This window comes from Halichoeres trimaculatus, unplaced genomic scaffold (assembly GCF_033239565.1).
Source record: "Halichoeres trimaculatus isolate MK-OKI-2021-1 unplaced genomic scaffold, fHalTri1.1 fHalTri1_scaffold_18, whole genome shotgun sequence".
Classification (NCBI taxonomy): Eukaryota; Metazoa; Chordata; class Actinopteri; order Labriformes; family Labridae; genus Halichoeres; species Halichoeres trimaculatus.
The window spans coordinates 12,079,871-12,224,049 of NW_027437196.1; the positions used below are offsets into that span (position 1 = coordinate 12,079,871).

The window sequence follows — 144,179 nt, forward strand, 5'->3', positions numbered from 1 at the left end:
GCTTCGCTCTGCTTTTTCTTAAAGGCACGATTGTCGTGCAACAGTAAAGTGACTTTGACTCGGTGGTGTTTTAACACAACTGACACTTTGCTGTATCTATCAAGGGTTGGTGAGGCTGTCATGCTAGAAATGCTCACACAGGCTAAAATCAGCACCACGTGCTCCTTTATCAGTTCAACCCTTGATATTTATTAATAGCCGCTGATCTGCGAGGACTTCTCTAGACTGATGACTCTCACTTTCTCCTCCTCGCTGTGATGATTTTAAGAACTCCAGCTTCTCTTAAAAACAATAATTCTACCCTTGGGTCAAGTTCAGAAGAGTTCAGCTCCCTAATGCATTCTATTGATCACTCCGGCAGGCTGATTTGCATGTAAAGAGCTGGTGTATTGAGATGTGCAAAGCTGTGCACAGATAAAGAATGACACTCAACAAAAGATCGGCTGCATTGATCTTTTGTCGCCATTTCACCCACCCTCGATCTTCAGCGACGACCTCAGGGCTGGTTTTTTGACGAATGCGACACGAGAGGTTGAGCTAACACACAACAACAACAGATTAGCCTCTTCCTGTCTTTTGATTTTTTTAACAGTAAAATAATTCAAAGTCATGCTGACCTTTTACAAGCAGCATCTGTGGGGGGAGAGAATTTATGTTCAGTGGACCAGGCTTTATGCCAACACACTGGCTGCTGTTTTTCTACCATTAAACAAGAGTTATGTCACACTTCCCATTTAATCACAGACTTTTTTCCCCTCTTTTTTCAGTGGGAATCAGAGAGCCTAGCCAATGACTCACTGTGAGGGGGCCATTTGACAGATTACACCTGCAGTCACACTTAAAGGTAATGTTAGCAGAGGAGGAGGAGAGCCTAACAATTCCATTAACTGTTTTCAATTGACCTTCACGGCAAATGAACAGGTGGGTTCAACGTAGCCAACATGGTGCTTAATGCTCTCAGGAGCCGCGGCATTCAATATCCCCGTTCCTCAGCTATTAATCATTATTTCCATCAACGTAACATTCCTAATCATTGTATTAAACCTACCTCTGCCCTCAATGGAGTCAGATTTTATGTTCTGAAATTACTTAGTCCAGAGTGTTTTTCTCAAGGGTACTCCTGCGGCTCTGAGGGGCCAACTTGGCAGTTTCATGGTCCAGCGGTCTGCTCTAAGCCCCGTGCGGCTGCCGAGCAGAAGCCTCCGAATCATCTCATCGACGTCAGAGTGACAAAGTGTGGAGCAGAAACCTGTTTAACACTTCATCATCGCTGTCAGAGACATCCAGAAAGAGCATGGCGATTCACCACATACAGGGAGAAAGAAAAGACCCCCCGGCAAGGTTGATCACATCTGTGAAATTAGAAATACTTTCGGCCTAAATGGCCACCGAGTGTGTTTGCTTTTGTAATTATCTGCAGCCAGCTCGTTCCAAGTCTCGCCCCCTATTTTTTACGGGATAATGCCACCCGCTGCATACACACGGCTTGAATTTGTCAAAGACGAATGGAATTTGGGGGCAAATCTCACAGCGATGAAAAGACCAACACACTCTATTTCATGCGCTGTTAGATTTAAAGAGTATTATAAGCCATCCAGGAAGATATATCTTTAGGCGCGTTAGGTTTGGATGTGTTACACAAAACATACTGCAGAGTGGTGTAATAGTGGTTAACTGGCTGAATCAGTCCATGATAACACAGCATCACTGCAGTGGGCCTGTTGAATAAGATAAAAAAAGTAACAGGGTGAACTTTGACAGAGACTCTGAACAAAAGGATTCTGTTTTAAACTTTCATACAAGTGTCGGTACCACTCTGACCTTGGTAGTGTAATTTTCTGAGCCCTGGAATTTAGATTACTTCTTAAAGCAAGGCAAGTTCACGCCTCTATTTTGGATAATAAAAGCATTATGTGCACATGCTGGTTTTTTGCAGTTGAGGTTATGACCCATCTTAAAAACTGAAAAGCTACATTTTGTAGTAGTAGGAATTGAAAAACTTTCTGCCTGTCTTTTGTGTGTGTGTGTGTGTGTGTGTGTGTGTGTGTGTGTGTGTGTGTGTGTGTGTGTGTGTGTGTGTACGTACAGTTAACATGCCTAACAACATCATTTTTACCTCCGTGTTCTATTCTGACCAACACAACTTACAAGATGTGTTTATTATCCGCTTGCCTCACAGTAAGTTGAATTCAGTTTGGAGACATATTTCTTTTTTGGATCTGATTAGAGGTGCAATGACTTGTCGATATCGTCGACAAAAAAAAGAAAACGATAATGAAATTTGTTGCCGACAAATTCATTTGCTAATAATAGTTGGTGACGTCATTGGTCATTGGTCGTGTTTGTCCTACAAGAAATAAACATGTAAGCGTCAGCTTGACCAATTTACTGGCAAGAAACATAAAGAGAAAATGGCTGGTGCACAGCCAGCGAAAAAATTGAAAGTATGGGGATATTTTACCCTAAACATATCAAAGACATAGATAACATGCTTGATTTGCATAGCAGACCTTGCTTTTCATGGCAGTACGTGATTTGGGAGCATTTCAAGTTAAGGCATCTGGAGGACACAGCATCCAACTCTCCTCAGTAAGAAACTTAGCTTGTTTCTTAGCTAGCGAACAACGGAGAGACCGAGTTGTGTGCACGGTCTCTACTTTACATTCTTGCAACATCCACCCCAGCAGAGTGAATCTTATCTGAAGCAGCGAATATCTGCAACAGTTTCTTGACTACATGTCAAGCACAGCATGTTCCTCCCTTTTTTTCATTAAGAAAAAAAAGTTTGTTTATGACTATCACTTGGCATGTCCTTTATTTACATAAAAGGGATACTTGCTTTTATATCAGCACCTTGCCACTTATTCGATTCAGTAGAGATAACCTCTGCACCATACACAAAATGCACTTTTTTTGAGGAAACGAGAAAGCTTTGGTGTTTTGCTGTTTGATTGTATTGCTGCTTTTTTGACTGTCCAATATTTTAAATTAAAAAAGTGAAGCTTTATTCTTATTGCACTTTGCCTGGCCTTGCTTTTAAATGGACAAATGTTTAAGAGCATTATATTTATTTTTGTAGCAGCCTAATGAGCAGCACAGTTCATAAATGAATATTTCTGAACAAAGTAACTTTATCGTCTTGATTGTTGGCACATCCCTTAAAGTATCTTTAGCTGAATTTAAAAGCTGATGACTAAATAAGAGTCACTGAGACAGTGGTTTCATCATGCAATTAGTTGGCTAATTGCTAAGATAGCCTACTATCAAAATAATTGTTAGTTGGAGCCTTAATGACTGAAATACACCAGATGCGTCTCTAGTTCGTCTGTGTGCCGTCAGATCAGAAACTTTTCCATTCAAGTCAATTGGTCAACATACACTGGATCTGCTCTGTTGCAGTCTGGCTCAGCTGCTGGTCCAGCAGAACACAGTAATATGCAGCCATCCTATTTTTGCTGGACGGGGAGGTGTGACGCATAAATTGACTTTAAAGATAAGACAGACCGTGTCAAAACCAGATTGTATTTAGCTTGGCTTTGGCGACGAACGGACATAATGAGCGGATCCGGACCAGGAGTCCACAGGTTTGAGGTTTTACAGCACAACACGAATGAAGAGAGACTTATCAGTGGAGTGGGAAGCATGGGAACTCCTCGGTCTTGCAACTTCAGCTGTTTGTCAGGCATGCGGCTTGCTGAACACAGCACGCAGCAGGTGTGAGTTGACAAACACAGTCAACATGGAACAGAGCCGGACTGCAGACGTATCTGGTGTATTTGAGGCGTAATTCAGATATCTTTGTTGTCAACCTCAGTAGAGATACACTGAGTTAAGAGCCGCTTCAAAGAGGATGCATAGCCATGTGCCAGGTAGTGGTTTGGGTTTGCTTGTCGCTGCCAGCCCAGGTCTGACAGCACTCTGACTACACAGTACCAATGAATGAGCCCTTAATTTGTATCAACATGGAAAACTCAGGAGAAATTGTAAATCGGAAGTACAGCGGGAGAACAAGTTTAAAAGCAAGAGACTCACAAATTGAGAGTGTGTCAGGTTTGAGCCAAAGTGAGCCAGGTGTGTAACGGGGATAAGAGTTACAGGGTTGAAAAAGTAAGAGGCTGAATAATGTGGGTATTGACCCACATCCCCCCCATGTGCGGGAGTACGGAGGGGGTCAGCACAGATACTGCTTCAGTTAAGGCCACATGGGGTGAGAGATGAAGTCCAGCTCTGTGGATGTTGAACAAAATCTAGTCAGAAAAGCTTCTACCCTGGAAAGAATAATTTAAAGGCTTTTGCTAAAAAAATCAGGCTAAACTTATTCTTTGAACTCTCTCAGAACTATCTGTATTAACACTCCAATCTCGCTTTCTCTCTTTAAGCTTTTCATCATTTTTGGCTTATTTTTTAAGACAGAAAAGGCTTTGGTTGAACCAGAATTGGGAATATTTAATAGTGAACGCACAATGAAACTTTTACCACCAATTCAGGTATTAAAATTTGAAGTTTCGTTGAAAAGTTGGGAAAATTTCTCATTAGGTAGACCCGATTTACCTCACAGCGTCTGAATATTTCAGATGTTCAGGTCTTTCAAGCTGTTGTGTGGGTCTGTATGGGTGTGAGTGTGTGACCAGAACATAAAACAGAGGCAGAGCTGCCCGACATTATTGAACATTTTCCAATTAGGATTCTCGAAGAAGCACGGCACAGGCTTCACTGTGCGTTAGCAGAGAGCTGCTCAATACAGGAAACGGAAATGAATTGCCTTTGTGAGCTTTCATAGTGTTTTAATGCACATGGCAGCTTTTGCTTAGTGATTAGGGATCTTGAAAATATTTAGGGAAAGGCCCTGGCTAAATATACAGCCAAGGAGACGTTCTCATACCTTACTTAACCAAGTGTGAAATAGCTTTGGCTAAGTAAGGGGACAACCATTAATACTGATAAAAATGGGACTAGGTGCTCTCAAGGTGGAATGTGAGTTCTCACTGAGAAAGTGATTTATGTCACCTTCAAGTGAGGTTAAAAAAAAAGCTGCCTCCCTGAATGAAAATTTATCCCACACACATTTGTGTGCACATACACACACACTTCCCAGACCTACTAGGTTGTCAAACAGTGAAAGTTAAAGTTGTGATACTGCAACTTTTATAATGCTTTGTTATAAAACTTTACCACCACTTATACATTTATATATATATATATACCACTTATCCAGTCTTATTGACATTATAAGGTCATATCACAGTGTGATATGATAAAAATATGTGATGTGAGCCTCCTCACTAACAACTACAAGGTGCAAGACCTGTCAGTCACATTGGCTGCGCCTGTGATTGGAAAAAGTCAGGATATGGATATCTTCTAATCTGCTGAAATAGAAAAAAACTTCATCCCTTGTACAGTGTGTTCTGCTAGTGGAATTAAGGATTCAGACCCAAGCCGTTTTTTGAACCAGGCTGTAAATATGTTTCCTAAATCTTTAAAAGTCTGGTTTTTGGCTTCATGTGTATGTGGTTTCTAGTCTTTCTGCAGCCAGCCTCAAGCTGAGCATCAGTGATCTGCAACTTTTAGCACTTCCACATAGTCTTCACTTTGTGAACAGGATGATGCTGTGGTGATTATGTGTGTTAAACTGAACCAAAAAGCAAGCAGAGGCAGAAGAAGCCATTGAAGTGATTTATTTAACAAGAGTGAGTTGAAGGAAATGAAATCAAGAGTCTGTTGTGTAGGGGATCCGGAAGGTGTGAGACATGGAGGCAGGTGAGAGGTATTTTATGGCGTTTCCACTGACTAATCCTGTGTTGCTATGGCGTCACGCTATTATGTTAGTGATGCAGCTGTTGGCATCCAGCTTATACGCCGCCTACCACGAGGGGGCACAGTTGGCTGTGGAAACCACAGGATCACCAAGGCAACGCACACCAAACCATATTGACACCCGACTACTTGGTGGTAACGGGGCTAAGAATCACCATAGTTGCCCTTTTGTTTCCAATGAGGCTCAAAAGATTTCCAGCAAACAGCTGCAGTAGTTTAGCATCATTTGGCCCCATCATGTTAAACCTTTGCCTTAATCAGGGAAGTAAAATGTAAACATGCTAGATGACAAAACAGTGCTTGTTTGCATTACGTAACTTGCTTTTGGTGAATGTGTCAAACTATGATGTATTTATTGCTAGGGATGTGCCGATCCAACTTTGTGAGGCCCAATCCATAACCTTACTGTCTTCCAAAGGAATGAGTGTTACAAAAAAAAAGTGCCCTGGTAAAGTTTACATAACTACAGAAATGTATTTTTCAGGCTTTAAGCTTTTTTGACAATTTTTTAAAATTATTATTATATTATACATTTTTCATTTTCATTTACATACATTTTTTTTTATTTTTAACCAGGATGACTTATGACAATGTCTACTCAAAGAGCAGCATTTTAACATGGGCTTAAAGGGTACTTCCTGGATATTTAGAGCAATACCCTGGAGGACACTCATGGAAATGCAGTTTAAAGCACTTTGAGACTGGTTTCACTTCCAACAACAGAGGGCATCGTTTGATGCTCACATGTAATCAAATAGGGAATCTTTGCTTTTGCAGGCAGACTCATGAAGAAATGCAGCTAGGGTGGTTAGGTTCAGGCATTGGCTACAATTTTAAATATGAACCAGGTTTTATAATTGCAAAATGAAGCATCACTTCCCTGAAATCCCATACATTACACCAGCTTATATACATTACAATCCCCTTATGGCGTTAAAACCACTTCTCAATTATGTTTTCATCTTGCCTGTGTGAAATCATCAGACCTGTTTCAACCAAAAGAAAAAAAACACTCATAAAGATGAACTTCTCACCTTTCTAAGTTAGAAAAAGTTTGAAAGTTAAGCGTCTTCTGATTGAAGGAGTTGAAGTGGCTGATGTCTGAATGTAGCGTCTACACAGTCAAGACTTTTTGTTTCAGTGCACTACAGGGCAGAAGAGGTTTTAGTAAATCAGACATTGTGGAACTGATTGATAGTTTTTTTCTGTTTTGGTTAAAAAGGATGACTCAGATGGTTAAGTTCAATGTCGTCTGGTTTTTATTAAGCACTTGGTTACATTAGGAAGGTTTATGCAAAGCAAAACCTTCAGTAAGAGAGTCACAGGAGATATTGTCAATTAACCTTTCTGTGAAAAGTCAGGAAGGAGAAAGCTGTTGCTAAAGACCCGTCCAAATTCGACAGTTTTTCAACAGGTGGTTCGTGCATTTAATATATTTCTTATCGTATCATTATGTAACCTTTGCTATGCATCAGTGACCTCAGAAGATGTGTGAGACAAGTGTCAGAACCCGCTTCTGTCTGTCTACCTGCCCAAGCCACAGAATGTAAACTGCTTCCTCTCATCCCTTTTTAAAGCCCAGTTTCAAAATTCCTCCCCTGCGTCATTATCCTAACATGAGATTCTGAGTGTCTGCATAGAGAATACGTCCAGGGTTTGTCACCTTCCTAATTGGCCAAATCAACGCTCAGAACATGCCTGTGGATATGCTTTATTAGCCTAATCAGGCCTCAAGAGGCAAGACCCCCAGCATAAGACCCTCTCAAGTTAATAAGGTTCTAGCTCGAGATCAGGATGTAGCGCCATAGCATGCCAACAATATAACAGTGGGGGGAGACGGCTGCTGAACACTGTATGTCTTTCAGGGAGGATTAGGGATTTGTGTGTGAATGCTAAGTAAGTAATATATGCAAGTGCATTCAGACTGCTGAAGTGTTTCTGTACAGAAGCCTTTGCTGAGCTCAGATGTAGCTTGAAAAAGACCAATACATTAGAAATGCACACTCAAGGCTGCAGGAAAGGCCCTGGACAATAGCTGTGCAGAAATGCTCTTCATCTATCTTCAACAAGAGCCTGTACACTGAGTCACTATGTTCTGGTTCAGTCCCAAGCCAGTAAAATTGTCCTTTCAGTCGCACTCTGAATTAACAGATGTCTACATAAATGTCTTTCCTTTCAGTTTCTCTGCAGCACAAGATGATGAAGAAGGGCATCGCAGCAGCACCCATCTTTATTACTTTGTATAAAAAAGCTGGTCCCTAATTCTGACTGGTATCCCATCTCTACACCTCTTGAATAAATCTAATGGATGCTCTTACTCAGCTTAAAAATCTCTAAATTGCTTACTTTCTTGACTCTGGGCCCTCTCTCAAGCAAAACGGGAATGCATCACACTAAATTGCAAAGCTCACTAGATAATACTAAGAGCATGTCAGTATTGCAAAAAGCTTTCAATGATGTTGTCACCAATGGCTGTCAAGTGTGTCTACACAGGGACGACAGGATTCAGCACCATGGACAGTGATTTATGCCGCATCCGGGCAAAAAAGGCCATGGACAAATCAAGAGCATCCCCGCAGGAGGGAACACTTAAGTACCCCTGTTTTTTTCCCCCCTCTGCCCTTCCTGGCCTTCACTATCTGAAGAATACCAATCTCTTACTCACAAGACAGCATTGTTTTAGCCGTAGTCGCAAAGGCTTGGAAAATGAAAATAGTGTTTTCCAGGACAAAATTGAATCCCCTGGTTACATTTTTTATGAAGTAGATTCATAACACTAAGTCCTCCAGTTCCACTTCATTTGTTATGCTCACTACAGTTGAAGCCAAGAGCAGATGAAAATAAGAGTCATATTCTTAGATCTGAAGGTTACTATTACTGTACACGATTACTTTCACCCTACAACTGTTTTTATGTCCTGTGCTCTATATTTATGATATTATTTTGAATAGTAGTGGTTAGTTATGTTACCGATAGAAATGTGTCTCTTGTGGTACTTGTGTTAAAAAAAAAAAATGGTTGAGTTGACAATTCTAATCTTGCACATCATGAAGTCAAGGGGAGGCAAAAGAATTCGCTAAAAGAAATTGAAAAAAACGAGACATCCATCATGTGTAGCAGAACTTTAAAATCTTTGGAAACCAGAGGAAATGGTTAGTTGGAAGATCATCAATGTTAATTTTTAACAACTTTACCTAAACAGAGGCACCACTTATCTCCCACATATCAAGCAGCTTTGAATTCACTAACCAAACAAGTGAAGCCTTGTTCACACTTCTGTGTTGACCCTTTGCTGTAGTGGCTGACAGTTCTTAGCACTACATACTTCTGCGTTGATGTGATCACAACTGTGTCAAACATCACTTCACTACTTCACAAGAGTAGTCCTGCTATTTTTCAGGCAGATCAATCTCAGGGACTGGGTGATGTCTTTACTTTGTTTTGAATATACACTCATTGGCCACGTTATTAGACTCACCTGTCCGGCTGCTTGTCAACACAAATTTCTATTTAGCCAATCACATGGCAGCAACTCAATGCATTTAGGCATGTAGACATGGTGAAGACTATCTGCTGCAGTTAAAACCGAGCATCAGAATGGGGAAGAAAGGTGATTTAAGTGACTTTGAGGCATGACGTGGCATGGTTGTTGGTGCCAGACGAGCTGGCCTAAGTATTTCAGAAACTGCTGATCTACTGGGATTTTAACCCACAACCATCTCTAGGGTTTACAGAGAATGGTCCCAAAAAGAGAAAATATCCAGTGAGCGGCAGTTCTGTGGGTGACAATGCCTTGTTGATGCCAGACGTCAGAGGAGAATGGACAGACTGGTTGGAGCTGATAGAAAGGCAACAGTAACTCATATAACCACTGGTTACAACCGAGGTCTGCAGAAGAGCATCTCTGAACGCACAACACGTCCAACCTTGAGGCAGATGGGCTACAGCACCAGAAGACCACACCGGGTCCCACTCCTGCAGCTAAGAACAAAAAAACTGAGGCTACAATTCACACAGGCTCACCAAAACTGGACAATGGACGATTGGAAAAATGTTGCCTGGTCTGACCAGATCTCAATCCAATAGAGCACCTTTGGGATGTGGTGGAACGGGAGAGTGGCATCATGAATGTGCAGCTGACAAATCTGCCGCAACTGTGTGATGCTATCATGTCAATATGGACCAAACTCTATGAGGAATGTTTCCAGTACCTTGTTGAATCTATGCCACGAAAGACCAAGGCAGGTCTGAAGGAAAAAGGGGTCCAACCTGGTACTAGCAAGGTGTAACTAATAAAGTGGCCAGTGAGTGTTTCTTAAAATCCCAGTGCTAGTGCTAGCTTAGTGCTCTCCAGGAAATATTAAATGATCTCAAGTTGAAATTACAGTATGATCATTATATGTGTCTTGTGTTGATTTTTCCTAAAAAAAAATGAGAATATTTATCTTTTTTGTCGGGGTTGAGGGTGGAGGCAAGTATCAAAATGTTATATTTTCTTCAGCTTGTTCCTGTTCTGGAAACTGGACTTGGCTCATTTCTGCTAAACTATGACAGCAAAGAAATCCTCTATCTCATATCCCTTCTGATTAATGTTTCTCTACTTTATAATATAAACTAAGGAGTGAATGTAAACACTCAGAAATCAGTGTACCTCTGATGCTAAAAAAAAAAACACTAAAAGCCCCTTACTCATGTATTTCTGGCCTTATAAGTGCATGCACTCTCTCACATCCAGTTTTCTTCACTCTTTCTTCCTCTTCTTCTTCTTTGTGCCCAGTTCTGCAGCAGTGTCGGCTGAGCATGAACTCTGTACCGTGACATGGGCAGCCTCTGGCTCAGAACGGCCCGTGTCACTGCTGCCCTGCCTGTCTGCTGCCCTCCCGCTGGCTTGTTCCTTTCTCTGCCATATGCAGCTGTCTCACACGCCTCCTAGCAACAGCTACTCTCAGGCCCAGCTGCTATATAAAAACCCCAGCAGAGGCAGACAGACACACGTGTGCCGAAACATGGAGGAAATGCTGGTATCCACCTGTTTCTTTAACACCATATTTACACCCAATGAGGCTGTCACACAAATATGCGCATAAGATTTGATGTAATCCATTTTTTTTTGTGCTAATGAAACGGTCTGTATCTAAATGAAAGCATCTGCTCAGGTCTTTGGTGAATGCTTTAATCGTAGCAAAGGATTTGTGGTTATTAGCGCACAGTTTCATTGCAGTGAAAATATCACAGCTCTGGTCTCACACATGCACCAGGTGGATGAGAATGACAGGACCCAGGAAACTTCACACCACCCTGCTGTCATCAGAGGCACCCATGGCGATCCAACTCTACAGACTTAAAGCTTTATTTACTCCAAACCACACATGGTTCGCCAGTCTGCTCATAGGTTTCTGTGCTGTGCTGGGTTGGGATGTGGGCCATGCTATTCCGGGTGTTGGTAATTGACAGATTAGTTTGCTGCAGCAGATATTCTCAGGGTATCGCTTTATATTTCCTGTGCTCAAATGTCTTTTTTTTTTTTTTCATTCCACTGTCATATAATGACAGTTTGCTGTAAATTTGACATACATCGATATGATGAACAGGGAAAATGAGCTGCTGGGAGCTGAGGGGGGCCTAGGTGCTGGTAAAACAGAAACAGCAGGAGCATCTGTGGTAAAAAAAAAATAAAAAATAAAATTAAAAAATAACAATGAACTCTTATGAGTTTCAAAAGATGTCATGTGTTAGTTTACTTTTTTTGAATTATTTATTATTTTACCCAAAAGAAACAAGTTTTCCTGATTTTCCCAGAAGACAGACGATTGGCAAGGTATCCAAATATTTCCTGTAAAATTCTGATGCCAGACGTGCACCAGATCAGTGTAGGTCCACGTCTGCTTCGTTGCTGTTTAGCTCCCTGCTCCCCCATTCATCAACACTCACCTGCTGCGTTTGGCATCAATACGGAGTGTATTATTCTGAAAATGAACCAGATGTTTTACTATTGACATCTGCTAATTGGTGTGCCATGCTTAGGAATCAAGCAATTATGGAGGCCTTGGGTGTTAAAGAGGGTTCTAGAGTAGTGTGGCCGAACAGACTGTTGCCAAAGTTAGTGGCAGGTCAGCTTCCAGTCCTGCCAAACAAGAGAGATGTTGTTTTTTCACTTACTTTCACAGTGAAGAGACCCCCGAATAGCAGGGAGTGAGCAGGGAGCCAGAGGTGGAAGCAAAGCAAGGCAGATCGTGTGTCCAGATTCCAGATTGAGTTCTGAGTCCAGAGGGAGTGTATCCAGAGAAGAGATCCAGAATTACAGGGGTATAACAGAAGCTGGGGTTGTGTTCAGGTGGCTGTAGGCAGAGGATAGGGTGATTAGAAAAATAGTTTTGCAATTATCAAGAGTCATGAGCTAGATCTGACTGTTTATAGCAGAGTCTACAATCTTGCTGCATGGTGGAGGAGAAACCAGTTTCTGAAGCATAGCAGAGTTGAAAGCAATGATGACCAGGTCTCTTTCCTGCAATTGAACTCAGAGTGGGAAGGGGAGAGATCCAGAGACACCCTGCTAAAGAGCAGAGGATAGCATAACAGAGGAGTTTCAAATAGATAATCTGATTTCAAGTGTTATACCTCTCTTATGATGAACAACACACAAAAAAGGAAACTGGTGAGCAGCTTGGAAGCTGCTTAAACATTTGTTAGCTGAAGCTCAGCTAGCAGCCCCCCTCAACGTTGGTGCTTGAAAACAGAAATTTTCAAAGGTTTTTTGAGCAAGTTTATATCTCAACCCCTGATTTTGAAATCATTGTATGTCTTAGTTTAAAACTGTAAGCAAAAAAAAATGGGTAGCTGCTCAGCTCACAGCCCCCCATAAGCTGCTAATGTAAAAGAGGCATTGCTTTTTTACGTGATTTTGCCACTATTTGATATGTTTTTTAACTTTCTTCAAGTGAAGAGCTGCCAGTAGATGGTTCAGTTTCAGGTGTAAACCTCTCTATTGATTAAAATTTTTGAAATATATACATTTATATAAGAACAGTTTTCACACCTTGAACATGCTTAATATTCTATTAGTAGCAGCTCAGCTCTCAGTTCCCTTTTAATGTCACTGTCCTTGAATCACCTTTTTTCATTTTTTTTTCTTTTTTAAAGAAGTGATATCCCAATGCCTGTTTGTCAAATCACCATACATTCTTATTTAAAACTGTGGGTGAGAAAAAGAAAAGTCAATAGCAGCTCAGCTCACAGCCCCTTCAAACTGATGGTGCAAGAGACACATTGTTTTTTTGTTCGATTTCTGCTATTGCTTGAAATGGTTTTAAGTTTCCTCAAAGAGAAAAGCTTACAATAGAAAATTCAATTTCAAGTGTAAACTTCTTTATTGACTATCATTTTAAAAAAGTAATAAATTAGTAACCTTATGGCACCTTAAAACTGCTGAATCTTAAATAAGTAGCAGCCTCTCTTCATGCCATGTGCCTTGAAACACTCTTTTTTTATTAGGTTAAATCTCAACCCTGGTTCATCAAATCATGGGATGATTTGAAAGAAAGCCTTAATTGGTGGCTGCTCAGCTCACAGCCCCCCAAAACCTGCTAAAAATGACTTTTTCTGACTTCTTTTTTTTCTTCCTGGTTTTAAGTTTTAAAAAAGTGAGTAAGTTGCTAGTAGATCCCTTAGTTTTAATTGTTTCATAATTTTAACTTGTTTAAATCGCCTGACCTGTTTGTTTGGAAAAAGGAAAGGTAAGACCTCTGTGGGTATTTTCACTAACTTCTGGATGGAAATTTTCAGTGATTGGCAGATACAATTGGAGTAACCTGCGGGCCAACTCCAATAATTACTTCAATTGTTTGCTTTTAATATGCCTCCCTTGTTGAGTTACAAAGACGCTGTTTGAACTTTGAGTCTGTTTTATATTTTCTAGTACCCTCTTGCAAAACTACCTCATCAATGGCTGGGGAAAGAAAAAAGCTGCTTTATTGGAAGGTAATGTGGCCAGGCTTTTTGCTTCATCACAAATATAACCATTGCTCTCCTGTCACATTAAAAAAATCTATCAGATGAGAAATGTTTGCACAACGAAGCCAAATCATTTTTCTGTAATGACTACCTTAGTAATCTGTCAGCTCTGGCATTTGTCTTTGTCAACAAACAACTTAAAAAAAAAAAAAAAAGTAAAAAGACAGCTGAATTGTTTTTGCTTCATTTACTGAAAACCTTATTTGGCTGTTTACTGATGTAGAATGAGTCAATACTGAAAGCACTCTTGGCTTAATACATGCCATGATGTCACTTAGCAAACCTGGATGTAGGAGTTGCATTCAATAAAACATAGCATTATAGTTTATGTGCTACATGTATGAAAACATTAATTAAGCCTGTTATTAATCTCAGCCAGAATTAAAATAGTCACATCAACATTTTTCAAATGTCATCAGCTTATAATTCAACTAGACTGGATAGCTCGAGTAATTTCATGCATGCAAAAACTGTGTTTAGCATAATAAGTTGACTTGTGTGAAGGCTACATTTGTATCAGAGGAATTTTTAATTAACTGAAAGACCGTATGATAACTTTTATTACCTTGCTTCTCTCTATCAGCCTTTTTTTTTTTTTACCTGACCCCCTTCCATTAAGATCAGCCTTGCCAATAGAAAAGAAAACTGGCGTGAATGAAATTTGAAAAATATCATTAAAAGTGGTTAAATATCTGGAATTTCACTCTGGCCTGTTGAATAATCTGAGGGATGCTTATGAGCTACCGGCAGCTGAATGCAAGAGTCCGGGAAGGTGATAAAGCAGCACTTCTTCAAACAACTTGTACTTCCTATTTTGATTAAAGTTGATGAAGATACAGGTAAGATTCTAAAAAAAAGTTTTCATGAGATAGACATGCCTAATTTTAAAAATGTCTCAAATAGCTCTTATCATGACTTCAGTGTTACAATTTCTCTCACTGTTCCACAAACATGGACATGTTACCTCATCTTTTTCCTCCATCACCCAGAAAGTGACAGCTTTGTTACCTCTGTCTGGACTGTGATGTGGCTTGATGTCGTATCATGATGACCACTGTAGTCAATCCACAGTAGTAATGATTCGTTTGTCGCGCTGTCATCACACAAACACTGGGCCTGAGTGTCCTGCAGCGCGTGATGCTAGTAATCAACCAACCAGTGGGTTAGATAGACACCAATCAGCCATGGACTCTGTCTCACCCAGCATGACTCTCCATATCAGAGATGGCCTGGCACCACCCACTGGGTGCCATCTGCCTCTACATTTCATCTCAGACTGCTTTTACCGTCTATCTGCTCCATCCACCGGTGCACACTTCAGGGACTCTCTGAGGAGTCAAACCTGCAGTCAGAGTTTCAAACTCTGTCTTGATGTGTGTGTGTGTGTGTGTGTGTGTGTGTGTGTGTGTGTGTGTGTGTGTGTGTGTGTGTGTGTGTGTGTGTGTGTGTGTGTGTGTGTAGGAGTGTGTGTGTGTGTGTGTGTTTCGGGGGTGTTTTGGTTTTGATTATGATGAACTAAAGATGTTATAGGCCTGTTTATCCATTCAAAATCAACTTTCATTGATCAAAAGTTTTGCATAATGAGCAAGGAAATATCAAACTACTGCCTTATTAACGGAATGATATCATTAAGAAATGACAAGCAGCCGTCACCAATGAAGAAAATTGTTCCGTAAAATTCCTTTCCATATTGTCTTAATTTCTTCATAAGATAAATTACACTTGAAAAAATTGTCTGCCCTAACTCTAACCCCCAATCCAAAACCTCATCCTACCCTAAATCCCCAAAAGAATCCCTGTCTCAAATTCAACCGCTTGCAACAATCACTAGCCTAAGCCCAACCCTCCACACATATCTTTGTGCCTACCTAAACTCCCAAATGCAAAGCATTGTCCTTATCTAAACCCCCCCAAAATGTCTGACCTAACCATAATTCCCAAAGGAACATCTCAAACAACCCCAAACTCCCATAAAAATAAATGTACTAACCTGAACCCCCAAATCGAACTCACTATTACGTCCAAACAAAATTCTGTATTCTTATCAACCCCCCATACAAATCCACTTTGGAGGCTTTCACCTTGTAATTTGTAAAGTATAGTGAACAGAGCAGGAGACCTGAAGGCAGTGAGGGAACGACCAAGTGGCAACCTTAGGTCTTCAAATATGAGCATGACTCCGGGAGCACTGAAAATCACATCCACACCAATCCAAAAAAAGCTGTTTTACAGCAGAAATAACATTATGAATTTGTTTGCTAACTTATTAGAAGACATAATTATTGCCTGTTCGCCTAATCAGAGGCACAACTTATGTAGCTGTTAGTGTGGAAACTTTAAGCTTATATTACTTCCATTATGGCCCGACAGCCAATCTGCTTCAAAATCTGTTTCATAAACAGGGGGATGACGTCATAGATACTACGTCTGTTCATTATACATTCTATGGGAACAACATTAGTTTGAAAAGTGCTGTTTTGAAAAGTACTGTATAGATAAAGTCTATTATAAGGGGAAAAGGCACTGGGCTGGAAGCAAACCTGATCTGCCCACTAGGGCATGAGACTTAAAGGGGCTTTGAGGACTGTCCAGAAAAGCTAGGCATGTTTTTCCTGGATAAAGACTCCATATCCCATGAGCACCAGCGCCCACTGTCATGAAGATGCAAGCATGTGTCAAGACAGCAAGATCTTGCAAACAAATAGAGAGCAGATCTTGTTTTCAACACTACTTTTCTGTGCTTGAGACAACTCTTTGCCAGATTAAAAGAGGCAAGGTTAAGTCTTTATCTGTAATAACGAATTGCTACTCTTTGAAATGTAATAACAAGCAAACTTTCTAAACTAAGTTTGTAGCATACTTAAGTGCCAGACTATATTTAGCAGTACTCACAGCCCAGGCTTTAAGACATTTCCGGAACCTGTAATGTCAGTGAATCCTGGGTGTGTCCTACCAGTGCTCATCTACTGACTGCAACCTATAACATATATGAAAAAAAAGCTGTATCCAATCGCAACCTTCCAAAAAAATTCCATATCCTAACTCATTCCCAGTACAAATCCCTATTCTAGCCCCACCCCCCAAAACAAAACTTTGGCAATCACCTTGACGTTTACCTTACCTTATAATGTGAAAAATGTTCATATAGTACGGATCATAAATGTGCTTTAAAAGTAATAGACACCGATGAGACAAAAAAATTAACCAGGCTTCAGCAAAACAGACACTACATGTTGGTAGGAGCAGTTCACTGTTCATGACATGAGCTTTGATAGTGAGTTGAGCGAGAGTCTCACTCGTCTTATCACCTGCTATCACCAGCTCTGTGAATCTGCATTTAGACAGCAAAACTAGTCTTCTGTTTGATGAATGAATGTGGAACACTTGCTGTGTTCACATAACTAGTTTTTCTTCAGTTCGATTAAGATCATCCTGATTACATGTATGTACAGAGCATTTGATCAGAATAACCATGTCACTATAACATGCGCAGAGTTTATCTGTTGGTTGCCACTGAAAAAGTGGTGTTGGTTGCAGATCAATTTGGCTTTGCTTCAGTTGTGTTTTGATCTTTTCCAGCAAAAGGGTAGGAACTTGTCATGTCAGGAGGTAAGAGTAGATTTACCCCATGAAGAAATGATGGGTTTAAAGATAAGGTCTGCAGGTTTTTCCTTAAAAATAATGGAATGTCAACTTCTACAGGAATAATCCTGACCTATCATGTCTTATAGGCCTCTATTCACATTTGTCAGTGTCTGTGTCTGCCTCGACCCCTTCCTCAGCCTGTATGTTGATGTTTGGGTTGTATTGAGACATTTCTGGGCAGAGAGTAAGTGTGGTTACCTCAGCCAGTCACAAATCATCCAGCGGGTAATTGACTTTGCGTATTGATAATAGCGAGTGGAAGTAGCTATCCTGAGTGACTATGATAGTGGACGTAGCACGGAGGAAGAAAAACACAACCAGAGTGAAACAAAATGCCAAACAGATGAGGCTTTTTACCAAACAAGGGTGAAGCTTGGCTCGACTTTCACTCGGTTTCAGGCACTTGGAAAGCAGTATGGGATGAAAAGTGATGCAAGTTGGTTTTCTGCTGAGCAGATATGTGTCAAACAACCCAGTAATTAGCTTGTTCTAACACACCAAGTCACATCCATGGCTCTTGAGTCTCTCCTATGTTGAAATATGATGCTACAGATGGTCGCTGGTCTAGTGAGTGTGTTCATGTAGTCATGGTCGGAGGCTGTGGGTGTGTGCTGCCGCTGGCACTGATCCAAGAAGGAGGAGCCAATTTTAAATGTGTTTACTAACAAGTAATGAAAATTCCTGCAGAACCCTACCTTGAAGTGTTTTCATGGTCAACGTTCTAAGTATTTAACAGCTTTTAGCTACCATCCCTTTTATACATGGCCCCTGTGAATTTTTAAAACTGAAGATATATATATATCCATCTGTCTTACTTCAGATAATCAGACATGTTCTTGTGTTTCGTTCATGCTCCATTTCTCCAGGAAGATCTCTGATTTCTTTCTATAACTGCAGCTTCGACACAATATACATAACAGTGACATTCATACTCATCTTTGTCTCTTTCTATGAGGATTATGTTGTGAACGCTAGATCCAATCAGCATTCAGAAACAATAGTAACATTGTGTGCCGCTCTCCAATGTGCTGAATATCATTTCTCTCTCAACTTACAGCAGCTCAGAAATACGTCAGAGTCTACTGTGGCCTTGACACAGGAACTCTCAGATCCATCATGGCATATCTTTGTCTTAAGGTGCTTTGTTACATTTTAGGGGCCTGCTCTGGGGTGAAGATAAATGCTGTAAACACTGCTTTATGAATGAATAAATTCCCCCCGTGCCGACACTGCTCCATGGCCCACCGTTAATAAACTGATTCATGGTGTAATCCACTCTCTCAAGCGTTCACAGGCCCTTTTTATACCCCCTATTTATGTTTGCTGTTATTTCAGAGAGTCAGCTGAAAGGAACCACACGAGGAAGGAGATAAATCACATTTCCCGGGCTTTAATTTATGGAGGTGAGCTGGTGTTATATGAGCAGATTCTATCCACTGGTTGGGAGCAGTGGAGGGAAACCTGGAAAGAGAGAAAGAGTGTGAGGGGGAGTCCGAGTCAGACGCGGCATCTTTCTCAATAAACCTGAAAGCAAGAAAAATGAGTGAGTTCATTACAGGCCTCATCGTCCGTAACCATGACGGAAAAGAAAAGTTAGCCTGCGAATATATTGCACCTCAGCCCCCCTAGAAAGAGCACGTCTTTCATCATTGTTATCCCCGGTCATGAAATATTGAAGGCCTTTTTTTTCGCACAGAAGTGAAATCATTTTGCAGAAATGCTGACAGAAGCGTCTTCATTTCGGGAGCTGGCTCCTGGGGAAATATTTATGGTTTTAACAAATTTGTCAGAACAAATGATCGTTCTGTTAAACCTCATACTTTGGGAGAATAAATTACTGTCTGTCAGTTACAGTTTCCATCCTCTAACTGGATGGAGATGAAAACTCATTGGCAGATTGAAACGTGTTTGACCTGAAGAGGGGAGATTATGTTTGGCACATTTAGCCACAAAAGATGACCAAGGAACAAATAAACTACTCATCAAAAGCTTGTTTTTCCTTCGTCCTGGGAGCTAAAAGACAGAAATTTCACCTAATGCTGTAATAAAAAACTGAATTTGCACGGCACTCTATATGTTTATGAGTGAAACAGGTGAGAGCAAGCTGAGCAACTCCTGCTCAGAGACTGATTTGATATGCAAATACTGTTGACCCATGGTCCAAGTCTTACAGAGTGGCCATCTGTTAGCAGTGGAGACCTCCAACAGAAATCCCCTCTGCTTGTAACCCTCTAAAAATAACTCATCTTCCACTTTTTTTTTATATATATCACAGCACAGATATTCATGCATATTTATTTTGAGGGCTGCATTTTTTTATGTTTTCAGTACCAGGAGACTGTTGGTAATACATACATTAACACATGTCCGGAGGGTAAACTCAATCATTGATTAGGGTGTAGATTTCTCACTATCATGCACATGCACTGCAGTATAAACCCCATTCATCAACCAGATGTTACAGCTGTTAAAAAGTTGCGTATATATGTGTGTGTATGCACACTGTTTATGTTATCACAAGGTTTTGTCACCCCCAAGAAACTGAGAGAAAGACATTCTGATGTATCAGACCCTTGTACACAGCAGTGGAACACAGTATCTGCAGCCAAAATAATTAATAATTCATTATTATTGTCACAGTCACCATCACCTCCAGAGGAAGTCTTGTTAGAAAACTTGAAAAGCAGCAAGTACACTGACAGTGCATGCTGATTTTTTTTTTCCATGAAAACAACAGAAACTGGCCTTGAAGTCCATCCATAATGAACCACTGGGCTTTGGTATCTATATATAAAATGCACTTAGATGTGCTGGAAACACCTGGTATGAGAGCTGGAGGTTTGAAAAGAAGCATTAGCTGAGAAAAGCAAATGAGTAGTTGAAGAGACTTGATATGAGCTTGTGCCTCACATTACACGCCATCAGTGTACGTCAGACAAGAAAGCTTATACATATAAACTCACACATATGACAAAAACATAAAAAGTTGACAATTAACATAAGTCATATTTATCCTGCTTTGAATTGATGATTGGTGATTTTGGGTGTAGTGTGTTTCATGATTCCTGTAGATCTTAATGACACAGTAACAGGTTGCACATGTGGAGTAAGTGACATCAATTTTAGGCAGACGTTAACGCACATCAAAGGTACGAGTAAGTTTGTGTAGAATTTGGCACAAAAAAGATCTGCAGCATGCATTCACTCACTACATCTAGCCTTACTCCTGTAGCAGGGGTGTCAGACAGTAAATTTTACAAAGAAGAATCAATTTTACCAACTTAGCAACTATATTAAGAGAGCATAGAGACACATTTTGGGACTCCTTTTCAACAAATGTAGCGACTTTCTCTGGTGTTATTGAAGACCAACAGAGAGTCTGAGGCAAAGGTGCTTCTCACAAGTGCTGTTGACTGCAGATGAACTGCGCATGGAACGCCAATGCTAACTAATCAAAAAAACTGGCAATGCAGAACTGTTTTTAGTCACTGTTAATATGATAAGCCCACTCAAAATGAACCTTTAATTTGGCTGGCTTTACCTTTTTCATTTTTATCAGTGGAAAGAGAGGCACAATAAACTAGAAATTTATTAAAACTCCTTTAAACATTTTAAGTCAGGACACCTGATGTGTTTCAAAAGTTCTTGTTTCAGAATAAAAAAGGTATTTCTTAAAGCTACCATGGGGCTCATTTTTTGTCTCTCCCATGACATAATTCCTCTCTTTTTTAGCATCAATCCTGCATGCAAATGGCCAGAAGTGCAAATTCGGCGATGACATCATTTAACGACTTTATTAGATGCACCTTATTTGTACTGGGTTGGACCCCCTTTTGCCTTCAGAACTGCCTTAATCCTTCATGGCATAGATTCAACAAGGTACTGGAAACATTCCTCAGAGAGTTTGCTCCATATTGACATGATAGCATCACACAGTTGCTGCAGATTTGTCGGCTGAACATCCATGATGAGAATCTCCCGTTCCACCACATCCCAAAGGTGCTCTATTGGATTGAGATCTGGGGACTGTGGAGGCCATTTGAGTACAGTGAACTCATCGTCATGTTCAAGAAACCAGTCTGAGATGATTCCAGCTTTATGACATGGAGCGTTATCCTGCTGGAAGTATCCATCAGAAGATGGGTACACTGTGCTCATTAAGGGATGGACATGATCAGCAACAATACTCAGGTAGGCTGTGGACTTTAAACAATGCTCAGTTGGTACTAAGGGGCCCAAAGTGAGCCAAGAAAATATCCCCCACACCATTACACCACCACCAGCCTGAACCATTGGTACAAGGCAGGATGGATCCATGCTTTCATGTTGTTGATGCCAAATTCTGACCCTGCCATCCGAATGTCGCAGCAGAAATCCAGACTCATCAGACCAAGCAACGCTTTCCCAATCCTCTATTCTCTAATCTTCTATTGTCCAGTTTTGGTGTTGCCGTGTGAATTGTAGCCTCAGTTTCCTGTTCTTAGCTGACAGGAGGGTCACCCGATGCGGTCCTCTGCTGCTGTAGCCCATCTGCCTCAAGGTTGGACGTGTTGTGCGTTCAGAGATGCTCTTCTGCAGACCTCGGTTGTAACCAGTGGTTATTTGAGTTACTGTTGCCTTTCTATCAGCTCCAACCAGTCTGTCCATTCTCCTCTGATCTCTGGCATCAACAAAGCATTTTGGCCCACAGAACTGCCGCTCACTGAATATTTTCTCTTTTTGGGACTATTCTCTGTAAACCCTAGAGACTGTTGTGGGTTAAAATCCCAGTAGATCAGCAGTTTCTGAAATACTCAGATCAGCTTGTCTGGCACCACGTTTAAAGTTCTCTTCCATCCTGAAGCTCAGTTTCAACTGCAGCAGATCATCTTGACCTTGTCTACATGCCTAACTGCATTGAGCTGCTGCCATGTGATTGGCTGATTAGAAATTTGCATTACAGAGCAGTTGGATAGATGTGCCTGATTAAGTGGCCGGTGAGTGAATATTAACTTCAGTCTTTTTCTGAATTCCCTCACAGGAGCTTCAAACACAGTGAATTCACATACAGTTTGTCCCAGTATTCAGGCATGAGCATGTCATTACTGGGAAAAATAAGGAACAGGGCAGAATGCCAGCAATAATCAATGAGAACATGAAATGTGGTTTTTACTTTTCTTGTCTTATCTTGTTCCATCAACCAAACAATGAAGCATAAACAACAACACCACAAGTAAGAGACAGATAGTGACTTTTCAAAGACAACTGTATATATGAAGACTTTCATACAGCTGTTCTGCAGTCATAAAATGCTGCTACATGAACAACAATAACCAGGCATCAAAGCCCTGTCAGCTGCATGCATATTGATTTCCGACTACAGGCTGCACAGCTGAAAACAATCAGTCTAATTAGCCATTCAATTACAGCAGCTGATTGGTCACGTATCCAGGACTTCAGTAGACTGCCAGGCTGTTTGAAATGAGGATTTAACCGTGTCTGACCATCGACTGGAGTTAACAAAAGATTCAGCTCAGAAGAGAAGATTAAAGTGTCGGAGAAGCTTTGTTCAAGTCAACCCACAGAGCTGTCTAGAAGTTATCGTTGTGACATGTTTACTGTTACATAACCATGTGATAAGTGAATGAATGTCCACATTTATCCCATACATTAGCTTTATGATAGTTTGCTTCACAAATGGTGAAAAAAGTCACAGTTCACCATAGAAAATAATATAGGATTGCTTTATGTTATGGTCTGACTTCATGAGAGTTGCAGTGTTATAGTATTATGTTCACTTTCCCTGATGTGGCTGAAGTGTAGTCACTTAATCCGACTGCTCAGCTCCAAGTTTAAAAAAAAAACTGCTAAAAATTAAATGTTTTTCATCGACTCTGCCACCAAAGAGAACCTTACGCCCCTCATTTCCCACATTGTGAAAGGCAGAAATAATGATTTCCTATTTGGTATGCATTTTTCCGCCTCTCTGGTGAAATGTTGATTCTCTGGGAGAACAGAGGCAGTGTGGTGCCCATGCCTTATTAAAAGTCAGCTCTGTGTTCCCCTATCTTATCAAATGCAGAGACAAAAAATTACAAAAACAAGCCGCTGTGTTGGATTGTGTGTCTGAATGGTAAATATCAGGTGAATAATTAGCTTTCCCTGTCGCCGTTTCCCTCTTTTGTAATGTAAAGTGGTTGAGCACCTCTGAGAAAAGGTTTCCGCATTGCTTCTGTAAACATCATTTCCTCCATTGCTCACGTCCCTGGGACATCCACTATCTCAGCGGCATGAGAAGTAAACTGCATCTTCAATAAACCCAATTATGGTGAGAGTCTGCTCAGCTGATCACGGCCTTGTTGAATAACCTATGTGTCTTGTTCCCGTGGAGGGATGCACTGAAGACTACCACAGTACTTTCAAACACATTCTGTGTTTAGCTGCTTTTATTGTTGTTAAAAAGACTTAGTATTTAAAAAATGCACACTAAAAACCTTTAAAACACAGATTATCAAACTGAAAAATGCAAAAGAAGTGAGAAAAAAAACAAAACATGTAAAACCAAATTGTTACAAGAAGTGATTAAAAATGTGCATTTATCTTTAATTCAAACAGAAACGATTGATTTTTCTTCTGATATATGATTTAAGACGTTAATAAATAAACCTTATACATTAAATTCAATGTTATACAGTAAGTGTTTAAATGTATTATTGAACAATCATAGTAATCTTCATGTGTCTGATTTCTATTAATGATTGTACTTTGAGTATGAAAAAATAACAGTCAATAATTTATAGAAGTTGCTTTAATCATCATAAGCAGAATTTGGCAACAGAATCTGACAAACTGACTCTGGAGGCTGCAACCTTAAAGAACGCCTTTGAACTTTTTGAACCGTACATTATTTACACAGGTTTGAGGTCTTGTTGTGTTGCAGCATGTTGTGTAATTTAAGGCCCAGCTGTTGCTAAGCATCTTCAGCGACTATCCAGCCTTAAAAACACGACCTGTGATAACTGTCTGTCATAACGTTCATTTTCCACTGCTGCTGTCTTTAGAGCTCACGTATGTGTCCTTGCCTTGTACACTTGCTTATACTAACAGTAAATGTACCCGCGCTTTGAAATTGCTCGACAAAATGGCTCTACTGTTCTCCCCTTTTGCAGAGTGACTCACAAAGTGACTGAAAGCACACTTTGAATGAGCTCTCAGTGGCTTTTTCTGAGATGCTCCTCTTCTTCTTTGTACAAAAGTGAATACAAGGAAGTATTCATGCAGTCCCAGTTTGCAATTATGAAAATTTAAACACACATAAATGGGAAGTGATGGCAGAATCTCCCTTGGTGCTCACGTTATTAAACATGCCGAGATCCTGGGATGATGTTATCTTTTGAGAAGCTGAAAAATGAAAGACTGGATTAGTTGTGATTTGTGGGGTTGATATAGTATGTGACGCAAAGGAGCACCATTCTGAAGACCCATTACTTTTTTTCCCCTATATTAAGTTATTAACCTATCACCATAAGAAAATAATTGTGCCATAGTTGACTAATAAAGAATAACTCGAGCTTCAGTGCAAGTTCCTAACTAGCAGTCAAGATTCCAAAGACATAAGACAGGAAGTAAGCAAACAAAGGCCGACAGGATGTCCCCTTGTTGTCTCTAAGGCCAGCAAAAAATCAGATGACTTTAAGATCTTAACTGGTTTTAAAATTATGAGAGACCATACACATAAAGATATCTCAGACTGATTTTTATCTTTTTCAGTACTTACATCTTACATTCAAGACCACACACTTAACGTTTAGCGCAATAATTCCCTCAACATGAGATCTTTCAGAAGCTTGTGTTATAAAAATGTGACTTTGATATGGTATGTGAATGTCAAATACCATATCAAATACTGGCTGCCCTGTCATGTGTTCTCTCAACAATAAAAATAAATAAATAAAAGAGGAAAAAAAGAAGGAAAAGACCATACGTAAAAAAAATGCAGCTGGGTTTCTTTTTCCGTTTTCCACCCAGCTTTGGCTGACATGTTTCTCCTCACCCATGTTAAAAAGTGTTCAGAATTCTTCAAGTTTTGCACATTCAAGTTCAGAACACTTTATTTTAAAAATTCATTTTGAAGTACAGATTTCCAGTCAATCGCAGGGCTGACACATAGAGACAGACAACCATTCACTCACACACTCAAACCTATGGACATTTTAGAATGATCAATTAACCCGGTGAGCATGTTTTTGGACTGTAAGAGGAAGTCGGAATAGCCGGAGAGAACCCACACATGCCCAGGGAGACCATGCAAACTCCACGCAGAAAGACCCACAGGCCAAGGTGGGTATTTGAATCAGTGACCTTCTTGCCGTGAGGCTGCAGCACTAATTGTTGCGCCACCGTGCAGCCCATTTGCTAAAACTACTGTCTTGAAATCTAAAGGAGCAGTTATCTGAAGTTTAGTTACAGAGAATATTATACTGAACATTGATTTGAAAAGGTGCCCATATGCATGAGTGCTTGGGGCATAGAGCCTGGGCGGTGTCTGAATGGTGGACCATGTCTGTCAACATGATGATATGATAACGCTCAAACTAACAACAACCCAGGTTCTAAGTCAACCTATGTATGTTGGGTTGAGGGACTTTAACTCAGCCCTTGAGTTGTACAAAAAAAAACAAATCTAATATAAAGAACCCATGACATGTTTAATATTTCATAACCCTGCAGTTTTTAGAAATGACTTATTTGCAAATTAATCATGATAAAAAATAATTAATCCTTTCACTGGCTTTTTTTGCTTATAGAGAATTATGAGTGGCTGAAATGGCTTTTTGGCTTGTTGTATTGTAGTTCCGCAATCTCAACTGTGTTTCACCTTTTTGATGAAAAGCATAGAATTTATTTTTTCTATGCAAGAAAATGTTGAACACATTACCGCATTTGTCTTGAGGAAATTATTTCACCTTGAACCAACATACACTTTCAGTCTTGCAACCTCTATAATTTAATCAAACGAACTCTTTTCAGATGATAAGTTGCAATTTCTATGTCATGTATAGAGCTGCTTGAATATGGTTGAAGGTTTTTTTTTCCAACAGCACTCATGCTTCTTCCTTTAACTGAATGGTATTGCATATTTCTAAGATTTCACAGTATTAGGAGTGAGTACAAGGATGTAACATTAGTCAAACTAATTGTGAAATCTTTCAAGCATTTCTTTCTGACACTAAAGGAATAATAGCTTCACATTCCTGCCTGCATACACCGTACCGCATAGAAAACCCTCAGTGGATATCAGTACAGTATTTGAACTGACTGTAAAATGTGGTTTATTTTCATGTAAACCTTTCTGTGCAAAGCTTTTAAAACCATGTGCAAGATTTTATGTCTTGAAAATTTACACAAAGCCCCAAAGCAATATTAACTTTTAACTTAAGTCCCTAAAATATGAATTTGAATCATTCTGGGGGATTAAAGCTCTGTAAGAATATGACTCCAGAGTTTCCTTCAGCATAGCATACTGTATACATCTGGACAGCTCTTTATAAATGTTCAATGTAAGTACCTTTCGAATTCTAGGCCTGTTAGTCATCAATGTCACAGTCATCAACGACTGTCTGAGAATTAAATAAAAAACCTACTCACCTCTGGCAGTGCTTTTAAAAGCTGTGTTGCACTTGGGCTTTTCACTCCATATTTGTTTCTTCTTTGAAATGTTAGTGACAGGACTCATGCTATCTGCTGCAGAGTGACTCTGTGTGTCTAATGCTGTGCTTGACTGCTTTGATTCTTGTGTCAGGTGTGTCATCCATCCTTTTTTTAAATGAAGGTTAGCATGAAACTCATAATTTGAATTTGATAGATAATCAGTAATGATGTAAAAAAAAACAATGTGCATATATATATATATATATATATATATATGTATATATATATATATATATATATATATATATATATATATATATATATAATTTCTTGAAGTTACTAACAAATCGAAAACAAAGTAGCAAAACAAAAAATCCTGGTAACACTTCACTTTAGAGGTCTGCAAATTTCATCACACGTAATTAGTAATTAGACAAATTTTTGTCTTATTTCTTTAAAATTAGCTCAATACTATTTTGAAATAATGTCCCAATTTATTGTCCCAAGTCACAATTGGTAGGTTGCTGTTTTTTCCAGTTTCTTTGAAATTTACTACACATCGCAAGGTCAAAAGGTAATGAGTAGCAAATAATTTATTTGAAATTAAATCACAACCCACCACAAGATGTTTTTAGAAGTATCCCAACATTTCTGCTATTTCCAGAGAAGCAAGTGATAAAAAGCTGCTTAGTTCTTGAGAACAGAAGTTAGGTTCATTGTTTCCCCTGATCATTACCTTTGAAGTGTTAAGTGAATAATTCAATTTCCCAATAAGCAGTTAATAGTTAGCTATTTGTTATTTAATTTCACCAAGTTCTTTGGTATCGAGTTTGTTGATATGCATAATTGAGATCACATGCAAAATGATATACCTTTATGATATGGCCTGTAATATTTTACATGACACAACTGAAGGCTTCAGATGTTATATTCACCAAGAGTGGGGCTGTAAGTTGGCCTTACCTGATTGTGATAGACACTGTGAGTACAGGCGCACCGCAAAACAGAATCTGGCCAGAAGTTATGTGCTAATTTTCACCAAATTCTCATGAAATTTTTGGGGTAATTTCAAAGAAATAAGAAAAAAATTGTCTAATTACCTAAGTGCAATGACATTTGCGGACCTCTCAAGTAAAGTGTTACCAAAGTCCTGCATGCTCTCCTACCTTTAAGGTGAGAGAAAAACAAAGAGATTTAAAGTCCAAATTAAGCAGAATTTATTTAAGATCGCAGGTTCATTTATTGCAGGTCATTTAAGTCTGCAGGTAAACAATGTTAACAGGTTTTCAGAATGTGTCTGAGTTTAGCAGAGCTAGCACCCCCAGCCTCGTACTTCCTGACGTCCACGTTAACATCAAACCACACCGCACATTGAGATGCTTTTTTTTTTCATCTACATATTTTACAACCAGAAAGATTGTTGTCAGCATGAACTGGAGATGAGCTTTGGCTTATTGGTGGATGAGGTTTGAGCTTCAGGCATAAAAATGATTAAAATATAATAACATGTTTAACTGCCTGGTTTATTCTATCATTTTCAGTCCTAATACCAACACTGAAACTGCTCTTATCTTGATACCCGAGTCCATATTGTAGAACATGTTGTACCAAGCATATATGTGTTACTATATTAACTATATTAATCTACTTCACAATTTCCTACTCTGGTCAGTACAATAGCATCCCCACTGTGAAGGCTGAACATGGGAACATTCTGTCTCAGAGCTTTTTCTGCAGCTATCCTTACAGAGCTGATGCCATAGAGTTCATTATTTCAAAGTTCATTTACAGGAGTTAAGCATCCATTGAAGATATGCTCTTTCAATGACTCACCAGCGGAGACAGAATTTCTCTTTTAAGACTCTCCTTGGACAGAGAGGCTCACCCGCTCCTCCTGTTTTTTTTGTAATAACACCAACTAATCTTATGAATGTGTCCCATTGTGTGTCTGTGTTCTTAAACTCCACGCTATATAATCTTCATCATCTGAAAACGAATTATAATTGAAAATTTCCATTACAAAAATATCAACCAGGGCCTCACATGAGCAATATGCTCCTCAGATATAATAACAACTTTATCAAGGCGTTTATATTCTTGACAGCAATAGAAACCTGGTAAATTGCACTGCACAGTCTTGTCATCTTGATAGCTTTTGTACTTGTGCATCTCTCTTTTTGCCTCCTCTTGCTGAGATTAATTGCTCCTGCGCCCAGCAGTGACAACAGCATTTATGGAAGGAGGGCTATGGATATAGGATGCCTGTTTTCAGCTCTGCTTTCTGCTTTGTTTTTTCCCTTTTTTCCTTCTCTCTGTCTTTCTTATTTACCACTTTACTGTGATCCACCACAGGAGGAGCTCGGAGGGAGCGTGTAATAGGAATATTGTAGATACGACTCTACAGGCAACTGGCTGCAGGGGAAGAGAAGAGGTGATGGCTCAATTTGTGATCCACCTCCCACATTTTCTGAAATTCATCATCCGGATACCACCTGCTTCCCCTCTGCTACTACAACAGCCATTGTCCCCTACAGAAGTACAGCAGCTGTAATACTCTGGGGTACCAGTTAGTTGTCAGCACTGCAGTCCTTATAAAGAACAGAGAGTATATGTTACAGTAAGGAACAAAAAGTTCGAACAGTCTTGGGAGCCTGAGTGTTTGCACTTCCCAACCTACTAATTTAAGTAGGAGCTAGACAGTCACACAACAGAGTACGTAGATCCTCACATCAGCGACATTGACCCTGTCTTCTTACGCAGTGTGTTGTGGGAAATCGGATTGGCCCTGTATGGGTGCCATGGGCAGACTGTGAATAATTCATTGATCTTTCCCACACGCGGGACTTTATCTGTGACATTGAAGGGTGTCTTTAGACCTGAATGGGTTTTATTCTCAGCTGAATTGGTTCACCTTGTGCATTGTTGAGTTGTGCAGTTTTCAAGAGGCGTTTTGGGGGACGAGCACTCAAAATTGTTGCAAGAATTCAATGTGCTTCAACATTGAGAAACAGGCTAAATGTCTTTGGTTGCTCTTGAAGTGTGTAATACATGATTCCTTAATAGACAAGGCCTTAACTCGACTGACCCTCATAGGCTGTCAGCTAGACACCCATTGACAAACTCAAGGAGTTCCTACAGTTATTCATATAAAGCAGAACATCCTTTCATACGTCTTAATTATTGCTTCAAAATGTAAAATAACGTGGCTAGAACTATTAAACGTGGATGAAATCAGAACTGAACCTCGAGACCTTTCAGCAAACCACAGGAAAGACATATCATAAAACCGCAACAGTCATAGACAGATAGTCAATCCAGTCAAACTTGCTTGAATACAAAAGTATCATTTCAGTTTAAAGTCACACAGTCTTGTCCTCTAGCATTTTGTTAATGGCAAAGGAACTGTGTTTTGTATCAGTTCAAGGCTAGGTTTTTGGTTTCTAAAAGGCTCATCTTTTTTATGAAATATGATTGAATGACTTCTTGAACTTGTTTTCGTATCAGAAGGTCAGTGTCAAATAATAAATGTGGGAGTCTGGCTCCCAGGTTGACATTTGCTGACAGGAAGCCAAGATGTTTTTGTAAAATTTCGATAGAATTTGAAGGACAAAATGAGAGTTTGCAGGCTGCTTTTATTTTTATTTTTTAAACCAACCTTGGAAATATTGTGGATATCCAGCTATTTTTATTTTGTGAAAAAAAAAAAACATAATAACTGATCAAAAACTTCCTATACTAGTTTTTAATGGTACAGAAACATGCTATCTGCATAACAATGGAACAAAATATTGGTTTTATGAATGATATGATCCAGTGCCAACTTGTAAAAATGGAACAAAATAGGAACGAGGTTATGGCCTTGGAGAACACCAAATGTCAGAGAAGATGAAGGAAAGGCATCAAAAACAGCTTTCAAAAAAAGTTCTGTCCAATATAGCTGTATATCTATAAGGGAGACTTTTTCAAGATCACATTTTCGGCGATTCGACCCACTCCGACCGTTGTGGTCCTTAATGGCCCTGTAATCCCTCTTGAGTTTTTTTCAATTTCTCCCAGCACTGTTGAGAAGTCCGGTGGTAGCTATGCTCCTCCATTAGCCTCGAGACTTCCTGGTACACCTTTTCAGTCCTTGTGGCTCAGCTCCCGTTGGATCCTGTCCTCAGCCACCAAACCCAAAAGGTCTGGACCTCGGAATAACTTGTCGGGACACCATTCTCAAAGTTGTTGTTTAAAAATTCGGGGTGGCTCCTGACCCTCTTATGTCCCGTTTTGTTCTGGGCGTCGCGCTCATGACTCTTCAATGACAACATTGTCTGACCAATCAGTAGCAGGCAGTCGGCGACGTCAGAACCAGAGCAGAGTAGGAACTAAAATTGGCTTGTTTTTGGAAATACCAGGCCGGTGGAAACACGCTGCAAACCGAGTAGAGACGAGTATAGTAGGGCCAAGGCGTGCTAGTGGAAATGGCCCATTGGAAACTCCTCACAGTCTCCTTTACAAAATTGTGTTGAAAAAGTGACTCATCATTTCAAGATAATAATTAAAATGCACCTGTAACATGAATGTAGTTAAATGTTGAGCCTCTCCTGACTGCATCTAGATTTTTGCCGCTATGTGGCTCTTCTGCCAAGGCCTCCATTCTACAGCTAAAACACGCATTGTTTGTCTGCATAAAATCTGTTTTGTTTTGTTTTTTATTCATGAAACCCCATACTTTTGTGATTTGTTTTTCGCAAGTGCTTCTATTGTGATTTATGATGCAGCCCCAGTAGAAACAGGTACAAATATGCTTTTTGAATTTAAGTAAGAGGGTTTACGGAACAAATCGGAGGACGGAAAGCTATTCATAATGTAAACAATCCATTAGCTGATTAGTTAGTGGACGAACAAAATAATGAGCGATTATTCATGACAAGCAATACTGAATCGCAGTAAATCCTCACTTTAGTCAGGCCATTGCAAACTCAGCAAAAACACTTTGTCATTTCAGCACTTATAATAATTTCATCATTGTTTCTGCCTCAGATTGTTTCTTTTGTTTGCTTTTGTTTGCCATCCACACTGTCTATGATATGAGTCAGGCCCCCGGATTTGCAAGCTTATTCAATAATGCAAGACCAAAGTGCCTGTGTTGCCGTCATTTATCAGACACAAAGAGCAGGATGAGAGCCAATTCCATTCCTTCGCCACCTGATGTTGTCTCTCAGGACTGCAATTTTGGTAGATAAGTGTCCTTATCCTCGGGTGACATAGGGCCCACCTTGAGGAAGAATCCCTCACATTGTATTATGCCTCGTGCTATCCAGACAACACCCAGACTTGTGTTTCCACAGACATCCATCATATCTCCCTGGACACAAACGCAGAGAAGATAAACCAAGCCTCGTCCATGACCATTCATCTCTTCTTCTGCTTGTGCAGTCTCCTCTGATCCTCTGTAAAGCAGGATGGACTGAATAACAATTCTCTTTGACAACACTCTCTTAACTCTTCTCCCTTGCTCTGCTTCAGAAAATACTGACACCACAGCGCTTGAATCTTCAAGAGGGGGAATTTGTAACAGATTTAAGTTTATGGCAAAAGATATGGGCCGTTCAATTTGTTTGTGAAAAGAGAGCAGGGAATAAAAGAGCATCATTTTTATGTTTGTGTCAAAGACATCAGTGGCTCCAGAATTATCGCTGCGCCTCATAAAAAAACGTTTACTTCTACTTTGCGGATGAAGCTAATTTCGGATCACAAATTCACCAAATGCTCAAAAATCCACCAAACAGCCACATTACGCCTGTGAATGTGCACCGCTACTTACCCCCTCACCCCCCCCCCAATACTCCCCGCCTCTCATCACCGACCTGCTTTCAAGCCCCAGTGGCATTTCTCTATTCAGCTGATGAAAGAGATTGCTTGGGTCTTGCACTAATGAATTGGCATTATTATTAAATGATGTTTGTAAATTATGACCCAGTTTGCTCCCAGTGAATGGCGCAGAAACTCAAAACCCACATCGTCAATTAGAAGCTCAGAGCAAAGTGGGAGCAGTAAGTTATGGAGGTGAATTTGGATTTTGGATGCAGAGTTGGAGTTTGGAAAATTCATTTGCAGCTCACTGGCGCTACCTTGTGGCCTAAAGATGAAAATCCCTGATTTTTGACAGAACGCTGCCTTTGACGCACTACATGAATCTATGCAATATTCTCTTTGCACGAAGAGAAATCATGTTTCTGCAGCTCAGCAATCAATAAAACAAACAGTTTTCTGTAAAAAAAAAAAAAAATTATGTTTACTACATTGGATGAATTACAATGTTCAAGAGACTGATTTGTTGGCCAAAGTGTCTTCAGGCAAGGATTAACACATTAAAAAAATACATGCTTGAAGTCTAATAGTGCCTCCTTAATTAGGACTTATTTTGTGTCCCATTCTCAGCCACAAGGGGGAAGAAGAGTGGAACAGATGCAGGCTTCTCATCTCACTGATCAAATATTTCCTTTTCATTTGAAATTCTGCTTTGTGGCTAATGATGTTGACAACAACTTCAGTCAACTTTTGATAATTCTGATGAATGAGCGTTTGACAAAATGCAAATGAGCAAATGTTAATCAGTCTTTTCATCCCTGTGGTTTTCAGAAGCTATTTTTTTTAAGCTTCCCCTCTGCAACTGTGTTGATAATGTTGTTTTAAGAATGACGCAGGGTGTTACTGGCAGCACAGCAGCTGTGGATCATCCACACGGTGACATTTTGCTGGAGTGGGCTGACATTTAAACTCAAGTACATCCAAACTTTAAACTGCAACAAGATAACATTTCAAACATGTTTTCTATCTTGGGATACAGTCGCTTTTTTTTTTTCATTCCAGATGCTTACGGGAACTCTCCTTCCACCTTCTATGGTAATTATTTCCTTATGCAACATTTAAGATTTAAAGCTCCTGTGAAGAGTTTTTCACTGGTTATGAAACAGACAAAAGTTAACACAAGGGACTCCTAATGATCCAAAAAAGCACTTAAAGTACTTTGTTGAAAGACTGACATTTCTTCATCATATTTTCAGAACATGTTGTCACTGCAAGGCGGGTAGGTGCCAGATGGGGAAACATTGAAGAAAAAACCTTCTTTCACTTCTTAAATAACATATACTGATGAGAGAGGCCAGAATAAGATTTTACTCACATGTGCAGAAGAAATCAGCAAAGATACAAGAGGTGTCAAATTGTCAGCAGGGGGTGCCAAAAATTGCACAAACCAAAAAAAATGTAACAGGAGCTTTGAATTACAACGTATGACTACATATTTTTATCATGTTGAATTTGAGTTGTACTAGATGGATTTTATGTTGTAAATGCTTGTACTGTTGAAGTCCCTTGCCTATCAGAGTTACAGCTGTTTAAAAAGTTTCTCTTGACCCCTTTTAACCTCAAATTGGCCCCTAAACTACAACAATAAACATAAATCCAGGACCAACTCCAGGTGCAACTTTATGGTGTTTTAAGTACACATACCACTGCTTTCACTCCAGCCACTTTCTCTGCTTTAGCTTGGGCAGCTGTGTTTACTGTCCATATTAAAATGACAGTGGGATTTATGTGTGACAGGACCTAGAGCAAACAGAGGACACAGTGGGATCAGGTTATTTGTTTAGAGCTAGTAAAATATGTAAAACACTACAGATATGGCATGGATCAGTGGGTAAGACACTACAAAGTGACTACAGTCTGTGCTTTCTGTTTTATGGTCCAGAACCAACGTGCAAGATATTTAATAGAAAAGATAGACGGTGTGAGCAAACTACTGTATAAGATGCAAAAACTTTTCCACAAGTTTAAAGTCTATCTCAAATGCATTGAGTCACAAGCCAATTAAAAAAAAAATCATTATCTACAAAGACGGATGTCTTATTTCCACATGCAGAACCTGGTACTATTATTTCCAGGAACTGATTAACAATTAACTTTCATCTTGAATGGACCACAAGAGTAAGAGTAGCTTAATGATAATACCAAAACAGCCAACCATGATGTTAAATATTTGAAGGACACAACAAATATGAAAGGACCAGCTTGTAAAGTTCCTGTACCTTGTAAAGTATCACTTATCAAAGAGGATTTTTTTGGGAGAGCAAAATATTTTTTTCCAGTTTGGATTATGGTTCTTGTGAAAAATGCAGCAGAAGAAACAACAATGTATTTCCTGTAGTCTGGAGAGTATCACTCAAGCAGGAACATTTTGGGAAGTAGAATTATAGTTCCTGTTGTGAAATGGAGCTGGGGAAACAACAGAGTACCTATTTTTGTTTGATTTTGTCTTGTTCCCTGTACTCTGGAAAGTTTGACCCAACAGGAACTTTATGTAGAGGAAAAATCATTTTTCCTGGGACTCAATTTGGACCATGGTTCCAGTGTGGGACTGTGCAAGGATCCTTTGACAGTTTGCAGTTCCTGCTTTAAGTTCCTGATTGTGTTTTCTGTTTTCTGGAACCACTCAAGTAGGAACATTTTGGAAAGCATAATTAAAGCTCCTGTTGTGAAAATGTGTCCTTTGTTGTTATTGTTGTTTCAATTTGTTTTGTTCCACGTTCTCTTGAAGTACTACTCAAGCAGGAACTTTATAAAAAGCAAAAGATCCTATGACAGTTTGCAATGCCTGCATTAAGCTGATTGACTTCCTGTTGTTTTTGTGTTTCATCTACTCTGAAAAGTACCACTTAAGCAGGAACTTTATAAAGAGAAAGATTTTTTACCCCAGCACTCAATTTGAATTATTGATTACAGTGAAAGTATCTACTGGTGGAAAAACTTCAAGTTGGGGAAATGGAGCTTGAGAAACAATAATGCACCTTCTTTGTTATGTTTCCTGTTTTCTGGAAAGTACCACTGAAGCAGGAACATTTTGGAAAGTAGAATTATACTTCCTGTTGTGAAAATGTAGCTTAAGGAACAAGGATGCACTTTTTGCACATTAGCTTGCTAATGCTACAAGGAGTTGTACTATATGTCTCAAACATAACAAAAGCATTCTGTGAGGAGACTTTAAAACATAAGCGCTGTTGGGTCATTTTTTAGCTCATGAAGGAATCTCATGAGCTTCCAAAAATGGGATGTTTTTTTTTTTCAAGCAGCCTGAGAGAGGGAAAATAATCCTCCCATTGTTGCTTCTACCTTCCCAAACCTCCTGTTGGTGCAGGTTTCGTGCTCCGGTGCTGCATGACTGGCTACATTCCTCTGCCATACTTCACTGACCAGACGTCTGTCCCACGCAGCAGAAAGGCGATGGAGCGTTTCCAGATGTAGTGTATGACGTCTAACAGATCACCCCCTCACCTAAAACCTTAAATCACCGGTGCGGTCTCCGTCTTCATCAGAACTGAGTCACACAATCAAAGCAGGAGGAGGAACTATCAAGACTCTCATTCTCCCTGGCCTTTCTCAGCCTCTGCATCTCCCCTAGCCCTTCACTTTGCTTTTGATATTTATATTCGGTTGTACATCTGCAACACAGCTCCATTTAAATTCAGCAGTATTTCATCAGATCGCTGTAATAACACCATTCAATTTGGCATTTAGCATTACGTTCCACCCATGCTGGGGACATAATGGAGGATAAACTCACTTAATGCGTATTTTTTTGTGAAGCAACCCTGCAATTTGACGAGGCTGGATTACAGCGCATCCCTGTAAATAGCATCCAGGAAAATATCCATCATTTTAGGGCTCTTATTATTTCCTTTATGCTGCTTGAAGTGCCTCGAGTGAAATTATATTACACATATCGCTTCTTCATGCGTTGTATCTGTACAAGTTTTACTTTCACTAGGGTTTTTGGGGTGTCTGTGAATCGTTATTGTTTCTGCTATAGATGAATTTCCCAGCTTTGTCTCACCCAGACGGCAGCAGTGGGGTTTTTAAAGAGGCGGAGGGGGTCGCATTCCAGACCCACTGAAAGGAAATGATGTCAACCTCACCCAGACTACCATGACTCATTAGTTTCAGGCCGGGCTTTAATGTTGCCCTACATTTGGACCCCTGGCAGCTACGACTGTCTTAGCGGTTGTACGGAAACTGTGAGGAAAAACACCTCAGCCATTACATTTCTGTCTCCACACCCATTTCTTTTCTTTTTTTTTTCTGAGTGAAAAATGTTTTGATCATGCTTGTTCTGACTGCAAAATACACACTAAGTTCCCTTCGCACTGGTCTCTTAGAAAGAATGTTTTAGTACCTTGTTAGCGGGCTGTAAATTTGACCATCCTGCCGAGCATTCCTGTCAGTATTAGTAGAGTGGGGCCTTGATTTAAGGCAGAATACGGTGTTAATGATTTTCAGGCAGTCTTGAAAGCTTTTTTATTCCACCATGGCTCACTTCAGAGCATTTTCAGCATTATCACCAATGTACATAACATTTTCCTGCTCTACTCAGACGCTTCTTGCAGAGAGTGTGCATACCCAAACATATGAATGGACAATTACCCAGGTATGAAAGCCATAACAGTTTGCTAGTGCCAGCTGAGTTCTTATCTGAAAAAGCTTTCTCATTTTAGCCGTACTTATATAAGATCAGATAAAGCAGCAAACTACTTAACCTACACAACATACATGCAGCAATAAGGCAGTTCCTGTGTGGAGGAGTGTGTGATTTCAGCAGCAGAATCAGCACAATGTGGGTGGGACAGAAGGCAATCAACATAACCAGCACTGGGTGGCCATATGTGTACATTTAAGTAGCTTCCTGCGCAAGTGTAAATTATAGAAAATTGTGTGTGTGAGTGTGCACACGTAGGCAAACATACAGTAACTACTGATTGACCCCAGTTATTTCAGCCGGCTGAGTAAATCAAATGAAGGCCTTTAAATAGTCAGTGTGTGTGTGTGTGTGTGTGTGTGTGTGTGTGTGTGTGTGTGTGTGTGTGTGTGTGTGTGTGTGTGTGTGTGTGTGTGTGTGTGTGAGAGAGAGAGATAGAGAAAGAGAGGAGTGTGGGAATCATCATTGAATGTTGTAGCTGGAGAAAAATCACGACACACTGTACCAGCTAAATGCAAGTCCTTGAATAAACTGAAAGAAGGTGCCGTGGTTTTCATGAATCATTCAATAAAAAAATTGGTCCCTGTAAAATAACTTTGTTTGCTGATAATTTAAACCCTTTATAATTAAACATCCCACAAATTTAAACAATAAATCTTGCAACTACTAAAGTTTTTTTTTTTTTGATCTGATTTTTTTTTTAAATGAAATAAGCACTGGGCTCAGTGATCTCAGGGATCAAATTCTCTACCACTGAGCTACCATGAATCCATGGACTGTATAAAAGATGGACGAAGCATCTGGACGTCACCAGTCTGAAACTGTGAAATGAAGCCAATCTATGAATGCAGCCACCTTCGCCATGACGCCGGCAGTGAGTTTTCTTCAAGTGGCTACAGGGCGCCCAGCGGTCACGTGACCTGAGCTGTGCCTCTGATTGGAAAATCAAACAATCCTAATAACTTCTAAACCACAGAGATAGAAAAAAAATTGCTCACCGTACAGTGTGTGCCGATAGTGAAATCAGCGTTCTAGACCCAAGCCGTTTTTTGAGCCAGGCTGTAAGTTGCTTTTAAATGCCGTAAAAGTCTGTTTTTATGGCTGGATGTTAACATGATGTTCAGTCTTTCTGCAGCCAGCCTCAAGCGGATTTTTGATGAACAGCAACTTTTTGCCCTTCTGCATAGGCTTCATTTTTACTAACCAGATGTTGCCCCTTGCATGAGACCTGTAACCCCAGCTACAGCCTGCTCCTCATGGCTGTTCTGGGGAAAATAAATTCACAAAGTTTCTACAAATTGATTTAGTTCTCATTTTAAAATTGCAGGTTTAAAAACAAGGATTCACCTTTGCTTTAGGGCGCAGTCACACTGGCCATCCAAACCATGCCGTGCTTAAGCACGATTGCCCTCCGCAGCGCTGTTCCCCTGCTTGAGAGTACGGCCACGGTCACACTACCCCAATATGAACCAGACTTTAGCGGGTATCACACATGCGCACGGCCCGCCTACGTCATCGTGAAGCATCTGTTTACATGAAGAGCGATCTCATCAGTCAGCACAATGAGACACAGAGAGCACTGCTACAACTTTAGAGACTTTTGGACTTATGATAAGTAGTTTTAGCCCAACACAGCCCCCTAACAACCCTGCTTTGTTTAAAATGATTGTCAAGAGATGCGCTTGCGGTGATCATACATCATGGATCGCATGCGCTGTCCGCGTGCTTGTGCTCATGCCTGAAGTTAACTGTGCCAAAGCCCACCTCTCCGAAGCGTGCAAAGCACGGAAGCGAATCGTGCTTGAGCACGGCATGGTTGCAGTCACACTGGCCATTCCAAACGTGCTTTAGGGCTGAAGCGTGCTTAAGCATGGCACGGTTGGCCAGTGTGACCACGTCCGTAGTGTTTTTTCCGTGCAACTCAAGCAGTAATTTTGGTGAAATGTGCAAGGCTCCATGTTATCAAATATGATTTGTGTAATCAGGTTGTACTTCATGTTGCTTTTTCCTTTTAATCACCACTGTTATGGGGTTTCAACCAATCAGAATCAAGCTCGCAGCCGTGAAAGTTAAAAACAAAACCAAACAAATGACCTTAGAGTGCTTTAATCAGCTGCACAGTGTAAGGTATTCAACAAGGGCCAGCCATCTGTTAATCTTCATAACAACTGCTGATCTAATTTTGAATCATTTCAAAAGCTGAAACAAAGAAAACACACACTCCTCAAATATTTAAAACACCCTCCAGGGTAATTTCTTCCAAACATTTAAATATGATCACGATAGCTTCCAAGGAATTTACAGTGAAGGATTCTGGATCCTTCTTCCAGTTCACATCAGCCAACCTGAAGCGCTGTCAGGAAGTGAAGGTCAACCAGCTGAGATTTGTTCCCACTGTGGGGCATGATGTATAAATCCTGCTTTTTAATGAGCCCTCACAAGCATGCCAGGATAATGAAATGCAGTGAATTATGTAGTTCTTTCCAGATTGCATGATACATCGCAGGTGGAGATTTTCAGCAGATGTTTCAGACTTAAATATTATGCAAGAAATGAGTCAGTTTTGTGTAATTCAAGGCTTTGATTTTACTTATCTTTGCAACAGCTGTTTTTATCTTTGTTTTTTTCAGTCATTTAAACAATTAATCAAACTTCAGACAATTGATTAGACCCTGACTGGATGATAATGCCAAAGAAGAGGAGCCTGATATTTTAAGGCGAAACTTCAAACACTTTAAGATATGAAAAGACATTACCATTAAGAGATGTGTAGGTGAAAAGAAATATTTTGAATTCTGTTCGAGATTTTATGGGAAACCAGTGAAGAGGAGAGAGAAGTTTACACTGGAGAAATGTGCTTTCTCCTCATCCCAGTCAATGCTCAAGCTGCAGCGTTTGAGTCTATATAGACTAATCAGGACAGTCTGATAAAAAATAATACGGAAATCTGACCTAGAGGTAACGATCGCGTAGCTAGTTTTTCAGTACTGCATTGAAACAGGATGTGGGGAATTTGTTGGATGTGGGAGTTAAAGTATAAATCCTGATTAAATAGAACTCCTGGATTCCTAAGAGTGGTGCTGGATTCAGGCTGTCATCTGAGGCAGTTATCACACAGAAAAAAAAAAAAGAAAACATCTGTGAGGTGTTTGAGCCGAAGAACAATAACTTCTTTTTTTAATTTTAGAGTTCTAAATCTGAAAATGTTTGTCATCTAGATTTTTATGACTTTAAGTCATATTCAATTACTAAATCTAAATTTGTGACTGGCTTCACTGACAGAAACAACAGAGTGTCATCTGCGTAAGAGAGAAAGTTAATAGAGTGTTGCCTCATTATGCTACCAAGAGCAGGGGGTCTCAAACTCAGGCCAGTGACCAGATACAGTATAGATAATGGAATGGACCAGTACCTATGAAGCACTTCTAGTCTCACACACACTGCATTCATACACTGAATGAAGCGACTGCTATTGCAGGGAACTGTCAGTTTTAGCTAACACATGCATACTTTTCCACACACCACTGACCAACATTGGGAGCAATCTGGGGTTCAATGCTCAAGGGCACTTGAGCATCGTGACTGCAGGAGCTGGGATCGAAACCCCAACCTTCCAATTGAAAGATGCTGACTCTACCACTGAGCCACAGTCACCTCCAAAGGTCTGCAAAGCCGTTTCATACGGCCCGCCACTTGACATCAATTAACAGTGAAAAGAGTCCCGCCGTGTTCATGGCTCAGGAAGAAATATCTGATTTCCAAGTTGACCCTGAGCACAGCATAATCACTGTATGAACCCAAGCAGAAAGAAACAAAAAAAACTGGCATGCTGCCAATGTCCTCAAACTGAGTTTAATCAAGATGTCTCTTTCAAAGGTCAAAAGAAAGGTTGCAAAAGTGGGAAAAGTGGGAGAAGGATTATTTCTGTCCAGTATAAGGAGAATGACTCATGTGTCACATGAAAAGAAGTAACCTCTTAAAAAATATAACCATTTTTCAACTAAATATGTGGAGCAATTTTTTTTTTTTTGTGTAGAACACCTGAAGTTTCCCCCTTGTGGCAAGATTGGATGTTCTAGAGGAAGCATATATGAGATAAAAAGAAGTGGTCCGACCAGTGAACCTTGTGGAACTCCGTAAAAGAGGATTTATTATTAACATGAACAAACTGCGACTGATCAGATAATTATGATTTAAACTAAGCTAAAGTGACTCCTGTAATACCAATCCATTGCTCTAACCCCTGGAGAAGGATGTAATGATCAATCATATCAAATGCAGCACTTAGATCTAACAGAACAAGCACAGAGAGGAGACCATTGTCTGAAGGCACCAGTGGAGTCTGAAGTAAATTGAGCTCACCAAAGGAAAGACTTCCTTCAGCATCCTGCTTGGGATGGTGTTGAAAAGACAGGTTGAAGGCTTTACAGTAAAGATACATTTTCGCCAACTCAAATGCACATCTACAGATTTGTATTCCATTTTTTCAGCCTGTAAGAGGCTCTCATTCAGAGAGAGTTGATGAATGACTATCTCTGAGCGAGAGCTGCCAGCTCCAGTTTTATCAAGCCTCTGTAACAGAAGAACAGCTTGATGGGAGCTACAGTATGCATCAGTGCAGATTAGGAGCCCTGTAGGTCAGGCTGTACATAAGGAAAGCTTCATGTACCAAAGTGGAAACATATGTATGCTCTCAGCATGCACATTTACTGCAATAAATCATACATATTGTGGAACTTTGCCACATAAATAAGCTCACTGGCTACTCCCAAGCCACACAGCAGAAAATATCAAAAAGATCCTTTCCTGTGACCATCTCAAAGTTTTTTAATCAGCGGTCCCACATGCTTTTTAAGTTTGAGAAGAGAGAGTGGTGGAGGAGGAAGAAAGGTACAGAAAGAGATGTGAGAGAAAGGAGAACTTTTGACCCAGCCAATCAGGCGTTGCATACCGGGGAGGATGTGTTACTGGAAAGAGATGTGTGATTTCCAGCTTTCACAGCTCCCTCCTGTTTTCTAACCTCTGTGTTTCTGTTTGTTGAGGGAAGGAGGGAGGGTGGTGATGGTGGCGGGGGGCTGCCATGTGTCCTCTGCGCTGACCTCCTCTTGGCTTTGGCTTTCCCACTTGTGTCTCAACCAAACCTTGACCTTCAAAGACTACACTTACTGTTTTATTTGAACAGAGATGACCCACTGTTTGGTCTTTTTTACTCTGTAATTGGTTTAAGCCAACCCTGATATTACAGAGGGCAACACCTGATGGATGTCTCTGCAAATGTGTTTCCTTCAGACGAGGAAATAATGTGAACTTTCAGTATCACAGGTCTCGGTTCTTTCTTTTATTCCTTTCTTCCTTGACAAAATGCTTACATAGAATTTTTGATACAGACTTTTGATACAGCGGCGTTCACTGTGATATTATACAGTGGGAAGGGCCCACGTCATTGTGTTTATTATTGACTCATAAAGCTAAGACATAGTTTGAAATAACAACTTCTTTAAAATAACATTACAGCTTTATTCTCCTAACTTAACAATAAGTGTTGAACCTTTGATCTCCTAATATAACAACTTTTTTCCATAACATTATGACAACAATCTCTGAATATAGTATTACACTTTCAGTACAGTAAGATTACCAATTTATTCTGGCAACATCCTGACTTTATTCTTATTGCATTGTGACTTTAATATGGTTTCATTAAAACTTTATTCTCTTAACATCACAACTTTATTTAGATAGCACTATGACTTCATTCTTGAATTTAGCGTCCTTAATCTCAACATAACAGCTTTCTTCAGGGAACATTATGACTTTATTCTGGTAAGATTACAACTTAGTTCTCATACAAAGCAACCTTTATCTTGTAACATAATATCTCTCCTCTCAAAGTATCATGACTTCATTCTTGTAACATGACGACTTTATTCTTGTGTCAAATCAAACTTAATCTTGTAACATTAAGGCTCTCTTCTTGTGGTATAACGACTTTGTTCCAGGAACATTATAGCCTTTCTGTATTAACCTCATGTAACGTGCTGTTAATCTCTCTTCACTGGCTTTCAGTGGCAGCTCGAATCAAATTCAAAGCTCTTCTTCTTGCTTTCAAAACATTGACAAGAACAACTCCTGCCTCCCTGGGGTCCCTCTTCCAGGTCTACACTCCTTCTGGCCCACTATGCTCTGCTTGTGCAGGAGGCCTGGTGCTCCCAGCCCAGCACGGCTCCAAATCTCTAGCCGGACTCTTCTCCTCGGTTTTGCCCTAACTCTATGCAATCTGCAGAGTCCCTTTCTTCTTTAAAAGATGTCTGAATACTCATCTGTTAGGGAACAGTAGAGCACTTAATCTGACCCTTCTCCTCTTTGTCCACAAGGGTAGAATGAATCAGAAGGTCTCAAACCCAGCTCTTAATGAATTTTCAGCACAAATTACTGAATGTTGTTGAAGGTTGAGGTATATTGTTGCAGCAATTGATTGTGGTTAGTTGGCTAGATTATTCTACATTATTTAAAAAAAAAATCACTATGCACTTAATGGCAGCACCTGCAGCCAAATAACTTGTAGCACTTTGTCACACTGACTAGCTTTTTCTTCTGTCTAAATTCTTGCTTGTGTTGTACGTTGCTCTGGACAAAAAGTGTCTTCCAGATGAAACTGTAGAACTGTAGAACCTCATGACTTTATTCCGGTGGAATTATGATTTCATCCCCTTAAGTTGGCCACCTTTATCTTGTAACATTTTGGCTTTCATCTCAAAGTGTTATGACATTTTTTCCAGCATAATTTCAACTTTATTCTCTTAAAATTAAAAACTTTATTCTGGTAGCATTAAGACTTAATCCTGTTGACATATTTACTTTGTTCTGGTAATATTGCGAATCCGTTTATAAAGTATTACAACTGTATTCTTATAACATTACAGATCTATTTCAGTAACATTACAATGTTCTTCTCATAATACTATGATAGAACTCTTGTAACATCATGCTTTTGTTCTCATGGTGTCACTACTTTAATGTCATTGCAGTATGACTTAAGTCTCATACAATCACAACTTTTAAATTATTGTAACTTTATTCACAAAATCTTCCTTTCTTTTTCAATTTGGCCCTGATCCTCTGTCATTTATCTTTGCTTGGGGGGGAACCCTTGCTGTCTCTGTTTCATTGTTGTCATTAGCTTGTTTAGTTTGCAATTATTCAATAAAAAGTCAAAGTAAACATTAGAACTTCAAATTCTCAAATCACTTCTGTGGATTTCAAATCTTCTTTCTTCCCGCAATGTGTCAATCCATTTTAGAGGAAACAAAACAAAAGTGAAAGCACACTGGCAAATTTTTTTTTAGATCAGGTGCCTGGATATCACATGGACTCCCTATAAAGCCCCCTCTTTGTTTGAAAAGGAATTATTTCCGATAAACTCAGTTGGACCAATCTCTTCCATGTGAAGCGTTTTAATTGGCTGATCAGGCTGGTATTCAAATTTTTAGTGTTTCTTGTAAAGATGGTGGTTAAAAGTCTGTTCAGTCTCCAGCCATTACTTCATCACTTTATCAGAAAACTTCAAACCCTTCAGCTTATTTCAACATTCTATGTTTCAGCTCAATCAGCCTGTTTCAGGCCATAAAATATCCATCAAACTCTGAATCATTTATTCCTTGTTTTATATAAAATCCACTCATTTGTTTACATCATGTGTGCCATTGTAGGAGAATCTCCCACATATAATGTGATACTACAGTATTTCCCCGCTAGTTATCCTTACCCATGTCATAAACCATCCGGCTAAGCAAACTTGAGAAAGTTAAAAGAAAAGGGCGGTTATGGCAGGGTGCCTGTATGGAGGCTGAACGCCACAACACTGAGCTACCAACCACAATGGCTGGAGCGGAAGACTTTCTTCATACATTCACAGAGGTATCCAAAGAAAAGAGTCCCTCATTTGTGGTTGGTCTTTTAAGTCAAAGCCAAGGAGCCAATTAAATGGATTAGGGTGGATCACCACTGGTCTTGTCTCGATGTGCTGTGGTCACCAGATTGCCAGTCTGCTGCTGCTGAATCGCTTCAGGCTCCTCAGAGGGCAACAGGTTCACATGGAAGGGATGGCTGGAAAACAAACACGCCCCGACTGTGGGATTCTGCATCTTCAGTGTCTGATAGGACTGCAGCAAGAAGTGCTAACTACAAATCCAACAAGAGCCACACGACTAAAAACATACAATTATATCCTGCCAAAGACACAGACAGGCACTCAGAGAGAGCTCGACATGGCACGAGGTCAAGAGCGAGCAAGACGACGGTAATACTCCCATGACACGAACACTGAGAGATGCTTCTTCTCTTTCTCTTTATAAGGCAATGAGGCACGCACCCAAACACATAAAAATAGTTCAGAGGGGCTGTAAATATAGTCCTCCACACCAGAGAGAATGAATGTGGTTGATCTTTTTCGCGTTCCTGGATGAACCTCGTATGCCTTGTGGCAAATTCAGGTGAGTCACATACTCACAGTCTTTCATCGCAGGCTCAGGGAGATGGTTGCTATGTCATTGTGTTGTAGAAACTCACAGTTTGCCGAGGGCATCTTTGATGTTTTTTGAGGAAGCACTATGAAGAGTTTCCTTGATTTTACCCTCAGGTTCTTCCTCGCTGCTTCAGTCAGTATAACAAAGTTAGGCTGTTCAGAGAGCAAACAGCCTCAGCTAAAAATCTAAATCTGTGTCGACGGGCATAATTTGTCTTTCGCACAGGCTAACCTAATACCCACCATTGTTTTCCCAACATCCAAGGCCTTTTTGTAAGGAGAAACTACCACAGCTATTAAATTATTTTACATCATATTCTGTAATTAATGAATTAATTAAGAAATTTTAAAAAATGCAAAAGTTGCAAAAAATACAACAGCACAAACAAATTGCTAACAACAGAGTATACGACAACAAGAAAAGTAACAGTTAAAGCAAACCCTCTGAAAGTGTGATAAGGATATTTATCAAAAACACAGGTATTTTGAAGATGTGCTCCAGGCCTGAGGGGGGCGCTGAGTGGAGCAAAGTTGAGTTTAGTTTGTTGGGGTATTTTTGGAATACAACAGATTTGTGCTTGTTTACATACTTTATACTACATTTTGCCCAAATCAGTGCTTACAGCTGGAGGAGTAGGCGTTGGGATATACAGCTCTGATCTGTAGGATTTGATAAGCAGTGGGACTCTACGTGGCAGAGCCAGTGTGAGATTAAACATTGACTCGAAATGAAAGCTATCAGATCTGGTGCCATGATTGAGTGAAGAAGTATCTGGGCTTGTATCCAGTCATTACACAAACGGGAACATTAGTTGAAACGTATAGTTATGGAACAGCCCATTTGGCTGTAGTGTTAGCCACAAGCTCAATTACCAAAAATTGCCCAATCAACAATCAATCACAATCAATGACATATGCCCAGGGGAATTTCCTGGAAAACCCTTATCCAACATTTTTGAATCTTCAATGGATTCATTTGATCACTAAAAATCTGTTCTCTTCACATATTTTGTCTTATATGATATTGCATAAGTAAGACGCCTTTAAAACAGCCTAACACAGTGTTTCCCAAACTTTTTTTCAGGTGGCCCATTTTTTTGGTGGAATAAGCCATGGCAACCCAGTCCAAAATATGTCCTATCTGTAAACCAATTGACAGGATAACTGTGCAAAGAAATATAAAAAAAGGTTCTTTAATCATGTTTCTGCATTCTATTCTATTCTATTCTATTCTATTCTATTCTATTCTATTCTATGTGATTGTTAAAGGGATGAGAAACAAAATACAAGACTCAGGACAAGATATTCAGATGCAATGCTCATCCAGAAAGAAGGTAACGGCATCTGTTCATGTCTCTTTTTTTCTTTTCAGCATGAAGTCGCCGCACACCTCTAACAGCTCTGTTTCTGCAGCTGGTGCCTGTTCAAGATCCAGCAGTGACTTTTGACTTTCAAACTCAAAGGGGTTTTGACTCTGACTTTTAATCTCTCTTTTGGAAACTAGCGATCAAAATATCACTGGGTCAGCTCTTTGTGTGATTGTGACAGAGTGACAGCGTTTTCCTCTTAGTGCTATAAAACAGTAGGAAACGTGGTGGCTTGGCTTTGGTTGTTTAAGTAGCCCCAGCTCATGGCATCAGACTTTTGTAAAGCACTTACATGTTTTCATTTTTGGTAAACATTGTGGTGATATACCTTCACAGCGTGAGGAGCCTATCATCAGTAAACAAATTGGTGAGGGGAGACCTCCTCTGGTTAAGGAAAGCATGAATTTCATGTAAACATTCTGAAAACTGATTTGGTGACCCATATAAAATCTCTGGTGACCCACCTGTGGGTTGGGCTTTGGGAATGATTGGCCTAACAGGTGCAATGATATGCTGTTAGTACCTGTAATGGTGGGGTCAACCATCATTTAATTCATTGCTCTGTTGGGGCATGAACCTGGCTTATACATGCTGCTAATTCATATTTTTTAAGTCAAATGATCTATTTTCATTTCTAATTGCTGAACATGCATATGGTACAAACTTGAGACTTTGGGATCATCAAATCTGACACCATGTAACAGACAGAGTTTTAAGTCTGTCCTCGTCTCTGGAAGCAGGATAAACTAACTGTTTGAGAGAGTTTTTTGAATAAAGTTGTGCTTTCTTTGACTGAAAGGAACTTTTTGAGCAGGAGTCGGTAAAGCTTTACCCTCAATTGAGTTGCCCTCTTCTTTCTCTCCCATCCCCTACAAAATGTTATAAACTCTCCTTTGCAGCGCCCCTATAGGCCTGGATGACTTTCTGATATGCAGCATCTTTCTTTTGCTTTGACTGTATTTACACAGTCCTGCTGTAGTTACTCATTCTTTTTGTTAACAGTTTTTCTTTCTCATTGGTACTGGACTTTAAAAGGTTTCATCTCTGAAACAGCATAAACAGCAATCATAATTCTGTTAGTGAATACTTTTTGAGCTGTTACAGATTGGTTTGAAATGTTGGCCACTGTAGGGACTTGACAAGAGAAGTGAGCATTGCAGCTCTTATGACAGGCCTGGAAAATAAAGTTTACTTTAAATCCCTGCTTCAATAACAGAAAGTTATAGTACATCCAGCACACAGCACAATTCACTGTCCCCTAAACTCTATTTGTCATTTTGTTTTTCTTAGGGGATCAGCTCCATGTGGGTGGCCTTCTCCACCACTGTGCCAAAAATCACAAACTAACACAGATGAAAATCGAAAGGAAATAGTTGGTGTGGAAACAAACAGAGACAAAGTCTGTTGACAGATGTCAACAAACATTGCAGGAAGTAGCATCATCTGATGTGTGGGAGATTTCACTGCCTGTCTAAAAGAAACATCGGTGCGAAGAGATTTCATCACTCTCCTCTGCCTGCCGACACAGTTCAGAATTATATTACTCCATTTCATAACTCCCGTTTTATGTTGTTTGAGTGCTTTAATAATCTACTACTACCTGCAAACAGAGTGTGAATTAGACGCTTGTTTATTTTTGCCTTCATGTTTGCGTTGATGCAATCGTACATGAGCTTTGTGCAGTATTTTATTCTTTTTTTGTAGCAATCAGTTAGGTCAGAATTTCATCTTTTCTTGCCCAACATGAGTCTCTACAGGTGTTTTCTTACCTGAGATTGCATCATTTTTTTCCCTTTTGCACTTGGCTCATTAAATATTAAAGGTGAGCACCCAGTTGGTGAAAATGTTGTTCTCCTCAATCCAAAGTTGTTCAAAGCTAACCCCAGAAATGGCACAGACTGTCTGCACCCACACGGGGGCTCCGAGGATCTAAACACAGGCTTCCTGTTGCTCCTCCCTGTATACCCATATTGACCTAAGACATACAGTATATCCTCCATACACACTCGGGCAAACACACACCCTGACACCAAACCCCTCAACGTACACTCCCATTCTTTCATCTCCAGTTGAACTCTTAAAGAAGTGATTGAAAGCAGACTAAACATACTGAATGATCATTCGGTGGAATCTGAAATAGCCCATAAAAGGCACGCTGTGCGACTTTTATTTTCCCTGCTTACTATAAAAGGAGCTTCTGTGGTTTTCGACATCCACACGTCTCTAATTCCGCTTTTGTCTTCCTCATAAATCAATATCTGTCAGGGAGTGTGGGGCTGCTGATTGTTTTTACAGAGCGTTGCTGTGTAATTTGGCTAAATAGTACGTGCAGCCAGTTGACTCTGAGATGGTAAACAGTCTGGCTGGTGAAGAGGGAGTGTGCTGATAGGCTCGAAGCATACAATCACATATAATTGGTATTTTTGGAAGTGGGTCTATGTGATGCCTTACCTGGGAGAGAGTCATGACGGCGAGTGTGCAATAACAACTACTATTTATAGTAAATTATACAATACTGACCATATTTACTACATCCCCCTATACCTGACAAGTCTCATTTCTTCTTTCTCTCACCACTGCAGCAGTTACACTCCTAATACGTGGGAGTTTGAAAACAAAAGTTGGGCTTCACAGACGTGGATTCTCATGGTGTTTTTTAAAGACTCCAATAAAGTTGACCAAAAAAACTTTAACAGTGTGTTAGAGCTGGAGCTGTATCAACAGTCAGCGGTTCAAGTTGTTAAAATTAAAGAATTAAAGGCTCATTTTTCTACAGCTGGTCAAGTACTTACGACTCCATATATACTGAAAAATGTTGAGGTTTCAGTCTAAAAGAAAGAGTGTACAGTATAGAGTCTGTAACTTATATGAAGGCACTCATTTTTGGCTGCCACCAAAACTATTTTGAATTTTTATATTTTTTGCAATATCGTACAAAAAATAGATACCGTAAAATATTTCACAGTATAGTGTGTCTGGGATATTTTATGCTTTTGCAGTGCTGCTACAGTGTTGGAATTCAGCTGAGAATCAGGCCCGCATGTATTTATCTATTTATTTTTAGTATGAATTCACTACAGAATACACTCTGAATTTTCTGAGGGAACCCTCCCAAAGGATTAATAAAGTTCCTATCTAATCTAATCAGATCAGCCCTTCCATCACTGAGCATTCAAAGTGGCCTCATTGTTGACGACTGTCAAACTTCTGAATCACTCCCGCACTCATCAACCATAGACTACATAAGATATGGACATAGTCTCTGCTACATCACCTGTCTATTCCAAAGTTTCGCTTGCGATGAGTACACATCCGACCAATCAAAACACTTGTTGTTGACAAATCACTTATCAAAACATTCAACATTGATTGTGTTCGTGTCCCAGCACCCGGTTCTTTACGACAAAAGACATAAAAACTACAAAGACAATGATTAAAAAGTCATCATTTGGAAGAGAATAGCTGCGGAGATTGAATATGACACCTCCAAATTTTTCACAATTTTGTGCCGTTAATTCACATTGCTGCTCGTGTGCAAATGTCTTGAGATTGGACAAACGTGTGGTACAAATATCTATAATTCACCACTGTACAGTGTGCCAATTGCAAAATGAGCTATTCTGACACACACTGTTTTTTGAGGTTGTAAATTTGTTTTTGAATACTGTAAAAGTCTTTTTTGGCCTTGTATGCACATGGCTTACAATACCTTTCAACACATACAAAAAGTATGGTGCAATTTAACAACACACTTAATGATCACTACCAAGGAAAGTTGACACGTCGCATACGACATTTCTGACCTCCTTACTGTAAACATTTCTAAGAAATGCTCTGAGATTGCTTAAGACACTGAAGGGCAAAAAATGCTGTCAGTAGACACAGGCCCTTATTTAGGAACACAAAATTCTTTACAATCCGCCTGAGAATATTTTAATAGCAGGACTTAATGACACTGTAGCTTCCTTGGTGCTGAAAAAGCAGAAGCCCTTGTCCTTCATGAAACCTATTTTTACAGGAATTTCAAAAATTAGGGCACTCTGCAGAGGTCTCATACTGCCCGGTCAGGAATCACACAGAGGGGAGCCTTTGTTTTTAGCTCTGAAGCATCCAAGCGTGTAATGTGTCTAACTCACACACACCCTTTTGAATACTGTGTTCTCTGAAGCTCCATTCTGACTGAAAATATAAAGTTAAGGAGTGCGTGAAATAGAAAAACTAAAACACACACACACACACACACACACACACACACACACACACACACACACACACACACACACAAACCTACATACTCTGTTGCATGTGTGCATCCGCTGAATTGAACGTTTCCTTGCTGAATTCTCGTTCCATCTCAGTACTTTTCCACTGATGTCTCACTCGCTTTGCACTGTGCTTGAACCCCGGATTCCCCCCTCCTTTCACCCCTCTCCTCCAAACATCTTTTGAGAATTTACAGTAAGTGAACCATGCATAACAATGTATAAATCATACACACTGTTGGCTTTTCTTGCATGCTTTCTATACAGATGGATGGTTTACTCTACAGGGACTACTGTAGATGGAAACCCACTGTTTCTATGTCAGGACCTTATGATTAAAGGCATGAAAATCAAATATTTGAACGTGAAACCCAGCGAAAATGGCAATAAATTCTCCTTCTTAAAACCTTACAAGGTTAATTTCTCTACTCATAGACTTCCTTTGTTTCCAAGTCCATTAAAATCCCATCAATGAGCTGCACTGCTGTGCTGGGAGCCATGTTTCTTTGACACACACAATGCTGTTTATCTTGACTGGATTCCATTTATAGTGCCAAAAAAAAAAAAAAAAAAAAAATCCCACTGCACAAAAAGGTATAAATACGCAACAGAAAGTAGTGCCTTTGGTGAAAATGCAACACTGCAGGAAATTAAAGAGGAAATAAAAACACATCGACTGAAACTATATATTTCTGACCTTATTTTACTGCTTTGTCATTAGTCCACCAAAGCCAGTTCTGACATAAACAGTGCACAGGATATGAGACATGAAAAAAGAATCATTAATGACAGCAAAAGCAAAGAGAATGATAGGAAAGTGTTTATTGCTTTTCCGACCTCCTTGTGGCACATACCAGGTCACCATCCTGCATCCAGATATGCTGGAAACTTCCCTCAACTGCCACATAGCACGACTGTCTCCAAACCGCGGGCACCAGATATGACCACACACTGACTGGCCTCAGGCACTTGCAGCCTCTCATCATTGTAAACACTTAATTTAAATCCTTTGTTTAGTCAGGACCAGCGTGGATGCCGCGGTAATGGCTTAATCACTATCTGTCAGCCAGCACCCTGCAGTTAGTGGCACGCTTGAATTTACTTTGGGACGGGATCACGTTTCCCATTGACCCCACGGAGGAGGTATAAAAGGAGTGTTTCTGACCCGCTTGGTGTGATCGGGTTTGACTTTGAAAACATACACTTGGCAGTTGAGAACTGTTTTAAGTCTGACTTGAAAAAAAAAGTGATGTCTGGTTTTCAAACAGTCTGTTTTATTCTCTGTCTCACTTTTGAAGTGACTTAGAATCACTTCCCTCTTGTTTTTGCCTCTCCTCTGACAAACCTGCCCGTTTCAAAGGTATGCAGGTTTCTTTGCACGCCTGGCTCAGATCAATGTCACCTTTCAGAGGGGCTGAACGCAGGGCAGAGAGCGGGAAACAGCGGCCACAAAGGGGCTCTTTCAGCATGAGAGCCTTTCCCCCCATGCTGACCTAAATCTCCTCCTCTACTCTACTCTTTGCCTGGCAGCAGCTACTCAGACATTCAGCCTTCATGAAGGAAGCAGAAACGTGCCTCTGCAGTCATAGAGGGTAAAATATGAGTCTCATAGGAGGAGGCTTGATTGTCTAGACCAGGGGTCTGCAACCTTTGGCTCTGAAGCCTCAAGCGGCTCTTTGACTCTTTGGCAGTGGCACCCTATAGCATTGAGTACATATGATGAAAAAAAATTCTTGCAAAGAATATTTATGATGCATTGGCACTAACAAAATAAGGGCAATGTAACCCTAACCTTGAACACACCAACCCCAACCCTAACCCTAACCCAAAAACACACACCCTAATCCATCCATCTATCTTATGCCCCTTATCCGGGGTTGGGTCGCGGGGGCAGCAGCCTAGGCAGGGAAGCCCAGACTTCCCTCTCCTTCGTCCAGCTCTTCCCGGGGGATACCAAGACGTTCCTAGGCCGGCCGAGGGACGTAGTCTCCCCAGCTTGTCCTGGGTCTGCCCCGGGGTCTCCTGCCAGTGGGACGATCCCTGAACACCTCACCAGGGGGACTTACGGGAGGCATCCGTATCAGATGCCCGAGCCACCTCATCTGGCTCCTCTCAACGTGGAGGAGCAGCGGCTCTACTCTGAGCTCCTCCCAGATTTTCAAGCTTCTCACCCTATCTCTAAGGTAGAGCCTGGCCACCCTACAGAGGAAGCTCATCTTGGCTGCTTGTACCCGCGATCTTGTTCTTTCAGTCACTACCCAAAGCTCATGACCATAAGTAAGGGTGGGAACAAAGATCGACGGGTAAACAGAGAGCTTTGCATCCCAGCTCAGCTTCCTCTTCACCACAACAGACCTGTGCAGAGTCCGCATTACACCTGTTGATCTCTCGCTCCATCCTTCCCTCACTCATGAACAAGACCCCGAGATACTTCAACTCCTCCACTTGAGGCAGGATCTCATCCCCGACCCGGAGAGGGCACTCCACCCTTTTCCGTCTGAGGACCATGGACTCAGATTTTGAGGTGCTGATTCTCATCCCGGCCGCTTCACACTCAGCTGCAAACCGATCCAGAGAGTTGAAGGTCACTGCTTGATGAAGCCAACAGGACCACATCATCTGCAAAAAGCAATGATCCAATCCTGAGGTCACCAAACTGGACCCCCTCGACACCCTGGCTGCGCCTAGAAATTCTGTCCATAAAAGTCACACCCTAATCCTTACCCTAAAATCTTTGACCTGAACCCTAAAACTATCCCTGACCCTAAACCTACTAACCCAACCTTAAAACATACAAACCCTAACCCTAAAAAACACTGACCCCTACCCTATTACTAAAACATACACACCCTAACCCAAAAACTTTGACCATAACTGGACCCTAAAACTCTAACCTAAGCCTACTGACCCTAACCTTAAAACATACAAACCCTAACCCTAAAAAAATTGACCGCAGCCCTAACCCTAAGACTCTAAACCTAACCCCACTAACTATAACCCTAAAAAACACCAAGCCTAGCCCGCAAACACACCAACCCTAACCCTAACGCTACACCTAATCCTAACCCTAAAACACACTAGGACCCTTTTTGTACTAAAAACTTTTTGAATTTTGTTTTCTTTTATTGCTGCTGTGGCTCCCAAATTTCCCCTTAGGGATAAATAAAGTATATTCTATTCTACTCCAAAAGCACACAAACCCTAACCCTTACCCCAAAAAACTATGGCCAAAACCCCAACTCTAAACCTACAAACCCTATCCCCAAACAAAAACATTATTTAACATTTACTTGAACTAAATATGCATCACATTTTACAACAAAGCCCGCCACCTCTCTACTTTACCTCCCACAACATTAACAGTCCACCAACTTTGCCTTTGTCTTTACCTGAGGCTTTCCTCAAGTTTTACATCCCTAGTAAGATAACTACATTAACAAAAAGAAAAACCTTGAAGAAAATACAGCTTTTGATTTTGTGTGGATAGATTTATCTAACTGCCAGCTTAATATACATGCTTGATGTCAAGAAATTAGAAAACAATAAAAAATAAATAGGGCAACATTATCAGTACAGGCTATTTTATCAAATCTTTTTTTTTAATGTAGTTTTGCAATTTCATAAATTCAAAAATCTTGTTGGGATAAATATAAAACATTTTTAACTTTGTTTTAAATTTCATACACCTATGGCTTTTGGAGAAGAGAAAGTAGATTTTGTGATGCTGGAATGACATGAATCCAAGTGAGATGAAGCAAAGTGTCTCCTTTGATAGTAAAGTTTGCAGAACCCTCGGTCTAGACACTTGGGGTGCTAAAAGGTAACGAGGTTTCAAAGCAGAATGAGATCTTGAAGACATAAATAACAGAACTCTAACTCCTCTTTTCGAACATGTTTTCTCTTGCCCCCTCTCTTCTGTCATCAGCCCCTCGGTTTTCACCAGGTTACACCCGGCCTTTACAGTAAACTACTGTGCTGTTCATCATCACACCCCGCTTCGCAGTCCTGCAACAGCGCAGAACTCCAGACTGTTTCGACAGCTGATGTGTACAGAGTGGAGTTACTTGACAGACTGAAAGATGAGGTGATGGAGTGATAACACAGTGCAGCGCTGTGCAAAGTGGATGTGATGATTCCCAGACATTTCTTTAATACTGCCAGAACAAATCAGCAGGGACTGACCTTTCACAGCCGGTAAGAGCGGGCTATCACTCACAATGCAATATGACTTGTTTCATGATGTAATAAAAAGAAAACACTGCCTTTTTTTAAGAGTTTTATTGTATTTTGTCAATAAGTTAAACAACTTTTCTGGAAAACAAAATCCACAAATATCTCTCCAACAGTTACGTAATGTTCTTCAGAGAAGCGACTAAAACCAATTTCAAAGAGAGAAAAAAAATCCTTTCAAGTAGAACAAAATATTGATCTTCATTCAAACAGAACTCATTGAATTCCAATGTCTTTTTTTTTCTTCTTGTGTGCAAAAATCCAAAAATATATCCTTTTTCATTGGGCACAAGTCAAACTTTAAATAACAAACTTCTCAGGGTAGAAAAACACTTCAAAGTGACCTGAATCTTGAGCGCAGAAACATGGATGTTGAAAGCACCAGTAGTCATTGTTTGAGTCGTGATGGTATGATTTTTGTGACACGAATGAAATGAGTGACGATACCCAAAACACAAATGTAAACGCAAGGGCCATGATGATGCTAGCGCTGTAATGCTAACTGCTAGCAAAGCTACCAGTGTGTTTTATTTGGAATACCAAGACAGTGTAAAAAAGTTAGTTTATAAAACGCGATGAACAGCTACAGTACCAGGAAACCCTCTCAGGATGTTGGTTTGAATCTAAAACAGTAAACACAGAATGGAAATGATTGTGAAGCAAAAGCGGTAACCCTGTTAGCTTGTTTTTCTTACTAATATGTGCATCTGTTTACGTCATTATCTACACTCTGTTTGACAGAGATTCCTTTAATGCAACAAACTATTCTTTTTAAAGCTTTGAAACAGAACAACATTTAAAGGACAACAAAGAACCAAAACAACACAAAAGGCAAAGCATGGTGAAAAAAAAACTAGTTTACAGTCCCAAACAGGAAGTTCAAGGGTCAATGAAGGAAACAGCGATGTAGCGGGTGCCGTTGGTGGTGGGCAAGCCTTCGTGGAGGTGAGTCAGTCGTCCTGGGTGCATGAAGCTCCAGCCTTTCCTGGGTGATTCTATGGAACAGTTATACCTGTGGAAACGGCAACCTCCACCCTAAGTCAGGAAAACGAAGATAAGAAGAAAGTGGTTAAGATTGGACAATACAAGTTAGTGTACTTTAGTTGAATTCTGTCCAAGCCATCTCTTTGAGTTGAGAGCTAAAATCATGAGTAATTTGAGTCACGAGCTCTGTCACTGAACAAATTGAATTTTGAAGTCTGGGCACTACTGTATTGTATTTTGTAAATGTGCACTTGTGATATCAAACAGGATAAAATCTGAATGAAACTTAGTTTGGGATTGGGGACAGTAAAGCGTACAGCAAAATCTTGCGAGGATGAAGTCAATCCCAAATATGATGACCAGGGGCTTAGAGGCCACATGTGGGACAAAAAGCATGTTTGTGTGGAACAGTGTGAGACAGTGTGGGACAATGTGGGACACGTTACCACAATTTTAAATAAAGTCCATTTTCAACTAATGTCCTTGCTCTTAAAAAATATTGTAAGGTTAAATATAAACAACAAAAGTTTGATTTGGTTGCACAAAGTATGCACATTTATACATTCTTTTTTTGGCTTTTTTTTCTCAGATGGAATTTTCCAATTCACTAGACAATAAATTCATTTGTCACAGGAAAATGATACTTACATATAAAAAAAAAGTTAAAAAAAGAAAAAAAGATCTACTTGTAAAAACTCAAAAAAAGAAACCAGAAGTTTCTCAGAGTTTGTGAAAGACTGTGATTATATACATTAACAGGTTATTTTTTGTTTTTGTTTTTTTCAGTGCACCTTCTTAACTCTTAAAGCTCAACTAATCTATGGGCAATAAAACAAGAAGACACAACATTTTAACTTTCAGTTGGGTTTTGTGTTTCACCCATAAACAAACATGTTCCCATCTCTTTCCCTCTGAGGAATTAAATGTTTTTCACCAAAATCTGCATTCTGTTGTTTAAGGCTTTTGCCTTTGTTCATCATGTCTGTGAGAGGAGGTAAGGAGGACACAGGTGACAGGTTGATGAATTCCAGACCCCACGTGTAGGTTGATTTTGATTGACAGTGGACACAGACATTATCTCAATTTGGGGGACATGTGAAAAGTGATTCAAATGCTGTGCAGTACCACAAAAAGTGGGACAACTGGTCATCCTAATCCGAAAAATTTCCTTTTTATTTCATTTTTTTCTACTCTATTATTATTATTATTATTTATTATAATCATTATTATTATTATTATTATTATTATTATTATTATTATTATTATTATTATTATTATTATTATTATTATTGTTTTTGTTGTTGTTGTTGTTGTTATTATTATTATTTATTATTATTATTATTATTATTATATTTTTGTATATTTTATAGCTTAACTTTTTCTACATTCTATCTAGCATTTTCATTCATTTCTTGTTAATTGTTAGCACCAACACACCATGACAAATTCCTTGTATGTGCAAATGTACTTGGCAATAAAACTTGATTCTGATTTTGATTTTGATTCTGGGATGCTGCCACTAATCTCCCTCATGTGCCATTGGGAATAACCTGTCAATGCACTGGCTTTTGCCGTCCATCTATTCTTGTCTACCTTCGTGTTTGGATGAAGGGTGATATAAAAGGCTATAAGGTTGATAACTTTTTGAGATGAGAGCCTAATGGGAAAGGTTTCTCAACGAGTGCTTGTTCTTTTCATCAGAGCACAAGTTAGGAAGGAAAAGCAAACCTTAAAAAAAGATTCCTTTAATACCTGAAAGTCTGTGTCTTTGTTATTGAGCGCGATGTTGATGGTGAAGGTGGAGGAGTCGTGATGAGGCCTCAGGTATGCTTGCCTGTCAGGCGTGTATTTTACGACAAAGTTCATTACAGCGTAACCCTATGATGTGGGAAAAAACACAGTTTACTGTCACTTTATGGACATCACCCATCAGCCCTCATCAAACCCCACAGTGTATCAAAGAACATCACAGACTGTAAATGTGGGAGCAGATTTTCCTGCAGGTGTAAGTTTGTTAAAAAAGACGTCAGGTCTCTTCGTCTCTCCTCTCTGTTTCACCCTGAGGTCAGACTAACCTTTGTGTAGTATCCAGAGAAAACTTTTAATGTGACGGGTGATATAAACTCTCGGATGAAGTGCAGCCACTCCTTGTCAAAGCCGATCTGCTTCATGTGAATATCGTCTGTCGGCACCGTCTCATAGCCCCCGGCGATCCGCTTGTCCTGAGACCGAAAAAGGAGAAATTAAAGCTTACTGCTTTACGATTAATGGTGGAACAAATGACCCACCATCCAGGAAGTTTGGGACCACACTTTTCAAAGCTATGATGTGTCTCTGCGTGCACATGTGTGTGTGTGTGTCTAAAAACCACAGGCTGTGCTGTGTCTGCCTGCGTGAGGCTTAATGACCCATCCAGCTCAGTCGTTTCCCGAACACAGTGACTCAAAGTATCTGAGCACATTTTGTCTCCAAGGCAAACTTTTAGACACGTTAAATACCCATTTCAAAGTACATAAAACAGGCCGCATGAATTAGAAACCATAAACGTAAGACAGAACATCATAACCATTTATTTGGCTACATGTAAATGACAGACCTGCAGATGAGGGTGATAAAATTAAGTCTGTGAGTGCAACGTGAACTCCATCATGTCTGTGTGTGTGAGTGAATGAGATCAGATTGAGTCAAAACAAATATATGACATCAGGTTTAAGAGATAAAGAGGAATGATGCACTATCAACCCTTAAAGTGAGAGCTCACCGAACTGTTGTAAACCAAAATGAGATTACTGTTACAATAAAGTTTACAAGGAAACACTTTATTTGACTCCTTGTCTCCGCCTGTTAAGTGTTTTGTAATAAATAACACCAGGACACCGACAAACACTCAACACTCTCTACTCTGATAATAAAAAAACTAAAGTCATAAAAATAGTTTTACAATTTTTATGAAACTTAATTTGTGTAATCTAATGACATCATAAAAAATGATGTCTACTGTCGGTCAGAAATGAACCCAGCTGTCCCCAGCTGGGCTGTTTTTGGAAACAAGGACTGAAATAATTTGGTATAAATCAAGACTTGACATGGTTTAAAAACGAATTTGTAAAAGTTTTCTTTTAGTTTTATATGTCTATATTTTTAGGCTATGCTAGTAGATAGGCTAAACCTTGCATGATTTGACAAAGGAAAGACTTAAGGTGGGTACACACAACAGGACAATTGGGCTGATTTTTGTCCCAATCTCCCCCTTGTGATCAAAGTCAGCAAAAGCCTAATTGCTGATGTTTGCAAATGACATTACGTCTGATTGTCCTGTGGTGTGGGATGTGTTAAGAGTGACTTTGTCTGGTCAGAATTGCTTGGGTAGCCTCAGAAGGAGAGATGTAGTTAACAAACATGTTTAAAATTTGTAACCATAGACTGTATATAGAGTGGACAGCATGGCTCTGCCATCTACTATTGTACAGTTTTGAAGCCAAAATACCCCCATCACAGGTGTAGCCATTGGCAGCAGTTGTTTAACCAGAGTCTGTGCAGTAGAGACTGTGAGGGAGTTGACTGAACTGAGTGGAGCCTGGTGAAAAAAATAATTCACTTTTTTTTTTCGTTTGAGAGTCTACTCACTTCTGGACTCTACCTCCTGACATATTTTACAATCCCCCCAAAAATACACATGAACGGCAGCTGTCAATCATCATTAAACATGATGTAAAACCTTGTTTCCAACCTCTAATAACTAATGAAAATGAAACTTTTCAGAAAAAAGAGGACTTGAATACAAGGCAGCCAAAATATATCTTTAAATCACCACAACAATGGGAAGTGAAAACATTTCTATGAGATGTATTAATTTTTAAAAGTTTGACCTCAGCCCATCTGTAATGACTGGAGAGATGGATTTTTTGAACTATACTGCAGCCAGACACCAGGGGGAGTAGTTTTAGTGGCAACCTCACTCCAAGCTGAGCAAGATGACGTTCATTATTTTACAGTCTATGTTTACAACTGGAAATTCAGCAGAGTGTGGGTTGCTCTGAGAGGAGCCGAGAATGAACAATGTGTAATGTCACGTGCACCAGAGCAAAGCCAATCAAGATGTGAGCTGACTGACCAAAAAGGAAGTAGGAAATCTACCCGTGATAGTTGTCATGACTTTTCTCACCACCAACAGTAATGCATACAGCCTAAATTCCTGCTGTCTCCAAGACTTTTTCATATTATAGTTTTTCTTTTTCGTGTGTGTTTTTTTCAAAATTTAAGAAGCCCAAAACAACCATCATTGCTTCTTCTGGTTTAGCTGCTGTTTGTTTACACTGAAGTCATGTTTTATGTAAAACAAACCAAAATGTTTGTTATCTACACAAGTAGAAGACCAGGGAAACACAGTTAATATAAATTCCCAAATGTCCTGATTAATTCTTCTTCTCTCTGATGCGTAGAGAAAAGCCCGGGTTTCACCCCGTTCCACCAAGCAGTCCTGTTTAGATCAGTACAGTTTGGTACGGGTTGGCTCGGTTAAGCCTGGTCCTGTTTGTGTTTCTACAGCCAGCCGTGCCCCCTTGTGGTAGCCGAATGCTGATAGCCGCGTCAGTTAAACAATGGTGTGTCGCCATATCAGCACAACACAGTGTACCCTGCTAATAAATCCAGCAAAGAAGAACAACGCGACACAGTAAAAATGCAAGTATGGGAGACATCCAGCAATTTGTCTTTTTTGTGATTGTCATGTAGCTCTTTGTTAAAAAGTACAATCAAGCTTTGTTTCAGAGAAGAAGGTGTGCTGCCAGGAGAAATGCAGCTGCTGTCGTGCAGTAAGTGAAGATTCTTTTGTCCAATCAATGGTCTGCAGTGTTGTAACTCCACCTTCCGAGATCAGATCAGTTTGTGCTAGCACCCCTACGAACGGGCCCCATAAAGTGGGATGGCTCGTCTTGGTTACTTAGGGATCTATATGCGTGCCAAGACAAGACAAACTGAACTGAACCACTTGTGGACTAAAGTTTCCCATGCACATGAGAACCTTTTTTATGTATTTTATCTGCTCATGTCACTTTAGGGGCTCCATAATGTTGTGTCTTTTATTGAAAGAAAAAAATCCCAACATTAGGGTAATGTAAAAGTTTAGTAACATCTTAGTAAAATTCTTAGTTTCTTCTTACAGAAAAAATGACATTGCAGCAAACTGAAAAATAGAAGCAAATTCTCCTAGAAGAGATAAGCAACATGGGAGGTGTGTTATGTTAGGGTAGTCTTTACTTCCTCAAAAAAACTGCACTATGGCAGCCAACTATGTAGAAATTTACCAGAATATAAACCAGTGAGGCAGCAGACTCTTTGGAAACAAATTAGCAACATAGTCGCTGATTCTTGCTTGAGTCTTGATTTTACAAACCATATTAACAAAATTTGATTTGCATTTTTTCTTTTGTTGTTTGAAATGTCACAGATAAAACAATGGATTTGCAGCTCTTTGTTATTCTTAACTCTCTTTCTGTTTCTCTTTCCAAACAGACCTGTGAGCAAACCTCATATAAAGTCGGTGCATGCCTGCAGTGTATTTTTTTTACAGCTCTGTGTTCACTGAACCTGAGCTAACAGCACTGACCTCATGTCTCCCTCCAGACCAGGAACCGTAGTGCTCCATCTCCTCCACTAGTTCATCACAGAACTGGGCTGAGAATACTGGGAACCAAAACACATCTGGACAGGGCTGCAACACACACATACACAGGAGGAGAGGGGGGCTCAGACAGACATCTGAGAATAGACTTCAGTCACACCTTCACCTTGAGCTGTAGTGGATGTAATGTAATATCCAGATATGTCAAAAACAGATGTTGGGCTTTGTCTGTGATATTATGTCATCCCCTCTCTGCACACACACGCACACACATTCACACACATAAATACCAACCTCCTCCATGTAGTTCTCTGTGAAGATACGAGTGTAATTTTTGTGGATATACTTCTCCTTCCAGTCCTGTAAGGAGAAAGAGTTTGAGATTTAGAGGCCATTTATTGGATTATTTGGACTGTTTGCTGACCTGCATACCTCAGTGAGCTAACCCCCCCCACCCCAACAGAGCAAGTCCCAGCATGCCAATTCAGAAGTGCATTACGAAGCCTGATCAGTCAGAAAGTTTTAACACATTCGTCATAATTTCAAAACCATCTCACATCTGGAACCCCTGTCCCGTTACAGCTAATAACCCTTACAGGTGGCTGCTGTTTATCCCAGCTATTCAGACAAATGTGTTAGAGAATAATGAGAGATTCCACAGACTTACCACTGGGTTTTCAAAGATCTGCCACAAGTCATTGTTATAATGAGAAATGTTATAATTGGCTGTGGAGATAAGCCTCCCAAAGTCGTGTCGGTTTGTAAGGAACATGAAGACTCCCTGCGGCAAATGGGGAGAAATTTCAGTTAGTTTCACAAAAGATAAAAGTCGAAACTTTAACCATTACACATGCACAATTACAGTACGTAATGGTACTGCAGGGTATGATTATAGTAACACATGAATGGTTAGCACTGGCACAAAACCTGACAAAGTATTTCAAACTACTTCAAAGCTTCATTTGCAAAAAAAGAAAAAAAATGAGAAAGTACGATTTAAGTGTGCTAAGTTTAACACACTGAAATCTATTGTTTATTTGTTTAGATAGACACAGATGGCGTATAAATAATCTAAGATTATTTATGGGTGGTGTTGGGACTGCAGGTTGTTGGTGGTTTGGACAGGAGAGGGTGGGGCAGTGAGGTCAGAGGAGTGAGGGGGCGGACAGGAACAGAGGGGCGGCTAGGGAGCTAGAGATAAAGCAAATCCAGGAATGATATTCCCTGTGGCTGGATTTGGACTCACTATCAGACTAGGCTTTGAGGAGGACAAAAGATGATGAATTAAAAATGATTTAGCAAATTTCCTGGTATAGATTTCCCAATTGCTCATGTCTGATTTCATCAAGCGAGCCCTGAGATTTGGACCAGGATGCTCTCAAGAGCCGGTTGAGGTATTTTTGGAGCCTAGTCTGAGATCAGTCAGTGTGTTTAAAGAAAGCAGCTGGTTACACATGTTTTCTGTAAAGTTTGGCTAAAGCATCAGGACAGGGGACTTGCGTGTGTGTGAACAGACTCTCCAACCTTCTGTCTCCTCCTTGATTTCCTCATGGAAGGCATTTTTAAAAACAGGGCAGACAATAGTGCTCTATCTTAGACAAAAAAATATCTGATTTGACATCAAAACTCAAGAAAATGTCAACATCAATTTCCAAAGAGCTGCCAGACATCTTCATATGAAAAAGGCAGCGAGAAAAATGTACGCTGTGTTACCGCCAAATCTTTGTTAAGCTTCATAAAACAGACGTTTACAGAATTTGTCTCAGCGCCCAAAATTCCTTTGATACGAGGAAGGGTTTGTTAACGAAATGAGCCGAAGCCCCAAAACTCCTGCTAACCCATTGGAAATGGATGTTTCAGGCAGCAAAAAAAGCAAATGGACACCTTTGGGGGCCTGAGCATATGGAATGATTCCGGTGAAGGAGAGTCTTTTTCTCTGTGACTCGTCTAAAATAAAGGAGAAGCATCATGTTAACAGAATAACATGAATCGTGATATCAGAATAAGAGACAGGGTGACAGTTGAATTGTGGAAATGTGTCACAAACATGGGAGGAGAAGAAATGCATGAAAAAAAGGAGCAAAGTTCCCTCTGAAGCTGATGTTTTGGTGGATTAATACGGGGAGGAATGCATGCTGGGTAGACAGTTAAACGACTCTTTGGACCAAGCTTGGTATTGAGGTGATAACAACACAGCTGAGCTAACAGTTTGTAAAAAGGAAAGGAAAATACACGACAAACAAGACAACTAGTGTCAGCTAGCCAGCAAGAGACGGCAGCCGGTTGCAATGTCTGTGGTCATGTTACAATGCAGGCGAGAGAAAGTGAAGGCTGATGGGATACAAGTGGAGGCAAGAGTGTGAGAGCACCACAATCATGCACTGATGTCACACAAAGACATTTTAAACCACTCATACTTGCCGTTATTTGGATTCTGTTGAGCTGCTGGATTTAGGATTCAGTGTGTGACCTAATCTTTATATGTGTTCATGCATGTTTCCCCTCACAGACCTGAACCTCATGACAGTATGTTAACAGAAGTGTGGCGTGAAGATGGATGGTTGAGTAAACTTACCATTTCTCTAGCATTTCTACAAAAAGACATATCAGGGTCTAGTTTCTCCAGAACAAAGTAGTTTCTTTCTTTCAGCTCATTCCTCAACGTACTGCCCTTGACGAGGTATACATGCGCCATGTAAGGAATGTTCCACACGCCCCTAGAAACAACAAGACAGGATCAGGAGAAAGGAAAGGACTGACTCTCTATGCATTCTAGAGATTATTTGTTTTAAACCCTGTGGACTTCAGGGGTAATTTTGAGGTCATTTAAATAATATATAAACTCATAAAAATGTTTTTTTTTTTTTTAAATCTCTTCAGCCTATTAACAAACAACTGATCAGAAACTAAAAAAATGAGGTGAAAAAATATCTTAACGGAAACAGAGCTCCATGTCAGGTAAAAATAAAGTATTTGAGGTTGCATTCTACCACTTTTCAGCTTATATTACTATCTAACAGTGCATCCTGAAAGAGTGATTCTTCTTTTAAAATAAATGTAATATTTAGCCAACACTGACTGAACTAACTAAACAAATGCCAGTCAATTAGCAATGAGTAGATGGATCTTAGCTTGGGAACCAAGGGATCAACAGTTCAAATCCTGGTTCCCTGCAAAAACTGAAATCTAATCAAGTGTTGATGTGAGATTTTTAGTAAAAAAAAGTCTAATTATTCATGATATGAGCCACATTAACATGACAATTACAGAAAAACAGTCTTATTGCAAGACTGCATGGATTACTTGAAGTTGCAATTCTTACATTAAGGCATTCTTATTTCAGAAACTTAACATTTTTTTCACCTCATTGGCATTTTTAATTTACTACTTACAAGCAATTAAGGCATAATTTTTCTCTTTAAATATCTTGAAACATTTAGATACAAATGCTATTTTTCATTAATTTATTCTATTTTTATTTATTTGCCTTATTTTTACTTAGTTTTTTTTTATATAATTATTACCACATTTTAAAACAATGGTCAGACAACAACATGTTATACTTGTTTTACTGTTTTTCCTCATTTCTGAAAAATGAATGTAACTTTGTCTGGCTCCAAAACACATTTAAATTTTGCGTTGAATAAAAACTTAATTAAAAAAAAAATATTTAGGAATACTTTTTTTCTGGATTTGTAAGAAGGGGTGGGATTATGGGTGGGTCCAGCAGTCATAGGTCCACCCACTTTTCTACAGGCCCACCTTTTTCTCTTATTTGTAAAATTTGCCAAGTCTGGCGATCTTTTAAGCCTGTTGGAAAAAAATCTAACTGTGTTATAAAACATTTAGCTTATGTTATCGGGGCAAGAGTAGAGAATGATTTTGGGAAAGACTGCAAACTTTTGTGTCTTATTTATCTGTTCTTAATGACGCCACCTTTACAGCCTATAATAAATGGAAAGCCGCAGTGGTGCAGCTCACTGGTGCATTAAAGCGCTACGTTTTGGTCAGTACCATGGAGAGCGATCTCAGGTAGATCCATCCAATGCGCAAAACCATTATAAGATTAAAGATTCAAGGTTTTTACATGCAGAAAAATCAAAATACTGTTCTTCTTTTTCAACAGAATAGATTAAAAAAATAAGAATAAAAATCTAAGAATGGGAAAAAATTTAACACAGAGACATTAAAATATGAAAATACAAGGACATAAGATAAAATTAATACATTTTAATTAATTTGTTTTTAAAATCTCTGGAATTGCACCCAAAGGTAATATGGAAGTGTACAAACTGATGTCCATTCTTTGAACTCACAGGCTAAAAAGTTTGTATGATTGTTTAATGAGGATTTACATCTTTGTGCTATCTGTTCACATTTTTAATCTTTTCAAACATATGAAAAAAGAAACTTCACAAAAAATCTGAAATCTGATCAACGTGTTTTCTTTCCATAGCTTAAGCTTTGTTTGTCAGAACTCAATCACTCCCAGGGCTGATTCTGGCCCATGTTGTTGCTTGTGTGTACTGGAAGATACAGCTCATAGTAGAAGCATCTTGATTTATTTATACATAATAAAAACATATGATTCAGTTTAGTCATGGCCACGCAGCGTAATCCACCTCTGGTGTCTGTGAGCCATAAAACTGTAACGCCATGCTGTACGTGGTTGTAATGCACTTGCACTTACACACGTTTCCTCTGCACAATGTCGACATAATCCTCTGAGCGAGCGTAATAACCATCCAGACTCAAAGCTCCCCAGAAGTTGGACCACAGCTTGCTGTGACGAGTGACAAGGGGGCCAATTATTTTTCTGTGGGGAAGAAGGAGACGAAGCGGAGAGATGGTAATTCTGTCAGAGTGGATAAAACTCAAGTGACATCTCACAGACATCCAACCACCTAATGTACTGGGTCTCTTACAGCCTGAGCCAGAGCGGTGCATTGATGAGATCAACCTCTTCTTTGAACTGTATGATAACCTGCCGAGTTGTGATCAGATTGTGGAGATCTGTGATTCAAACCAGGGCAGGACATTTTTCTGAACCTGATCCAGTAACAAAGGGTTGCAGAAAGCAGTTTTTCTGAACTCTGAATGTCCACGAATTTGAATAATCTTTCCACAAAATTTAACCAGCGGAGAAAGGTACATTTTGTACTATAAGACATAAACTTGCCAATAATTGAGCCATAAATGACAGGCTTGCTTGATACAGATGCAGCCTTGTATACTAATCTTTCCAACTTAGAACAGATTTGTTTTCTTCCCACAAGGAGAAATCTCATGCTGTCCTTAAATAATCCTAGAAAGGCTTTTACATTGCATGCCTCCAACAGGACGAAGTGCCACGCCACTGCCACATTACATTGAGTTTATGGGAAAGTTTCTGGAGAATCACGAGCTGCAAAAGGGGAAAAGGGTTTGCATGTTTGTTTTTTGCATAATGAAGACTGGCATTTCAGGGTTAGGGCAATTGACTATTCCACTCTTTCCATGTGGCCTCGGAAAACAGGAAGCCAAAGCGTCTTATTTTTAAACCCTTATTCGCTCGGCTGTAATGTTCCTGTGGTTTTGCCACTTGAGGGACAACTTCCAACAGCTCACAACAACAACAACCACCACAGCGCCTCATTGACTTGTTTCCAGTTTGGCTTCTCTTCAGCACACCGTATGATTACCTGTTCTGCTCGATGAGGAGCTTCAGCGTCTGTCTGTTGGTGAGCATCACGTCCGAGTCGATGCTGAAGTAGAAGTCACATGTGGCACCCTTACGGCAGAGATCCCTAATAAAATCGAAACACACACACACACACAGAAAGGAAAGTAGTGATTACTCAATTTGGCGCTGATTACAGTCAATGAAATACTTGGATGTAATCACAGAGAGTCAGACTCTCGCTGACTATCTTTAAGCTTCAGGCGGATAAATGTGATTTTATGAAGATTAGAGGCTGCTAATAAACCCGAGACGTCTTCATTATAGGGCTGTCCAAGCCAATACTTTTAGGCGTGTTGGGCTTTTGATAGCGTCTCTCTGATAAGACCTCACAGATTGAATTATCCCAGGAAGACAGATTAATGCTTAACTCAGAGCTATGAGTAGGAGTGAGCTCATGGGAGGATCCACGGAGACAAACTCCACCTGTGGAATTAAAGCTAAGAAAAAAAGACTTGACTGAAAATTGTCAAAGTATTAAGCAACAGAGGTGTTTTCTAGTTACTTCTGCCAAGGAGGTTGTGTTTTTGGGAGAGTGTGTTTGTATGTCTGCGAACAGCATAACTCAAAAAGTAAGTGACAGATGTTGATGAAATTTTCAGGAAATGTTCAAAGTGGGATAAGGAAGAAGTGATTAAATTTTGGAGGTGATACGGATCACCGTCTGGGTCCAGGATTTTTTTAAAGGATTCTTTATCATTGTGCGATAGGGCCGTTTTCACCATTGTGTATATAACTTCATGATAAATGGTCAGATTGCTTTGCAAAATTTGCAATATTCTGGATACTAAGACCCGGAATATGAAATATGTACTGGGTCATCATCATTTTCAACACTATCAGGTGACAAGTTATCGTACAAACCTGCAACTAACACCAAATTGTAGCAGACAGTCTGCTGAAAGGAAGTGTAACATTAAAGTAGGACTCAAGTGTTGCGTGACAATCACAATACCCTTGGCAGAGGTCTGTGCTTTTCTAGTTTAGGAATAAAACTGACACTTTTTTTAAGTTAAAGACCTGGACCAACAGATATGAGCTTGCCTTTTTTAACAAATATAGAATATAGAGTAACAGAAGCAACAGGTGTTTGATATAAAATTTTGAATAAGTTTAGGTATAAAAAAAGTCAATAAAGTTAGGGGGTCTGGGGGATTCTAGCCTTTCTAATATTATTAAGCTTTTTGGAGCATTTTGAGATTAAACTATGATGTACGAGGACTTTGTTTTTTTTAATACTAATTGGGACAGTGGGATAAGGAGCCTCCTCTGTTCTTGACTTTAAGCAGATAGTAACAACACAACACAATAATAACTTTAGTCTGGAGGAACAAATGAAAAATAGTCACATTCCTTTTACATAATATTAATTTTATATACAGTTTATATATTTAAAATGCATTAATGTGTTCCTCATTTTACTGTCATTGCTACAGTTGGAGCTAATTCCATTTACTGAACTGTAGCTGGATATCTTGTTAATTTCTGGGGGAAATTTTTTTGGCTGAGCTTTGATTATTCACAGGGCACTTGTTTGACCCACTCAGTTGTTAAAAGTTAAAAAAAAGTAAATAGTGCTAACTTGTTGAGCTAAAATTCCATGTAAGAATTGTGTTGTCAAATGGTCCAGTTTAAAGCTGTTTCATGTCGTGTGCTATGGTCACTCTGTGGGTGGGAGTGTGTCTGGCTCAGTGACTGCCTGCTCTGCCTGCATGAGGTAAAACTTTAACGGTAAACTCTGTCATGCTACAGATTGTTATTTACCTTGTATTTTTTCTTTTGTTGGGTAAATAAATTGCACACCAGAGTCCAAAATAAGAGTCCGGACATGACAGGCAGCACACACTGATGCTTGCTACTACAATAAAGGCCTCCTACATGGAGCAGACTTCAAGAAGCAGATCAAAGTTCTGACTGTAGCCAACACTGAAATGTCACACTGATACATAACCACACTTGTGTAACAGGATTCAGATAAAACTGACATTAAAGACAGCACCCGCTCCACTTTTTTCCATCCAAATCCAAATTCTGAAATCAACAAAAACCTGTTGCAGCGACGCAGAACTTTAATCCCTGTAAACACCTTTTTCATAAAGCCTATTGTCGAAATAAACACCTAAACAGGAGAAGGATGCATGAAAACCACTTGAAAAGACAAAATCTCAACATTTCTGGGCCATAACAGCAAAAAACTTCATATGGTTCAATGACTGCCTTCTTTAAACCACAACTTCAAAGAGATACTGCAGTTTAAACAGAGACACACATACATGCCCATGTTCCTGGCCTCTCCTTGGCTCAGATTTTCCTCTGGTCCCACAACCTTGAAGCTGTTGAACACGTTCCTGTTCTCCTCCCAGAATCTCTGGATGTGCTTCTCGTGGTAAACCTCCTGGATGGAATCACCAATATTAACCCATATAAATGTCATGTAAAGAGCCAAACGTGCTCCGTGATCGATATAAGGGGATCTTAAACCGCAGCTGCAGCTGCTGGCACTCACGTTGTTGTGGATAAAAAGGTTGAGTTTATCTTTGGGATAGTCCAGGGTCAGCAGCCGCTTGAAGAATTCAGGAAGAAAAGGGGTGGGCTGCTCGATGAATACTCCAACCAGCACATTTGGATACTCCTGTTTAGAACAGAGAGGAAATGAATGAGTACTATTTCAAACAAAGCAGCTTTATGACGGAGCTTTGTTTAACATACATCACTAAGGAATTTGAGACATAAACAGTATGTTCGCTCTCTCTGTTACTGACTCTCTTTGTACACGTATGGTGATGCAAACTCTCATTTCCTCTCTGGATTGCTCCATCTACAAACTGCAGCTCACTAGGTTTAAGCCAACACTACCTCTATGATAACTAAACTTAGCACAAAAAGTAAGAAAACTTGTGTTTGATAGATTATTTCTTTTATGTAAAAATGCTTCTTGTCTGTTACAGCAGCTCTCGCTTCCTTGTAAGTTTCTTGTAATTTTTTCATCTCTTTTTTGCATTTGGAGTGGATCATTACTTTGTATGATTCATTTGTCTTCAGTAATATTTTTACTATTTTTGCTCCTGTGTTTGTCTGGAGATCCTACATGTAACCATAGCTGCATTGTTCACATGTAAAATCAGCTGTTAGCAGCCTGTAGCATGTCAATGCTAACTGGTGCAAAGCCTGAGGATTTCCCACAAGGTGAGAAGAAGGAGGTGGGGACGACATGCTGGTTCTCAGGTGAGAGCTAAGAAGAGAAGACATGGACCTGTCCTTCCATCCACCATTAGTGGGAACGTAAGATCTATCTCCAATAAGATGAACAAGCTAGCCTTGCTAATCAGAGAGAACGCCAGACGGCAGAGTAGCATCATGCTATTCACAGACATGGCTAACGGAGCTAATATCAGACACCAATGCTGCATTGGAAGAACTTCACCTGATGTGAGCAGATAGGATACAGGAGACAGTCTGAACAGACTGCTGAAGAAGCTTAGTCCTGGACCCTGTGGAGGTGGAGGCTGGCTGAACTGGACAATGATGGACAAGCTGTCATCATTTATCTAGTTATGGCCCTTTTTGCACCTTCTATACACTTTCTTACTTTTGTTTTCTTGATTGCTGCTGTAACTCCTTTTGAATTTCCCTGCAGGAATAAATAGTATTTCCATTGTATTCTATTCTATTCTATTCTATTCTATTCTATTCTATTCTATTCTATTATACTGTTGGAAAGCCTGTTTATTTTCCTTTTTAATGGTGCCACATTTGCTCATATCAGGGGTCTGAAGTAGGGATTGGTACCGAATTAGGTACTTTTATAGGTACCGACCGAATTCTGTCAAAAGTACCGGGCACCGATTCACAAAAAATTAAAAGGTACCATGTTTAGGTACCTAAATGCATCCTTGTGACCATAAGGGAGTGGAAGAGTAGGTGTTTTTCCCCACTGGACATGGACATAGCATTGCAAGTTTATATATTGAATAATTGATATGTTAAATTGAGAAAAATATATATTTTATTATTAAACAAATAGATATTTTTTTAGCACATAAACACAAAAAAAAGTACCTAAAATTGGTACCGTTGAGTACCGGTATGGATTGCCAGGTACCGGGCATCGGTACTGTATTGTTTCAATTGTGTATGGTACCCATCCCTGGTCTGAAGCATGCCTAAACCTGGCCCATAATCACAACATATTATTTTGAGTAACAGGCAGAGCGGTGGTAGGATTTTGAGCAGGGGACCGACGGAAGCAGACACCTTTAGACTTCTTAAAAAGAATCTTAACTTTTAACGTAGACTGCCACGTGTAACTCCTCCAGGCAACAACCCCTGTTCAAAATTACTGTTCAGACACTAAAGGGCACGCAAGATATAAAGAGAAATACAGCAACAGACACAGAAGAAATGAAGAAACTTTTTCCCATGACACCAGCTCCAGCCCACACAGCTCAGTCTGGAACCCTGATCCTCTTGACCAGTTCACAGCAAAAGTCCTGGGCTGGGAATGAAAGGGGATTTGCTCCGAAACGTCTAATTTTCAAGTTCCGCAAAGACTGTGTTTAGGGCACAAGAGCAGGAACTCATGCATCTTACTTGTGTGACCATAAACTGTTATGGACATACAGTGGACAAGTAGCAGGAGAAAAGAGAGGGAAAAGGATGGATGAAGCAAAGTAAAGCATCTTTAACTGATTTAAGCAGACTACAGTAACAGCTAAAGCTTCAACTGAACAGAAAACAAGGCAACATTTAGCAGTGCAGGGCTCTGGCGAGCTCAGTACAGACAGTGTGCTGCCATGGGCAGGAAAACCAAAACCAAAGAACACCAAGAATCAAGCTAGACGGCCAGTGACCTGGTTTCACCCCACTAAGACCAGTCGTTCCACATGACCTGATCTTCCAGAACTCAGTCCCAGAAACACAGAACGGCACTGAGGAATTTTCACTAACCCGATCATTATTAAGAAGCAGCAGTTTTCTGGTACGTTCTCTAGAAGGTCACTGAGAGCATCTTTCACAGAGAGGCCTTTTATGTAGCTGAGTTTGTATTGAATCTGATCCAGTCACTGTAATGAAGCAGATTTATTTATAGAGCTTTCAGGAGGAATATAAACCTGCTGTCTATGTACAGTGAACACCTTGATGTTATTAAATAGCTGGGAGATTTTTTTTTAATCTTTTGAAGAGGTTGAACAAAGCTGAAATCTATTATCTACATCATTAATCTGCTGAGCTTTTTCATAATAGCTGGATTAATTGCCTGGTGTGACATTAATGGGAGAAAAAAAGCACAATCAATTACCAAGAGCTAAAAGTGTGGTTTTAAAAGCGCTTGTTTTTCCCATCAACAGAAGTTACGTTTGCTAACATTGTTGACAGAAGCAGCCACACAGTCAGAGACATTCTCTCTCCTCTGCCATTCCTCTGTCTATACGTCGCCAGGCTTGGCTGAACTCTGCGACAAATTTTCAACGTAACCACCGTAACTGACTATTGTGGATGAAACCCATACTGAAAGCCCACTAAAAGGCAGGCTGGCCGACAGTGACACCCCTTTAAATGAGCCCTTCTGAAAACCCCAGAAGCCATATCCTGCACCACAGCAGTGCTGGGCTTCCTCTTCCCCGAGGAGTTTCCCTGGCACTTGTGCTCTTTTAAAAGGGTCCAAAAGGACCAACAGGCACATAACCTATTTTGGTTGCAGTGTGTGAGTGTGTGTGTGTGTGTGTGTGTGTGTGTGTGTGTGTGTGTGTGTGTAGCACCAACAGTCCTTGCTTATCTGTCAGAACGGGACAAACCGAGCTCCACTCCTGCTGTCTAGACAAACACACGTGGTTTATACTGGAAGACAGGGTGATGTTTCATCCTTTCCTGTGTCCGCAAATACAAACTTTCCACAGCTGCTCTTGAAATATGGGACAGCAAACAGAAGAGAAAATGTCTCACTTTGAAACACTTACTTTTAACCGAGACAAATCCACAATGTCATCATCACAGTGACTACACCCATGCTCGTAGTTCCATGAGTTGGGGACATAGTTGCCTAAGTAGTTCAAGTACATCTGCAAATGAAAGAATGAAGAGCATTAGTCCCTGGTAGCAGAACATTAATATCAATCAAATAACCACAAACTTAAAAATTTTTTAGCTTCTCTTTTGAAACTTAACTGGAATACAATACCTTGGTTCATGACTTTAATAGTTTGATGAACGAAAAAAAACAGACGCAGGCACAATCAGCAAAGAACCAAGATGCTACGAATGTTACTTAAAATGAAATTAAGACTCATCTCTGTAGTAATTGTTTTTGTCTTCTCAGCAATCTTTGATTTTATCGTCACTTTGAGATCACAAATACCGACATCCAAATTTTGAAGTTAAAATAACATCATTGTTGATACCTGGTTATGCTATAGAAGACTTAAAGAGGGGGTCTCTTGCTTTTTTAGGCTTTGTTCGTTCCCTCCGCTATCCCTGTTACAGCTTTACATTACTACAGGGCTCCAAAAAATCTGGTTCTCAGCTTTTTGTCTGAATCGCTTTGTTTTGGCTGCTGTCTCTTTAAGGCTTCCCACTCCACGGACCTCCTTCCCTCTGATTGGCCAACCCTCTGTAAGCTTGTCAGGAGTAGAATTTGGTGTTTGAAGTTCATCTTTTCAACCTGTTATGAACCAGGCCATGATCTCCTTTTTCTTTCTTTCTTTTTTTTTTAAGTATAGACCATTCTGACAGATTTGGGGATTTCTCTAGCATATGAATATGAAAGATGAAGGATTTTGAAAATTTGCACAGGAACATGCAGGACATCCTGTATTGGTACTTTAAATCCACGAATAAACCCCTCTTTAAATTGATATAGCACCCATCAACAGGATACTTCATTTTTGGCAGTACTGCAGATTGATGCTATACTCTAAGTATCTTTAGAATAGAGTGTATTGGTATATTTGGTGACACAAAGAGCTCAAACATGTCTGGACTCCTTGGCATCCAAGCTGTTTTTACAAATCTCCTATCACATCCTTGGACACAATCTTTGTGTTTTTTCAAACAGATTGAGCCTGGCAAGATAACTGGAAAGTCACGAAAAAATAAATCCAAGCAAGACAGCGGCAACAGTAGAAACCACTGCTTTGGACAAGGATTCTCTGATCTACTATTTAGAGCTTCTCCTGCAGATGTTTGGGCCTCCGGGAAGAATGACTCAATCGTTTGTTGGATTTGGTTCGTTACCAAGGAGGACTAGAGGCAGACGGCGGGTGGTGGAGCAGTGGAGAGATGGCTGAATACAAAGAGAAGAAGCCTTTGCAGAGTGATGCTTTTCAGCTAGTGTTCGCTCGTTTTTCTAACACAAAGGAAAAGAAAAAATGGGACATATGGAAAAAAGAACAATAGCTAAGGTTTGGCACAATCTTCCCCTGGCCATGAATACCAGTTTGGATTTAAAAGACAGGGTTCTTGGCTGCTATAGCAGCAGCAGTAGTTACATTTCTGGGGATGTCTATGCATTGAAATGCAACTGTTCGCTATTAATCTTCAATTTAAAATCCGTACACACATTCCTACAGAAACCCATCTGCAAATGAGAGAAAATGAGTTGCTAATTCAGCCAGGAGCCGGTGTCCTTGATGAAAATCATTTACTTGAAAGATCTCATGCTGTGCCATATGCTAGGTGCGCCTGAGGCCATCATTTCTTACTCACTTTGGTGTTTCCGTTGCCATGGACAACCACTGGCAGAGAGTCGTACACAGTGTTTCTCACTCTCACTCGGTCTGTTCCAAACTTGAGAAGGACTTCGTCTGCCAAAAAAGGGGAACAAGAGACGTTACAGGCCAGGTTATGAAAATGGATTTAGCACACGAGCAAGAGCTTTGAAGGTTAACGACTTTGGAGGGAACGGTTCGCCAAGTCTGCACGAAAGTGCTGTGACTATCTTTCCCAGAGTGTGGGGAAAGAAATGCTTTTAAATGACCAGTTTTCTTTTTTATCTGTAGTGCCCCCATAAAACTTTTTAATCATTTGATTTATAACAACAAGATTAGCAAAGACTTCAACCATGGAATTCAGTTTCTCACCAACTGCCCCGTTCAGGTTTTGGAATATCTGGCACTTGTGGTCCAAAGTCATATTAAGAGATTCCTGAAAGGCACAAAACACATAGTATCTCAGTCATCCAAGAGATTTATTTTACAACCAAGTGATGGCGCTGGCTCAAAATACTCACTCTCTTTAAAGGATCCAAGTATATTTTAGTGTAGAAGAGCTGGTCATCATCGTTGTCATGAAGGTTCCACTGGGAAACAAGTCTGTTTATGTACGGGGCGTAGCCAATGATACCTGCAAGGAAATAACAGTGTGAACCACACATCCAGCCGAAAACTGTAGGGTTGAGAAGAGTTTACAAGGTTATATAGGCTACAACTGGCAGACTCTCTGCGACAATTATACAGTATCTGCTGACTTCATGGTCAGAAGTCCTCACTGAAGGAAGCCTGAACGCCTTCCACAGAGCGTGACTCTTGGCAACAACCCCATGCACTCTTGAAATGGGCTGGGACTTTCTCTTCCCACAGTCTGTAGATAGAAGAGGGTGCAGTAATGGGCAGCCAGCTCATGGTACAGTCTGTGCGACTATCTCACACCCTCCTTAAATGTACATTCTCATGGCAGTCTCCCCTCCAGCTATGCCCTGTCTCCTCTTTTTCCTTCTCTCGCTCCAGGACACTGACCACAGTAACAGATTGCAGGGTTCGGCTTTGTTGCTTGTCTGCGCCTCTTTGCATCCCATCAATTTAAAAAAGAAGTCGTGGACACTGTAAACAAGTCAAAGCGTAGACATGACATAATCTGGATGAAAGTTGAAAGGAAATCATGATATTTTATGGGACTCATATTGTCGGTTACGTCCCCGCAAAATGATGCCTTTAAAATCGACAGATCCCGGAGAGCTCTGGGAATTGCAGGCCTGCTTGACCCAGTGCCGCTGGAAAAGTTCAACATTTTGTTCTGCAGTAAACAATATTGTGACTGCAAACTCCTAGAAAACTCATTGTGTATTTATTTTAAAAAGCCCATTTAAAAGCTTTTGCAGCTGTTGTTGCTCACCGGTCACTGGCTCCTGCTTTCAGGCGTTCTTAGTTTTGTGAGTGAGCAGATTGGATAAATTTAGTTGAATAAACATGCACAGTCGCACAAACACCGGCTTTCTGTATCTCCATTCCTTCCCTGAAAACCAGCGTGCTCAGTGAAAGTATGTGTCCGTTGATCTGAAACATTATCCACTGCTCACATAAGCTTTCATTCTATAGGGACAAAACCAGCAATTTTAGACAAACTGTGGCACTTTGTGGAAGCCAAGACAAATCCACATGTCAAGTCAATGACAATGAATGCTAAAAACAGCCTCTGATCTATTGGACGCAGCTAAAGTTCAGCATGGGAGGTCAGAGCAGGCTGATGACCACAGGGAAAGTAGTAATTCTGTGTCCTGAAGACAGACAGGATACAGCTGGCCATGCCATGTGGATTATGCATGTGGGTGTGCTGTTATTGTTTCTCTATTGAGAATCTCTGGACAATTTCTCTACTTTCTTTCACAAGCTTTAATGTCTTTTATGCAGGGAAAGTTATTTAAGCCTGATGGTGCTCTGCAGTGCGAAGTTGAGGAGGTCAGAATAGACTGAAAGGGAACAAAGTCTATAGTTAAGATGAATCAGCTTCGGTCAGTTCCCATGCACTCGGACAGGAAATACCTCAAGGGGTGAGTCTACAGGGAAAAATAAACTTCCATTTCATTTAAAGAAAAAGTAATAAAAGTACAGTGGTTTTACATTTAAAACTAACACCAGTCTGTGCCCACTCCCTGAAGACACCACACCACTCTTCAGAACGATAACACTGAGGCTGTGCAGCTGCTGAGCTCCACAAATTCCAGTTAAGCCTGGAAGCCTTCAGAGTCTGACAGCTGACAGAGGAATGTAGAAATCTGAGTCCACTAATGAGATCAGAATATGGATGTAAAGAAGTAATCGAGTATTTAATTATTTTTCTTACACTTTTCCTTTAGATTTTCTATCAGATGGACAGATATATGGTCTTATACTGCAGCCAGATATCAGAGTGGGAGCCCTTTGAGGCATGTTTCAATGCCAATCAACTGGCTAAAAGTGTTGTCCCTTGAACAACAGCCTAGTTTGTTACTCAAAAAAAGCTATGAAATCAGTGTTTTAGTGTTGATACATGCTCCATAGCGCCTCCTAGTCTAGAAAACTCAGCCCCTCAGGCTACTTTAAGCAACGTGCCTGTATTTTTTTAAACATTGATTTCATGTCAAGCCCTAGAAAAAAGTATTTGACAACCATAGTGAATTCAACTGGGAGCTGGAAAATTTGACTTAAAGGTTGGATTTTAACAATGGGGTACAGTATTTAGCGAACCCATACCACAATTTTTTTTTTCTGATCATCCTCAAATTTGTTGGGTGTATACTGGACACATTGGCACATTGACACATTGAAGTTCGTAACAAAAAGTTACTATTGTGGTTGCTGTAACTCAATGGGCGTGGCCAGGAAAGATGGCCAAAGTTAATGATCTTTTCTGCAACATACAAACTTTAAAAACTCTTCCGTACAATGTTGAATTTGGACCAAAACACACACAAACACACACACACACACACACACACACACACACACACACACACACACACACACACACACACACACACACACTCACACACACACACACACACACACACACACACACACACACACACACACACACACACACACACACTTGTTCAGTCACAGTGTAAGTGCATATATATAATTCTGGCATGATCCAATGGGCGCACAGACGCAAGGGTCTCTTTAACTTTATTTTGTCTTTTTGTTGCAGTTAGTCCACATTAAATAGTCTGAGCCTCTCTCATTACAACTAGAAGTTTGACGAATATTTACAAGCCTGATCTACATATCATTGTTCAATGTTCAATGTGTGAACTTTTTGTCTAAAAATCTAATTTTCAATAGCTTAGTAAAGGTAGATTCTGCAGGATTTTCCTTAAAAATAAATGTCAACTTTTACAGGAATAATCCTGCTAAGTTGTCACTTCTGGGCCTCTATATGTGTGTCACTGTCTGTGTCTTCCTCAAACCCTCTCCTCTGCCAGTATGTTGATGTCTTGGTTGTACCGGGACATTTCTGGGTGGAGAGTTGGGTGGTTTCCTTAGCCAATCACAGCACACCCAGTGCGCAAGGGACAGTGCGTGTTGATTAGCAAGTGGAAAAAGCTATCCCGGCTACAATAGTGGACGTAGCATGGATCAAGAACTGTTCACCAAAGTGAAATAAAACATGAAACAGATAAAGCTTTTTCCTAAACAAAGGTGAAGCTTGGCTCAATTTTCACTCGCTTTCCAGCACTTGGCGAACAGGATGGGACAAAGGGCAATACAAGATGGCTTCCTGCTTACCAGGTATGTGACAAATAACCCCGTGATTAGCTTGTGCTAACATGCCAAGTCAGATGTATGGCTCTTGAGTCTCTCCCACATAGAAATGTGATGCTGCAGGTGGTTGCTGGGCTAGTGAGTCACGGTTGGAGGCTGCAGGTGTGTGTTGCTGCTGGCACTGAGCCAAGGAGGAGGACCCAGTTTGAACGTTGTGTTTTCTAACAAGTAATTCCTGCAGACCCCACCTTTAATATTTGTTTATTAACATTTCTAAAGATTGAATCCAATGTCTCACTGATCATAAAAAAATTCAAGATGAAATTGAATTTAAAAAATAAATTCTCATTTAAAAGCATTAAAGTAAATATGTAAAGTATTGTGTATGGATTAGTGCAAGGACTATGTTTTCAGGTAAATTGTGTCAGTTGGGGTCAGAACTCAAAGCAGGGTCACATGGAGGTTAGCAATACACTGTCTGAGCCAGATGAGCTGTAGCCTCAGTCCTACATCTGTGTCTGCTCAGGATGTCTATTCAGGCACAGGATTGCATGTGGGCTACCCATGTTTTGGCAGCATATAGAGCCTGTCACACAATTACTTTAGTTACACATGTGTGACTGAAGGAATTGGACCGGAAAATGCTGGAAAAAGCATTTAAGTGCAATTAGTGTCAGTAGAATGAATGTTTTGGGTAAACATACATAAAGACTTTCTGTGATGTCATAGTTTGGGACTGAACCCAACTTTCAAACCCATGCAGATGCATACAGGCAAACATATACCGTAAGGAAAATCTTATATGTAGGAGATAAACTGAAAACTTAACTTAGAAAGAAAACTCATTCTTTGTGTTCCTTGTGACTTTTCAACAAACTTGGCTACTTCAAATTATCCATGAGCATAAAAAACTTTTGGACACCTTCATAACAGCCATTACAGAGGGGTATCAATAGACTGAGACTTTGCAGCATTTTGAGAATATTTGGAATTCTTGGAACAAACCTCCAGAGTTGAGGTAGCGCTTGCCACTGCGGATTGAGGGATACTTTTCAGCCAGCCGCTTATCCGGCCATATAAGTCCCTCTGCAGCAAAGAGCACCTTGTGATTGGCTTGCTGGAACTTCCTGAGAATCTCCTCTGGTCCTCCAGCAAAGATAAGATCATAGCTAAAAGGGAGGAGTGAAGATAAAACACAACTGATCATTATCTTCATCATGACAGTGTTTTTTAAACAAGAAACCTGCGCTGTGACACGCCTCATATGGATAGACATCTCAATGTATACAGTTGACATTCTTCAGTGGGCATTTGTACGGGCAGGCAAAGTGCTGATTCATTCACACAGTTCCATGATGGATGAAGGAAAAACTTCCTAACTTTCTTTTCATAGAACTTGTGGTGACTTAAAAGCACAGGGCAGATATTTTAGGATGTGAAAAATCCCAAAGTTTCTCCTTTTACTCCCAACTGTGAAGCTGTTAAAGGACTGATTCCTTTAAGTGACAACTTTTCCACAGAGTCACTGGCTATAAAACCCCAGCTACTACATTTCACTTTGATTTTTTCCTTGCATCAGCACAGGCTCATCTAAAAATATCTGATCCAAATAAAACTCTAGGTATACAAACTGTTTTATATATGGTGGTGGGAAAAGGGAAAGACAACCACCTCTTTGGATAACCTGTGCTACCTCAGGCATAACATGAGAGGAAGCTCTGTCTAACATAGGTGAGGAGTGCTGTATGATTCAAACTATCCACATCTGGTCAGCACATTTATACACGCACTCTCTGCCCCTTGTAAAGCTGTAAATTACAGTCTCTGCGGTCGTAAAAAATGACCTTCAGTTCCTGACAAAACAATTATGATGATGTTTTACATTAAATAATGTAAGTACGAGTCAGACATACTCAGAATCAAAGCCAACTGACAGATGTTAGATTCTACATGTTGTATACCATGATGTCACATATGATGTAGTAACAGATTATGAAAAAGCTGTGATAACACTATAAAACTTAAAGAGGGCAACTCAGGACTTCAGAACTGTACAAACAGCAATGTGTCTTCTCTTTTAATAAAATCCAAATGAGAAGTCTTTAACGTTTTCACATAGGAAGAAGCTCAAAGCTCGCATCATATCCAACAAGGCTGTGTCCCACATTTCAGGATTATTTCACCGTTTCAGGAACAGACGAGTGACTTCACGGGGACTATGTTAATGTTTTATACAGCCTATGGTCACAGACTGAGTGATTTTTGGCCCCATGCAGTGATTTCCACTACAGAGTCATGTCTGTTTTTGATGCAGTGTCACCTGAGGGCCCAAAGATAACAGCTGTTATTAGCAGTTTTGACATTTGTACTAGTGGTGCACCGATAACAATTTTCTGGCCAATCACAGATCACGGATCTTTAAAAAGCCTGACCTGCCGATACCGATTTTTACTTTTTAGTTTTTATAACTGACAGCATATACCTATAATGTTCCAATCTTATTTTATTGAAAATCGTCATACAATACCTGTGAAACAATAAAATCTTTATGTTTTAGCTTTGACAATCAATAAAGTGTCCTGAGTCATAGGTCCCTGGCTGGCTGTCAGACGTTCCCAGAGATATATAAGGTCAGTTTCATTTATAAGGATGGGCTGATCACCTATCACCGATCACTGATCACCGATCCCCCAAAATTAAGGCAATGTCTAATTTGTACCTTTTGTATACAGAATTTTCTAGATCCTATGAATCTTTCAGGGTTTTGAAGTACTGTAGATGATAAAACTTGAAAAAAAAATTTGCCCAGGAACATTCTCATCATCCAAATCTGTAGTTTTGAGAGACTGTCCCTGGAATGGCCTCTTTATACTGGGTCGTTTCAACCGTCCTACAATTTGTTGCAAATTATCTAAATTGTTAAGAGATGTTTCCTCTGCCATTTTTTAGATATTAAAAAAATGATTTATTCACTTAAAAGAGAAAACATTTTTCATAAACATTCAGTTTTGCCAGTTTCAGCATTTGATATGTTGTCTTTCAAATATATTCAATTAAATATAGACTTTAAATGATTTTCAAGTCATCATGTCATGCTTTTATCAATATTTTACAGCGTTATAAAGGGTGTGACAACTTTGCATACCAGTTATTTATGTGACTTGGTGCAGTGAGGATTATCATCATCATCATCTGCTCCATTAGAGAGAGCGCAGCCTGCAAAGCTGTTATTATTCCAATCCACTCTCATTATCTCAGCAAAACTTTCTTTTGGCGTTGAAAAATCATCCACTATAATTCCACTACCTGCATGTGAAAATTACCCTCCTCACATATTTGCCCATCCTCTATAATAATGCCTTTACATGAACCAGCGGAGGGGGTTAATCGTCAGTTCAGTGGAAAGAAACAGCTCTCTCTGAGAGGGAATCGCTTTCAGAGCAATCATTATAGCCTGTGATTGTGAAAATGTGTTTAATCTCTGAATCATGGATCTACACAGCAATTAGAGATGTTCTGCTTCCCTTTCTTGTCCTGGATATGCTTTATGTTGCAAATCAAAGGTAAATCAGAACAAAGCTTGATTAGACTGACATCTGGGAATAAGATTAGCGGCTCTGATGAAAGTGATGCACAAAGAAAGGAAAGAAAACAGAAACCACTGGTAATATCTTTCCTATATAGCATCAAAAATATATGAGTTTTGGGATATTCAGTCTCAGATTAGTAAGTTTTCAAACATCCATCTGCTGCAGATATCAAACAAGTATCAAGGCAAAATGTAGCATTGGTCCAAGGTGAATCTAGACAGTCATATAACATTGAATAAACGTACCTATCCACAGAAAGGACAACCAAATCCTCCTGGTCAGCCAGAGTCTCCATGGCCTCCTTCAGTAGTCTGACTTTTTGGCCCCCGCCAATAGAGCGACCGACATCACCGCCTTTCCATGCCTCTCCCATTCCCAGCACCTGAGACGCAGCACAGAATGGATGAGATGTACTTCACATGCTATGAACGCAGCACAATAACGCCAATGGCAGAGGAAGCTGTTTGGCATTGGCCGAGAAAATTTGGCAAATTTTTCATTGACACAACCTGCAAATTCAGTTTTGCTGCTCATCCCATAAAAGCATGGTCCTTGCATATGTGGTACCATTGAATTATTTTTAAAATACATTGTCTGTCCGTTCTTTTTTTGTCTTCTTTTCTTTTCTTTTCTTTTCTTTTCTTTTCTTTTCTTTTCTTTTCTTTTCTTTTCTTTTCTTAGACAGCGCCATCTCAAGCGTCTCTTTGTCTTCTCTTTGGATACCACTTTCTTTATTTTTCTATCTCTTTCAATCTTCCTCTTGTCAGTCCTTCGCCTCTAAACTTATGCTAGCACACAGAGCGTCAGTATTTTGGCACCTGAAATGCAGGGACTACATTGGCTGAGAAGCGTCACATGGGATGGCTTTACCTGGATGCAACTGGTCTGTGCATTTCCAGCTCTACTTAACCAATACTGTAAACACAACAAAAGCTGCACAAATAAGTATAGAAGCATCCCGCTAACTTTAAAATCCCCTCATAATTAAGAGGCGATAGGTTTGGGTCTGCACAGGGTGGGGTCACCCCTGGTGTCTACCAAAGGTTTGCTGAGGTGTTCTATGAAGAACTGCACTCATAACAAGCTGGGAGTCACATTTTTGTTTCTTTTTAATTTATATCTAAAACCAAGTGGTAATTCTTCCAAAAGGAGGACAAGACAACAGGTTGAAAAAAACAGCTGATTTCATTTATGACTGTTTTTCATCACTCTTTGAAATTAATAAGACTATCCAGCCAAGAAACTTTCTGTTGAACCAGAATCAAATTAGAACAGCACACTGAAAAATGACTGTGCTGAGCAGTAAGAAAACACTTTCACACTGTCTCAGTGGTTTGTAATGGAAATGTGAAAAGTAAAAACACACAGCTGAAGGGGAATGTGGGAGTATGAGTCTTAAAAGTTCAGAGCAGCCTCATACATAACACCTAACTTCTGTCAGGTCCCTGTTTTCTCTGCTCACATCTGCAGTGTCCTTGGGTTTGCTGTACATAGAAGGGAGCACTTTAAGCCATTAGAAAAAGTGTAAGTTAGCGAAGAACAGTAAACTGACGACAGTAGAGGTTCAGAGAGGTTGCTTGCAAGGATCTGTAAGTAATGGGAAAAAAAAGAACCTAGAGGGAAACTTGAGCGCGTTGGATAAAGAAAGAAAGAATTCAAATGCCTGGCGACACAAGCTGTCTTGTTTTTGTAATGTGGCTTCAACCACGGGGCGAGTTTCTGGACCCACAATGAGGAGTGTCCCTTTAAGAGGGTTGTTTTTGCAGCTTGCCACACCTCATTGTTCCCTCTAAGAGGCCCAATCAATCAAGTTTGTTTGAAACATTCGGCCTGTATGTGTGTTTGAGCAAAGCATCTTTAGCTGGGAGGGCTGCACGTTTGTTTATATAGTTAAAGACTATGGGGAGACTGACTTACCTTCACAGTGTAGTTGAAATAGTTCGCAGACTTCATAAAGCGCTGGAAGCCATCTGTTTCCTCTGTTGCGACGGTTAAAACCAGCAACTTTTCTGAAAAAGAAAGAAAGAAAAACAACATCTCTCAAATGTCTTATAAAGTCATCACATATGTCAGCCACCAAATTACAGGGATGTAGGGATATAATCTTGCTCATGAAAATTGTAACATTTTATGTTGGAGCTTAAGAGGTCTAACATTTAGATCTCTTTATGGCCAAACCTTGGCTTGAATGGTTATATGTCAAAATATGTTGGTTCTTATATAAAGCATTGAGATTCCAACTTCCTCGTGAACCTCAAACCTATGTCAACAAACTGGTAACTGCTTGGCTAAGCAGTCTAAACCTATACCTCAAATTAGCTACACATACTGTAGGCTTGATTTGATTCTGAAACTGAGGCCCAATTTTAAACACAGACTCAATAGTTTCTTTCCTGTTGGGTTAAAAGAACTCCCACAAAGCTCCAGGACATTTCCAGTGGCCATGAGCTCTGAAATCTGAGGTCCAAAGAAGGGTTAGACCAAATACAAATTAGCACTGTAGCCTCTTGTGAAGCTAGAAACAGGCAGACTTAACCCACTAAGCTGCTTTTCACTTGTACTGTTATGTTTTGTCAAACCAAACCGGGGTGGCCTTGATTAAATAAAGGGCCAAGGAAGGAAGTGCCCTGGATCTCGAGATCCTGTTCACTGGACTCAAGGAAGAGTTTTCATTCTTTTGCAGCTTTAAGATGAACTCCCTCTGAGCTAGAAGTCACTTACACCAACAAAAGTTAATGACTCTTTTATGTGCTTTTATGAGACCACTTGAATACAAATCCTGCTTTTCATGTCTCAAGAACCAACCTGCATTCAATTTAATATACAGCTCAATGCTCCTCTAAAGCCTCGTAAACAAGTTATTCGCAAGTAAGATAAAAAGTATGAGATCAAGTACCAATGAGGGACCCAGAAGTGCACTCTAACTCTAAGACACTTAAATACACCTTTGAAATATAAATGTAAAGACTTTGTCATTGTTCCTTTTTGTTGAAAAAATACTTTTGGACTTCTCTTTTTTACTGTACTGTAAATCTCACAATGCTATAGAAGAATCTGGACCTGTGAATAAATATACATTTGAGGGTTTGCTGTGATACTCTCATCCAACTGCATGATCACACATACCATCTGTAGCTACTGAAGCTAAAATTTACCACGTGGGATAGTTAGCTGATAGTTAAAACAGATTCCAAAATTATAAATGCCAGCAGAAGTAAGTTAAGGTAAGGTAAGGTAAGGTAAGCCATTATTGAGCAGAGTATTCATGTGCACGTTTAGTTGACTCAGTGATTAATGTTGTCAGTTTCGCTAGCAGACACCAGAATTGCTAGTTGGTAAAGAATTTATATCTGGGCCTCCCAAAATGACCACTATGTTGCCCAGCCTGCCTCTGATCGTTTATCCTACTGTTCGGTTTAGGCCAAATCCCCCACATAGATGGTTTTACATTCTATGTTTACGCTGATGACACCCTATTCTTGCTTGCTTGTAATTGCATGCAACTTGGGTGAAGAGGTACTGTGGAGAATAATGGTTTGGCAACTGATGTAGAGGAGTTAACCACCAAAAAAGCATTTCTAAACTAAATATTAACACTCATACGGATGGTAAACGGCTCCCAGGTTTGTGAAATAGCAGTGAGTGGACAGAAGAGATAAGCAAGTGGACAGATATTAGGTGGACGGACGATTTTAGCGGAGAAATCCAGCTTGTACCCAGAGAGCAATTTAAACACACAACTGTCACTATATTCTCATGACTGTATTATCCGTGGACACTTACCAGACTGTGACATACCAGGATGTAAACGTGTCAAATCAGAAACCCTCCCAGACCAAAAAGAGCACAGACCGCTGAGTCTGAGATCTGGTTCATAAAAGAACCAGAAAACTACTTCCAGAGAACTGCACCATATCAGATAAAGAAGTTGCTGGTGTTTTGGTGTAAAATGTGACCCTGTCAACTGGTAATTCTCAGCAGTTAATCACTGATTCTGTCAGCTGAGAGTCACCATTTAGCATGGTTGCTTAGTTATTGTAGGCCTTGGTGGTAGTCATTGGTTGTGTTTGAAATATAACGCATCCACTCCAGGACTAGCCAAAGCTGTTAATGTGGTTGATGGCCCACTACTTTCCAGTTGTAATCAAGCAAAAACAACAAAAAGCATCACCTTCCGGCTTGTAGTTCTGGTCCCAAAGAGCAATAGTGATGATGTTCCTGTGGTTTACTAAACGTGTACATCCCTAGTCATAAATAAAACTTTGACAAGCTGCTACAAACACATTGTCAAAGTTTTCAACAGGAGCTTAATAGTATTTATTAGATCAAGTTTATTTTAGCAGTACACCAAACCTGAGTGGGACTGGTTGAAGCCCCCAGGAGCAGGTTCAGTTCTTAACTTGTCCAAAAAAACATTACCAATCTCACTGGTCTAAACCAGGTCAATATTAGGAGTCTCCCTGTAGCTCTTTTCCATTCATTTCCAAATGTTGTGACACAGCCATTCTCTCATTCCAGTCTAGCCTGTGGCTCTGTCATCGCTCTAATGTCCATCCCAGTGCTCATCTGACAAAAAGGTTCAGTTACAGGTTGGAAATCATTCCCTGTCTGCCTCTAACCTAACAGCTTCAGATGACTTTTATAGAGAGGAAGAAGGCCAGTTTCTGAGCACCATGAGATTCATTCATCAGCTGAGCCTATGCATTGCTCACAGGACGAGGAAGGCGATTATGGGCCACAGGTGTTCCCCGGTTTCCCCGTATTCCCCGCTTGGAGTTGGAGAAAGACCGAACATCTTGCTGGAAGAGAATGATGTGTCCCACATTTGGGAAACACATTTCCTTCACAGCTTTGTTCAACAAGTAGTTTTAAGACTTACAAGAGAGTCAACCTGTTTTCCATTTTCCTACATCAGATTACATTATGATGGCAAAGTTGAAGCAAATTACAGCTGAGTAGGATTATTAAATGCAATATGTGCTGGTATTGAGAGAACTAAGAGTGATAAATCAACAGTTTTTCCCCTAAATTTGCTTTGTGAAGCAGATATTTCTGGAGGACTCACACTTCAAATATTTGGATTTAGAAGTGCATTTGCAGATAGACTTTCCTTGAAGTCATTCAAAGTGCTGAACACTTGAATATGCAACAAATAGCTGTAACAGCTGAAGGAAGATTGCCAGACAGTGTTGGGATTTCCTGGCAAATTTGAGAGACCTCCATGAAAACTCCCCGAGTCGTGGTGCTGTGACTCCAGCGAGGACATGTGTTCTTTATTTCTTCGAAGATGATCTCAATTTGGGTCAGTAATAACATCAAACTGGAATTGATCAACAGTAGCTTTGCTTGTATTTTGGCAGTTGAAGCCAGTGGTGAGCTGAGTGATCCCAATTACCCTTCAGTGACTTCACCCTGACCTTTTGGCACCACGCACGCTTTTCCCCAGGCTGTAAACTTACAGGCCACATGAGTGCATCCCAACAAGTCAGCTCCCAGTTAAGTACAGCCTGGGGATGACACCACCTCTGATTTAAACAGATGACACTGACACTTTTATTTTCTACATTAAAACGTGTTGTTGAAACACTTAGCGGTGGTTTCTTTTGTGGCTTTACGGTACAATTCCTAGTTGGAAAAAAAACCCATTGGATTCACAGTTCCTTCATGATAAGTGCGACTGGAAACACTGGCCCAAGATAACAGAGCTCAATCCAGATGAAACAGAAAACCCAGCACAAGATTTATGAGCTATCACTTCTATTCAAAGCTGGGACTATTCATCATTTTTATGTTGAAATTAAGTTTGCCTGAGGATTTCGCAGACTGCCACTTTTTAACACCTCATTAATATTTTTACTCTGTGGATGGACAAATTGTCAGTTTTACATCATACTGAGATCACAGGCTTGAGGGGATTAAAGCAGCTTTTAAATGTGTGGATGAGAAAATTTTATTCTGAGGTAAAGTTGAAAGCAGATCATTTAAACAGATTTTATGTTGTCATTCAGAAGAAATACAGAGTTTCCTGCCAAATGGAATCTATTCCCACTCATAGAAGCAATTTAATTCTTGTACAAGTTGTCTTATTCAAGCTCTAAGATATAATAACTTACGGTCGAAATCATAGAGGATTCATTTCCCTGTGTAGAATTTAACGAAGGAAACTAAAGTCAGTCACTTTGTTTTAAGTCTCTTTTTCTTTTCTTTTCTTTTCTTTTTTGGTAGGATAATCAAATGTTTTGAACCTCTTTTAGTTTTTTGATAAGAAGGCACACCAGTCAGAAAATCAAAAGGCCTGATAATCAGAGCTGTGAGTCAGAAGGACCATCATTCAGAGGGCCCATAGGTCAGAAAATCAGAAAGTTTGTTGGTTAAAAAAATCAGAAAGCCTGTTTAGTCTGGAGACCAGATAGTCAGAAGACCTATAGGTCAGAAAATCAGAAGGTCTGTTGGTCAGGAAATCAGAGGGCCTGTAAGTCAGAAGGCCCATTGGTCAGAAAATAAGTTTAGATTTAGTTCATTTTCTTAAATCCAAACTAATTTTCTGGCTTACAGGTATTCTGTCTGGTGGACCTTTAGACAATAAAGCCATGTTTCCACCAAGCTGTCCGGGTTGGTTCAGTACGGTTTGGGATGGTTTGGTACAGTTAAGCCTGATCCCGTTTGCATTTCTACTGCAAAACTGTGCCCTCTTGTGGTAGGATGCCGAAAGCCGCAGCTGTTAAACAATAGCGTGAGGCCGTAGCAGCTTACCCCGCTATTAAATCCAACAAAGCAGAAAAACGCGACACAGTAAACAAAAAGCACAGATGGAAGACATGCAGAATTTCATCCTCTCTGTGATTGGCATGTAGCTCTTTGATACAAAGTGCAATCAAGCTTTGTTTCAGAGAAGTCTGTGTGGAGAAATGCAGCCGCTGTCGGGGTAAGTGACGATTCTTTTGACCAATCAATAATCTGCAGCGTGTTGCTCCACCTTTCGAGAGCGGATTGGTTCAGTCTGGGACCCATACGGAAGGGTCCCAAAAAAGTAGGCCCGCTCGTCTCGGTTTTTAGGGATCTGTCCCGGGATAAGTCAGTGGAAACGCCGCAAAATGCGTGCCGTACCGAGACAAACTGAACCATTCTGCTTGGTGGAAACGTGCCTTTAGATGGGCTCCCGCAAAAGGACCACTCCCTGACATAAAGTAGTAATTCCTTATTGCATAACACATCATGAAGTATGCTGTGATGCCTCATCCTACTTTTCAGTTTGGCACAAATCCCCTATACAGATTGTCTTACCTTTTATGCTTATGCTGATGATATCTTATTCTATTTAGCAATGAACTCTTTACCTGGTTGTAATTTAAAGTTAATTATATTCTTTTTGAATAACCAGATTACTTCTGAGAGTAACTTAACCCTATGGAGCCCAGCGTACAGCCATCACTACAAGTACTGCATATCAAGTATCAATTGGCAGTAGATTTGTCCTCAGATAACATAGAAAGATCATTCTTTTTGCATATGAAATCTGGGGAGTTACACATTCATACTGCATTTTAAACATGTCCTAATCCGCTGTTTGATGCATGACATTTCTGTCTTAAGAAAAATATGTGTAAAATTTTCGCATTTCTATGATTTTTTGCACTTTTTAGCCATTTATTTAGTCTGGGCATAAGTCTGCATGTTTTATTAAAGTTTGGGGTATAAGGGTTGTACTGATGTCTAGCAAAAGTTTTCAGCAAAAAATAAGACTACAGCATGTGAAAAACGTAAAGGTGTGCGGTGTCAGACTTGGTATGGTAGGTCATAAAGGATTTAATTACACTTTATTTTTTAATTTACATGTGAAGGCTCAAGTTTTTACTATACTCTGGTCACCTTAACAAAGGATAAGAAGCTAGAAAACATGGACCAAGGTTGAATAGTTACCTGTGATTTTTTTTTTTTAAACTGTTCATTGTTTAAAGCAGTCTCCAAAGATAAAAAACAACATGTATTTTTCACTCTCCAGAGAACAGGGAGGGTTCAACCTTAAAATTCAGGGTCATTAGTTCAGTCCTTTAGGTGCGTTTCAATACACATCACTGTCACTTATAGAAAGCATAACAGAGGAGAAGATCGTGACACTCTGAGGTGGAAGAGGACTTAGACAGCCATGATTTTGTGGGACTTGTGTTTGGTCAGAGTAAACATAACACACTCTCATGTCAGCTCAGAAAGAACAGCCCACAGGAAGAGAGGAATGCAGCTCTTACAGTAGTGCTGTAACTCCTCTCCAAGAAAGGCTCGGGGGCGCCAAGCCGTCTTTCCCTAACACTTTCTCTCCCTGTACCACATGGGGCTCAGCCGTCTAGGTAAACTTTCACACTCGGATGAGCAAAAGTCCTGACCCAGTGGTGGGGGCTAGCTTAAGTAAGCATTTCTTGTAAACCGGAAAGGGTATCATGGGAAAGTGTCCTGGTTTTGAATATTAGGATGACACAATGTCCTCTTAAACGAGACAGTCCCAGCTGGTGAAACCACTGCTCTTTCTATTTTGGTCAGCTAAAGAAAAAAAAAAGAGTCCCTGTCTGACTAAAATGCTCAGAGGAACTGTCTGAAGAAGTTTCGGGAAGAGACTATTGCAACCTCCCCTAAAATCAACACTGTTGAAGCATTTTCAACAAGGTTTAAAAGAAAGACAGTGGCTGTATGGCATTTTAAACTTGTAAATGAATTTTAGTAGCATTATTCTAAAGTATCTGTCATCAGAGACAAAGCTGCTCCATGTGGTAATTAAGTAATATCTTGAAAATTTGGCAACTTTGTCGTTGAAATATCCACACTGACTGAAATGATGCTGCTGTGAAGGGACCAAAAAGGATGTTAATCCTATGGGCTGAGATTTGTGCCACCACAAACTGAATTTAAATATTACAATGGATTTTTTTTTATTCTGTACTTTTGAATTCAAGGGATACAGAGTTGAATTTTCAAGTAGGTCAACCACAAGTTTATAGCAAACAAATTCACTTGTGAAAACATCCCACTCACCTGAAGATCATGCTTTACAAACTCAAGATAAAAATTCAAATTCAGTTTTCAGTGGCACAAAATCTCAGCCTATATAAACCAATTATCAGTGCAACCGTGTGCTCTTAAGACATTGTAAAATGTGACTTGGCAAATGCTAAAAAAGCAGAGTAGTAGTTAACTCAGTCATAATGACTAGGAATGAATGATATTACCGGCAAGTTATCGGTATCTGCCAACACACCGATACACGCCAATATAGTAAACCTAGAAAATGGTGGGCTTCTGCCTTCTTGATTAAATGCCCGACCTGCTTTCTGTTTGAAATAAATTGTTGTATTTTGCACAAAAAAAGAATAGTACATAAAAAAATATGATGAAAGTATGCACCGTAATGCTGTATGCTAAATCCAATATAGAAGAGTATTGATGATCTCTGCTTCTGAGCCAGAAAAATATATTAGTATTGGTAATCGGCTAAATGACTTGTAAAACATCATCATATTAAATATTGTACATCCCTGATAATGGCGCAATTGAAAATGTTTTTATTGGCCTTTTGGGGTAAGAGAAATAGATTGTGAAAAACATCTTTGAAGCTGTGCTACAGTAATTGGCTTTGTTGTTCTACAGTACTTTTTAGATTGCCTTCTGTGGCACCAAAAAAAAAAAAAAAAAAAAAAAAAGAGAGAGATTGGGAATGAGTCAATGTGGGCAGGAGAGCCAAACTCGTGAAAAAAGCTGAAGCCAGTAGCTCAGAGAGGCTGTAAATTGGGGTGATTAGTCTTAAAAGATTGATGGGAGGAGTGGAGAGTTAAGGTTTTCCAGCTTTACAACACGTAGGAATTTAAGTGTTGCTCTGGCACAGAAGCAGAACTGTTGATATCTAACAACCAGCAGCCCCAAGGCATGCAGACGCTCTTTTGACCTATTCTTGTTACTTACGTGAGCACTCCATGTGTTAGTAATTAGCTGCATTTTAAGGGATGATTCAAAAAAAGATCAGCAAATCCCATCCAAACCGGTCTGTCACTTGTACATTATTCCATCTGTCCACAACGTCAGTACAGTTGTTGGCTAATGCCTCCTCAAAGTCACCATAATTTATGCATCGCACCATTTCCATAATCCAAGAGGCGTGCAGGGCTTCTGTAGAATGTAGACTGTGTTTTCAATTACACATGTCAAACCACAGACTCTTCAGCCTGAGGATGTGGAATGATGTCACCAGCATTGTGCCAGGAAACAATTTTGGAGTCTCGTCACAAACCATAATGAATCAGGGGCAGCTTGTTTGTTTTACCCAAGAGAAATACTAAAAACAAAAGTAATTTTGATCTGGTTTGTGTCAGCAGGGGATGATTATACTTAAAATTAATTTCCTCTTCTGGCAGTGCAGGGTACTGCTTTAAATCTATCATTGAAAGGATCACACACTTATTTTGCTTCCGTATTATAAAGTTAAAGGGAAAAAACTACAGTTCAAACTGATACTACATGTAGATACATTTTTGATAACAAAAAGGGGGGGGGTTTCATGATATTAGCTGTTACTGGTTATATATTCCACAAGTGGGCTGTTAATCAAGTATCAATACTGACGTTCACATGATGGTAGCTACTTTTTTTTCTATTTTGTACATTAACAGCAAATTAAAAACACTTTAAAGATACTAGAGTTAAGTTCTTGGTTTGGCAAACACATGTTCCTCTGAGCGTGTTTCATTATCTTAACAGGCTCCAGTCATTAGGTAAAAGAAATTGAAACCAGGGGCCCATAAACACACAGTGACTGTGCTCATTGTAGCTGTCTGCAAAGAGGCCAAAGGCCCACCTCTTTACCTCATCTAAAGTCGATCAAAACTAGGCTTAGTTCAGCATTTCCATCACCACCTCCTTCGATGACTGGCTTCAAAACTCTGTATCAGAAACAAATGGATGATGTCACAGACAATACCCCAGGTGCCAAATGATCAAATGATAAAGTCTTGGTTGATAACACTGTTGGTTCTAGAGTTAACAGACCTAGAATCATGTTTACGACAGTTTGCTAACGAGAGAAAAAGAGACATGAAGAGAGATTGGCAATAGGCGGCAGTGAAGAGACGGTGCGCTGCTAATGAAAACAAAGCGATGACAGCTTAGCAGGAGATCAGACTCTGCTCGATTGACATAAGTAGATAACGGATTGCTAATGGACTGTGGTTGGATACAGCAAGGCTCAATGTGCTTTAACATTCAGCCTAAGAATAGGAAGTAAATAACGATAGACAGGGTCACTGTGCTCCAACACAACAATCAAACGGCATGGCACATATATACGGTACATAAAAACAAAAAGCTACATTTGCTTCCATCTTGGCCATCTTAGAATGTTGCAACCTCTTTCCTTGAACCAAAACTAGCTCCATCTTCACACACAGCTTCACCTAATATCAGTAGCTGTTGGTGTGGAGGTTCAAAGCCTGCCCCATTTCCAGTATGACTTCAGCCAAAAGTTTGCTTTAAAGCTCTAAGACATCAATTTTGTGATATGGTGATTAATATAGTAAATACACCAGTTTCAGATTTTTCACAGTGGTTTGGCACTAAAAACTGTATCCATACACCCTCACCTAAGTACAAATGTGCCAAAAAGTGACAGATTTTTATCATCCACTGCTGAAGTTGCACCTCCCCCTGTATCCTCAAGCCTCCATCACAGTCAGCACTTACTGATATCATTTACAGGTTGGTAAATGCAGAATCTCATGAAGTAGACATTAAATTTATGTCTAATATAGACATACAGAGCATAGAGAAGAGATAACACGGTCCCTTTCTGTGGACTACTGGCTGTGCGCTTCCCACCACTGAACAAAGCTGATGCTCAGATGTACTCCAGATAGTAAGACTTGAGATACAAGAGAGTACACTCTGCACTACACACTGGCACATTAGTAAGAATTCAGTATCTCAGAGAAAATCTGTTATTTTGCCATTTCTGTCAATAATAATATGTTATCTGTTGATTATGTGTTTGGTGGGGGTTTCAGCAAGTCTGTGATACATTTTGTGCCAAGCTCTTACAGCTTCAAGGAAACTTTTATAAGTTCGGACAATACATTTAAATAACCATATCGGCTCTATCAAGGCAAGACCCAGCCAACACCCTGTAGCTCTTGCAAAACATTAACATCGGCTAAGATTACAATCTCAGACAGTCATAATTTAAATCACTTGTTTGGTTCGAACAATGAAAAATTTGTTACAAAGCAGTTGTCTTGACACAAAGCTGAGATATCATCTGTTTCCAGGAGAGTCTGCATTAAGAGAAGTGTCAGCTCCATAGATTACTGTTGTTATCTGTGCTGAAGTTCACAAAGGGTAAAAAGCAGACATCATTATGCATATTTGGCTCCAAAGAAGGCACAGAACCAACCTTGCGGTGGTATAGAGACAATGTTCTGAGGCATGATTACAGACTAGGACTGCCAGCAGGTTTTGTTAGTTTGTTAGACTGGAATTACAGGCACTTTTATACAGTATATAAGGTATGGATGACTTTAGGTGGAGTTTCCTTTTTCTTGTCTATAAAGAACTCCCTGTTATGCGTCAGTGATGCCGGGGAGAGCTAATCTATTCCATGGAACAGTGAGACAATCCAGATCACACTGAGTGATGGTGTTGGTCTCCCACACATATGCACACATACACACACACATTTCCCAAGAATTACTTTCAAATTTCTGTCAAAACTGCAGCAGGGGTTTCCAGGTCGGTAATGTGATCATATATCAGTATATATTCTGCATGAGGGTCTTATATAGGTCATCCAAGCTTTAAGACATTTCAGATGTATTCAGGGGGATTTTTGTCTGAACTTCTTGAATATCCACACAGTTTGGTTAAGGATACTGGAAACAGACTGTTTGCATTACTGAAACTTGTACCATTTACCTACAAGGACAGAGGGATTGTAAAATCAATGTTTAAGAGTCAAAGAACAAGATGTGACTGCTTTCTGGATCCATGTATTCTGTGCCACTCACACAGTCAGTCAGGAATAAGTGAAAGGCTCCTTTCACAGACAGAGGGGGTCTACACCGCCCCATTTTTTTTTTTTTTGTAACTTTCCAAAACCGACAAAAAACCAACAGTCACGTCCGCTGTTCACAGTGACCTGCCAGGTGCCCGTAGGTGAGAAATGGGCAGAACACTGCATTCCTGCCTCCTTCAGTTTTCCTTTCAGCACTCAATCCCTCCCTTTGAATTCATGCTATTAGTGATGGAGGGACGTTTTGCTCTCAGAGAAAATCAGAGGAAAGGTATCAGGATACACATTTACCTCACCATATAGCTGGCATTCTGTAGGAATCAATCTGGCGACCAATTATTAGCTCTGTAATATCTGGCTGAAGTCACCTTTAGTCACACTTTATAGAACCGCTCCTCTCGATATGCTCTTGAACTTGTTTTCTGACCTCACTCTGAAGAAAATGAATGCTTACCCAGCTGGCAAAGACCGAGCATGAGTGTACCAAGTAATCAAAGCTATTCGCAGCACTTTTTACCAAACACACTCTGCTTTTTGTTTCATTTTACAGAAAGATTAGAACACTGGCTCATCAAGTCGATATTACATTCTATTAACACATCATTTAATAGGTGTTAAGCCCATGTGTTTCGGACATTATGTTCCAGAAAACCTCTCAGAAATGCCTTATAACTGAATAAGACGTAAGCGTTGCAAACTAACAGTCATTAGAAGTATATGAACATTGGCCGCAAAGGGAAAACATCTGGATTGCACATGACATTTTTAAGATTTAATAAGTAGTTGTATTGTCCTTTGGGTCACACATACACAAAGTTTCATTTCAGTTCGATTCAAAAACAGAAGTATAAACTAGCTGAATCTCAACCAGTTTTTGGAATTGTGTGCACAGTAAGAGTGTCTCCTCTTGGTCCTAGCTGCTTAATTTGAGTTTCTCCTTCATTTCTTTGTAATTTAAGATTTTAAAAGCCCAAGTCGATTGTAACCCTAAATATTATTATCATTCTATTAACTTCTTTTTCTTCTAGTCAGCAATAAACTCCAAATTGAATGCCTTCAACGTGCCCCAAAAATCAAAAAACTTTTTAGCTACATGCTTGGAATTTTTTTGTGCACATGTATCAAGCCAAGATCTACTCTAAAAAAAAGTCTCTTGACCCCATGCTGAATTTTGATCAAAAAGCTCAGAAATTTCTGTTAATGCGGCATGCGTTTTGACGATTTCCAGGGTTCAATTTCAATAGACTCACTGCAAATTTTTTTCCTGATCATTTTCAATATTACGTATGTGTATACTTCACATGTTGACAATGGAAAGCTATCATCAATTTTTTCATGGCCAAAGTTGATGTATTTTCTGCAAAAGGTAAACCATAACAACTCTCACATACAATGCTGTATCTGGTTCAAAACACATACACATGTTTAGTGTCATAACCTGAGTGCATCTATATGCTTTCTGACACACCCTGATGAGCACACTGATGCATGGGCCAATTCATTGCAGCTTGTGGCGTTAAATTTTTTTCATATTTTTCAACTGTTTTTTAAGCGGAAGAAGTAATCCCTTACTGTGACAAATTTCTGGTACAATGTGAAACCTGTTTTTTGCAAAAATCTTGAGTTTTAATTTCAAGAATTGGTCTAAAAATGGACACATTTTAATTAAATGCTAAGAATCTCTAACTTCAGTCTTTATATTACAGTAAAATGATGCATTCTCTTTATGACATTGAATGTGCTGTAATGCATGAACTATTAAACATTTATCAATTGGAAGTTGTGAAAATTTCTAACTTTCCACTTCTGAAAGGTTTAATGAGATTAGCGTGCATTCAGAAAAAGTGACCCGCACTTAGCTCATGGTCTAATCCCTCCCAGGTGTTCTAAAAAGGCTTTTATAAGCAAACATTTTAACCCTTGTAAAGTAACTGTGGCTACTGTGTTGGTCCAAACCAGTAAACAAAACAGGCCTGTGGAGACTGAAAGCAGCTGCTGTTCCCTGATAGCAGACTGCCTCACCCTCGCAGAATGCATCATTAGAAAAGTACATTTCCAGACTTATCCCAAACGCAATCCCACAGTACTTATGTCAGGAACCCTGTAGTAAAAAAAACACACATGTCTACACTTAGCTCATGTTGTTGTCTGCAGGTTTTTACAAGATGCCCTGCAAGCGTGAAAAAAGCAGTGTTTAACTGAAATGATTTCAGGGCAATTTAGAGCAATTTACCTCAGCAACATGCAAACAGGGGGGAGGGTTTCAAACAACTCAATAAAACTGTATACATGGTATATAGGTTTTCTGAACAGCTGAGCGTTCAGACATGTTGAACTTGGCTCTGCTCCATGAGCTTTCAATTATAAACAGGTTTACAACTTTTATCTGTTTTGCAGCACATAATTGCTTGTTTGCCATTAAAATCTAACGATAATTGATTTCCTACACATTCTGAGTTAAGGTTAAATCATGCCATACAATGAAGCTGACAGGGTGAGAAAAGTGAAAACGAGTGAAAACATCAAAGCCGCCGCTGTTGGTTATAGTTGTCCCTCGCGCTGTTTTACTGCCTGATGTGTGTTTAAAAGCCGGGCTGCGCGCGAGTGAACAACACGCGACAAAAAAAGAACAGATTGCGAGAAACCGCAGACTTCTTTTGTGTGGAGCTCCATCATATAATTAAATTTCCAACTTAGAAAAGTGATAGACAAGGAGCTGTCAGCAACCTGCCTATCTTCTTTCCCACCCTTTTGCCGCTAAATTAAATACTCATTAAGTCTAAGACAGCTTTTAAGATTCATCAAACGGTGTCCTCGTGTTGCAAATCAATAAAACATGACATCGTATACAATGAACATACAGGACGCTGACGTCGAGGCGACCCCTGATTACAGTAACAGCTCGAATAAAAAGTTTTATCTTTCTTACCTTTGGGAATAGGCGCAGTAGCTTGAGGTGTGTCGGTAGAGGAGACAGAACAAGCAAACTTCACCCAGCAAGAAAACACAAAACAAAACTTGAGGTACTCCATTATTTCAGTGCGTGATCCCGGGCAGCCAGCGGGTAACCGACTGGATTAATGCCTCCCAGCCAGAAAACAGTGGTCAGCCCAGGAGGGTCTTAATGCTACTCTCGCGATATTAAATATAAATCTGAGCTCTAAGCTTTGGAGGCAGCTCCTGGAAACGAGTGAATGAGTGGTGAAGTTCTGGAAGAATTAAAGAGCAACAGGCGTGGTTCCTTTAATTGCCACTGGAAATGAAGATGACGGTGTCCTCTCTTGACACAGGGACGTCCTGCGTGAAAGTGTTACCAAGCACAGCTGTATTTGTATGCCCCCCTTTACTCCTCAACCCCCATGACTGTCAAATATCCCTCCCATGGTCCCCTCCCCCTGAGCAGCCAGCAGCCTGTGTGACCAACACTACCCTCCTTTTCTACTCTGCTCACAGGAGAGTTTTCTTCCAGCCTCAAAAGTGTGAATCACTAAATAAAACTAGGGGATTATATCTAAGCTAACACACCTTTTCCTTTATTTTTTAAAGTCTGCAGCCTATGTCTCCTTTTCAATGTAAGAGCATCCTTGTCTCTCATTTAACAGTTTTAAGGGTCACATAAAAGCAAACGCACCTCTTTCAAGCAGAATTTCACTTAAATTACCACCTCCAGAAGTAAAGGTAAAAAATCCTTATTGTGGTACACTTTGCAAGAACTTCTGCTTTTTACTGGCAGCATTTCTGTTTGTGCATTATGTTCTTTGTTTTTTAATTAAAAACATCATTGTCCATCATGAAGTTTAATATCAGACTCAGGCTAAAAAACATTTCATGTTATTTCTTGTGGAGTAAAAGTTCAAGATAGAACCAAATGGAAATACTTCTGTAAAGCACTTAGTTTCTTTCCACTGGGGCTGCAACTGCTGATTTTATCGCAGTTCATTGATTTATAACTTGATCTTTACAGTATTAGAAAGCCAAAACCAGGGATCTTTAAAACTCTACCAAGCCAGACCCTAAAAAAAATTGAAAAAGGTGGGGAGAGGGGGGAAACATTTTTTAACGCACTGATAATTCAAGCTATACTTTCCCATGCCTACAACCAAACTATCCACAGTGTTTCAGAAAGTTGACTGATGTCACACATGTTCACACTGTCCTGCTCCTGCTTACAGCACAGTAAGACACACACACACCAGCGAGCAATAAAGAGGAAAACAGACAGCAGACATCATATCCAGCCTCTGTTTTCTGTCACTTTGTATCTTCATCTCTGAGTTTTCTAGCTGACCCAAAACCCTTTTTTTTCTTTTTGCTAATTTGTGTCTCTTCATTCTTTATTTGAAGTTACAGACTTACCCCCCAGCTAAAGCCGTTCCTGTCTGGCGAGCACTTGACATGGCAGCTGCTGTGACTGCCAGCACCCAGATTGTTTGACTTAATGACATCACTGGCTCTCTGGGTTTTCAACGCAGAGGGAGCAGAAGCCGCACTTTTTTATGAGATAGATTACTTCGTTCCAGCGAGGCCTCGATAAACCCTGAAAATGTAGGGCCATGCCAGAAAAGCACAAAGTATAGTACTTGCTTTGGACAGAGGCCATTCTTTTTAGATTAGTTCAGCATGCAACAGATAGTAAAGCTCTGGGCAGACGTGTTTATGGAAATCAGTGTGTCATGAGAAAATTATCACCTCAAGCCTTACTGTCACACTCAGCTGAAGGCAGTCATCCACTCTGCCATGAAACTTGGACAAACTGAGGTTTAAACAACGTGGCATTAACCCAGATTTGCTATGGTATTAAATGTGCCTTTAGAAATGTATAATTTCACAACTGAGTTGACAAATATCTTGAGGGACTTATGCCCCGTGGACTGGTACGGGAACTCTTTGAGTCTGGAAAACATAAGTGTTTGTGGTGGATAACCTCACAGAGCATCTTGGCAGCATGTGATAGGGAATACTCGATGTGTTGCTTCAATTCACTGGCACAAGTCCCAACACCTACCAAACGTTTAGGAGAGCCCAGTGGTTCGCCGTCTGGATTTGATTACACCCTGACAGAATGTCCAGGAGTTATATTAGCTGGTTAATACCCCCGTTGGAACAATGTACCTTAAGATGTGAGATACTGTAAAGCCTAAGTGAAACATGAGACCAATTCTGTGTAAGGGTTTCAAGAACTGGGACACGTGGAAGCAGTGGTGCTTCTGACAATTTAATTTGGGACATACATGGTGTGGGTGAGAAAATTATACTTAATTGCACAAAAATGGCAGGTTCAGGAGCCGGGCGACTGCAGCAGTGGAGTATGGTGAAAGCTCATCTGACACAGGCTACCTCCATGTAACTATCCCCTCTCTTTATTAGCATAAAGCAACAAATGTTGGAATGCAGCCCACAGGGACATACGGCTTAATACAACATCCCATCCACTGTAACAAGGGATTACAGACTAGGTGGAACCTTTTAAGAGCACAGGTGGTGTTCTCCTGGGCTGTCTTTTTCATTTGGGGTTATTTCAGTGCCAAATAAAACACCCAAGCCTCCAACGATGTCCGCCCTTGCATTAGCAAAAGACTAAACAGTGTTGCAGTCTTCTGATGACAGTGAGCCATCCACTATTTTCAGCCCTGTTGTGGAAACAGTGGGTTTGCAGGCACTGTTTAAGTTTAATCAAACTGACAAAAGAAACAGATGATGTGTTAGGAAGGCAGACTGTTAAGTAGGTGCCAAATATTGAAACAATAAAAAGGCAAACAGAAGGCAATGTGGAAAAAGACGCCAATAGAAATAAAGAAATTGTTTTTTTCCTTCCACTTGAATCAGTTTTATCTTCACTTATATCACTGTCAGTGGCTTTGACACTCCTTGAATTTGTCTACTCTATTTGGGTCAAAGCCATCTTGATGGTACAAACGGATGGTTTTGCCATTGCCCTGGTGAATCACTTGGTTTCCTCAACCCTGCTTGAGGACCCGCAATTTCACCATGATTGTCAAAGAATGGGATTTTATTTTTGGCCCCTAAGCTTTGATCACTCAACAGCAAGCTTAATTACAAGTCCAGATCAATGGAAAGGACAGCGCTCCTCTTTCCCAGTCAGCATGGCTTTCTGAGGAACTATCCTTACGTCATTTCTTGGCGCAGCTCTGTCTACATTGGTCCCACTTATGAGGCCACAGGGCGCATCCATCAGCACAGGGTGTGGTCTGGGGGAGCTGCAGGGAAGGGGTTTCATCAGCAGAACAGTTACCAGAGACCAAAGGACTTTAACAAGCAAAGCAAGTACACTTTTAATGTCACCCCGGAGTCTGGCCACAAAAAGGGAAAAGAGTTCACCATGGATTAATTAACTTTGATCATGGGCGGTCTTTCATCTGTTGTTTCAGACTGCAAGCCCAAGCTTACGGTAAAAGTGTATGCAGAAAACTGCTCTGAACGCGTAGTTGGAGATGTTAGCAAATTTTTAAACCAGTGTGATATTTAGCCGTATAAATTTGCATTACTGCTCAATAGACTGGGGTTTCTGGGGCAGTGTTCCTCCAAAATTACACATAATGAGCTCTTTTGCCAGGCTTTCATTTCAATGTCATCATTAGGCAGCCATGTGAAAACCACAAGGCTCCAGAAAATGTACCCAAAGTAGGTTAAGGAGAGGAGGATTCGACCTTGCATTAATCCTGTCCTTTCAGTCTCACCTTAAATAGAAGTTTGAACACTGGTTATTTACTTTGCCAAATATAGTTTGGAGAAAATGTAATTGTTCCCTGGACTCCTTTCACTGACCGCAGTGTCTCCAAACCAGGAAAAGAGACATTTGAAAGGCTGCTTTTCTTGTACCAGGCAGTTCTTAGGACTCCCTGAGGGGACTCCCCTCATAAGACACCAATATACACAACAAAATACCCTCAAGTACCCCAACCAAATTTTTCTGTCATTTACACCACCAGTGGGAACACTTAAGTGACGTATGGCAGCCTGTGGTTGCAATTGCAAAGGGACAACCAGATGGAGGATGCCGTGGTTAGAGCTGCGTATTTGTGGCAGGTCCCAGGTTTTATTATAATAACAGAGTTTGAAAGGACATGAAAGTTTAGCCTTTAGTGTCTGACCATTTGTTAGTGTTTTGATTCATTTTCAAAGCAATTGTTCCAGGATGTTGCACAGGTTATTTTAAAGGTGTTGGTTGTGGATGCTGTGTTGACCCAAGTCTGACCCTGCACTTGGAGAGTACCTCATCAAAAGTAGGTTATGGCTCTGTTTCCACTGCAGGAAATATATCCAGGGACCAGGGATTTAAGGAGGTACTCAGTAAATTTCCACATACAGGACTAAGGTCTCAACCAAGCCTTAGGGACTTTATTTTACAAAGATGCTACTTTCTCAAACTATAAGAATTCTCGGTTTGCACTGTACATTTCTAACCCAGAACTAAAAGTTCCTGGGACTTATCATCCTGAAGCTTGAAGTTCCATGAAGATTAGGTAAACTCAGAACACATACAAGCATTCAGTGAAACAAAAACACAGTGGGTGCTCCACCAGACTGACACGTTCAGCTTGCAGGCCCTATCTCTATAGTTCCCAGACCTCTGGAAAGTACTAGTCCGCAGGAAGTGGTGTTTTTAGCAGCGTTTCAGGAGCAGGACCACACCTCAACCTCACCCTTTCTGGTATTTAGACCCCCCTAACCCACTACGTCTTGTTTGCACTTGCTCCTACTTCCCCCTTGGTTTCTTATTCTTTCCTTTTCCACGGGGTACTAATAAAGGGGGTCTGTCATGCCCAGGATCTACATCAGGCTCTTTTTTCGAAGCTTCCCACAACACCTACATCATACAACACTTAATTCCTCACTCATATTACGTTACACTAATAAACTGTTTAAACTTTATGGTGAACTGTGGTTTTTGCTAGTGAAGGGTCAATTCAAGAGGTAGATCGACTACCCAACAACTATTTTAGTCCCGTATTCCTGTGTTCAAAGAACTCGTAGGTCCTCAAAAAGTCCATAGTTCATGGGGGAATTTCTTTAAACCTTCTGATAGGTCAATCACACATGCTTTTACACTAATGCAAACTAATTTGCCTTAATTCTCACAACAGTGGACTTTAGGAACCTTTAATTCCCCGAAACCTGACATTCAAAGTAAGAGGCAAGGCTGAAAGGTGGAAATACTGTTTAAAGTCAAGGACTTTGACGCTACAGTCTTAGATGGGCCTCCCTCTCCACATTTTGTTGACACTAGCTGTAAACACTTTGGCTTTTGGATGGATTTTGTTTAAAATTTGCAAGGAGCTGATGAAATGTCTGAGCATTATTTCAAGGGAGATGTCTTGCTGAGATGTAAAGTATCTCCAGCTCGAGATTCTTTCTCAGGAAAAAGTAAGAATAAATCACCATTCCCTCACTTTGCACCCCCCCACCCCCCCTTGTGTGTTTGGGGTGTTTCAGCCTCAGCCTTCGTTTGCACAGATGTTTCTCTGGCCATTTGTTTGTCATAGTGGGTTTAAAACAGAGATGCCAGAGATTCCAAATACTGTATTTTGTGTCTTGAGAGCAAACTACACACTGCTATGTTCTACGTTCCAAAGTAAATCAACATCCCGACACGTCTGGCTAGTTGCCTCCATTGGTTCGTCCGCTTTCATCACAGAAGACAAACATGCTTGAGTAATTGGTACCGTTGCTTACAGTGACTTCAAATTCACTTCAATAATAAATTGTGTAATTTCTGAAGAAGTGTAACATGAAATTTTCACATATGCTATGGGCTGCAAAGCTGTGATATGCGTTTAATTAAAAGGGGAGTCAATATAACTGGATGGTGTACACAACATTTCTCCACATTTTGATGGAGTTGGAAAAACATCTGTAATCCCCCAGTCTGGGAAATCTCAGCCAAAAATTGACTGCAGGAATTACATGCCTGACATCACTTGTGTGTGGTCGGGATGATTAATTGTTTCCAAATGTGAAGTAATACAAGAGCAGAACCACTGTTGAATCAAGAAATGACGCTGAATACCCCTGAGAGGGTGATTTCTAAGGAAGTCTCAACCATCCACTCAAAACGGATAAACATGCATCTTCACAGTCCACAGCTGTGTTGGTGCTGACTCTCTGGATGTGTGTGTGTGTGTAGTTTTAGTGGAGAGAGGGGGAGGGATGAAGCTAATTGACATTTGGGGTCACTAGAAGTTCAAAGGTGAGAGTTGAACACTTAGACCAACCAAGCATGAAACACAACAGCAATTAATTAATGACCTGACCCCAGCAGACATTAAAAAAAAAAAAAACAGAGGGCACAAGAACAACAGAACTTGAGATACTGCTTAGTAGTTATCAGAAAAGTTAAGCAGTAAGTGCGTACAGTTTGAAAATGTACTTTTGCTGATATTTTTCTTGAAGGTCACTCAATTTGTTTGGTGCATTTTGGTCAAAGATCTGACAGCAAAAACAATTTTTGTAGTAGAGAAACACTTTCAAATCACAAAATCCTATATTCACAAGTTCAACTATGATTTATGTACTCTTCATATCTTAGGACTTAAAATGCTACAATCCATAAAATGGCATAGTTTGAGGTAGGATAGTGTATTTAGTGTATTTGAAAACTTCAAAAAGTAATTAGGATTTGACCTCAGGGTGCCATGACAATATAGTTAATATTAATATCAGAAATGGATATAAGGGTATTAAGGTAAAAGAAACTCCTGTGTTAAAGGGTTTGGCAGAAAATTGCCAAAATAGTTGAGGTTATCGTCTGTTACCCCTTTTCCACCAAGCTGGTTCCAGGGCTGGTGCTGGTGCTTGTGCCAGAGCCGGTTCACAGTTGGTTCAAGTGCCAACCAGTTAAGAACCTTTTGCTTTTCAACAAACGGGTGCCGGCTTATTAACATATCTTCTTCTTCTGTTGTTTTGCTTACCCCAAACTCGTCTTTCTAAAAATGGCGCTCTTCTGTGTTTTTACTCTGCTTTGGTTGGTCAGTAAACCCACCCCCCACCCCCTGACATAAGCCCGTAGCGCCCGACATAACCTGGTTCTTTCTGCTGGCCCAACAAAGAGTTGGTGCTTGCCAAGCACCGGTTTTGAGAGCCAGGAACCAGTGCTTAGTCTGTGGAAAACCAAACAGGTGCTAGGTCTGGCTCTAGCTCCGAACCAGCCCTGGAACTAGCTTGGTAGAAAAGGGGTATGGGTACCATGGGTAATTATCCAGAATTTCTAAGCAGGCTTAACTTGGGGAAAGTACATCTCTTTCTAAAACATACCAGGGGCGTAAAAGCTTAAACTTGCTGGTTGTGTAGTAAATGACCAAATTAAATAAATAAATCAAGGATTATCCTCTGGGCACCATGGATAAATCAGGTATCCAAAATCAGGTATCTGGGCACAAGTTGAGGTAAGGGACTCTCTTCCTGAAGCATTTCAGGCACATGAACACTGGAATTTTGTTTAATTTCCGAATTTTGGTTATTGTTTGTGTTGAATGGTTAGGCAGCAAAAAACACCAAAACTATTAGGGTTTATCCTCTGACTGCTATGAGTTGATATCCCAAATTTCACATCAAGAATTTGGGTATAAGTTAAAATAAGAGGCTCTTTTGATGCATCTCACAGATGTAGAAGAGTATCATTAAGCTTAAGGGTTAGAAAGAAATTACCAGAAGGGTTAGAGTTAATCCTCTTGGAGCCATGGGTATATATGCAAAATACTGTGGCAGGTATCTACGTTAAAGCTTAGGAAGGGACCTTTCATTGGTGGGGGATTTTTCTCACGTGAAGGCTTGTAGCTATTGTTTGTATTAAAGATTTAAGCAGAACTGCATAAAATTGTTAAGGTTTATCATCTGAATGTAATGAGTAAGTATCTCAATTTTTTAAATCAAGTACCTGGACAAAGGTTAAAATAAGAGGCACACTGATGTATCTCGGAGATATGAAAGCTGGAACATCTAAGTTAAAGGGTAAGGAAAGAGTTACCAAAGAAGTTGAGGTTTATCCTCTTGAGCCATGAGGATACAACCCTAACCCTAACCCTAACCCTAACCACTTTAGGGAGTATCCTCTGAGTGCAATGAGTATATAAACCGTATTTTATAACAGGTATCTGATATCTTTGTATCAGTTGAAGTAGTCATGTGTGCTAAAGGGTTGGGCAGGAATTCAACCAAGTCATTACGATGTATCCCCTGGGTGTCTTGAGTACATTTCACTAGAAATTCAGCAATAGTTCCTGAGACCTCTCTGTTGGAAAATAATGATGGTCCAACTGAAAAACCAATATTGCTAGTCCAAGAGACACACCACAAGCACGCTAAACAAGTTCTCCAGTGATCAGGGGAAATTGAGCAAGAAACTATCCATGTCCATGTCCTCTCTGACCCTTCATGTCCATGCCTCTACAGCTCTGTTTTCCAACCACAGCGTGACTACCTTGAGCAATCAGAGCAATGATGAGCGCAAGGATTAGTTTTTGCTGTGACTTCAGACTTCAAGAATATGGTTTTGTTTTCATTTTCTACCTTGAAAGGATGTTTTTCTATATTGTTACTGTATTCATAAAACATTTAGGGGATACAGACTGAAATGAGCTCCACTGAGCTGTTGGAGGATATTTTTAGAGTGATGAATTAAACACTTATATATTATGTAATCAAAATGTATATATTATGAGAAAATGCTACACCAGTTTACGAAAAAAATCTGTATGAACCATTCCAATTTGCTCAAAATAAACCAGCAAATTAAACCAAACTTTTATTCTAAGCTCTTTACTAAGAATCAAAGGAGCTCTCTTCATTGATATGTGATTAAAACAGCTGAAGGAGGCCGTTTTAAAATAGAGCTTTTAAAGTTATCCCCAAGGTTAACAGCTTGAGGTTAATGGCTAACCTGAAAAGGGAGAAAATCAAATGTTCTCTGTTCTCTTTTCATTTCCCTCCTCAAGGACACCTATATTTGACATAATCACTCCAATCAGTGTCTCTGCAGGCTGGATTTTTGCATTGAGGAAAAAAAAATCCTCAAGGCCTGTCCTGCTGAAGAGAGTTGCTGAAAAAAGTGAAGGTGGCGATTATCACGGCTTTCAAACTGAACTTATTAACAAGAAGGGCTCAGTGGTTCAACGTGACTAATTATGAGGTCTGACTCTTATAATACTCACTATTATAACTCTACTGAAAGGACAATAGCTCAGATTGTACCTGGGGGAAGGTTGCCCTTACTTACCCTCAGGGTGCGACAGACACAAAGAACAAGAAGCGTTAAAGTTATATTATTTTTATTGTAGTATTTCATGGACAGTCACGACAATTTAAGCTAAGCTCACAGAGTTTGTCAACATTAATTGCATGACTAATATGTTTGTTAGTTCACAGTATTAGTGCAAAAGTAGAAGAATAAGTATATATTAACTGTATTTTTACATATATAACTCGTTGGGAATGTCTACATTCCCTCTATATCACATTCTGACTTTGATTTTTGGCTTTCACACACAATCAAAAGGGCATTCAGGGAATATAGCACCAGCATCTTTTACTATCAATGCACTCATCCAAATGAGATATGGTCAAGCAAATCTTCTTGACAAGGGTGTTGTTTAAATGGACTCAAAAGTTGGGATGCACGGATCCATTCCTGGTAACTGTTCTTGGTCCAATATTTACTTAAAATATTAGATCTGATATTGGTGAGACAGAAAGCAGATCTTCAACAACTCCAACACTAACTTGCAACTTGTGCAAAGCAAACTTGAATTCCTCACCTATCCACTGCTAAGGTTCACAATTTAATTTCTGTCAGTTTTGGAGATTTACTCACACTGATAATCCCATTTACTGACAATAATTAGTTTAGATATATTTGTATTTCATTTTTGTTTAAAAAGTTTTAAAAAGCCTGAAGTTGCCAAATGTAATGGTCAGCCTCATTTAAGGAATAAATAATGTTAAATTAATGCTGGTATCAGAGCAGTAATGGTATCAGCCGATAACAAAGCCAAGAAACAGTATTGATATTGGGACTAAAAAAGTTGGATCGGTGCATTCCGCCTTAAAAGGTGTACATCCACCTTTAGTTTTGTATCTAGTCTGCAAGTTTGAACAATTGTTGCTCATGAAGGATAGTTTGATTACCTTTGTAAGTCAACAAACATAAGTCAGTATATCGAAAGCAGACTAAAGATCACTGAGTCTTCATTAATCAATGGTGGCCTGTCCAGTTGGTAGTTTAGCACGCCTTTAAAAAAAAAGCCAAAAGTAACAGATTCCATACATGTAAACAACACTTGTTTTTATCATGACGGATTAAAAAACACAAATAATACTTTTGCTACAATGCTTTATTCCAGTAGTTCTCAACTGGTCTGGCTTCAGGACCCATAATCACCTCTTAATGACGAGGAGAATGTTCAACTTCTCAAACTTCTCAAATCTATTCTGTGAAAATGCTTTGGTGATGTCCTCGATCTTGAGGTTGTAAACAAAACTGCTCTCCAGGTTTATCTTTGAGAGAAGGGCATTTCATTTGCAAATTGCACTTCAGTTTTGATGGATTCATGCCTTCATGTGCCAACATCCTGATGCACAAAACTCACTTAGGTTTTTTTCAGTGTACAAGCGTGTTCAAAAAATCCCTTTTAAAACGAAAGCATGCATTTTTCTGAACATCAGTTTTGCCCATGAGCCACTGAAAACCTGCAAACTACTTCTAGGTCATAAGCCACCAGTTGAGAACCACTGCTTTGTACCATTTATAATCAGACTGATTACCAAACAACTAATTTATGTCAAGTTTTGATATGAGGATTTACTCTTTAACCTGCCAAATGATACAACGTAAAATCTGAGCAAAGTATTCCCTATGATATACTGTTCAAAATCTCCTCCAGAATATGAATCTATTTTTTCTCTTATACTGTCAGGTGCCGGTGTGAAATTCCCAGAGCCAAGATACGCCAACAATGTAATTCAGCAGCATGCATCAACCTGAGTTTATCCCAAAAAATATCTCATCAGAAACTGATATTTCAGTGAAAATAAATGGCATGAGCAGGCATTGGGTTCATCCCGTTGGGTGGTTCAGATGTTCTGAAATGACAAGCGAGCTCCCTCTAGTGGACAAAATTGAGATTGTACATCAACCGTTGCCTTTAAGTACAAAACCCCTTATTGAATTCTCAATACATTATCATGGCATTGAAAACTTTATCCTATGATAGATTGTGTTAGTGTAAACACACACACACATACACAGGTACACTAGTAGCACACAGACACACAAGCACTCACACAAAGCAGTGCAAACACACATTGCTTTATACTGACAAACTGTAAAACAGACCAAAATATAAATCAATAAATAGGAGTGGATATCTGCAGCTAGTTTCTACATAACATGAGTCCTTGAGTAATCAAACATTATAGCTACACGTATTGTTCTTTCTGTATTCACATCTGTGTTATAAATAGGATAAAATGACTCATTTTGCTAAAGCATTTCAAGCTAGAGACACCAGTCACTCGGTCTCTAAACTGTATAACAGCACTTCTCTGTGATGATGATCCTTATCTTTTACTGTTGTTACAGGAGTCTCTGTGATTAGATGGGCTCTTAATGTAAACACATATAAAAGTGTCTTCATATACACAGCACTGATCGCAGCCCTGTGATAAATCTGTTACAGCCACAGCCTTTAAACAACCAACCTGAGCAGCTGAGCCTTAAACAATCCCTTTATTCCACTGTTCATGCAAAAAAAAAGTAGCAGTTCGGTACTTTCGCTGAACTATCTCTCTAAAGGTTGTGAATTTGGGCATTTGAGACCGATCATTATGGCTTTGTGGCCTTGTTCACCCAGGAATGTTGTATGCTCACTCGTGTATCCTTTTTGGTTTCTAGTTAGTCGTCTCGAAGAACATGAAATCCTGTGAAGAAAAAACACAGTTGGGTGTGAAAAAGAAAGCAAATAGGTGCATTTCAGATCTGTTTTCAGTGAGAAGATACCAGCAAAGGTGTAAAATGTATTCACTGATAAACCCCATCCACATTAATTGTAAAAAATAAAACCTGCTGCAATTTGAGCTTTTAAGCATTTCACAAAAAGTGCTTCCATAGAAAGTGGCTCTGACAAGCTGTTTTGCATTTATCCTGATTGGGGTGGTTTTGGGTCACATTTCCCACAAAATGTAGGCTAAGTGGTGCATTAAGTGGTAGGTACATGAAATCTCCAGCTACCAATGCAGAGGAACATCATTTCTCATGAAAGCTGGGTCAAATGAGGCCACTACATCTGCATCAGCAACACTTTAGCCATAATTACTCTTCTTTTCCACAGAGAGGATTCAAAAAAAGTTATCTACAAGAATTTTTCCACCCAAGTCGACATAAAAATGCCTGTTACTTTACTTACAATTAGAAAACAGGCACCAATCATCACAGCCTTCATTCTCACATCCAGATCCATGGGGAACTGGATGCCAAAGTTGTCTGTATCTGTGAATGCTTCCCGAAGAAGCCCTGTCCACTGCTTGCTGATTTTCCCGATCTTGCTGACTTCATCCATTGTTAAAATCTGCAGACGAATCAGAGAAGAAAGATAATGACATGTGTTGCATTTGGAGAGAGATCACTCCTAAAATTGTTTGGTTTCGCTGGAAGGAGATCGTGGAACAGCTCAAGAGCTCGTCCAATTTCAGCTTTTTGCCAGCTGACACAGCAACCTCAGTTTTAGATTGTCAGTAATAACTTCAAAGCTGTGGTGGATGATCAGTAATAGTGATATCATGCTTCAGTTACTCTCCTCTGGGTGTGGTTAAAGGTCTGTGCCACTGACCCGAATCCCCTTCACAGCGCGATGTAATGGCAGCTGAGGCATGGAACAATGTCCACACTGTAGCACACAGAAGCGTGCCCTGTGCAGTAGCTTCATCTAAGCTGCAGCCTCGCTCTGATTGGAAACATATTTCCTGCTTCAGAGCGCGAGGAGGATCCATTGCACAAAATTGTCCAGAGGGCAAGAATGTAACCGTGTCGTGTTGTGTTTTCACAAATTTAATGGATCTGTGTGTTTAGATAAACCCACCTCAAAGTCAACATCTGGAAGGCAGCTCCATCCACAGAAGGGCCCATGGATCTTCAGCACAGGCTCACTGTGTTCGTTTGCTACGATGAATTTAGGAGAGAACGGGTGCCACTGTTGTATAACATACCCCACTGTGTTACCAGGGGGAGCCTGAATCTCCAACTGAGTAAAGGATTGTGGAGAACAGAGTGTGATTTGTAGTCATATCCTCACATAAAACTGTGTTTGGGTGTAAAAAATATGTTACATAAAGTTAAAATAAGATACAGTGAGCAAAACCACCTGGAGCACTTTGAAAATCATCCAAAAGTAGAAACACTCACCTCTTGTAGACAACAGGGGAAGCAGCAGGACATGCACTTGAGCGGCCTTGTGACGGTAATGACTTCTTGTCCGAAATTATCAAGGACGTGGATGGTGAAGGAGCGCAGTGGACCGCAACACTGTCGGCTCAGGCAGTCGTTTTCCTCGACAGCGTAGAAGACGTTCTGGCCCATGCTGTTGCGTACTTCGTACTTGTTGTTACTCTCGAAACCAACAAGGGCTGTAGGGATAAAGAGGAAGTATCCTTTGCAAAACCAACTCAGCAAAAACAATGTGTTTTTTTGTTGTTGTTTGTTTGTTTTTGTTTTTTTACAAAAGTTGGTATAATTTCATCAACTTTACCTTCAACAAGCTCAACCTTTTGTTTGATGAGTAACTGATCCACCTGCAAACAAAATGAAAAAATGTAATCACACACACTGCATTTAAAATTTAGATTTTTTTCGTCTGCATTTAGCAAGTTTTTCAAGCATTTTAAGGAGTAAAAATGCCAAAAAATAGTGTACAAATAGTACTTTTTAATTTAGCTTAAAAAAAATGAGCAGAGCAACAACATCAACTGCACAATTTCCTTTCACAGCAGAGGCACTTTAGGCTTGATTGACGTGTGTTACTGTTGATTTGATTGGCTTCATTAGGTTTCCCAATTAGCTTTGACTGTAAGCTCACATGCGCAATGGCAGGACCCTGACACAGCAGCTAATTGAATTCTGCTGAACAATTACCAGGTGTGTTTTTTCACTAATGACTTTAAAAATTGTCTTGAAGAACACGTTTCAGGAATGTTTACACCTCACTAGCTTTGTTTCTTACCTGAGTGAGGTATTCTAACCCTGGTGGGCAGCCTGGTATCCCAGGGTTAGGTACAGCATACATATTCATCTTGTAAACTGGAAGGAGACCTGTTGATAAATTGAACGTTTAAATGGGAAACAGCGCCATCTTGTGCTTCTTTAGACGACACTCACAAACAAATGGAGAAAAATTCAAGCGGTAAAATGTTTCTTCCTTTTTATCTGAGATACATTGTCAATGTAACAGAAACACTATAAGATGCTCGTGACTCTTGTGATACACTCTTTGAGCTCTTTTTCGCAGGTGAACGAGGAGTGGAGCAGCTCGTGCTCAGCTTGGGGGGCGGCTTCAGACCTGCATGGTGGGCGACACAGATACTAATCTGGGTTGTAGCTGGACGTGACGGGCTCTGACGAGAATGCAGCACCATATGAAATCCTCTTACTCTGATTGTTTACTGTAACGGCTCGCTTCAAAGCAGCACGCGCTACAAAACCCGACTGATAAGTAGGCCATGTCCACGCGCATCTGTGTGAGTGATTCTGGTGGATATGTGGTGTGTTTACTGCCCGTGAACGATTCGTCAGCTGATATGTAGAGCGCACGCTCGAGTCTTATCAACCTACTTTGGAGTCTAAGAAAATGGCGACTTATAAAAAGCGACGAGAAACACTTTGAACACAGTCCACAAGCCTCAAAATGAACGGTTTTTAGTCATAATGCAGAATTACTCACCGATATTTCACCTGCTACAAGAATAACACCAGGCCACTACAAGACCAAGCCTATGGAATAAACCTATAATCTCATTGGTCGACGTCATCGTACTTCCCATAACCACGCGCCAATGGCGGGCTAGGAATATAGAAAAGAACCCAACAGAAGAGAACAGAAATACTAGAACACAAACTATTAGAACCTTACTAGAGATGGTATTTATGGCTCTTCTGTAATATCCCTCATTTGATCATTCTGAAATAGTGATTACAGTTTCATTTGGCTTGTGTCCTCATTGTAAACATATGCTACAGTGGTGCTGCATCCCAATGTTTGACAGTATGTCACTGTTATTTAAAAAAATTCCACAACTTAAAAATTTTGTGGCACAATAAAAACTACACAGGGTACAGATAACTTGCAAAAAAAAAAAAAGTAAAACAACTTTAAAATTTTCCACACAAAAACACAACATGACAGAATATATATATATATATATATATATATATATATATATATATATATATATATATATATATATATATATATATATATATATATATATATATATATATATATATATATGTGTGTGTGTGTGTGTGTGTGTGTGTGTGTGTGTGTGTGTGTGTGTGTGTGCGTGTGTGTGTGAAAAATTTGGCATGTAAAAAATGCAAGTTCAGAATTGTGACTTAACACCTGAACTATTTTACAAATAGGGGCACAGCTCCTTCAGTCAAATCCACATCTGAATTATGTAAACAAAAACAAAGCTGCTTATGTGAGGGCAGTGTGGATGACTCAGGCTCAAGGACATTTAAGAAAACGACAAAGGCAGCGTGGGGAATTTGCTCATAAGAACAGATTAGAACTGGGAACTTGTTCTAATCATTGATTCAAAATAGCCATTCAACCCACTGACCCTTTCGTGAACATCACATCTCCACACTCTGTATGGGTATGTCTTCAAGTTAACCTTTACATTTTCACATGTATGTAACTCATTTACAACTTTTACACATATGCAAGCTGGCTTTATAAGATTCTCTGACTAATTTCAAGATATATTAGTGGATGTAAAGCATACAAATGAAGGCATGTTATCCCAGGTTAGCATGTTAGCATATGCATAAAGAAACAGAATTTGTTTTTGCTGTCCATTTATCAAAAACTGAATGTTAGAAAAAGTATTTTATACCAACTGAAAGGGGCAAAAGTTGCAAGAACAACATAAAAAGTGTGTATTTGTGCATAAACAACATACGTGGCATATACTTATGTACATCACCCAAAGGCTGAATGAATCCTGTCCATCTAAAATAGCATCCTCCTATACATAAAAGCTGTATTTATACTATCAAATTACATGCAGTGATTGTGTTACATCTACTTTATTCAACAAAATTGCATGTTTTGAGGGAGACAGTAGTTTGGTCTCCTACAATGAGGTGGGAGAAAAATTGTGAACAGCTGTAGCCACGAAGTGAAAAACTGTGAGTTGCACACACAAGTAGAAGAGGCAGAAGTTTCATTCCTAAATAGTTTGATATAATGAGAGGAAAGTAAAGCATCTCACAGGGAGCTGTTTGTGGTGTGTTTTCATGCTAGCAAAAGAGGGGAAAAGTGATGTCCGGGTACCAAAAAGATCTGTATCATGTTAAAATATGAGAAGTTTTATGTTAGGTTTCTTAGGTTATAATGATATTCTAACATTGTTACGACATACAACCTTATCACGTTTAAAATTAATATTTTCTTGTTCTCCCAATATAGCCTCCTATTTACCTTGTAACAGTATAATACATGATAACATACTGTAGTTAAAAAAAAAAAATGTTTTACTGGATAACTTATATGTTGCTGAACTTGTGTTCTCTAATGTCATATGTTCATATTCAAAAGTATCCTGTATGTTGGTTTATATCAAGTGAAATCTGATGAATGTAATAAGCTCTAACTTGATGGTTAAACTCAGGGTTGTCAAACATGTGGCCCATGGGCCAAAACCAGCCCACCAAAGGATTCAGGTCAAGAAGGGGTAAATGTCAAGCTTCCTCTCTAATAGTTCACACTTGAGTTTGTTGGTGTGGTATATCAGGTCAGGAGATCAGGACTACTACACAGAGGTGGAAATGACTGTTAACTTAAAATAATTTCAGGAACTTGACGAGCTGATTTGATCGTAAAGTGAAATATTCTATTGCACTCATTCTTCTTATGAAATTCCAGGTTGTTGATGATGTGTTGGTAAACAGATAGTATATTAAATGTTAACATTTGTACCAAAACAAAGGGGAAATTTCCAGCTATTTCCCTTTTAAAGGTTGTTAAGCGCTGATCAAATTAGGCTATATGTGGCCCCTGAACTGCAATGAGTTTGACATCCCTGGTCTAACAATGAAAAGTCACAAAGACAAATAAAAAGCGAGCATCCTGTATATGTTTGCTCATTTACAGTGGCTGAGCTTCTTTTCAGCAAAAACAAGAAGAAATCCATAAATTAAAGCAAGTTTTTTAAAGTCTTCAGCTGCACTGCGTCCCATAATCCTCACAATAAGACACTGTTGGTTCATAAAAGTTGTAATAAAGTCATACTGTTACAGCCCTTTAGGCAGTAACAGAACTGGAATTAAAGAGAAAAATCCTCACAGACGCTTGATGTGCTCTTGAACCTGATGAGTGGGTTATTATACTTTGTATCCACTGGAGAGCAGTGTTGAGCTAATGATGCTCAGCCTTATGGCCATTACAAAGACTAATGCACAAATTGTCTTTTCACGGTGAAACAAAACACTCCCAAATATACGCCCATGCACACACACAAATACACTCACTACTCTGTTACAAATGACGTGACTTTGGTGGGTCGAGTTTCCTTATTTGCGAATACAAATTACCTGATTTCCTCAAGCGCTACTGATTTCTCCGAGATACACTAATGAGAACAAATGACGACTGGCGTGCAGATCTGCTGACACTTCAGGCACAGACAACTAAAAACATGTTTTAATTGATTCATGTTACGGTAATTGCCTTTAGTGACCTAACATAGCCCAGAAAACACTGTGCACTCATTTAGTGGAGGCTTTTCTGCTGAACAAATAGACAAAAGCACCAATGTTTGGTATGAATTTTTACAACATTGTGTGAATTTTAGGTGTGAAACAAAGCTGTGAGTTGGATCAAAGGCCTGTTTTATGACCCCTGCTGCCAAACCAGAACTGAAACTTATGCTCTCCATCAGTGAGATCAAAACAATGGTGATGCAATGACTTTGAAATGGTGGCTCCCATCTGAATAAACACACCGGCCGGTCAGGGGGTCTTTGAGAGCCAGTCAGATTGTCTTTCGGACTCCAAGAGCCCACTTCCTCCCACCAGGGGTTTTTGTGTGTCTGTGCACACAAAGTGTACAGTATATCCTCTCTACATTCCTACCTGTTTTACAATTCCTTCTTGTGTTTGTGCTTTTTTTTGTGTTGTGCGTGAAGGTGGTGCTCTTTACCCGCTCGGGTAATCTTTCGTGCACTCCTAACGAGCTTGTCATATCGGCCGCATAATGAGGAGCCTAAAGATGAATGTAAAAACGCCTCCATTACACCGCTTTCATCCTGGTGTTCATTAGGTTAGCATAAGGTTACAATACATTACAGCAGTCCCAATGTTCTGCAGACAAAATTGCACATGTCACTGAGGGGGTTGTGTGTTAGTTTGCCAATGATAATACACACAAACAGAAAAACAAGTAAGTACACCTCTTGAAAGTGGATTTTTTTTTGCTTAAATTTGGCACAGTTAAGTGATTTTTGGTGGATGTGTTTCAATTCTCAGTTCATTGTTTTCTACCAAGCATCTTTTGTGCATGTTTTCACCCTCCCTGGATGTCCAAACCCACCACATTCACTGCTTTTGTTATTCCATCCCTGTCTCCTCACCTCTGCCCATCCCTCACCTCCCCTCTCCTCTCCTCTTTTTTTATTTCTCCCATTTCTGCACCCCTGTCAAGTGCTTTGTTTGCTGTGACTTTCCATGCGGTTATCTGAGCGCAGACAGTATGCCTCACCCTGGCACAGGACCTCAGTTTCCACGGCAACTTTATAATTGTTTTGGATGCGTTCCAAGCGCCACTGGATACCGAGGCATTATTGATGTCAAAAGAAACATGTATGAAACGAGGAGATGTGGAGGCGTCCATATGGTTCTGTACACAGCCTCATGCGACGCCATTTAACCGTTTTTCAATGGGAGGTTTGTGATACCGCTGAATGGTTCCCACATGTGTCGCGTGATATTTCATAATTTTGATCTTTCTCTGTCACAAAGGGATAATAGCACGCAATCCAAGCCAGTGAGCTGTGCAATATTTCCCTCCATTCATGCCATTAAGTCATTGTCACAGTATGCACTGCTGGATTGAGTACGGCGACCTTCGTGAATACAATATGTCCATCATGATGCATTAAAAAAATCTGAATAGTGGAAATGAGAATGAACACATAAAGGGGGGAAAAGACTGAAAGCCCGTACAGTAAAGGATGCTGCTGCTAGCCTCATTCACTTCAAGAGGCTTTTGTTTTGACAGGAGTGGCGGTGTGAGTTATCCCACCGCTTGTCACCATAACCATATTGTGACCCCCCCCTCCAACTCTCGGTCTCTCTTGCACACACATGTATGAACAGCCTGGCAGCACCTCTGAGCCATGAGCTGTGGCCACATTAACCACAACGCCACAACACTCATTAAAATAACATATAGTGTCAACAGCAGTGTGGGCCCCGTGTGGATAACCCCAAAAGTCCTCCTCCTTAACTCACAAATCCACACGCTTTCCTTTACATCAGAGATTTGCCCTCCGAGCAGCCGGCCTGCTTCTTCTCACTGCTGCTCATGAAGTTTCTCCCTCCGAATATATAACAGAATATGTGATCGAACCAAAACCGAAAATGAGGCCCTGACTGATCTTTTTCCTCTGATCTCAAGCCTCCCCTCCCTCGGCTTAATTTATGACCTGCGAGGAGGAACCCAGGGAGTGAGAAGTGAGTGAGACTGGTGTGAAAGCCCTGAATAGAGCTGGGGCAACAGGCCCTCCAAATAACACAAAAGAGGCACCACAGCTGTTTGGAGGCAACACAAACCCCTCCGCGAGGCTCTACTGTCTTCTGCACTGAGCTCCCAGACTGGCACTCACGCTGACTTTGGAAGCTGAGTTGTTATATGAACACTGTAACACAATCATCACATTGAATTTGTGGGTGGAAAACCTTCCAAGACAAGGCACATGTGAATCCAGTTTTAAAGGAGTAACGCAAGGAAATGAAAATGGCTGTTTTGCTTGAATAAAATCTGTCGTCTGTCACAGAAATTTATCGTCAACCCTCAGATAAAGGAGGATGCTCACACTGTGACATTCGCTTTTGAATTATTAGAATGAGCATGATGCTAGGAAACACAGAAACAAACAGAAATAAAGAGGGAAAAGATGTAAACGAAGGTGGAAAAGAGGATCAATCCAAAAGAAAAAGGGAAAGAAAAACAGCATAAGGCTCAGCCTGATCACCTTTACAGCAGGGTTGGTTCGTACGAGGAACCTGCTGAGCCACAGGAAAAAAAAAAAAGTGTCACCAGCCTCTGTGAGCTCGTTGTCAAGTGCCGGTTACCGACTGTCAACTGTTGCTAAAAATGATTTCAGAATCTGGGGTTAGAAGTTCAGTGCTGTTTTCTTCCCCCCAGACAGAGGGGAGAAACGCTGTCACCATCGCTGGGGCCTGTAATAATTTATTCCCCGTCTGCACAAAACTCTGCTGGCCCTCTGTTCTTGTGTCTGCTACTTTGGCTAGCTAGCCACATGCAGGACACGTGCGTACTTTGAAAATGATGGCGGCTTTTCCTATAACTTAATTGTTGCCTATATGAAAAGTGTTCTTTATATGTTATTTGCTGGCAATTCTGTGTAGTTAGCATTATTTAGCTCATCTTTAGCTTTTTCTCAAACAAGACATCCTGATTTCAGTCACACAAAAGTACATTGTTAAAAATAATTGCAAATCATATAAAGTGGAAAGTTTCTGGATGTTTAAAACCTCTTTCCAATCAAAACATGTGAAAATTAGCATAGCACTTTCTCTTTCCCTCATGTCTTTCCAAACCGTCCGCACAGAGACGATCTGGAGCCATCTGCAGACCACGATCCATCCCCAAACACTGGGGATCACAAAGGTGTTATTTTTCAAAGCTGGCCCTGTCCACCTCCTGCCGAGGGTGCGCGGCTGTGGTTCAAGGGAAGGTGGGAAACTTCTGAGGCCCCGTTCCCCTTGTACCCCCCTCCCTGTCGCCTGCCTCCTTGGGGGCAGCCCTTTGAGGGTGTCATAACCGCGGCCTGTATAACATGGGTTACTGCTGACGGCGGTTGGTCACAGTTGATGAAGCCTTTAAAGAAGCTTCGCCTCTCATGGTTCGTGTTAAAATTCTGGGGAGCTGGAGCAAGGCCTGGCTCCCAGACCATTACACACGCAGGACTATCAGGACTCTGGAGTGGGCCCTGCATTATGACTTGTGATGGGTAGAGGGTGCTCCAAGTCCATGTTTGGAGAGAAGATCACTCAGTGTGTTGCAACCCTACACTGCTACCTCCAAAAACTGAAATCCTCTCCATTTTAGCTCCCTGCCTCCGAGTTGCCGCCACAAAATGAACTCTCCACATTTTGGGCTTCAAGCCGCTCTCCGTTTCTGGAAACTCAAATGCATGAAATACATTTCAAATGGACAAATCTGCAGAACATGCAGCTGTTGTGGTGCCGTCCTGTGTCTTGTAGGTTTTTGTGCGGGGGGGAGAAAGCAAAACGGGACAGTGAGCCATGATGGAGCGGTGGTAATAGCATGAGAGGGTTTCACAGCACCTGGTACTCACCTCTCTCTCTGCAGAGTCCCTGTGGACACGGTGTCCTGCTGCTGCACCATAAAACTTGATTGTGGAAAACATGATCACGCTGAGGCTGATAAAAGGAAAAAGCAGGGACGGGTTGTATTTTTTAAATTTTGGTTTGTTGCAGGAGAAGAGGGACAAAGTTTTGAACCAGGTTTTAATTTTTAAGGTTATTTTCAAAAGAATAGTAGTCTGGTGACGAACGTGCAACAGAGATCTGAAAGTCTTTGCAATTTTTGATGCATGTATGCAATGCATGCATTCAGACATGTATGGGGAGTCAGGAACAGTAACACATGAAAACAGGTTCACTGAAGACATATTGTCATATCTTGAGTGAGGAGTTAATATAAAATGTGAATATAAGGAATTTCAAACTAATACTTGAAAAAAAAATTGGGGCAGAAAATTGAAAAATTAAACAGTATTTTGACAAGACTATTTAAATTTGATCACTTTTTATGTCAGTTTTTTAAATTATTGTCCAAAAGATATTTTATTTTGAAAAGGACATAGGATCGATCACTAATGCCTTTACATTTGATGCACATTTTTTCACATTCGAATCTAATCTGCACTAAAAAATGTTTTACGTTTTTTAAGCAATTGCTTATTAATTGGAAGTGATTTAACACTGAGTCAGTTGTAACTTTTTTGACGCTTTGCTTTCTTTGTTCTTCCTGTTTTTTGCAAAGCAGAAAGTGCAAACTACACTGGCTATTTTTGTTAAGTTTCATGAGGTAGTTTTGTTTTAACTTGACGCTACATAAAAACAGTTTAATGGAATACATGGCCCCCTTCTTACATTTAAACTATTTCAGAAAATCCCCCTGCAATAAGTGCCAAATTATCAAAACTGAACTCCTCAGTATGATCGATATTTTGCATCTACTCCAGAAAGAATGTGCGTGAAGCAGAATTTTCAGAGCACAGAGCACTGGTGCTGAATATTAAGTGTGAAAGCAGCTCCACGAGTACAGTGAGTGTGCTGTTTCCTCCACAGCTCAGGGAGTGTGTTGAACCGGGCCTGAGCAGACAGATCCAGCAAGGCAGCCACCTCGCCCTGTGTGAGTCTGTGTCAGTGCAAAGTGCAAAGGCCAGAGCGGTTCAGGACTTCTCCTCGGGCCGTCCTACGTGAGCTGCAGCATGTGGATGACGCGGCTGATGGAGGCTCGGCACCTCACAAAGCTCCTCTGTTCTTTGTGCTGTTGTACTTCTATCTCTCTTTGTCTTTCTCTGCAAACACACACACACACACACTCATGCAGGCACACTGAAGAGTTCTCGCTACACAGTTGGAAAGACAGGGGTCACTGACTGGATGCTCCCAGCTGAGTACTTCAGTGCAGCCTTTCTCTGAAACACACACCTGCACACACACACACATACTCACACTCACACACATCTACACATGAACTGTGTTAATGTCTTTTTCCACTGACACCCTGCACAAAGCTTTGGCCTTGTTTTAGTCTGCATTTCTCTGACAAACTCAAGCATTAACTGAATGTTTTTCTCGTTCATTATGGTGAAAATTATGTCATGAAAGAATTCTCCGACAGCTGAGGGAACGTCAACTTTGTTGCTAGGAACAGCAGCACTGATGGTAAAATGTTTGAATAGTGTTCCTCAAAACAAATCAGTCAGAGAGTCACATTGAGACTTTTGTGTTTCCACTCATGGTGTGATTTCATGGAGAAGGAATTAGAAATCAAATACACGATTTCATCGACACCAGTGCTGCTACCACAGTCAAGTTCTGTCTGTTTTGGAACTCGCAAGTGAAGCAATCTGCATCCGGAAACCTAGCTTTGGGACCAGAGTCACAATCAAGTCTTTTCACATTTGTATATTGTTTCATATTTTATCTTTTGCAGTTATGTGGCCGGATATGACTCACAGAAATTGAATCCAGACAGAAGAAATATGGAAACAAGGTTTACACAGTGAACAGGTCATTATTGGTATTGTATGGGATGTCCAGCAGTGATTAGCTGGAGATCCCATAAAAGCACTGAGTTTTACCTGAGTACAACACAGGCGTTTCACATCATTGTAATAAAAAATAAAGTAAAATGAAAAGAAAAAGAAACTATAAATGAGTGATACTTTACACTCAGAACTTTTACTTTTTCCAAACAGGTCTGTCTGTAGATGATTCAATCGACAGCCTCTCAATGTGCTGATGAATTAATCAACGCCATAATGCTGCAGTATCGATCAAAAGCACAGTAATCCCATGGCCGTTAATCATTCGTGTCAAAATGGGAGAAACATAACCCAGCCAGGCCGTGCAGGGGGGCCGAGCAGAGGAAGTGGAATGCATGAGGAACAGGGCAGGGTTGATCCCTCTGCCGCTTTGACGTCAGGCATCCATCTACCAGTGTTATTCCTTAATCTGATTCACTTGGCTGCTCAGCGGACCGGCGTTGCCTGTTGGAGAGGTTTCATGTGTGTGATGGATGCTATTGTCAGAAATGCCAAGGTCAATATGCGACGCAGCAGCAGCAACAAAAAAGAAAAAAAAAGGAGGACTTTCTTATTTCAAAAAGTGCTTCCCATGTATCATCATCTCTGCAATCTGACCTTGCTTCTCTCTGTAATAACATTCACAGGGAGGACAACTGCTGGGTGCGTGCTCATGGGTTGGCGTTGATCTTTAAAACGGGTCATGGCGCAGCAGAGAAGAGGCCCGTGTCACTCATGACAGTGTGCCGGCATATTACTTACACCAAGGCAGATCTGGAAATAGAGTCATTCTGGTGTGAAAGCTGGGGGGACAATTACGTCTTGATTTGAACAGAGGGGCCAACTTTTTACCGCTTTGTGAACAAGAGTGATTAGCTGAGACCGAGACACATCACGGCGTCATCAGCAAAACAGATTTCGAGTAATGACATGTCAATTTTGTCAAATTACGAACGATAACGGAAAAGTTGTCTCGTAAACAGAACAAGAATTCAGTGGAAACAGTTTGTCAGTTTGACTGACAGCGTCAGCTTTTACTTACTTTTGTTTCACATTATGTGATTTACCCAACCACATCACCATTAGAACTGAGTCTCAGCTGGCAGTTACTCATCCCACATCAGTGAGAAAAAGATGAAAGTGGGATTTTCTCATCAACTTATCTTGATGCTGCATCTATTTGACCCGATACTTAACCCTACAATGCTGAACTTATCATATCAGGTACATGAGTTGCGAAGACCTCTCTCTCATCAATATGATAGTCTCCGTAAAAACTGGTTGAAAAATTTGCAAAAATTGAATTCTAGCCCCTTAAGGATTTAAATACTATCATTAGCATGTTAGACCGTGATATGCAACAATGACCTAAAGTGTAACAACGACCCAAAATGTAACGATGCTGAGTCCAAAACGTGATAACTTTTTGCCCAAAATGTAACAAGTTGTAACATTTCAGGTCAGTTATTAATCAGTTATTGTTTTTTTATGTATCATTTTGGGTCATTGTTACAAACCAGGCTCTGGCTAAAGTTGCATTTTTGCCCTTTTCAAAATGGCTGCTGTCATGAAATCATCCTCACACTTTTTTTTCAGGAAAATCATTGCTAATTTTCAAGAAGTTCTGGTAAGAATAAGATATAAATTGTTACTCTTTTTTAAAAAAAACAAAAAAACAATCATTTTCTGTATTGAAATGATGCAAATTTAATGATATCCTTAATTAAAAAAAAAAGAAAAAAAAAGTTGCCCAAACTGCCTAATTTATCACATCTGATTTAAAAATGAATATACCATAAACAAAATATCGCAACAGTTTTTGTGAATTCAGTTTGAAGGGTTAATAAACATCTCAGTTAAAAAAAAAAAAAAAAAAAGTAGTATTCTCTGGCTATTTTTTGATGGGTCAGGCTTTAAAGGGTTGATAAAATCTGTCAAAGAACATATTGTAATGCTTTTCCTTGTATAAATTTTGTTGTATAATTTTCCTCGTAAGAGGAAAAAAAAAAGAGAAAACGTAAAGAAAAATGTCTAATTGTATCATATTCCTTATATAACAATGTTATCCTCAACATCTCTTTGAATATTAATTTTTAAGTGTTAGCTTGAGGCTAAACCTTTTTGGGTGAAACTGTAAAATGCTTTTGATTAGTTGCGATGTCATCGTATGTGGACGATCCACTTACTTATATATCAGTAAGTGCATCGTATGCCGACGATGCACTTACTTATATATCATACCCCAAATTTGACTCAAAAACCATCAACCTCTGCTGATTTTTAACTCCACACTTTCATTGTTGTCAATCCCACAGTGGTGGTCAAACATTCAACTTGAGTGGCAATAAGCTAAAAACATTTGTACCTCTAGGGGACTTCAATTTAGAGCTATTTCCCTATATTCAAACTATCAGGTGGTAATTGTCACCCACCACTCGGCTATTAGCTGAATTAAACACAGAGTTTCAGCATGTTTAATGAGTAGAAAAACAACACATAGTGTGCCATAACAAGATGGACATCATGCCATCAAATCCTCTTTCCCCTCAGTGATGTAACTAAGTGGCTGCAGTGTCTCCCTACTGTGCCTTCATCTCTGACTGTCCACCGATTCCTCTGCTCCCACAGGAGGGACTGACCCCCTCAGCCACCTGGGGGACGACCCCCCTACGCACAGTTAAATATGCTCACAGGAAGGAAGCAGACAGGAGAAAATCACGTCCATAATGCTCTCCGCCAGACCTGCTGCTTTGTCCAGCTTCTTTTATTCTACGGCCAGGGAATAAGAAATACCCCAAGTCTTAGAAAATGACTTCAATTAACCGTAATGTTAATCACTATAGCTCAGAACAAAAGTCAAGCTGAGAAATCCCTTGATGGAAATTGTTATAATTGCCCTAACAACGGGAATGAATATTTCTCCCTGCTTAATTACATGTGACTTAATATTTAAATATACCATTTGCGGGTTTTAAAGTATCTTAATCACAGCCATTAATTTTAAATATCTAGCATTTGGAGTGGCGGGGGAGCAGACAAACACCTTTTACAGTGTGACTGGTTACATGTGGCAGGTAACGTTAGCAGAATGTCAGGTATGTATTATGCACGAGGTGCTGCTGACAGGGCCTGTATGCCTCGACAAGAACGGGTAATTGTGCTTTCCTCCTACAGTAGGAGGTAGGGAGCGATCTGTTACGCTCAAGCTGCAGTCTGACTTGTAGGTTTGACCCATCCATCATAAACAACAGCACTTTTTAGGTAAAACTCAGCCAAAATCTTCTTCAACATTTCTATAAATAAGACTGGTGATTTGATTCTAAATTTAGAGGATTTACAGGTATGCTGGCCAAGATTTCAAAGGCAATCACTTGATGCTGTGTTTTGGTCAATTTGAACACAAATGAGAAAAACACCTGCTGGTTTTGCTTCTGATTTGAGAGATGTTGCATGTTTTGTGGGGATTCTAGAGGCAGCTGAGTTTGCAGAAATCCCAGTTCCTGCATATGTTAGTACATTGGCTAGAATTCCACCTGTTCTTATTTTACTGTCAAGCCCACTCTTTTTATTTTTATTTTTTGAGGGGTTTTACACTCTTAAAAAAGCTCAAGTCTTTATTTTCAATTCTGAATTTAAATGGTGATTGGATAAGATGATATACTGGACATGTTTTTGTGGATGCTATTTACTAAGTGGCATTGCCAGGCATCAGCAGGTTCCAGCTTTTGGATTGGAAGATTTTTTTTTTTTTTATTAGATTGATCAAAATGAAAACACTAGTATTTCATTTTTGTCATGCAAGTTAAGTTATTTAAAGACAAAATTTTAATTACTTTTTTTGGGAGAGAAAAGCACCAACACTGAGTCTTTTTAAGAGCAAGGTAATAACATTGCTATCATTTGATGACAATATTCAGTACAGATATGATTGTGTTTTTTTCTGTTGTAAATGAGAAACAGTAATTTAATGACAAAGTCCAAGTATTCAGTACACATATTCTGAATGGTTTCTTTGTTTGTGTTTTGTTTTTTGTTTTTTTGCCAGCAACATTTTGAGATGGATTTTTTTTTCTTTAATTTACCCTCATTATCCTGTCTATCAGAACAGCATTCATAATAAACACCAGCAAATGTTAAGATTTCATATGACGTCATTCAGAAAAGAAAAACAACATATTAAAGTAAGCCTGATGAGAGCAGAAAGTAAAATACAGAATAGCTTTAAAAAAAAAAAAAACATTGGAAAAGGCGTCATCATCAAGCACGTTGCTATGGCTGCAGGCATATTTATTTATCTATTTATTTATTTATTTATTTATTTATTTATTTATTTATTTATTTAAATTGGCCTTTTGGGAGCAGGCTTTGTCCAAGGCCTATTGTTTAAAATAAGCCTGATAAATAAGCCAACCAACAATTTAATCCATCACTCGTGCTAACACTGATGTTACCTTTCATTTGTTTCATGCTAGGAAGTCAAACATGGGATGCTAAGAGTGCAGGGTACACAGATGCCAGAAGACTCAAACTTTATGGACATAGTCCCCATTTATTTTGCTGTGTACTTTTTTTCTTAATCATTTTCGTAATCCTGAATGATTTTATTACCTAATTTGGCCATTTTTAATAAATAATAAGTGCAGGACCAGAAATATGGCTTTTTTCATTTGGTCATTTTCCAGCAGAGTTCCCCAGAGCTGTTCAACCCTTTAATCCCCTTAATTAATATTTGTTTGCAGGATTTACAAATAATGGTGAGGTGATCAGTGGGTTTATTGGCCAAGATTCAATAATAGGTTACAAATGTGTGTTTAAGTCATTAACCATGCAAAACTACCAACTGTAGCTTCAAAGTTGTAGGAGTTTTAAAATATTATTATTTATCTATTTTTTAAATTTTATTTTATTTTATTGAGATAACTGAAAATCAAATTAACAATGGTAAAGTTAAGTAATTTAAAATTACCACAGGTTGTCTTCATTATATTTCTCTGTTTTGTTTTGTTTGTTTTCTGGGGAGGTGATTTATGAAAATATCAGAGTTAGCTTGTAGCTCATATGTTATCCCTTTGTAGACACTGGTCGCAGGTCTCTGAAATTATGAAGGACGTTTATTATTTCTATCTCTCTCTTTTTTATTACAATTGACAAAAATGGTTTAAAGATATGTCAAAGACAAATAAGTAGCTTTTGTTTTCAACAAATGAATGCAGTAAAGCTGTCATGTTCGTTCCCTCCTCTCCTCTGTGGTCGTTTAGAAACTCGTCACTTGGCTTCTCAAGGTTCAGAGGTGGCAACCCCAGTGTCCTGGCCAGCAGCCAACAGTGACACTCCCAATCTGGCCACCTAAATCACCGCCTCATCTAATTGGCCAAATCACCCGCTGCTCTCAGACCCCCATTGCTGCGTGGCGAAGGCCTTCTGAGGAATCAGACAATGTTTGCAAACTGTTAATGTTGTGTTTGGTCAGTGATCTGAGACATTTCCGACAGTCAGGGACAAAAAAGTTGGAAAGAAGTACGGGGGAAAAAAGTTAGGACTATTGAACAATAAAATCATTTTTTTTCCTATTTCATGTTTGAGTTTCAACTGTGAGAAGAAGTTTCAAGCTTCAAAGCAATTACTGCAATACACACAAATCAAGCAGACACTGGGATGCAGCATTTCCACCATGCTGTCATTTATCGAGAGTTGACAATAAGCTGAAATGCTGCAGGGCTAACAGACACACACGCGTACACTGAGAAGCACACACGGCAACAGACAACTGCTTCTGCACGCTCAAGTTAAGCAGGCCTTTGGGTCACGCAGTGTGAGTGAAAAACAGAGAGTGGGAGTGAGCGAGCAGCTGCAGGAGCCATGGGGCGGGTTGGGCCTTACGGCGAGCAGCGAGGGGCTGGGGGGAGGCTTAGGGGATGGAGGAGGCAGAGGAGGGCTGCGGGGAGACCCTGAGCTAGGGGCCGCCTGTTTAATTGGAGCTCATTTACACAGCAGTGGAGCAGGAGACACCTGAAGGGCCTTCCCTGCCTTATCAGCTAAATGGCTCCTGTTCCCCTCCACACACACACACATACACACACACCACTGCTTGTTTATTCAGTCTTTTTACTCTAACAAAACCATCCATGATGCCAAAAGTCCAACTATTCCTCCAGATTGTGTTTGTCAGGACTGTTTTCTACTCCTGAAATCATCCTATAGTCAAAGAAAAACACAGGAGGAGTGAGGAAGTTCTGCTGCACAAACAGGTCAGCGAACGCCTCACGAGCTGATGAGGCATTCTCCTCCTGCAGGATAATGAAATCACTTATAGTCGACGGTGATAATACCCGCCATACCTTCTTCCTGTTGCCTTGAAAAGATGGCGGAGGATGGAAGGTTGAAAACAGGAGGGAGAATGTGATGAGGAGGAAGAGAAGGAGGAGGAGGAGCGGAGCCAAAAGAAGGAACAACTTACTGTAATCATAGTCATGTTCAATCAGACACCTGCTATTAAGTTGATAAATACACTTTTCCCAGTGTGAGTCCGGATACACTGAGTACCCCTAAGGCACTGTTCTGCTCTTTAACTACCTACTCTGCCTGGCTTCTTCACTCAACCACCGACTCCCTTCCCATTAACTCACATTGCACTCAGTCTCACAAGATGTCCCTGAATCCATCCCTTATAGTTCGCTGTATGATTGACTAAATGCACTCCTCCATGGTGAGACAGAGAACAGATCTGACGAGTGGTTTTTCTGGCCGTTGAGGAGTGAAAAGGGTAGGGAGTTTGGGACATTTTTAGGCCATTACTAAGTACTATTTTGTTCTTTTTTCCCCTTCGTGCTTACGGTAATAAGAAAAAATGGGAACAGGAGTGTGTGGGTTTGTGTGTAGGTGTGTGTGTGTTGGAAGGGGGGTGTGCAGACAAAGCTCCTTGCCTCTCTTAATCTCTTGTCTCGCCTTTTCAGCTCCCGTCGGTGCCCACATGCTGGCGACGGGGGCCAAGAGGATGCCTCCTGTCGAGTATCTTACTCAGCGCGGTGTCACGGCCGCCATCGCACCTGATAAACATTAAGTACAGGCTGTGATAGCTAAGTGTTATTATTGTTGTTTATTCATTTTATGTGCCCTCAGTGTTCTACCGTCTTCTCAGCTTGTCTGCAGCTGTCGTTTGGGGAGATAAGACAGCGATGTTGTGGTTTTGGATGTTTTTTTGATTCATTTTCCTCTGAGCAAAAGAAAAACAAGATACCTGCTTTCATAAGGCTCAAGAGTTACCGTAATGACTTGAATACAACGTCCCTTGTTCCTTGAAATTTATCTGAAAAAGTGGACATTTCTTATATTCAGAGTTTGGAAATTATAGGTCAGAATTTCTAACAACTGATGGCACCACTTTAGCGTAAAGTTAGTTGACCCCTCATAACTGAACAACCGCTGATATTTAAAACACCAAGTTATCCAGATCACTTTGTAATCCTGATTTGTGAATTTTGAACCTTGACTTTTTTTGTAATCTTACAAAGAGTATGAAACCAGTAAGTGTGTTTGGCAAGCACAGCCCTGGTCTACGGTGGCTGGTAGGTGTCAAATGATTTGCAAAATCTACAATACAAATGTATATGCCACACAACACAGAGGAAGCACAGCCTAAATGGAAGAGGCCAACATTAGCGGTTTACTAGTGGACACATAAAAGTTGTGAAAGTAAAAAAATAGTTATCTTTTAACTCCAGCTATGTTAAAGAAAGCTATAATACTAATATTATGGTATGGCTGATTCATAAATCTTAATATGAGATTACATGCCACTGGCAAAAAAAAAAGAAATATTAGACACATACAAAGCTGCTTGTCATAACTGCGGTCCAAAAAGAAAACAATGTTAACTAACTTTTACAGCTTTTCTGTGTCCGTACAAATAATCGTTCATTAGAAAAGTTAACCTCTTCTGTTGTAGCTGTTGCTCCTTTTGTGTTGTGGCATCTGGAAATTGTTAGACACATACCAGCCACCGTTCTGGTCTAATAGTGAGATACTGTATATCAACTTGATTGATTAATTCACCTTAAAATTTAGAATATAGGTTCATTAAGCGATATGAAAGCGAAATGATCATAGTTGAGAGGTACAGTCCCATCACCGGAGACCGGTTTACCAAAACTTTTGCTGGTCAGGTGGCCAACCTATGACAGGGTTAACATGTTGAGACAGACAATCATCTGCTCACACACTCACTTTGGGGTCACCAGCTGACTTGATGAGCGTGATTTTGGACTGTGGGAGGAAATCAGAGATGCTCACTCATGCACAGGGAAAACATGCAAACTCCTCAAAGGGAAGCAGGGATACAGGTACTTGAACCAGGAACTTTTTTGCTTTGCAGCTAACCACTGCACCAATACACCACTATGCAGCTTTTCCCTCTTGTTTGTGTAATCTAATTTGTCCTCTTTGCTCTGTGACCCAGTCACACAAACTTGTTCTTTCTCTCTGTCTACAGAGTGGGGAATAGTGGAAAGTGTTTCGGGTTCGCTGCTTCTGCAGCCTAGAATCTGCTGCAGAAAAACTGTAGTTAGGGTGAGCTGGTGTCTTTAAATTCTTTTAAGTTAGAGGAAGATACATCAGGTTATAATTTCATTAACTAATGACTTTTTGTTGTATGGCTGAGGATATAATGACATATTTTTTTTAATTTTGTGTCTGTAACTGTGTTGGAATGTGCTGCAGTAGGACTAAATTTTTAATCTCTGTGAGGTTACATCCAGGGACTTTTCAGGGCCAGTATGCACTAGAAGGAAGTTTTGCTACTTCTAAATTCTACTTTTTTTTAAAATATACATATATATATATATATATATATATATATATATATATATATATATATATATATATATATATATATATATATATATATATATATATATATAATTTTTAGATGTACCAGGACTTCTTAAAAGCTTTCAGTACCTTTTCATATCCTCCATTGATATTATTAGGCCTGAAATATCATCGTTAGCAAAATCTTAAACTGTTAAAACTTGGAAGCCATTTTCAAACTTGAAGGTGGGTCTGCAGACATTTTCATTACTTGTTAGTAAATACAACATTCAAACTGGGCGACTGTTCCATGGCTCAGTGCCAGCAGCACACACCCACTGCCTCCGACCAAAGCTATGTGATCACACTCACTTGCAACCACCTGCAGCACCACATTTCCACGTGGGAGAGACTCGAGAGCTGTGCACCTGACTTGGTATGTCAGCACAAACTAATGACTGGGCTGTATGATACATATGAACTCACCAAGCTTTGCTCTAATTTAGGAAAAAGCTAAGGCAGAGAAGGGGGCTTAGACAGACACAGACACTGACACACATGTATAGAGGCCCAGAAGTGACAACTGAGCAGGATTGTTCCTGTAAGTTGACATTTTATTCTATTTTATATTTTTTTCTATCTTTAAGCTGGTAAAGGCATTTTATGACCCTGAACTTTTTTTTCCCAGACTGTGACATTTTAGTGAATGAAAAAAAAGTCAAATATTAAGTAAATGTATTTGAACTTTTTTCCATTTAGATTCACTAATTAGATTTTTTGTAACTGAGTCAATTAATCATGTTTTTTTATGAACCCTTTACTCACAAGTTTTATTTTGCAGTAACATTACTTAAGTCTGGACTTTTTGGGAACATGGAGTCACCTTACAGAAATGTAATGTAATGTCAGGGAGGAAAAATTGATGTTTAAAATGCAAAAAAATGACAATTCACGGATTTCCCACCACAGATTAAAACATTAGAAACCTCAAACCTTCAGAAAAATAAACATGTTTTTCCCTCTTTTGCTCCTTTCCTCCCATAAAAATGATCATACAGTCCCTCACTGTCCACTTTGACCATGTACAAAATACCTTCCAGCATCTTTTGGTTCTCCTGGCGTGTCTTCCACCCCCTGAGTCGCTGCCTCTGGCATGATCACAGGCAGTGGGGATGTGGTGAGGCCGCGGTGTGCAGCAAAGCCCATCTGATCGATAATAAGATCTTATGAAAGTTGAAAGCCTCTAATTTTCCTGTTTGCTGTGTTTTTTGGCAAAATAAAGTGACACATATACAACCTATTCCTGAGAACACGGGCTAGTAAGCATCCCAGGTCCAGTAGTGGAACAATATTGTATTTAGGTTGTCTAAACTCCTTATGTCAATGTTATGAGTGCTCTAAAGAATGACCAAAACAAACTTGTGGTAACAGCATGCTTTAAACCCCGACTTCCCAACATGATTGAAATCCAAACTTGCTTTGAAACATGAATATCCTGTGTGCATTGTCCCCAAAATATTTTCCTTCACTTCCCCTGAGCCTTTAAAAGAAAATTCATAACTTTGCGGTCAAAGTTCAAAACCATCCCTGGCTGGAAAAAAAGAAAGAAGTCCTGACGTTCAACCCCCCTCTTTAAAATCGCACATGTCACTGATTGAGTTGCACACCGGCTGGGACGAGCTGCGTCTGGAGGCATCGGAGGGGGGTCTCTCTCCATCTTTCTCTCCCTCACCCATCCTTCTCTCTCTCTATTTATCTATCTATCCATCGGCTGAGTGGAATTCATCATCTGTTGCGAGGGTGCGGTGCATGATAAGCATGCACGCTGGAGAGCCGGGGCCGCTATATCACTGGGAATGAATGAACGACCTCACTTTGACCCAGGCAGGGGAGGAAAACACATGTTCTGCTGGTCTTGGCTGCCTGGCTACCTGCAGAGAGGGTTGGGAATTCTTTCCAGCAGGAGGGACAGGGAGATGGAGGGATGGGAGAGGTGAAGGAGGAGGAGGAAGAGAGTCGGTCTCCATGTGTCTGCAGCTCCCTGATTAACTTAGGGAGGATGTTGGCATGTTGTCCTTTCTGTCAGACGTGGCTGGTGTCTTTTGTGGGAGGGTAGAAAACTTTAAGGTGAAGTCAGGGGCTGAAAAAACAGCAACAGAATGAAACTTTACTGTGTTATTTAAAGGAATACATAGGATTTGTTAAGGGGATTTATCATCAAATCTAAATATGTATAAAGAGCCAAGTCATGATGACATTTACCTCAAAAGTTTTGGAAAGGCCGAAAACTTGAGAAGGAACAGTCATTTCTTGAAACAAAAAACTGAGTTCAGCATTTGTCTTGGTTGTTTAAAGAAAACTAATCTAATTTAGTCATTCTTGTCTTAGTGTTGTATTTTTTTAAGTCAAGTTTAAGTCGGGGGCACTCAAATTTAATTTTAAACTTGTTTCTTTTAGTATGTTTTGATAGTTTTTTAAAGTCGTTATACATTTTTCATGGAAAAAAAGAAGACCTTTATTTGTTCAATTGCCTTGTCTTTAGGAAAAATTATGTTTGTAGATTTTTTTTTTCTTTTTTTTTTTTGAAAAGGTGTTTTTTTCTCTTCAATCTTTGTCTTTATGTAAGAGATGTTTTTAGGAGACAAAAGGTGATTTTCTGAATCAGTTTTTTTCTATAGACAATCAGTCAGGGTCACCCTCCTCAAAAAGAATTTACTGTTTCCTCCATAGACTATATAAAACATGGACGTAGTCTCGCTGACGTCACCCGTCTGTTTCTGTAACGGAAAATGAAGCACATTGGCTATAGCGGCCATATTGGTAGTGGCAAGGGCTTCGCCTGCAGCCATAGGGCGCCAGTCGTCACGTGACCCTCAGCTGTGCCTCTTATTGGGGGAGCTCACGATCTTAATATCCTCTAAACGGCCGCGTTAGAAAAAAATTCACCCCCCATACAGTGGATGCCGGTTGTAAAATTAGCGACTCAGACAGGAGATGTTTTTTGAACCAGGCTGTAAATAGGTTAAATTCTGCTTTGAAAACAGCTTTTTTTTTGGTTTGGTTTGTGAGTGACTTCCTCTACTATCAGAGCCAGCCTCAAGTGAACACTCGAGAAACAGCAGATTTTAGTACTTCCGCATTGTCTCATATTCTGAGACTGGAGGTTGCCGCTTGGTTTCCTCCAGCCTGAGGTGGGTAGAGCCCACCTTCACCCCATTTATTTTTAAGGTGTATTCATAGAAAGTTGAGGCAGAGTAAGCATCAGCAAAGACCCCTGGATTGATTTGTACTCAGAAGTTGGAATTTACCATTGACTATAAAAACATGAACCTCCTCAACGTCACCCGCCCGGACGCAGCCGCATTTGCCATGACGCCGGATGTGAGTTTTCCTTCTAACAGCTACAGGGCACCTGCCTGTCCAGTGACCGGAGCTGTGCCTCTGATTAGAAAATCAAACGATCCTGATAATTTCTAAACCGCTGAGTCAGATAATAATTCACTTACTGTACTGTGTGCTGATAGTGAAATCAGCATTTTGGACCTGAACCGTTTTTGAACCAGGCTGTATATATGTAACCCTGCAGAGCAGATGGACCTGCCTGATTCAGTTTCTGAAATTCTGCAGATCCATCTTGCCAGTCCCCATTGACCAACGAATTCACTCGGCTAAATTCTAACCGGCCTAATTAGGGTAGAGCTGCTGGATTGGTCTGTGGTGAGTGTGTCAATCAGAACTGTCCAATCACCAGCTGCTGATTTTTTTTTTGAAGGTCCCGCCTCTGAGAACAAATCCAATCTGCTACCCAGATGGACTAGTGAAATATTTATATTTCTATGAAACTGTTCATCTGGAGTGTCAGGTTAGTAAATATACTTTTTAATGCTGTATAAGTCTGTTTTTATGGCTGGGTGTATATGTGACTTCTGGTCTTTCTGTGGCCAGCCTCAAGTGGATCTTTGATGGATAGCAACTTTAAGCACTTAGGCATCATTTTTACTAATTGGATGTTGCCCCTTGGAATTTACAAGTTCCAAGTGGGAAACTGGAACAACCCCTGAATTTCTTACTGGGAAGTCAGGGGGATCCACACCACCCTAGAGTTCCCAAGTAGGAAATTGCGACTTCAGGGGTAAACAGTAATTTAGCCCCTGTTTTTCTGACAAGTTTTTGTCCAAATAAACCAGTTCTATACGAAGTATTATTCGACATTTATATACAGAAATACTGCTGATACCTCCCCCAGATTCAGGCCAATACCTTAATGTTGCAAGGCTTGAGTTTTGCTGCCTTGTTGAAAAATGCTACTACTGTAATTTACCTGGACAGACACTCAGTACATCGAAGAGAGGAGCATATGTCTGGCTGAAGAACATCTCACTCTGCTTTGATAGGTGGCGCTGTGTCCTTTTTGATAAGCAAAGCTGTGTGTGTATTACACTAGTTTCAGTGTACCTGAAAGGGAAGCAAGATTTTAACAAAGATGGCTAAGATGGATGCATCTGTGGCACTTCATATATATATTTCTTACATCCTATGCGTGTTAACTTTGTGGTGTTTGATGTGTTGATGTGGAGGGCAAAAACCATACTTATCATGGTCATCTGCCTCCTCTGAAATTTGCTTACCCTGTACCAAGACTTGTCGAGTCCTGCCTAATCCAATCGTAGTCCGATAGCAATCAAATTATCAACCTGTGTCAATCGAGTTATGCTTGGTCTGTTCTCGACCTGCCTAAGCTCATAGTCCGATTTCGTAAGCTGTATGTAAACGTACTGACTGGTGTACTAACAAGTCAAACCGTCCTCACAGGGAGTGATTTGCTCACTTGGTATTCATAAACCTAAAAAGTGTCTATTGGTTGCCTCCTTTCTTCTTCCCACTCTAGGGGCTGCTGATTCAGATGAGACTAGTTTTTCAAGATGTCAGCTGCTGGCTGTTACTTTGAAAGGCTTTTGAGATGGCTAATAGTTAGTTTAACCTCCTCTGACAGACTCTATGAAACAACATTTTTACTGACATGTATCGGGTGAAAATCATCCAATAATAATAAAAAACATGAATGGAGGGGGCATCAGATTTTATCGGGGGGGTTTTTTAAACATTTTTATATTGTCTTTTTTTATTCCTATTATTCTTTTTAGAAGAGTTTGTCAAACTTTTCTTTGTCATTTTATTCTTTTTTTTAATGATATCATCTCTGTTTAGCTGTGACGTTAAAACTTGTCAACACCCTCATTGGCAGATTTAGTCCCTGCTCATGCTACAAGCACTGAGTCTCTGAATACAAGCCCAGCAGGCTTCTTGCCCTCTTGTAGTTTTTATTGCATGCAGAGCATTTTTCTGAATCTGAATCCACTATACTCTCTTCATTCAATGAAAGCCAACTCTGGATTTAATCACTGCTGGATTTGTGAGTGTCTATGCATGAACACTTGTAAATCCAGGAGCAGTCTGCCGCACTTAAGAAACCACGATTCAGGGTAATGTAGTGTGCAAATGTGTGTCTGTGACTGTAAACATGCATGTGATTTGTATGGAAGCATGGTTGTTTCCAGTGACATCAGCAGCTGCAGGATGCAGGTTACATTTTGAGCGATAGCAGTGAGATTTGTGAATATTTGACTGCACATGGAGAAACCCTGTTTGCACCAACACCAGAGCCTGTATACTGCAGCTACCCGACTGTGTTTTAGTGTCAGACTGTTACAAACTGTGCCGAGGGGGGCCTCGGCCTCATGTCTGGACACAGTGGAGAAAAAGGCGGCATGTGGCCGTGGAGCAGTGGAGGTATGGGATGGCTTCAGGAGGGCGTGATTGGTGGGGAAAGAGCAGGATTCCTGTTACCGGGCTGTAGGATGAAGGGCGTAAAAAGGGGCTGGTAAGAGGGGTTTGCTGGGGGCGGTGCACATTGCCTCTTTATTTACTTTGACCCCAGGTCTGCGGGAGGCCTGGGGAGGGCACATGCCAAACTCCCCGGGCGGGCAGAGCTGTCTTGCCCTCTTTCTCACCCCTCTGCCCGCCCCCCTGTCTCCACTTAGATATATATGAGTTTGGAGCCAGGGCTGCATCAACGTCACAGAGCTCCCCTTCTGTGCTCGGACAGTTTGGGTTAATTAAAATGAGGTTTGGCGTGAGTGTTTTCTTTTGTAACATCCCACCACCACATCTCCTTGTCATCGTCTTTAAAATGTATCTGAATATGTTGAACTTGGTGATACTCCACCACGTTTTTCCTCACTTCTGCTCATTTTTGACAAACCAACTATGATTTATTCCAATGCGTCTTCTCAATAGCTCGAGGGATATTCTCCGACAAATTAATTTCTGACTCGCAAGCAACGAGACGCATTAAACTTTAATCTTAAATAAACGTGACACGTCTTATTCAAGGATGCAATCTTACAAACGTGTAGAACTAATTGGTAAATTATGCACAGGGCTCATCAATCCCTTCCTTAATAAACTCACAATTAGTCGCACAAACGGAGGATGAGGGAAGACAGGAGAAGGGAAAAAAACAGGGGAGAGGAGAAAGAGCAGCGTCTCTTAAGACGTTAATTATTCAAATGAGGCAAAGGGTACCTGCCTGATGTCAGTGTCATCACAGTAGTAATTATTACCATGGTAATGCTATCACACGGTGAATCAGGGTGTGATTTATTTAGTTAAAGCAATTAGGCGCTGTGATTAGAAATACAAACATAATTGCAAATTTACGCTGATTTTTCACTTTAAGGGGCTGTTTTTGATTTTTTTTAACTCACATTCTTTCTTTTCAGGGACCTTTGACATGACCCACCATGGGATGCAGCATTCATTACAGCTCTTACATATTGAGAAAGAGTGTGTGTGTGTCTGTGTCTGTGTGTACTGTTTATTAAAAATCAGAAAAGTCACGTTTCTTTAGGTTTTATGAAATAAGATCAGGATTAAAAAATTCTGTCAATTTTCAGAGTCGTAAACTTTCCATGGGTGAATCTGAAAATCGATTGGGTTTAGAGGATTTTTAAGGAATTAATATCAACTTCATTAACCTGTTCGTATACATGTAGAAATATTAAACATTTTGGTTTGCTATAACTTCTGGACTCTAAATCAACAGAGCTCATTTTTGGAAAAACCTCATTCAAGTTGATTAAAAAAAAAAAAAAAAAAAAACTTCCCAAAATTTTCTGAAATTTCCCAGTAACTTTTAGAAAAACTCATTTAAGTTGATAAGAAAAAGAACCAAAAATTTCCTAAAATTTTCTGAAAATTTCCAAGTAATTTTTAGAAAAACCTCATAGTTGATAAGTAAAAGAACCAAAAATTTCCCAGTCACTTTTAGAAAAACTCATTCAGGTTGACAGCAACCAATCCCTGGAAATTTAAAATATTCCTGAACTAAAATTTCCACGAAGAATTTTCAGGACACTTTCCAGAAAATTACCAGACATTTTCCACTCTTTTGCGATCCAAATGAAGATAAAGAGGAAGTAATTGAAGCTGAAAAGGCTCATTTGGGCTGATATGCTACAAAGACTAAATGTGTTGATAAGTAAATGTTCATGTTTCTAGGTAAAATGGGCTTTTTTTCATCTCCGACTCATCTCAGATGATGATACACAGGCGTATTTTACAATATCTGTGGTTCAGGATTCAAGGAAGGCTAGTTTAGCGAGGGGACGGTTAATTGATTGTCAAACCATGTCACAGTGTCGAGGGTAACTGAGATGACTCCAGGGCAAACACATCCCTGCGAACACGCTGCCCCTCCTGCCCGGCGAGCCCAGCAGAGTCAGTCTCAGCACAGTGGCAGTGCTGAAAATGTCACCCCGAGATGACAGTCGTATTCCATTACAGCTATCGCTCAATATCTTCATGCAGGGCAAATTACAGCGTCTCAACAGAGCATAAAGCAACAAAGGAAACGCCATATGGATATAAAATAAATCGGGGAATGCTTCAAGCGAGGGCTTTGGAGCTCCAAAATTTATTTCAGATTTGATAGTTTCACAGTTGCATTTATGCTCCGCGGAGAATAAAAGCGATTTAAGAAAAAAAGTTCCCAAATGAAAACAGGCATGTTTTGTGTTCACAGGAACACGCTGTGACATATTGAATGACCTATTACTCTACTGTAAACCGCTCCACTATTGAAAGTTGAAGCCAGTGACAAAATCCATCCAATTCCAGTTGTTGTAAGTACCCAGAATGTATTGGACTTCTATGGGGATGCGAATGAAGCTGCTGGGCATCCAGCGAGTTTCTCAGCTCCATCTTGTTTCTTGCCGAAAGGGCTCCGGCATGGGCTTGTGGTTGCCAGGCGCCTCCTGAGGTGACTCTATCAGAGCCAGTCAAGCCTGAAATCAATCACTCACACCCATCAAAGGCTGCCCTGCACCGCCATTGTGACTGGGCCATCTGGGCCTCTGCACACTGTCTACATTTATCTCTATGAACTATATGAGGCTCTGTGTGCACGCTCACTCGTCACTGTGTGTGCATGTGCATGTGGATATCTCTGTGCATCAAAGTACAAACAGAAGACAATGAGGCACACTGTCTGACCCTAACGCAGGTCGTTTTTTTGCAGTAGGAATGACCCACACATTTTAGCATCCATCATGCTAGTGTGCTTCTTTACATCTGTTCACATCCGTCCCCTCATGCTTCTCCTGCTTGGCATCATCTGCTTGAACTGCTCCTCCTGAGTGGAGGCCTTTCTCCTTTGGTCACTCCGCCGCTCTCCAGTCCAGCCTCTCAGAGCTGAGCGCTAACTGCCCCAGCACTGGCAGGCGGACCGGAGCACCGCTGAGTCTCTTGTGTGTATGTGTCAGCGTGTGTGTTTGTGTGTTGCAGCTGCCATTGGAGGGCAGTAGAGCACCAGCGCATTCATCTCCATCAGAGTGGCCCCCGCAGCCCCAGAGGGTGCCCGAGTGTAAAGCAGTACTTAGAGGGATGTTGGGAGCACAGAGACAGGCTGGGGAAAATGTGGACAGGTCAGGCCAACACTGGACTCCAGTGGCTCTGTGGACTGTGTGCAGCATGTTCGCCCACTGCTTTATGTGAAGAGACAGACTGACTTACAAGTATATGGACGAGGGGGGTGGGGGAGGTAACAGCTCTTGCAGGTACAGAAAAGTGGATATTTGAGACATGTGATGACACAGATAGTTTAGAGAAAAGCTCATTCAGTGATTTGAAATGACAAATTTCTATGGATGATCTTATCTAAAAATATGCACATGGTAAAATGTCATCACGCAAACATAATTCTGCTCATCATTAAATTCTTACACTGCATGCTAACTCTCAGATTTAGAATGAAATCTGTCTTAATCTGCGCACATGGAGCAAAGAGCTCTTTCATTTCTGCAGAAGGACATCTAAGGTCAGCACCGCTCACCCAGGGCCAGTCAATGCACTTCAATATCATCCTTTCAGAAGCCACATGAGGGGAAAAAAAAGAAAAAAGTCAGGTTCACCATTTTCTTCCTGGACGTCCAGCCTCTAATCCTTTTTTCAATAACAGTTCAATACTGGAGGGATATCCTTTCGATATCCACCAGCTTCACTCTGATATATTTTACTCAAATCCCCTCATATGCATTTGGCTAATAATCCAGATCTGATTCAAATGAGAGTTAAACCCTGTTTAAGGCCTGTACAGTACAGACGCAGTGTTAAATGAGGACATGGAAGTCATTTTTTTAAGTTTTCGACGGATGTGTCCGGACACATTATTTTGACTTTTTCCTCACAGTTTCAGTCTCAATAACCTTTCTGTGAAGTTTCCATGCCTCATCACTGTGGTGTTGTTAATAAACTGAAAGAGATGAGTCAGAATTTTTCATCTCACCTGATGTGGTCAGCTAACAAACGTCACTTCTTTCAGGAACACTTTTCCTGGATTTCATTGCAGTAGCATGTTTTTATATCTTACTAGAAACTGCACCAGTTTTGTACGACAGATTACCATCACAGTGATTTCAAACCTTCGTCTAATCTGCATTTTTTTGGCTACATCACCAATTTGTGCAAGCATAATCCTAATTTCTACACATATTTTTCACACTTCCTCCCATTTGTTTTCTTCCTGCTAGATTCTGGATCAAATTTGGACTTTTACACTTTGTCTGTAGCTGTAATGTGTAAAGTCTGTAATTCTAACTCCTGTTACTAAGTGAATATTTTCAAATAAATGTGTACAATAAAAAGTCTATAGTTATACATGAGAATATTGTGCCCTTATTAGTTATGCATAATTATTCCTAAATCCAATTAGCGTTGTTTTCTGTGATGGCTCTGAATTATGATATCTTTAATAGTAGCAGAACAAATAACACAAACCATTAATGTAGTGTGAAGTTAATCCATTTTATATCCAAGATTTTAATCTATAGCATCAAAGACTCTGCAGGTTTCATATCCACAAGCTAAACTGTTGTTATGTAAATATCATGAATTAGTTATTCATGTTTCAATTAGAGATTGTATGTAATAATTAGGACATTGTACATAATTAAAAGGACAGGATGGATAGAGTTACAACATCCATGATGGAGTGGAAAGTGGAGTTAATGAAGATGTGTTGTGTAAAAGTAGAAATGTAAGGGGGGGGGAATGGGACTGTGTTTTGTTGTTTCAAACAATCCAGGCTGTAAACTTTCATCTCAGGGAGTAAACGCATGTTCCCTGCTTTCTGCTTTTACATTATCGTCCATGTTTTCCTCCGTTCCACTTAAGCCCGAGAAGAGGGAGGGGATGGCCCCCGGTCCCGAGTGCAATGTCCCAGACCTCGGCCCGGCTCTTTTATGTAAACACAAACTCCTCGCTGTGAAGGGGTCCCATAGTTAAGAATTCCACTTAGAGAAGCCGGCTGAACTCTGCAGCGATACGGGGGAGATTCATGTTCCTGCTCCACGCTTTAAAGCTGCTCCATGTTGCTCTAAATGTAGCCTCAATACCCGGCTGACCAAGCGCTCGCACCACAAACAATTCAGCCGCAAACTTGTGTAGTTTAAAGGTTTTATTCTTGTATGTGTTTTGTTTTAAAGCTTTTAAACTCATCAGTTGTTTTTTCCAAGAACTCTGATGATTTAATAGCTTTTGGGGACGATATTTAACTTAGTGGGATACAAACTTCAAAATAAAATGTCACTCTCAAACTGTGACAAAAAAAAAATCATATTAAGAAATGTTTTCCCAAAATCTGCCTTGATTTAAATGTCATTTATGAGTTGTAAAAATAACTGAAAGTAGCAGTCACACAAACAGAAAGAAGCACATGTTTGGATTTAGGACTCTTATTTTGGTGCATTTTTTGCCAAAAATATCAAAAACATCTGTGTAAACTGAAATGCATTTGAAGAAGTGGTGTATATCACAAGATCCAGTAAGAAACACAACTTTGCAAGATGACAGCGGCATTTTCCAAACACTGTTACCATATTTACAAGTGCCGCAGGGCGAAATAGGACCTTTTATTTCCCTCCTGCTAATTGTTTGATTTCCTGTTTGCCGCTGGAGAGCTGGGCGTTCAGTAGGGGAAGAGAGACAGAGAGAGAAGGCCCAGGATGCACAGGAGCCTCCAACGCGCTCACTTCATTTGTCTCGAGCGCTGCCATGGCTCCAGGCTAACTCTCTCCCTCTTTCTCTCTGGAGCTTTGTAGAAATAGCAAACAGTGACATCTGACGTTGTCTGTCTACTCTTCTTCTTTTTGTCTGTGTGTGTCATCTCTGTTTTTCTCCCTGTCCGCCACCTCAAGCTGTTCCTGACACCCTCGCAGTGCCTGTCACTGTTTGTTTTGCTGCCCTCGACTCACTAATAAGGGACGGACACAACTCCAGACATGCGAATGTTCATCACCGTGATGCTAAATCATAAATCTAACTGCATATTTTAAAGCGAAGGTCCCTGCTCTGACTGTCATTGTGTCTTTCAGGAACATGTCAGCGCTTCGTTTGCATAGCAAGACGATCCTCTCATCCTCCACTGATCCCAGTTCTTACTTCAGCAGGTGGTGGGGCTTTAAAAGTTCTTGTTTGTAAGCTTCCATGTGAGAGATGACACATTTACGATGAGCGGCGCGGGGCCAAACAGCCTGGATACAAGCACGCAGGCGGGGAAGATTCCTATCGCAGTGCATTGTGGGCTTCCTTCAGGCCG

General features: G+C 40.1%; 2 protein-coding genes across 3 annotated transcripts; both read right to left on the reverse strand.

The window, feature by feature from the left end:
* Positions 1-56,114: 56,114 nt before the first annotated feature.
* plod2 (procollagen-lysine, 2-oxoglutarate 5-dioxygenase 2) lies at positions 56,115-99,698 on the reverse strand. Of its 2 annotated transcripts, XM_074693881.1 has the most exons (20): positions 99,339-99,698; positions 85,288-85,379; positions 83,616-83,752; positions 80,786-80,949; positions 76,552-76,664; positions 76,403-76,466; positions 76,029-76,126; positions 74,285-74,386; positions 70,834-70,959; positions 70,601-70,722; positions 68,290-68,394; positions 67,299-67,424; positions 65,184-65,325; positions 64,493-64,555; positions 63,276-63,389; positions 62,903-62,968; positions 62,594-62,698; positions 59,061-59,207; positions 58,738-58,863; positions 56,115-57,036 (listed from the first exon to the last, which is right to left on the reverse strand). In XM_074693881.1, the coding sequence occupies exons 1-20, from the start codon at positions 99,439-99,441 to the stop codon at positions 56,881-56,883; spliced, it is 2,271 nt and encodes a 756-aa protein (XP_074549982.1). In that variant the 5' UTR covers positions 99,442-99,698; the 3' UTR covers positions 56,115-56,880. The 2 variants fall into 2 exon arrangements, with proteins under 2 accessions (XP_074549982.1, XP_074549983.1); XM_074693882.1 differs by lacking the exon at positions 64,493-64,555.
* Positions 99,699-108,676: 8,978 nt separating this feature from the next.
* LOC141807727 (phospholipid scramblase 1) lies at positions 108,677-114,432 on the reverse strand. The gene is made up of 7 exons (XM_074693904.1): positions 114,352-114,432; positions 113,635-113,723; positions 113,164-113,206; positions 112,821-113,041; positions 112,498-112,659; positions 111,826-111,987; positions 108,677-111,340 (listed from the first exon to the last, which is right to left on the reverse strand). Exons 2-7 carry the CDS (start codon positions 113,701-113,703, stop codon positions 111,311-111,313), a joined length of 687 nt encoding a protein of 228 aa, XP_074550005.1. The 5' UTR covers positions 113,704-113,723; positions 114,352-114,432; the 3' UTR covers positions 108,677-111,310.
* Between the last annotated feature and the right edge of the window lie 29,747 nt (positions 114,433-144,179).

Excerpts from the sequence above, each read along its gene's own strand:
- plod2 (XM_074693881.1), bottom strand. The coding sequence starts at position 99,441 with ATGGAGTACCTCAAGTTTTGTTTTGTGTTTTCTTGCTGGGTGAAGTTT. Across the intron at positions 76,665-80,785 it reads GCGCTACCTCAACTCTGGAG|GTATCATTGGCTACGCCCCG; the intron begins GTTTGTTCCAAG and ends ATTTCCTTGCAG. Across the intron at positions 65,326-67,298 it reads ATTGTGCAGAGGAAACGTGT|GGGCGTGTGGAACATTCCTT; the intron begins GTAAGTGCAAGT and ends TGTTGTTTCTAG.
- LOC141807727 (XM_074693904.1), bottom strand. The coding sequence starts at position 113,703 with ATGAATATGTATGCTGTACCTAACCCTGGGATACCAGGCTGCCCACCA. Across the intron at positions 113,042-113,163 it reads AAAGGTTGAGCTTGTTGAAG|CCCTTGTTGGTTTCGAGAGT; the intron begins GTAAAGTTGATG and ends TTATCCCTACAG. Across the intron at positions 111,988-112,497 it reads TTCCAGATGTTGACTTTGAG|ATTTTAACAATGGATGAAGT; the intron begins GTGGGTTTATCT and ends ATTCGTCTGCAG.